The sequence below is a fragment of the Globicephala melas genome, chromosome 17 (genome assembly GCF_963455315.2).
Source record: "Globicephala melas chromosome 17, mGloMel1.2, whole genome shotgun sequence".
Classification (NCBI taxonomy): domain Eukaryota; kingdom Metazoa; phylum Chordata; class Mammalia; order Artiodactyla; family Delphinidae; genus Globicephala; species Globicephala melas.
In genome coordinates this window covers 58,309,962-58,454,140 of record NC_083330.1, presented here as the reverse complement: position 1 = coordinate 58,454,140, position 144,179 = coordinate 58,309,962, and the positions used below count along the sequence as shown (strand labels likewise).

The 144,179-nt window shown below is 38.8% G+C and overlaps 2 protein-coding genes across 3 annotated transcripts; one reads left to right on the top strand and one right to left on the bottom strand.

Annotated features, from left to right (window-relative positions):
- Nucleotides 1–7,337: 7,337 nt before the first annotated feature.
- UTP23 (UTP23 small subunit processome component) lies at nucleotides 7,338–13,237 on the bottom strand. The gene is made up of 3 exons (XM_030875647.2): nucleotides 12,949–13,237; nucleotides 9,349–9,523; nucleotides 7,338–8,155 (listed from the first exon to the last, which is right to left on the bottom strand). Exons 1-3 carry the CDS (start codon nucleotides 13,134–13,136, stop codon nucleotides 7,772–7,774), a joined length of 747 nt encoding a protein of 248 aa, XP_030731507.2. The 5' UTR covers nucleotides 13,137–13,237; the 3' UTR covers nucleotides 7,338–7,771.
- Nucleotides 13,238–27,035: 13,798 nt separating this feature from the next.
- EIF3H (eukaryotic translation initiation factor 3 subunit H) lies at nucleotides 27,036–113,851 on the top strand. Of its 2 annotated transcripts, none has more exons than XM_030875646.3 (8): nucleotides 27,036–27,198; nucleotides 47,012–47,168; nucleotides 98,968–99,135; nucleotides 100,656–100,755; nucleotides 101,974–102,123; nucleotides 109,630–109,747; nucleotides 111,756–111,888; nucleotides 113,624–113,851. In XM_030875646.3, exons 1-8 carry the CDS (start codon nucleotides 27,067–27,069, stop codon nucleotides 113,719–113,721), a joined length of 1,056 nt encoding a protein of 351 aa, XP_030731506.1. In that variant the 5' UTR covers nucleotides 27,036–27,066; the 3' UTR covers nucleotides 113,722–113,851. The 2 variants fall into 2 exon arrangements, with proteins under 2 accessions (XP_030731506.1, XP_030731505.1); XM_030875645.3 differs by having other exon boundaries at nucleotides 109,627–109,747; nucleotides 113,624–113,850.
- The last annotated feature ends 30,328 nt before the right edge of the window (nucleotides 113,852–144,179 follow it).

Here is a 144,179-nt window from a genome sequence, read left to right as displayed (position 1 = left end):
TACATGGGGATTGTCATTTTCACATCAAGTTGAACTATATATCTTTGTATAGTAGTGTGCAAAGTGATGAGCATTTGGAAGATGTCCCTTTTCAGTGTTTACTACCTGTGGAAAGGTTTAGATGATTTGTAACATCTCGGCCACTAAAGGGAATGATGGCATCTTTCTGAAAACATCAGGGAGTGAACAGGGAACAACAGCAAGCTGGCAGAGAGCCACTAGGGATTAATTCACGGGAGAAAAAGAAATGAAATCTTAGCACCCAGAGAGCTGGTCAGTAATTTGCTTTTCCTTTAAAGAAACTGGGAACAATTCATACATTTTCTTTTTCTCTTTAGCTGCCCCTTAGAAACATCTAGAGTGCAGAAGTATATTTTGTTCCATCCACTTGGCTGTATGACTAATTCATGAATAAGTATGTATTGTATACCTGCTGTGTATATATACTTTTTTAACAGCTTTATTGAGATATAATTTACATAACACAATTCACCCATTTAAAGTGTACAGATTCAATCGTTTAATATATTCACATTATTGTACACCTAATCACCAGAGTCAACTGCAGAATGTTTCATTACTCTGAAAAGAAACCTTGCACCCCTTATCCCCTGTCCGCCTGTCGTCTCTGCTAGCCCCTAGGTATCCACTTTCTGTCTCTATAGATTTGCCCATTTTAAACATTTCATATAAATGGAATCACACAATATATATTTTGTGACTGGTTTCTTTCACTTAGCATATTTCCAAGATTCACTCATGTTGTAGTATGTATTGGTATTTCATTTCTTTTTATTGACAAGTAAATTATATGGATATACCACATTTTATTTATCCATTAGTCAGTTAATGGATATTTGTATTGTCTCCACGTTTTGGTATTATAAATAATGCTGCTATGAATTTTGTGTTCAGATTTTGTGTGGACATATACTTTCATTTCTCTTGGTATATACCTAGGAAAGGAATTGCTGATAATACAGTAATTTTATGTTTAAGCATTTGAGGAACTGCCAGACTGGTTTCCAAAGCAGCTGCACTATTTTACACTCCCACCAGCAATGTATGTGGGATCCAATTTCTCCGCATCCTTGACAACACTTGTTATTTCTTGTCTATTTAATTATAACCCATCCTAGTGGGTATGAAATGGCATGTACTTTCCATTTATCTCTTCATCTTCACAATAATTTTATTTGGGTGGTTTTTGTAGGGGAGAAAAAGGTTGTGAAAACTTCTTCTGTTATAACCTTTAAAGATTATGTTAATGCTTAGATGTGATTTTTTTGCCTGATCCCTTCTCACCTCTCTTTATAATAGTACCCCATTTTTTTCTTTCATGAGGACTATCCCTCATCCACTCTCAGTCTATATAATTTGAGTAGAGCTGACCTCCTCCCCCCTAGCGCCGGAATGAACACCTGAATCAGGCCTGGGTAATTGGAAACGTTGTATTAGAACAGGGCCTAGTCGCAGAGGAAAACCACACCAGTCATGTGAAAGAGATAATGTAATATAAGCATGTATTAATTAAGTATCAAGTTGTTGACCAGGACCCTAAATAGGTAGAAAGAGAACCCTAAAGCTCCTGGAGGTACAGCAACTGCAGGAAGCAGCTTCTGCCCTTAAAGCAAGGGGATAAAACGGAAGAGGTGAGAATTACTAAAACGGAAGTGTGGAGAAGCAGCCCTGGGAGTTGAAACCTCGGAGAAGGCAAACTGCAACCCATCGGTGCAGACGTCTCTCAGCTCCGAGGAGGGGCCCCATGGGTCTGGTACCCACACACATCTCAGCAGAATGGGCTCCAGACCCTTAGTGCTGATGTCTGGCTCTCTGGTGGGGGGAGAGGGGTGGATGCAATAAAGCTGTTTCTGCAAGTGTTGCAAATTGGATTCAGGGACCGTGTTAGTAAGAAACTGCAGCTGCTAGAGTGAAGAAGTGACCCTCGCAAAGGCCCCAAGCAGTCAGGGAGTCTACAGGAAGCTCACAGGAAGAAGCATGTCCTTTCTTCTTCCATCCTCCTTCCAGGTCCTGCCTCAGCGCCCCTCAGTGGCAGAAGCTACAAAAAAGCTGCCACCAGAGAATTGTGGTTTGCAGAGCTCCAGCTCCAGTGCCACAATGTGGAGCATAGAAAGGTGGGCTTGGAGCTGGCACAGGCCACCCCTTCGGCTACTCAGCATCCGTATGCACCCTTCTTTACACATTTAAACTTTCAAACAATTAACTACCTGTTTCACCTAACATGATGCAACTGTCCTTCATACAAATGAAGGTATTCTCACACTCTTCACAAAATGAGAAGAGGCAAAATCCTAATGGTCATTGTACCTGTCTTTAGGTTATGTTAATTACCCCCTCAATGTCAACCTCAGTCCCAGATGAAATTCTGTTTCTGAAGACCAAATGGTAAAGTTAACCGCAAATAAAAAACACTTGTAGGGGGTGGGGGAGGGATGGACTGGGCATTTGGGATTAGTAGATGCAAAGTATTATGTATAGAATGGATAAACAAGGTCCTACTGCATAGCACAGGGAACTATATTCAATATACTGGGATAAACCATAATGGAAAAGAGTATAAAAAAGAATGCATATGTGTGTATAACAGAGTCACTTTGCTATACAGCAGGAATTAACACAACATTGTAAATGAACTATACTTCAAAAAAAAAAATTAAAAAAACACTTGGGGCTTCCCTGGTGGCACAGTTGTTGAGAGTACGCCTGCCGATGCAGGGGACGCGGGTTTGTGCCCCGGTCCTGGAAGATCCCACATGCCGTGGAGCGGCTGGGCCCGTGAGCCATGGCCGCTGAGCCTGTGGTTCCGGAGCCTGTGCTCCACAACGGGAGAGGCCACAACAGTGAGAGGCCCGCGTACCTCAAAAAAAAAAAAAAAAAAAGAGCAAGATGGAAGCTACTTTTTTGTAGCACCTAGCTTCAGAAGGTACATGCCATCATTTCCATAGTATTAGTATCTATTTGTTATATGGGTCAGCTCTATCCAGTGTGGAAGAGGACACACAAGCTTATGAATACCAGGAGGTGAGAATTTGGGGGCACCATCTTGGAGGCTGGCTGTTGCAACCATGTGTTCCATGTTTCTTTTGACATCAGCCAGAACCTCAATTTGTTCTTTAATTGGTGAAGCAACACAAACCTTCATTCCTGAAGTGTTTGAATACACCGTGGTTCTGCCTCTCTTTGTTTGTAGTGGTTTTTTATTAACTTTTACTATCAGATATAGAAGTAATAAGAGGCATCTTAGAGACTCTCCTCAGTTCCAGAAATAGTCCTCTCTACTCTCAGCCTGTAGCAGGAATCTAATTTGCTCTTTGAAATTGGGATCAACTATCCCAGCCAGTAGAGTAACTCTCTTCTCTGCCTGTTGGTTCAGAGGCATAAGAAAGAAACCCCCAAATGACTTGGTGGCAGTCTCATCTTCCAAATGAATGGAATTATTGTTGCACCCTTGGTAGGAGCATTTTACCCTTAGAAACAAGACGTCCAAGCCAGCAGAGCTCAAAGTTGTGAGGGGAGGAAGCAAAAATTCTCTGAGTGGGTTATAAAATGTAATAGTGAGAGGATCTCCTCCCATTTCTATGCTGGACCCATGTATTCTAGATATGGAAGAGACACACCATATATTGACCTCTGGTTCAAAGTTTATACTGCATCTTGTAAGAGAATATCCATCCTTTCAAGGTGTTGTCTCCAAACTGGCATTACTTACATAATGATGTATTATAGCAAGACCATTTAATACCACAAATTCCTTGATTAGAAGCAGTGTTGGCAGAATACCATGATGGCAAACAGGCATTTTGTTAAGTGATACTGACAGATGCATTATGGGAAAGAAAAGAAAACTCATATACAGAACAGACTCTGTTCCATTAAGGATAAATTTCTATTCCCTCCATGATGGAAAGAATCCAGTGTAATCAACCTGCCAGCAGGTGGCTGACGGGTTCCTTTCCCCTCCCCACCAGAATGGTGCCATACTGTGGGCTGTGTTGTTCTCAGCAGTAGTGATAACTAGGTCAGGGATGTTGTTGAAGCCCATGCATAGTCCCCCTTTTGTCACCATAGCCACTTTTTTCATGGGCCCAGTGAACAAGCACTCAGCGGCGGGAAAAGACATCTAACTGACATCTATAGAAAGTGCCATTCTGTCCACCTGATTTTTGAGAGCCTCCTCTGCAGTGAATGCCTATTGATGGATTTTCACATGCGACACAATTATCTTCATACTTTGTGCCCATTCTAAAAGATCCATCTATATACTTTTTCACCACACATCTTTCTCACAAACCTTCCAATCCTATTCTTTCCAAGTCCCTAACTTGACTAACATGTTTGTAGTACTTGCACCTTCCTGCTCATCAGAGTCAATCTGCGTAATCCCATCAATGTAGTGGGTCAGTGCGACATTGTGTGGAATATCAAGATGCTCATGATCTCCACAGACTATACTATGGCTGAAGGCAAATGAGCTGACTTAGCATGAAACAAGACTGTAAAGGTATACTATTGACCCTGTCAAGGAAAAACAAACGGATTTTTGGTGGTGGTCCTAGCAAATTGTTAAAAATAGAAGGAGAGAAAAAAAAAAAAAGGATTTTCCACATGAGGTGCCAGGAGCTGTGCTGATTTGTTCCAGCGAAGATATTACATCTGGAAGAGGTCCTGCAAATGAGTTACCCTCTGATTAACATTAAAATAATCTAGTCATGCTTCAAGACCCATCTGCCTTCTGCACAGACCAAATAGATGTGTTAAATGGAGATGAAATAAGAGTCAACATTTCTGCATCATTCAAGTATTTGGTGATGGTAGTAATCCCTGCAATCCCTCCAAAGATGTCTTATTCTTTTGGTTTACTATCCTGGTAGGGAAGAGAAATTCCAATAGCTTCCCTTTGACCCTTCATACTCTAATGACCCTTCATAAATGAGAGAGCTAATACAGGGACACAATCAGTTGCCTAGTATGTCTTTAAGTTGCACATTCTGGAACTGGAGAAAAAACACAGGGTGGGCTCACGGACCTACTGTGATTCAAACTTGGCATGTAACTCAATTTATCACCTGACCACCATAAAACTCCATTTTGAATGTTGGACCAGTTGCATTTTGAAACCCTAGCAATCAGCATCAATTCAGAGTCAGGGTGTAGTAATCTCCAAAAGTTCTAGATATTTCTATTCCCCAAAGCACATTCACTCTAGAAAATGGCCACAGGTCCCTTTGGGGAAGGCTTCACGCGGACTTCAGTAGTTGTGGCTCGCGGGCTCTAGAGCGCAGGCTTAGTAGTTGTGGTGCACAGGCCTAGTTGCTCCGCGGCACGTGGGATCTTCCTGGACTAGGGCTCAAACCCATGTCCCCTGCATTCTTAACCACTGCACCACCACGGAACTCCCTGTATTTTATTTTTTATATTTTAACTTAAAAATTACTATTTTATAAAAGTGAGTTGACTTTTCCAGCTCTCCAGTTTGGACTCTAATAATAGGCAATCAAATAGCACTGAATAAATATAAACCTTGTTAAAAATACCTAAAATTTGTGCATTTGAGGATATTGAAACAAGTATCATCAGTGTACATTTCACTTGCTTTATCACTTCATCTACACTTGATTTGCTAATCTTAACTCTTGTCATGATTGAAAAGTTATTTCTCCTCACAAGAACTACAGAACTATATTCACTTTTTTCCAGTACCTTTGCTTTCCTTTGAAAAAAATGTTCCTACCATTAAGAATTTAAACCAGAATCATGAAATGACAATAGAAAACACTCATCTGGCTTGACAGGTAATATAGCCTGTGTGGTCCTCCTGGTGTAAAGCTAAAATTCCACCTTCCACCAAAAAAGCACCTCTTGAATTCAACTGAGAATGACATTTCTACAGGAATAAATTTGAATTTTCTCATATTTAAGAAGTTATTTATTTTAGCCATAAATAAGAACTTATTCATGACGTACTTCATACATGATCATGATATTCTAAGGATACAGATTAGAAACACTATTTGAAGGTATCACAGGCAGCTGAAAGGAGCTACTGAACAATCTGACAACTTTACACTTCAAACTTACAGGGTTACTTTAATTTTGGCCTGAAGGATGATTAAAACAATTGGGGAGGGGGCCGAAAAAGAAAAGCTTGATTATTCAATTCCTAATTGAATTAACCCTTTAGACAGTTTTTTTAAAATTTATTTATTTTTGGCTGCGTTGGGTCTTCGCTGCTGCATGCAGGCTTTCTCTAGTTGCGGCAAGGGGGGCTACTCTTCATTGCGGTGCGTGGGCTTCTCATTGCAGTGGCTTCTCTCATTGTGGAGCATGGGCTCGAGGCGCGCAGGCTTAGTAGTTGTGGCACACGGGCTCAGTAGGTGTTGCTCGCGAGCGCTAGAGTGCAGGCTCAGTAGTTGTGGTGCATAGTTGCTCCACAGCATGTGGGATCTTCCCTCACCAGGGACCGAACCCATGTCCCCTACATTGGCAGGCGGATTCTTAACCACTGTGCCACCAGGGAAGCCCCACCTTTAGACATTTTTAAAGTAACATTTAAAGCCAACCTGAAAGAGTATTATTTTGGAATTTTTGCCATTTAAGATAACAGTTACATCTAAAAGAAAATCGTCCTCCAGAACTCAAAAAAAGGGATTTTTTTCTACCTAGGACCTTATAAACAATTAAGTTCTCAAGAAAAATTGAGAGAAATGATTTTTCAACAAAGAATTCTTTATCTTGCTAGATTATGAGTGCAAAAAATACAGGTTTAGACACACTGGTTGAGCCTCAAAAAATGTACCTCCTACACACTCTATGTTCCACCACAGCAGAAGAGGAAATCAAGAATGAGTAGAATGAAGAATCTAGGCTACAGAAGTGACAAAGTAGATTCTCTGGATAAGGACAGGAAATGTCTGGGTGATAGCTGAGCAACATGCTTGGCAGAAAACCTTTCCACATTGGAGGACAGAGGGCTGTCTCCATAAGTATTCCAGGGGTAAGAAATGACCTGATATTATATTGAAAATTATGAGATCCTTTCCAGAGTTACTGGAGAATATAGTAAGATCAAGTCAGAGGCTAGAAGAAAATGAGACCATTATTAACTTCTGGAATAACAAAAAAGTAACATAATCAACCATAGCAGGCTACTTGGTTTAGCGGTAAACAGAGTTTATAGTCATCAAAATGAAAATACTGAATTTGGGATGTATAAAGATTGAAATATTAATATATTAGAAAAATGGTGGAGTAAAATAAGTAAGCAAAATTTCTACTCTTTCTAGTAGGAAGTCAATAAATAATGGGCAGATCCAAAGGTAGCAGCAGATTCATTTTATTTGGAAATGTACATGTAAATTCTAAAACCACTACATGAGTTGAAAGAGAAAGTTTCCTTTGTGAATGTGAAAAAGGGATTACCTCTTTTTTGTCACAAGTGTTTTGGTACTATATGATTTTTTTAAACTATCTGCATATAATGTTGGAGGGTGGTGGGCAGCAGTAAGACAGAAAGAGACAACAGTTTTACATTAAAAAACAACCTCCAAATTCTCTAAGAAAAGTGAACATGATCACACCTAAATCCATCCATTCTGGGTTTTTTTTTTTAACAAATAATTTTATACAAAGGCTTGTGGGCCAATATTCATTTACAAAAATAAGTTTAGTCTTTTAACATAAGTACTTCTACAGTTTCAAAAAGAAATTCATTTTCATATTTGCATGTCTTTAAAAGTATCCAAAGGACTCATTACCCTTCTGCATTCTGCTTTTCGGAAAGTATTTTTGAGGTAGATCTGTTTCGGATTCTTTTTCTTTTTCTTTTCTTTTCAGAGGCAGATGAGTTTGTATCCTGTGTTTTTTTCTTTTTCTTCAAACAGCTAAGAGGATTAGGGCCACTTATTTTCTTGTGCTTTTTTTTTCTTCTCTGTTCAGGGTCTTTTACTAAACCCTGTTCCTCTTTGAGTTGCTTGATACCTTGTTTCTCTTGCCCTGAGACAAGCTGACCTGACTCTACTGCTTTAGCAAATGCAATTGTTTTTGGAGAAGGTTTGTCCAAGACTATAGTGTTCTGAATAATGAACATGAGAGGAATTCCAGGCTTTTTCTTTACTTTCATAGACAAATTCTGATCCTATTAAAAACAAAAATAGAACTATTTACTTCAAATATATCAATTGAATCAGATGCCTTAAAGAGATTTCTAAGAACTTAAAGTGGGCTATATTGAAAATAAAAGAGATCCCAGGTTTTACTTTTCAAATCAGTTAGGTCTTACTAATGGGAGTATATTTTATGATAAAGAAAGGAAGAAAAACATAAAAACTGACCACAGTTAAGTGGCAACAATGTGAATGGGATTTATCAATATTTTATATTGATCAATATTCTAAGACCATAAATTTTCTAGGACCTCGAATTACAAACTAATGCAAAGGTAAATATACTAGGTGATGTTCCTCATTTCTACTCTGAGATATGTTTCAGAAAGGGTCAAGAATGCTCACAGAGGGCTTCCCTGGTGGCGCAGTGGTTAAGAGTCCGCCTGCCGATGCAGGGGACACGGGTTCGTGCCCCGGTCTGGGAAGATCCCACATGCCGCGGAGCGGCTGGGCCCGTGAGCCGTGGCCGCGGAGCCTGCGCGTCCGGAGCCTGTGCTCCGCAACGGGAGAGGCCACAACAGTGAGAGGCCCGCGTACCACAAAAAAAAAAAAAAAGAATGCTCACAGAGATTGAAAGAATAGAAATAAAGTTGGAATTAGCTGATTCAGATTCTAGACTCAGCTCTGCTTCTAATTGTGTAATTTTATAATCCTACAAGCAAATTTAAGGAAATCTGTATGTGTGTAAGCTTATTCATTAATATCGACCCTGAGAGTCTCTCCTCCCCTGCTTCCCAGTCTTTAAAAGCCTGAAACAGTTCCATACTGGAGGTATAGTCTCAAACAATATGAAACACGACTTTCTAAGAAATAATATGAAACACGGGAACGTGAAAAAACATGCATAAACATAAAATGTAAAATCTTTGCTCTACTTCCCTTCCCTTCAAGAGCCCCAAAACATATCATCACATCTGTCAATAATTTTTATTTTACAAAAGGAAACTTCAGTAATTTAGAAGAAAATCATTATGCTTAATGTTCTCTCCTCAAATTCTGAAATGACAATTGCTTTTGTTGACTACAAATTAACTTGAAAGCGTGCATTTTAAAAAGTTGAAACACTTAAACCACTTCCACCTAATTTTTTCTAACGATAAATAGCTCCATATGGAGTATAAATAGAAATGATTAAGATTGACTCTGGTTTTAAAAGTGGTATCACCTGTGTTGCCACAAAGTAATGGTGAGGATTCCCATCTTCCACCATGGAAAGCAGACATTCTGATCCACTCACTGAATTCTTGAAATGGGGACAGTTTCGAACCTGGCATTTTTGTGCAATCAGCTTTGCCCCATATAAGTCCTTTCCCAATGTTTCCAACTCTTTTAACACACACCTGAAAAAAAAAAGTTATTAGCAGCTCACAATTATAACAGACGCATATCTGTTGTTCACATAAATTATAAAAAAAAATACCCAATTCTTCTTTTTAAACTACAAACCATACATTAAGCATTTCACTCTTAAAAGACCCGAAAAATGCATACACCAAGTAGAAGGAACATAATAAACAGTTAACATGTACTGAGCATTTATGTGCAGGCAGCATGCTAACTGCCTTTACATAAATTCTCGCTTATCTCAAAACAGCCCTACAAAGTTGGGCAGCTTACTTTATTTTTTTTCTACTTTTATTCTATTTATTTATTTTTATTAATTTTTCTTGGAGTATGGTTGCTTTACAATGTTGTGTTAGCTCCCACTGCAAAAAATGAATCAGCCACACACAGACAGATATCCCCTCCCTTCTGGACTTCCCTCCCATTCAGATTAGCACAGTGCATAAGGTAGAGATCCCTGTGCTATACAGTATGAGGGCAGCTTACTGTAAAATTATCCTTATTTTAGAACACCTCATTCTGAGAGATTTCAAGTAACATGCCCCAATTCAAACAACTAATAAGAGGTAGAGTTGAAATGTGAATCTAAGTAGTTTGACGATAGATGCTTTGGACCAACCACAGTGCTACAGGCTTCTTCAAGTGCAAATCGGTGCACCTTCAGAATATTTTCAGCTTAGAAAAGTAAACATTCTCAAGTCACTGGCGTGTTTAAAAACAATCACAACTTTCTTTCACTTTGCATTTTCATATTAATATCAGGCAATGTTTTTCAAAGTGTCATCTATAAACTACCCCTATCGGAATGACACAGTGATATTAATTTCTAGCTCCTTTCTCATCCCCAAATCTGAACTCCTTGTGGAGTCAAACATTAGCATCTTAATAAGCTCCCCAGGTACTTCCTCTTAAACATTACGACGAGAACTACTGAGTCAAAGATTTCTCAACCTTAGCCAGCCCTTGCCTGATTCTACCTTGCCTCACCTGCTTTATCACACCATTAGTTTTTGATTTTTTTAAGAGATTTTGCTTCTAAAGTCATCCATTTTGAGTTTCAGGCCTAAATTGCCAACTACTTATTGAATATTTCTTGTGGATGACCCGCCATCAGCTCTTTGTCAAATTCACGATGTCTAAAATCAAACTACTTTCCTGCCTCCAGACTTCTCCAGGGCTTGCTACCTCTTTGAATTTATTATCTTCTCAGATACTGTTTCGAAATCAGAAATCCTATTTAACCTTTGCTTCCTCACTCCTACCCCTGCCCCTACCCCATCAGTGGTAGTCCTATCTCAGCTGTTGGAATCTACCTCTGTAACATCTCCTTGTGAAATTCCCACCTCTCCTCTCTCAGGTTCAGGCTCCCATTATTTCTTGACTAGACAACCACAAACAAAACGTGCATGTCTTCATTCTCTTGCTTCTTCTTCTTCTTCTTGCTCTTCATTCTCTTGCTTCTCCAACTTACCCCTCACATAGCTGCAGTTATCTTTTCTAGAAGATACTTATCAGGTCTGATAGCATTTATCTCTTGATACACACCAAGAATTGACAATAATATGCTTTAAAATAAACTAGCAGTAACTTATTCTTAAATGAATAAGAATGACCATGTTGGGACTTCCCTGGCGGTCCAGTGGTTAAGAATCCGCCTTCCAATGCAGGGGACGCAGGTTCCATCCCTGGTCAGGGAACTAAGATCCCACATGCTGCGGGGCAACTAAGTCCACGAGCCACAACTAGAGAGAAGCCTGCACGCCTCAACGAAAGATCCCACATGCTGCAACTAAGACCCACCCGAGGTAGCCAAAAAAAAAGAATGGCCATGTAAATAATTGCAATAACTGGGTGACAGACGTTTCGTTATACTATTCTATTTTTGTGTATGTATAAAATATCCCATAAGTTAAAATAAATTCTTTAGGGGGAAAAATGCTGCAGAATATAATTTCATGCAGTACTTCTCAACCTTTTTTATATTACAGCCCTGTATTAAAAATGTTAATATTTCTATGGCAGACAGGGGTAAGTGGACAAGGCTTGTAGCCAGAAGCAATCAACTCTGGGGCACACACCATCTGAGAACTTGTCTGGGAGCTCTGAAGGAGATGGGGATCAAAACTTAGGGGGTAACTATGACCCATTTGAGGCTCTGCTTGAATGAAACCCACATGAAGTTCTGAATATAGAAAGCTGTTCATGGAGTAGTGTTATGTGAGAAAAGCAGGCCATTAATATCACATGCAGAGTAAGAGCCCATTCGTGTGTGTGTGTGTGTGTGTGTGTAAAGAACTGGATGATACACCACATGCTAACAGTGGTCAGTCACTGGTGTGGTATTATAGGTCATTTAAATTTTCTCTGTTCACTTTTTAAAGGAAATATTCTACAAAGGAAAAAAAAACAAAACTAAGTTTATGAATAGTAGTTCTTCATTATGCAGACTCAACTTATCTTCTTATCAGCTTCTTTCCCAAATATACGCTGTGCTCTAATCTCTTTCCCTGGCATTTCACAACTCCACTCCACTCCTTTGTTCAAGAGGTCCCTACAAGTCACTTCTCTTTTCTTTCACTCAAAAAATGTCCTTCCCCTCAGAACTGAACCGTGACTGGGCTCAAAAGTTATCTCCTCTGTGGAACCTTCCTTGATTCCATCTTTCCTCCAGTCAACCCCCCAAGATTCCATCTTAGGTGTTTGAAGAAGTGAGGAAACTAGGGGTCAAAACACACCAATTAGAGGTTGATTTATGCACTTCGCTGGCCATACGGGCTGGGAGATCGTCCTGTTCATCAAGTTATCCTCTGCTAGAGCAGTGCTTGGCGTATGGCTGGTGCTCAATAAACACAGCTGAATAAACAAATGACCTTGCACAAAGTTAGGAAACATCGAGTCCTGACTTATCTTTCTGGGAATCGAAGATATTACATCATGGGGCAGTTGTGAAGCTTCAAAAATTCTTAAACTGGGAAAAGCTATGCAAACAACAAGCAATCACTTAGAGGATACAGGTCTGAGATACCAATAAACGCTCTACACCTCGTCCGACTTATAGGAAGTGTGTTAAGTAGTTACGAGCTTTTTTCTACAAATGAGTAATCCAAGGCTCAGAGAGGTTAAGTAACTTGTCCGAAATCACAAAGCTGGTAGAACTGGGCCCAATACTGGAAACCAGGTCGAACGGCAAAGCACGTGTTCTTAGCCTCCAGGTTAAGATGAATACTCGCCGGACCTTATACTGTCTATCTACTTGGTAGATACTCGCCCACCCTCCTTAGCGGTCCCGCTGAACTGTCAGCTCCGCGTGGGCGGCGCGCTTTGCCCCTCGAGGGCTCCCAATGGATGCCTGCGAGCAGCGGCCTCGCCTCTACCGCACCCGCGGGGCCCCCGCGCCTCCACCCGGACCAGCCAGGCCCACCTGGTGGTGCACAGCTGAATCTCCCCCATGAGGTAGCGGGGCAGCTGCTCCCGCAGCTGGATGCGGCCCCGCAAAGCCGCCTGACAGAAGGTGCCGTCCAGCAGGATCTGGTACGGCTCGCGGACCCCAAAATTGTTGCGGAAGAAGCCAAGATGCTTCTTGGCGTGTTTCTGCCTCGTGATCTTCATGCCTGGCTTTCCCGGAGCGAGCCACCGGACCAGAAAGCAGCAGCGAACTCCCCCCACACAGCCCGCTATCGGCAAGACGGGCTTCTCCCGGAAATGAAAAACCCTTGGCCCCGGAAGCAAACACCCCATCTGTGGGCCTGGTTTACGTCACTCCCAAACGAGAGCGCGCTTTACCCGGTGCCCGCGCTTTAAGGGACACGCCCTCGGGGGCGGAGCTTGTCTGTAAGTGGGAAAACGACTAAGTGCTCGATTAGAGGCGCACATGCGCAGTCATGGTCCAGGTTAAAAAAAATACACACTGCCTCTTGCGCGTTACCTGGCGCGGCGTCTGAAAAATCCACGGTATAATAATAATCAGTGAAAATATTGAGCCTTAATATGTCCTAGGCACTGTTCTAGGTAATATACCTTATATTTTTCCCTTTAATGTTAATAATTCTCAAATGAGGGAAGAAAGCGACCAAAGTATATTGGGTGACTATGATTGGGCAGGTTTGTAGTGATTGCCTTCCTATAAAGAAGTTAAGCACGTTTACTAAGGGCACGTGGTTCTTTAGTGTCAGAACTATCACCGGAACTCAGGTCGCCTGCCTGAAGTTCAAATATTCTTGCACTCCCCCTCACCTCCCGCACACATTCCCGCCATAGGACCACTCCCACTGAAGAGCCAAATGTCAGGGCAAAAAGTCCTCATCGTTTTGCATTTCCTCTTCTCCTGGAGACCATCCTAAATCACTCGCATGGAGTGTTTCCGGAAGACTTATTCAAGAACTTCGTTTTCCAAGAGTCAGTGTCCCTAAACTAGAGTGCTAATTCTGCCCCTCACCCAAGCCATTTGACCTTGAGCAACTCCCCAAGAAACGGGTTCAGCTTCCTCACTGTCAAATAGGTTGGCAGGACTAGATGACTTTTAAGAACGCTTTTTATGTCTATAGTCTCTGAGGTAGGAGAACGACATACTGGGCTACTAACAGGGAGGTACAAAGCTGACCGAAAGTTTAGAAATTACTTGCTCAACTTGATTAATGAAGAGAGTAAATCTGAAAATTTTGAGTTCCCCCGTGGCTAACTGCCACATATCCACTTCAATTCTAGGCAAAATAACCAAAGAATGGGGAGTATGGAATTTTGCATTTTTTCTTCTGGCCTGGAATCTGTCCCAAATCTCGTTTTAGCTAAAGATTGAGAGAAAGAACCAATGCAGAAAAATAACTTACAAAGTGATCGAGATGTGTTATTTGCATTTGGGGTTTTATTTGAAGATATAGATTTATGAAATTGGAACCAAAATCTTCTATAATGTTAACCCTGTCTTGATTCACAGCACAACACCCCTTAGATGACTGCTTTCATTTAACTGAAAATAAATTTAGGAATTGGAAGACATGAAGAGTTATTGTAGGATTGGATTTATGGTTCTTGAGTATAATTGCTCATGACCTTCCAATCTGAATACTCTCTTTATCCCTGTGTGCCAACACCCCACTCTGACTATAATCCCGCCAAAGACAGAAAATATACTATCCCAGCCTTGCAAAACAGTTAAAACAGTTTTAAAAACAGGCTCACAGATTTATCTACCAGCTCCATCCTGTTAGCCACGTTTCACTACTAAGAAAAATGAGGTTCAGGACTAGGGATTTGAGTCATACTCTAGTTTTTTTGTGTTTTTTTTTTTAATTTACTAGACTGTAGCATTTTTTTCAAGCTCTATGTATATGACAGTGCTATTTACACAACTGACCCTTATTTCACAAATAAGAAGACAGTCTATACTGCTGATTATCAAATCTAAAACAGAATTTTCTGTTACAGCAGTGTTTCTCAAAACATGATCCTAGGACCTGCAGAAAAGTTCTTAGTGTGCTTGTTTAATATGCCCATTTCTGATTCAAAACAAGTACTGAGGGAGAGGGATACTAATCAGAGAGGAAGTGACATTTATTACAATATCCCCAAGTCATTTATTATGCATATTGGTGTTCCAGAAGGACTGTCTGCAGTAAAGCATCACTATTTACCCAATGGGACATTTTCATTAAATGGTCCACTGAATACATTTTGGCCTGATGCCAAATGACCTGGTATTGGAAAATCAATATTTGGCCACAACAAAAGGCAGAAGCCAAATATTGCCATTATTGGAGAAACTATTTGGTTATAAGTTTAAATCTGAAATTTTACTTTGAAAATTATTATAATATTATTAAAAATTTTTAATTAAAAATTTTTAATAGTCATTGAAAATTTTTTTGACATTAGAGTGCAGGAACAGTAATGTCTCAGCATTGCTAGCTGCTATTTTTTTCCTCAGGTCAGTACACTGGATATTTTCCAGGCCAAATAGACATTCAGTTGAGGTAGGAGATTCATTTATTTTTCTTTATTTTTTCATACTCTTCATATTCTTTATTACATCTGGATCAAATATAATTTATAATATGATGTTGTTGTACATGATTTTGAAGTTCTTCCTTCATGAAATTTTGATGAAGCCAAGTTGACCTGAAAATGATTTATTCCTGCAAGGTATGACTAATTCCCAAACAAGAATTTTCATGAAAGATTCATGTCCTAAATGGAATTAAATAGGTAAATATTAAATACAATTCATAAAGGTTATTTTGTTTAATTTCATAAATACTAGTATACCAAATAATTCAGCAAAGATATCTATTGTGATATTATTCTGCCTTATATTCATATTTAAATATTTGTTAACATCTGTTAGCTCCAAAGGAATACAACATTTTCCCTAACGTTATCCAGCTAACATATTCTTTAAATAAATATTTTCCTGAAATAAATAATGTAAAACAACTTAGGTAAACTGGTTTGTATTGAGGACTTATTAGTCCTTCACTAAGATCCCCTAGGATAAACTCCATCTGGGACTTGCTTACTGTGAGTTTTTATATATAGGAGAAGGTGTTATGAAGGTTGGTTCTGGAGGCTGCCACGTTTTTAAAAGTCATCCTTACAGTTTTCAAATTAGAAAAATAACACATGCCTGTTATAACGAGAGGAACAATGGAACAACACAGGATATTCATCTACTCTTCCTTGCCCAAATAACACATGTTAACCTACTGTGTAACTTCTGTAATTTTTTAATATTCATGTACTTATTTGCCTACATATATGCATACATATGTAGAGATTTTTGTCACTCTATGTTATTCAAAGATAGAATCGTATTTTATCACTTCTGTACATTTTGCTTTTCTTACCCAACAAGCCTTGTGGAAATCCTCTCCACACATACTCCAAGTCAGTTGGCATAGTTCTTATTCATTATTTTTAACGGCTGCTTGAAATTTCCCACAAAATCACCACATTTAACATAATGACTGTGACACAGACTGTAAATTGATGCTCAATATCTCTTCTCTTTAGTGATAGGATCCTAATTTTATTCTGGACAATAGTGTGCCCAGAAAAGAGAATCCATTTCCCAGCCTTCTGTGCAGTCAAGTACAGTCAAACGATTAAGTTTTAGCCAAGGGTATGTAAGTATAAGTGTGACAAGGGACTTCTGGGAAAGCTGCTTAAAGGAACTTAACTTGGTGATGAGCACTTTTTTTTTTTTCCATTGCCTTTCTAACCACTCCCTGGAATTTGGATGTGACGAAGGGAACCCTAGCAGTGTATTTTAGACCAAGAAGTAAACTTGAGGATGGAGGCCATGTGCTAAGACAGCAAAGTAGATAACAGAAGCAGCCTGGCCATCAATGACTACGAAACTACCTTTCCAAATCTAGACTTTCTACCTCTGGCCTTGTTTTACATGAGAAGAAAAATAAACTTCTATTTCAGTTTTAAAAAATTATTTTCTTTTTATTTTTTGAGACTATAGTTTTTAGAGCAGTATTAGGTTTACAACGAAATTGAAAAGAAGATATAGAGACTCCCCATGTAGCCCCTGCCTCCACACATGCATAGCCTCCCCCATTATCAGCATTACTCAGGACTTTGCTGGTAGTACAGTGGTTAAGAATCTGCCTGCCAATCCAGGGGACATGGGTTCGAGCCCTGGTCCGGGAAGATCCCATATGCTGTGGAGCTACTGAGCCCACATGCCACAACTATTGAAGCCCGTGCTCTGCAACAAGAGAACTCTGCGCATAGCCCCTGCTCTCTGCAACTAAAGAAAGCCTGTGTGCAGCAACGAAGACCCAATACAGCCATAAATAAATAATTCATTAAAAAAAAAATCACTCACCAGAATGGTACATTTTTTTCAACCAAGAAGGAACCTACATTGATAAATTGTTTCTTTTATATGCAGCCAAACCCAATCTTAATTGACAGAGTATGTTAAAACTACTTGCCAGAATTAGAGAATTTTATATTGGCAGATGTTTTCAATAAAAGTTTGATGTTGGTTAGTGTTTGCCAATACAATTACCCTTTCTTTGAACAGGTTCAAAATCCTAGTTTATAAGTTTTGTGAAAGGTAAAAAACTTTTTCAAAGTAAAATAAACTAAATCCATTTTACATACTATAGAAGTTATCTTGTCATTTGTTTCTTTTGAACGTATAAACAATTTGATTTGAACTGAGAATGTCAGTGGGATATATCTCCTGTTTGGAAAAGTTAGTTAAATATGAAGAACCCCAGCTGCTTGGGCAAGAAACATCAAGGAAATGTTAGTGTCACCCAGTTGTCAATCAAAGAAAGCGAGCAGAATTTCTGTCTGTTGGCCCAGCTAGTACCAGTGGGCTCTTCCTTAAATGACAAAGGAGAAACTGTATCTTGGAAAAAAAATTCAAGGGATTGCTTTGTCAAGGATATTTCTAAGCAAGACAGTGATCAGGAAGTAGTTCACCATTGGTTATCAGATGACTGTTGTCAGATGGCTGCAAAATTAGACTAGCAAACTTGCTTGGTAAATAGTTTATTTGAATGAAATTATACAGAGAACAAATACTGCCATGTGAGGTAAGTTGAAAGGAATTTACTATTACACAATAGATCTGCATAGTGCTCTCCATTGGGATTTTACTACAAAATGTTCAGTGGCATTAATTGAAGTAGTAAAAACATACAATGGTAGAGAAAAAAGAAAAGTTAAGAAGTGGTAGCAATGTGCAAAATGTTTTACTTTGATACATACATAACAAACTGCCCTTTGAAATTTAATTAAATCATAACTGAAACTGGTAGAGAAGTTCATACTGTATGGGGTCATTCATTTTTAACCTATCAAAGCATTTTTAGAAGATTAATGAATCCTTATAAAATTACTCTAAGTAAGCAAATATTATTACTGTTACTTAAAGGAGTTTAAAGATTGAGAATTATGTCAGATTATGACATTAAACGAGTTCCTAAAAACACTATTTATTTATATTGAACAAAATGTTGAAGACAACCTTTTCACTCATGGTTTCGTATATATTTTTAAGCAGCAGGAGGACTTCAGGGCAGAAACTGAACTTCTGGTGGCAAGGCTTTCAATAATTCAGTAGAATATTATTTCAAAGTCTTATATTTATAATTGAATTACACCAATACAAGGTATTAGTTACATGATATTATACCAAATAAAAGTCGCTCTTAGAATCTGTGCAAATGTTTTCAATGTGCGATCACTTTCTTTTAATATTAGTTGATAAGTCATACATCAAAATACTGGGATGAGAAGATCAAACATCATTTTAAAATTATTATTTTAGCAAACACATAGAAAATACCCACATGCTGAGTCATAAGAATAATGAATATTATTTTCTTTTTACTGGCTCTCTCTTTACCCTCTCTATTGTGACTTTTCATAATTTTGAACAAATCACTTAGTTCTTCAAAGTATAACCTCACATAGTGTGTATGTACACAGAAGAAGACGTATGACTTAAATTGATCCCAGACTAAAGAGAAAGACTTTTTCCCCATGGTTAGGAGAAGAGGTTTTCTTTTTCTTACAATAAACATTAAAAAAGAAGCACATTGTGTTCTTTGCTACTGGCAGGTATTTTGAGGTTATAGGGGTAGCCAGTCAGTTTGTGGACAGAACCAAAACACGGTAAAAGACAGAGCAACGGGCTTCCCTGGTGGCGCAGTGGTTGAAAGTCCGCCTGCCGATGCAGGGGACATGGGTTCGTGCCCCCGTACGAGAAGATCCCACATGCCGCGGAGCGGCTGGGCCCCTGAGCCATGGCCGCTGAGCTTGCGCGTCCGGAGCCCGTGCTCCGCAGCGGGAGAGGCCATAATGGTGAAAGGCCCGCGTATCGCCAAGAACTGGAGTCTTTATGCTGCTTCATTTGGAGTCTGCCCCCTTCTATACATTTAGTTATGTGATAGAATACATTTCCTTCTTGTTTAAAATAATTTAAATTGTTTTTTGTTTACTTTTTTTTTGGTTGCTTGTAGCCCAAAGCATCTTAACTGATGGAATATTTGTTAAATCTATGCAAGAAAATGTACTTTTAAAGGGAAAATGATAATATTACCTGTATAATATTTTACCTTAAAGAAGTTTAAGATGTTCTGCATATGTTCTTGTTTTGTCCTGGACACCATTGTGAAGAGGCTGGGATGCAAAGTTAAGTGTTGCTATTAGCTGCTTTCAACTATCTCTCAAAGGCATTTTTTCCATTCTAGTTAAATATTAAAGAAAGCAGTTAGTGTTTTAAGCCAAATGATTTCTTTTGGCCAAATGAATATTTGTGGACTTCTAAAGAGTTTATGAACTTAATTCAGAGCTTCAGTTTTGCCCTGTTTATATGTTGTTTCTTCTGGCTTTGCTTATGTCCAATTTTTGTGTCCCAGGCCTTGTTCATGAATTGTGATGGCACGGCATATTCTTTTGGAGAGGAGGAGATAGGACGGCTCTTGCCCTTTCCTCCCATTTCTATGGAGTAGGGAGTTTCTGATCCCCTTCTTATGAGTGAATGTTATTGGAAGGTAGGCTTCCTGTTTCTCTCTATACCTGGTTACTTATGACTCCCTAACAATGGAGTGACTAATCTGATGTTTGGGGAGATCCTGTCACCATGCCATAATGGTATCTCCTTCTCAAGGGGAAAAAAAGATCTTTGTGTTCCTTTCCTAGAAAATAATCTACAAAGAAGAGATAAGAACATACACCCCTTACAGGCTTTCATTGAAAATTTGATTGAAAATGGCGCTTCCTTGACTCCTTTCTTTCTAATGGGTACTAAAGCAGAACAATTCCTCGGTTGTATGTCACGAACATGTGGTTACTTTCCAGAGGGACAGTAAATAGAAAGGTCAGATGACTTTCTACCCTCTTCCTTCACACCAAGGCTAGAACCAATGCTATGTTGGTCCTATAGAGGTTGCCTGCCAACCCTGAGCTCAACTCAGACTGTCAAGATGTCCAAAGGAACCTTGCCTTCCATAGAGGTATGGAAGAAGGCAACAACTGAATAGGAATAAACTGACATTAAAAAAAAAAATCCTTTGGCTCATCTGAATACTGAATAGGAATAAAGTGACATTTTAAAAAATCCTTTGGCTCATCTTTGGTGTCTTGACTCTTCTATTTTATTGCCTTGAGAGGGATTTAGGTAAATCTTAGCCAAGTGAAAGAAAACAGCTCTAGTACTGGCTGGGTCTAAGGCATGGACTGGTCACAGTCTGACATTCACTGGGCTGTGTTTTCCGAATGGGTTGAGTTACTATGCCACAAAAGCAGAACTAGTCAGACTGTTTATTTTTTCATTTTTTCGCTCAGGCATGGCAGGCTATCCTTTGCTTCCTGTCCTCATGCGGTAATCACCGTGGACAGGGCCCACAGCTTGCTTTGGAAGGCCTTTACCATCCTCTCTCTTTTTGCCTCTGACTAAATTTGAAATATTTCCAGCACATATAGAAGTATGCTAAAAACTTTAGCTCCAGTGACAGAGAGAATGAAGAACATATTATTGGGAATACAGGATAAATTTATTTTATCTGGTATATGAATATCCACAGTGAAATTAATAACCACAACATCAAAACTGCCTTTTGGAGGGCGGCTAAAGTACAATTTAATGGTTGTGAGCAATCTTCTTTGGGTGATCAAGTATATTCAGTATTCTGTTATTTAATTTCTTCTGCATGTTTGCAGGCTTACTTTGCTCTAGGATCGTGAAGAGGAAGTTTAGTTTATTGATTTGAGATACATCCTCTTCTATAATGTATACATTTAGCTATAAACTTTCCTCTCAGTACTGACGCAGCTGTGTCCCACAAATTTTAACATTTTATATTTTCATATTCATTCAGTTTACTGTGTGTTTTAAAATTTCTCTTAAGACTTCCTGTTTGATCCACGGGCTAGTGGAAGCATGTTCTATAGTTTCCAAGTATTTGGAAAATTTTCTGTTACTTTTATATTTTGATTTCTAGTTTGAATCCATTGTGGTTGCTGAACATACTCTGAATGATTTCAGTTACTTTAAATTTGTCAAGGTTGGTTTATGACTCAGGATATGATCTCTATGTTCCATGGGGATTGGACAAGAATGTGTATTTTGTTGCTGTTGGGTGGAATGTTTTATAAATATTGATTAGATCCTGTTGATTGATGGCATTGCTAAATTCCTTTATATCCTTGCTGATTTTCTCTCTAGTTGTTCTATCAACTGTTAAGAGAGGAGAGTTGACATCTCTAACTATGACTGTGGGTGTGTCTATTTGTCCTTTGAGCTCTATGAGTTTTTTCTCAACATAAGTTCAGCTTTGTTGCTAGGACATACACATTTAGAATTGCTGTGTGCTTTTGGTGATTGACCATTTTATCATTATATATTTCCCACTGTCTCTGGTGATTATCTTAGCTCTGAATTCTCTTTTATCTGATATTAATACAGCCAGTCCTTCTTCTTTTGATTGACGTTTGCATGATAGATTTTTCCATCATTTTATGTCAACGTGCCTATATCGTTATATTTGAAATCAGTTTCTTTTAGACAGCCTATGGTTAGGTGGTTTTTATCTATTCTTCCAATAGTTGTATTTTAATAGGTGTATTTAGAACATTTATATTAATCTAGTTATTGATATGTTTAGGCTTAAGACTACCATTTCATTTTTTCCCCCTATAATTCTCTGTTTTTATTTCTGTTTTCTTTTTATTGCATTCTTGTGGGTTATTTGAACATTCTTTAGAGTTTCATATTGATTTATTTATGCTGTTTTTGAGTGTCTCCCTTTGTAAAGCATTTTTAGTGGTTCCTCTAGGTATTATATTAGATAAAAATAACATCACAGTTTACTGTTAAGTCATTTAACCAGTTCAAGTGACTTGTAGAAACCTGACCTTCCTATATGTCCCTTAACCAGCCCTTATTTGCTTTAAGTGTTTCTTCTACGTATATTTAGAGCCACACTAGGTAATGCTATAATTTTTGCTTTAACTCTCAAAAATAATGTAGAAAATTCAAGAGGAGAAGGAAAGTCTATTGTAATTACTCATATTTTTGTTTACTGTGTTCTTTCTTCCTTATGATGTTCCAAGGTTTATTCTTTTATTGTGTCTTTTCTTTTTAGAGAACTTCTTTCAGTCATCCTTTTACGGTAGGTCTACTGGTAACAAATTGTTTTAGTTTCCCTTCATCCAAGAATGTTTTGATTTCTTTTTTATTCCTGAAGGATATTTTGGCTGGATATAGGTTTCTGGGTTGGTAATTCTTTCTTTTACCAGTTTGAAAATATTATGCAACTTCCTCTGGTCTCTGTGGTTTCTGTTGAGAAATCCACTCTAATCTAATTGTTTTTCTCTTATATCAATATAAGGTGTTTTGAGGCTTCCCTGTTGGCGCAGTGGTTGAGAGTCCGCCTGCCAATGCAGGGGACACGGGTTTGTGCCCCGGTCCGGGAAAATCCCACATGCCGTGGAGCGGCTGGGCCCGTGAGCCATGGCCGCTGAGCATGCGCGTCTGGAGCCTGTGCTCCGGAAAAAAAAAAAAATTAAAAAAAAAATATATATAAGGTTTTTTTTTTTTTTTTTTTTTTTGCTTTCAAGATTTTTTTCTTTGGTTTTCAGAAGTTTGACTGTAATATGTCTTGGTGTGAAGTTCTTTGGATGTATCGTGTTTGGCATTCACTCAAGCTTCTTGAAACTGTAGGTTATGACTTTTCCCCTATTTGGGAAGTTTTTATTCATTATTTCTTTGAATACCTTTTAACCCCTGCTCTCTTTCTTTTGTCTTTGTGAGACGTCAATGACAGGATTGTTAGATATGTATTTTTTATAGTTCCAAAGACCTCTGAGTCTCTGTTCATTTTTTGTTCCAGTCTCCCTTTTTTAAGTTGTTTTTAAAATATACATAACATAAAAACTTATATTTAAAATCCTTTTTTGAGTGAACAATTCAGTGCCGTTAAGTATGTTCACATTGTTGTGCAACAATTACCACTGTTCATCTGCAGAACTGTTCCATTATCCCAAATTGAAACCTGCATCCATTAAACAATAACTCCCTACCCCTCCGTCTTTCCAAGTCCTGGTAATTGCTATTCTACTGTTTCTTCTCTACAGATTTCACTATTCTAGGTGCCTGATATAAATGGAATCATACAATATTTGTTTTTTTGTGTCTGGCTTATTTCATTTAGCATATTGTTTTCAGGGTTCATCCTCGTTGAAAAGGTTCAGCATGTCTCTGACTTTCATTTCTTTTTAAGGCTGAATTATATACCTTTGTATGTAAATACCACATTTTATTTATTAATTCATCTGTTGAAGAACATTTGAGTTGCTTCCACCTTTTGGCTATTATGAATAATGCTGCTATGATACTGGTGTACAAATATCTGTCTGAGTCCTTGCTTTCAATACTTTTGGCTATATTCCTAGAAGTGAGATTGGTAATTCTACGATAATTTTTTGAGGAACTGCCATACTCTTTCTCACAGTGGCTGTACCATTTTATATTCTGTTAATTTATGTACAGACTGGGTGATTTTTATCATTCTATCTCCAGTCCTCTGATTTTTTTCCATTGTCCTTTCTTTTCTGCTGTTAAGCCCATCCATTGAGTTTTTTTATTTTTGGTTATTGTATTTTTTAAGTTCTAAATTTATATTTCATTTTTATTTATATCTTGGCTGAGACTTTGAACTTCTTTTCTGACACTCTTTTCATTTGTTTCAAGTGTGTTTGTAATTGTTTGTTGAAACATTATATGGTGACTACTTTAAAATCCTTGCTGGATAATTCTAACGTCTCTGTAATTCCAGTGCTGGCATCTATTTGTCTTTTTCCATTCAGTTTGAGATCTTCCTGGTTCTTGATGCGATGATGAGTGATTTTTTAAAATTGAGACATAGACTTTTGGGTATTCTGTTACAGAACTCTGGATCTTCTTTTTTTATTTTTTAAACTTTAAAAAAGTTGAGGTATAGTTGCTGTAGAATATTATATAGGTTACAGGTATATAGTGATTCACAATTTTTAAAGGCTATACTCCATATATAGTATTATAGAATATTAGCTATATTCCCCATGTTGTACAATATATCTTTGTAGCTTATTTAATAACTAATAGTTTGTACCTCTAATTCCCACACCCCTATTGCTCCTTTCCCCTTCCCTCTCCACACTGGTAACCACTTGCCCTCCAAGTCCATCCATTTTGCTGCAAATGGCAAAACTTCACTCTTTTTTATGGCCAAGTAGTACTCCATTATACATACATACCACTCTTCCTTATCCATTCATCTGTTATTTGACACTTAGGCTGATTCCATATCTTGGCAGTTGTAAATAATGCTGCTATGAACATTGGGTTGCATGTATCTTTTTGAATTAGTGTTTTTGTTTTTCTCGGGTATATACCCAGGAGTGGAATTGCTGCGTCATATGGTAGCTCTATTTTTAGTTTTTTAAGAAGTCTTCATACTGTTTTCCACAGTGGCTGCACCAATTTACATTCCCACCAACAGTGTATGTGGGTTCCCTTTTCTCCACATTCTCGCTAACATTTGTTATTTGTGCAGAACACTGGATCTTGAGACATATGTTTTAGCTGGTTTCCTCTGACACAGCTCTGGCAATGGAAGGAGGAGGGAGTCCTTCTTATCACTGCCCTAGGAGGGTACAAATAGAAGTTTCACGTTCAGCCTTCATTGATTCCCTTGGGGGTAGGACTAGTTCCTTGTTATTGCTGGAGGATGGGAGTTCCAGCTCCCACTACCCGTAAACTTATATCTTCTGGATGGGAGGGGTAGTAATGCTTCATTACTGCTCTTCTTGTTTCCTTCACTGGCATTAGGAGTGGGTGGCCTCATTACCAGCTGTGGTGAAATCTTTAGTCTCCACTAGGCCTTCTTTGACATCACTCCATTGGGGGATGGAGTGGGTGCCTATTACTGTCTGGTGGGGGTGAAAGTTCAAGCTCCCCACATGGTCTCTACTGGCAGTGTGCAGAGAACAGACTTTTGTTGGAGTTTTTAAATCTGTGCCTGTTGATATTTTCAGGTGACTGGACTTCAGCTCCAAGTCTGGGATATATGCGGCAAATAGAAACTGGGAAATCACCACTGTGTTGCTCCTTGGGTCTCCATGTCCCTAACCAGTCTTTCTCCTTCTCTTCACCTTGCAGAGTCTTCTTATGTTTCTTTTATATATAATACCCTGGGATTTTGTTGTACTTATAGGGAGGAATAGGAAAAAATATTTCTGCTTCATCTTCCCAAAAGAAGTCTGGATTTTGAATACATTTTTAATGTGGAGCCTACAGAAGTTTCCAATGGAGCAGGGGTAGGGTGTGAAGGAAACAGAGGAGTCAAAGATGGCCCCAAGGGCTTTGTTCTTATCAACTAGAAGAATAACACTGTCATCAAATGACAGGGGGAAGACTGTGGGAAGAACATTTTTTTCGAGGGAGGTGGTATTTGGAGCTCAATTTTTGAAAGGTTAAGTTGGAGGTGCTTGTGGGACATTTAAGTGGAGATGTTGAATAGACAGATGGATATGCTGGTGTGGAGTTCAGTGGAGAGGTCTGGGGAAATATAAATTTGGGAATCATCAGCATTGCATGATGACCCTTGAGATAGGGAGTAAAGATAAGGGAATGAAGATGTACAAGGACTGAACACTACTGCTGTTCTTAAATTAATTTAATTAAAATAAATTAAATTTTAATTTTAAAATAGGGAAGGGTAAAGAAATCAGCAACGGTGACTGAGAAGAAAGGATCAGTCAGTGAGATAAGAAGGAAACTAGGAATCCAAGTGAAGGAATGTCATTGCTTCTAGACCCTTTCTAGTTAGGGTGATGATCATATTGATTTCCTGTTTAAAATTCTACTCCATTCTCACTCTCTCTCTTTCTCTCTCTCTATATTTGTATCTTTTGGCTCTGGGCTATTTCATGCAGAGGGCCCACATACACTGTCTTTGTTCAGATTACAAGAACCCATGTAGTGTGTTTAGCATACATGACTGGAAAATCTTAGTGGGATATTTAAAAGGACAAAAATTGCAAAGAAATTTTAAACAAACTGCAATATGGCTCACCACTAATGAACAGAATGACGTTAGACAAATCACGTCTCAATTTCCTAACATGGGAGTTTGTATAGCTCTTCATAGTTCCCAAGATTGGAAATGGGGATTAATTTAAAAAATTAGAAGTAAAAGCATTTTTTACGAATAGGACGCTACATAAATGTGAGCTATAATGCAGTTATGATCAACTGCCTAGTGGAGACCGACTAAACATAAAGTGCAAAACATTTTAAAAAGTCCATTTTTCCTTTCGTAAAGCTTTCTGAAAGCCGCTAACGCACAACGCGCATGTGCAGAGGATTCCGTTGCCGAAGAAGGTGACTGAAGTGAGAAAGGAGGTGGGGCCTCCCCGGGTCTTTCCTAAGAGCTCCGCCTTTCGAACGACAGACTGCGTCTGACGTCACGTGAAGCTTGTATTTCCGCTTCCGGTTACTCACGTTTTTCTCTTTTCCTGTCCGGCAGAAAAGATGGCGTCCCGCAAGGAAGGCACCGGCTCTGCTGCCACCTCTTCCAGCTCCACCACTGGCGCTGCAGGGAAAGGCAAAGGCAAAGCGGGGTCCGGAGATTCAGCCGTGAAGCAAGTGCAGATAGATGGCTTGGTGAGTGGGGTTCCGTCTCCCCAGGCCCACGTGGGGAGCTCAGTTCCCAGCCCGGTTCCGCCAGACGTGCTTCCCGGCAGCCTCCCCACTGGGCTTGCTGAGGCTGGGACAAGGGTTTTCCCTAAAACCTTTCTTTATCTTCACTTTCTGCTCGGGAGACGCGGCCGCCTTCTCTGCCATCTGGTGGGGGAGGTGAGGGCTGAGAAAGGGGACCTAGGCTAGGGTGTGTGTGTGACAGATTCTTGGGGGTCTTGTTTTGAGATGCCTGGGAGAGGCTATTTGGAGAATGACTCTTCTGGGAGAGAAGTAGGTGACGGAGGTGTCGAGAGGGACCTAGGACTCTAGGGCTTTTGGAAGGGGAGAGTAAACTTTATTGCTTCATTGCTGGCATCTGACATCTGTAACTTCACAAGTGGAGATTTACTTTGTAGCCACTTTTGAGCCTGTGGTTCAGCGCTTACCTGAAACCGCGTAATTGGAATAAATATCTTTTATGCCTTCCTTATCTGTGAACATTGGAGTGCCTCAGGATTTGCGATTAGCTTCCTTCCACCTGGTCTCTGCTTGACAAAGTAGATGAAAGCACAACTCTGGAGTCAGACTGCTTGGGTTGGAATCCAGCTCTAAAATTAGCTGAATGACATTGGGCATGTTACTTAATCTCTTTGTGCTTGGTAAATTAAATGGTAAAACGTGTTACCATTTAATTTTAGCTGCTGTTATTATTTGTAGAAGTTACAGTGGTAGACTTTAAGGCCCCTTTTCAAAGCTTTAAATATTTGTATTTTGATAACTCCTAGATTTATATTTCTTGCCAGACTTGGTTCTTGAATGCCACTCTTATATATCTAGCTGCCTGCTTGCTATCACTGTTTGGATATCTCATAGGTACTTCAAATTTAACATGTCCAAAATAAAATTATTGACTCTCCCTCTCCTTCTTCTCTCCCATGCATTAATCTTACCTCAGTCTCTCCCATCTTAATAAATGGAACTACTATCTCTCCATTTGAAAAAGTCAAATGGAACTACTATCTCTCCATTTGAAAAAGTCAAAACCTAGGGATTAATGTATGCATGTTCTTTTTTTTTTACCCTCAGCAAATTCTGTTTGTTTCACCTTCAAAATATATCAAATTCATCTGCTTCTCATCTCTATGCCACCAACCACTTCTTATACAGACTTGAGGGTCCTGCTACTCTCGTCTCTTTCTTCAAACTCACCTCATACTTTCTTCTAGGCTTCAGTCACAGTGAGCTTTCAGAGTTTTGTTTCCTTGGCCTGAAATACTCTCTCAAATATTTTTCCTTCTCCGTGGCTTCTTTTGAGCCTTTCGGTATTGGCTTAAATGTCAGCATCTCAAGAAAGGCCTTGCCTAACAACCCGGTAAAAAATAGCCCCATCCCCATCACTCTTCATACATCACCTTTATTTCCTTTGTAGTATTTTCTACTGCCTGTAATTGTCTTGTTTGCTTTCTTGTTTGTCTCCCCCACTAGAATGTAAGCTACTGAGGGCAGGCAGGGATTATGGTTTTTCACCTATTCTGTTCCCAAAACTGAACAGGTTAATTGACATAGATAGGATAAACTGATGAATTTTGTACTGCTCCTGTTTCATGTCCCGATATCTTCTTTTATAAAGATTATTTTAATGGCATCTTGACTTGTTTTCTTAGCCTGCATACTTTTATTAAAACATTCACTTAATGTGAACGTTCAGACCTTGTTAACTTTCCTCTTGAAATGTTTTTTTTTTTCTCTCCTGGCTGCCTTGCACAGCATGTGGCATCTTAGTTTCCCCCGACCAGAGATTGAACCTGTGCCCCCTGCAGTGGGAGCTCAGAGTCTTAACCACTGGACTGCCAGGGAAGTCCCTTGAAATGTTTTTAGTGACTTTGCAATGAATTCAAGGCCCACCAAGATGTTGTCCTTGCTTTTGTGTTCACATTTATTTGCTACTATTTCCAAGCTTCTACGTAGGAACGGTTCATTCCAGCCACACAGGACTAATTTGGTTAGCCTCATGTTTAATCACATTTGTTTCCAGTGTCTTGGTAATGGCCAGGGCCAATTTTTCTTCTTATTTTCTTGAGCCTTTCCTTTCTAAGCTTTAGTCCTGTTTCATCAGTTTTTTTCTGTATCTTTAATGTTACCTTTCTCTTAACATGTGACCATTGTCAGACTTTCCCATATTAAAATGTTCAGCCCTGTCTCTTTTTACTTAGTACTTTGTGTGCATTCTTAGTCCCCACTTTTTTCCTTGAAGTCAATGGTTAAAGAATTTGTCTATATTTGTGGTCTTCCATTCTTTTTTTAACTCACTGCTACTAGAATCTGCCATCACCAAGTCCCTGACTTAGTTTTTAAAAAGGTCATTGATAACATTATCAAAAAACTGTAAAAAAAAAAAAAAATCAAGATATATTATACATGCAAAATAGTGTCTGTAGTACATAATTTAAATAATCACAAAGTAAACATCCACTTACCTGGCATTTAACTTGAGAAATAGAACATTGAGTACCTTTGAAGCCCCTTCTCCTGTTTCATCCTTTTCTCCCATCCCTTCTTCGAAACCTATAATCACTCCTGTGAGCTTTGTTTCAGTGATTTCTTAGTTTTCTCTATAGCTTCACCACACAGAGTATTCCCAATTTGTTTAGTTTGTTCTATTTATATTAACAAAAAATGAAATATTAATTAAATCATAGCATATGTTCGCCTGTGTCTCTCTCTTTTTTTTTTTTTTGCGGTACACAGGCCTCTCACTGTTGTGGCCTCTCCTGTTGCGGAGCACAGGCTTTGGACGCGCAGGCTCAGCGGCCATGGCTCACGGGCCTAGCCGCTCCGCGGCATGTGGGATCTTCCCGGACCGGGGCACGAACCTGTGTCCCCTGCATCGGCAGGCGGACTCTCAACCACTGCGCCACCAGGGAAGCCCTCGCCTGTGTCTTGAATCATATATATGCGTATCTCATACCATGATTTTGAGATTATTCTGTTCTAGAGTGAGGAGCTATAATTCATTCATTTTCATTACTATATAGCATTTCATTGTATGACTAGAACATAATTTTCCTCATCTAAATGTTAATGGACAGTTAGATGGCTTGTTTTCCTTGTGTGAAATGATATCTCTCAATAATCTTAATTGTGCATTTCAGTAGGCTTGTCAGTGTGTCTTTTGTTGTACATTGTGCAGAGTCATTGCTCAGTATATCCTTGTAGAACGGATGAGTGAGTCTTCATTGTAGTCAAGTGGTCTCATTGTTCCTAGAGAAGATCAAGCTAATTCTTCCTATTGGACTTTTCATGTAAAACCCACCTTGTTCCCCCCAAACCAGGCTGAATCTTACCTTACTTATGTACATTATACTTTTGATACTCAAAGTATGGTCCAAAGACCAGCAAGACAAGCAGAATTGGCCTCGCCTGGTAGCTTGTTAGAAATGCAGAAATACAGTATTTCAGAATTTTTCCTGATCTACTGTTTCAGGTAATTTATAGCATATTAATGTTTGAGTAGTACTGCCCTGGGCCACGTCGATCTCTTCCTTTCTCTGAACTTTTTGTGGTGACAGCTTGTGTTGCTCATCTTGGCGTGTAATCATATGCTGTTAATGAAAGGTTTACTGTATATTAAGGAGAGTCAGGCAGAGTACTAGTAGGTACCTGTAAGTAAGGTAGTTTACCTGCCTTAGGTAGGCAAACCTAAGTCCATCTGACTTTTTCATCTCTGGTTGCTTCCAAGGTTTGGATAACCCTGCAGACATCCTGGGCATTGTTTCTTTCCCTTAAGGCGAGAAAGCTTGTTGAAATCCATTTCCTTTTTTAAAAAAACTTCATGACAGTGCTTGCTTCCTGTGTTTATGGCATGTACACCATTGGTGACGAGCTATATTAGTGTTGTTCCTTGTAGCTTTGTGGGGATGATTGAAGGAGCTTAGCATACGTGGTACTTCACATGGAGATGATTTAATAAATAGCATTTCTGGACCTTAGTTTGTTCTGCTTTAATGTGAGGATAAGGCATGGCCTTCCTACTGTAATAAATAAAAGCTTAACATATAAAATTTCCTACTGATGTTTAATCATTGTCAATAACAGTTTTAGTAGCTGGGATTGATTTTAATAGTTGGTATTAGTTACAATGGGAATCCAAACTGGATGCCTGACCAAGTAAATGGAATATAATGAGAAATTTAAACTATAGTTGTTGCAGTACAGATGAAATGGCATATATCACTTCCCAAATGCCTGCTTCGACATTAAAAGGTGTGGGCACAGTAAGTCTTTTACATCAGACTACTGGTTTTTTATCTTTTGCTTTCTTGTCACCTTTGGCTTCAGCTAGCTCCTGTATAACTAGAAGTTCTGATCTTATTATCCAGGATTCCATAAGTTTATCCAGATATTTTAAGCCTTGGCAACCTTTTTCTGGGCCTTTAGCACCGATATTGGGGAGAAAAGCCTCCATAAATCATTAGGCTTTGAAGAGGGTGTTTGCCAGTTCTTATTTTTGTGGTCAGATACTCTAACTTTTACTTTACCAAGTCTCCTTTAGATAGCTTTTTAGATAAAAGTTCCTGATTTCAGCACTACATGAAAACTTGGTTGCATTTGCTTTTCTCTGGGAAATTAGTTCATAATTTTGTTTTTGTAAAATATTTAAATTACAGTACTTGGATATTATTTCATTTGGCAGGATATGGGAAAATATACTTAAAGAGAAAGTAGCTTTATCTTTTCCCCCTGCAAACTACTGTTTGTAGAAGATTGTTCTATAAAATGGTTATCTCCTGTAAAGATTAGACTTGATAGCAAAGTATAGTGTAATTTACATATCCATCTATTTGATGACAAACTGTACTTGTTTCATCAAAACCGAAGGGCTGAAGTGCGTACTGGTATATACCAGAGCCGTATTCTGGAGTTTTATTGATGTTGGTACCAAGCCCAAGCATACAAGGAAAAAAAAATGGATTTAGCAAAATAGTGGTAACTCAGTATTAACTTACTCAAAATATAAAACTTTTTTGCTCTTTGAGTCTGAATATCAACTGTATTTTAGCATAAAATTTTAAGGGTTTATTTTCCTCCCAAATAGTACCAAAAGCCACAGGTATTCATTGTATCTTGATGATTAATACGAAACATTTTTTTTTCTCAATACCTTTACCTTCTATCCCTGTCCCCAACTAGTTTCATTTGATATAAGTAGCAACTGTTTGTTTATCTATGGGATAGCAGTAATGGGCTAAAATTGGATGTTTTAGAAAACAAAAAATGGTATACGTTCATAGTAAGAAAAATTTGGAGAAATAGAAAAAACACAAAGGAAATTAATGTATACGCTCATAACTTGAGGGTGGGTACACTATTAAGAGTTCAGAATTTTCTTTTCTAGCGTTTCTTCAATGCTTTAATAAATATCTATAGTTGAAGTTAATGGGTTAAAGGTGGTTGTGCACATTTTTAAGCATATTAAGCACGTTGCCAAACTGTTCTCCAGAATAGTTGTATAGTTCAGTGTGCTTTCCCACTTACACAGTATAGAGTGCTGTTTCTTGACACCATTGCCACCTGAAAGTTATGGTTTCTAAAAATCTTAGTCTTTATTTTTAAAATTAAGTATGCATGTTTAGTTGCAGTGATTCATCAATTCAGTAAATATTTCTTGTCTGATAGTGGTAACACTCACAGATCTGCCCAAGTCACCCAGTCTTCTGGTATTATCTTTGATTGTTCCTTAGGGTTTCCCTTGGATTCTCTTAAAGTCACTTACTTAGTAGCTGTGGTCCTAGAATGCAGAAACTCCTTGGAAAAATCCTCATTACACAAAATAAAATCAAACTTTACAGCCTGACTTTTAAGATCCTCTTTACCTTTTGTTTATAGCCTCCAAATGAGAGCTTGTAGATATACTGTTTTCAAGTTTGGTTTAAGGGTAGCCTTTAAAACAAAACCAACATCTTTTTCTTTTGGGTAGAAGAAAACCCATTTTAGATTTTGTTCAGAAATGCATAACCTTCAGTTTTGTTCTGAAGGACCTCTTGAGGATAAATAAGGTGAATAATCACCTTCCCCTGGGATTATTGTGGTATACTTTTTATGCTGGAAAGTTGAAGTGCTTTTAATTTATTAAACCTGTTTAATTAAACACAGCCATTTCTCTGGGTACACATGGTACACAAATCAAAATGCAAAAAAGAGTAGGTAGTGAAAAGAAACTGTCACTTTCATTCCTATCTTCACCCACCCTCTTCTCAGGGGCAGAGTCGCAGTTACTCTTTTTGAATGTTTCCTTCTGGACCTATTTTGGCAAGTATTGCCTCCTGTTAAGGAAGCAGAAACAAACTGTAATCGAAGCACCTAAAAATCACCTTAAGGCCTTCTAATTAAGCAGTGGTTCACGCTCCTGAATATAATAAGCTTAAACTGTGTTGGGAAGCAGACAGCTCATAACAGCTTTGAAATTTTGTTTGTTTTGTGTGAGAGGGGAAATGAATTTTGTTCCAGCTAAGCCTCTTACTTTAGGAAAATTATCTTCTAGCTATATGTGGGAAAATTTGCTTCTTGGTTATGTATATTGAGTTGGTAAAGTAAACATTTAATATTATAAGTTAAATATCCTTCTCAGTTAACATTTAATTGAAATTATACATTTGTGTGTTTGATTGCATCATTGTACTTTCTGATGACTAATTTTTATGATGAGAGCAGAGCTATTCTGTTGAATTTCTTGAGACTGCGTTGTCCTTCTTCCCCTTTCCCCAACAATTAATAGTTGATTTAACTTTAAAACTGTGGACCATCAATGAGCATTAGATCCAAGAGAATAATTATGAAATACAGTCTTTCAACTGCAATATTATAGAAGCGATATTGGTTAAGTGTATTGGAACATTGTAACTGATCCCATATGTGTCAGGAGCAAAATATCTTTTTTTTTTCTTCTTCTTCTTATTGAAGTTACTTGAATTTCTTTCACATCAAAACTTAACAGCAGTGATTTAAATCCTATTTATTATTTGACTCAGCCAGTTATGAAATGGAACCCCATCCCACTTGAGCCATAAAATGTGTTAAATTTAAGACTAATGCTGCTTTCTGTTTTTTGAATTTACATTTTGGCAGTAACTACCTTCTTTGTTCGGTGTTAGAAAAAATGATCCAGGCTTAACCAAATAAGAAAACTGCCAAGTTCACAGATCAGTCAGTGAGAGAAGCCAGAATTAAATGAAAGTCTAGATATTGACTTTACAGAATATGCTAAGGGGAGCATATTCTGTGGCATTACAGATTCTTTGAGACTAAAATTCTTCTACAGTAATAGCTGTTCTTTGACGGTGATTGATGTGAGAAATTCAGGCTGTGGACCTTACTTCCCAGAATCTACAAAACTGGAATAAAGCCAGCTAGGAATCATGCATCCTGTCTGACCTCTTCTGTCTGGCTAGCAACTGGTGCAGTTTGGGCTTTACCTTTTTATTTCAGACTTTTAAGAAACTCTTGTGGTGGATCTAGTCTTTATTTTTAGCAAGGATAATGATGTTTTTAAGGAAACTTACATCCATCTATCCATACACAATATTTTGAATAAATCAATTAATCAATTTACTCACACTCTTGACTTTTTAATGCAGATTAAAAAAATCTTGCCCTGAAACCCTGTGGTATTGGTTGTTATAAGAGATAGCTCTAGGTACAGATGCCTGGTAAGTCTAAACAAAAATGGAAATTTGGCGTTAAGTGGCTGATTTTTAATAAGTCATATTTATATCTTATAAGACTGAAAAAAATCTCTGAGGAATCGACTGTGAACATTCTGAGGAGACAAGGGTAAGTGCCATGAGGGTATCTGGCATATTCTAGTCACTCACTAAATATTTGTGGGATGGATAGATGGATGGATGAATGAAAGAGATTAGGTAAAATATTTATTGTAAACTAGTGGTTGTAATAGTTGCTAACATTTATTGAGGCTTTACTAGGCACAGTGTGATAGGTACTTTGGGTGGGTTATTTTTTAATCCTTGTAACTATGCTGTGAGAATAGGTACTGACTGATTTATCTCCATAGGAGATAGGTGGTAAGGTAACCTGCTTAAGGCCACGGATCAAGCTTAATTTTGAATTCTAGTGCCCAGACTAAACTATGCTATATGGTTTTCCTGTTTGTACAGACCAGAGGTTCACATTTGTGTGTACTTGTAAGAATTAATTTTAAGCTTTTACTAAAGTTTTCTCTCTCACTTGAACATTATTTTTTTCCACAAAAATAAAGATTAATTCTAGAGTTACTGTGTACTAGACAACAAATGGAAGACAGCAAATCAAGGTTTGCATGTTGGGGCTTTAGCTGGGCTTGCTCACTTGATAAATGATTTACTGTCTTACTTCTGTCTTACAGAGCATGTGATTCAAAGTGAAGTTCTGCTGCTGAAATGAGTTTGTTTTTACCCTTCTTAAAAATACAGAGTTCAGAATAGAATCAAAACTAAGAGAATCGTGGTCTGAGCCCAGCAAGTGCCTGTCCTCTCCTGTAGCAAGCGGGGGTTGGGGGGAAGCTATGGGTTTGATAGCTACACAGTTTAGAGTTCACATCTATTGAGATAATGTTATATTTTGAGAGACTTCGTTATCAGTGACATAAATTAGGAAGTGTTTGATTATAAACTCTCAATGTTCCACTCCTGGAGTTGGGAGAGAACTGTACCTGCCTAACGTTACAGGTTCTAAAAACCAGTGCTGATTAAGTGTGAACTGTTACTGGTCTGCCTGAGACAAGCACGGGATTCAGACTAAGTCTTTAGAAACTTTGACAGCAGTTTAATACTGCTTTGTAGCCAAGCTTGTGACCCCTGGGCTTGTATTCTCTATGTCTTTAAAAATATGTTTTCACTGTCTAGTAAGTAATTTTTATTCTTTGACTAAAATACTGGTCTGTGGTAGACGGGAGGAAAATGAGTTCTTTGCTGCTTGTAGTTTGAGAAGCACTGTTATAAATGATTTTTATGCCTATTTTAGATAATAGCATCTTCCTATAACCAGAGGAAGGCCACTTCCTATAACTAATAATATTTAGTAGAACCTACCTAAAATAATATTGTGATCACTAAATACCACTACTTTTACTTTTTTTATTATCAGGTTTAATGGTAAAACATTTTAATAATGTCAACATTTCTTATCTGTGAACTCTAACAAGATGAACAAATAGATTCAGTGTTTGTTTACCCTAGGTGCGCAGTACAGGTTGCAACCTCAGAGCAGTCCTTATGAGCTCAGGTTTATAAAAGAAGGTTAAAAATGATAGATGGTATAGTTCTAACAATTTGGAACTACTTAGGTCCCAAATCATTTAAACTGGGCTTTCAACAGATCCTTTTTATGTGTAGTACAGAGACAGTGGGAAACCTGCTGCTTTTCCTGGTGAAGATTTATTGCCATAAGTTTGAATTGATATTTTGCTGATTTATAATTGGCTTAGGTTAGGCTTCTCTTAAACAGATCTGTCTGCTTGTTGAAAACCAGTCTATGTATCTGGAAGTTACCTCTTTCACCTTGATGGTGTGTACATATGCATATTTTCTGGTAATTTTTGTATGTGTGCAGCGACATCTGTGAATTGAGTTGAAGAGTAACCGTATCAACAAGAGATTAGAATTTAAAGTCAGCAGGTGCTCAGGCTTATAGTGTGTGGATTTTTTCTTTTTCTTTTCCTTTTCCTTTCAGAGCCACTTAACCATGCTTCATTCAGTCCATATTTTTTTTTTAATGTACCCCAAAGAACATGCTAAAATCAAGATACATTATGTCCACACCATTCTGTCAACTCAGGAGCACTGTCAAAAAAGGAAATTAAATTAGTTTGCTCTTCTTTGTGCAACTCCATACAGTAAATTGCAGTGATTGCTGTATTTTAAAATCATTTCCCTTAATTTTTTTTATTTGATGTTTTTTGAATTAAAAACAAATACATGCTTATTAGGACTAAGTAAATAATACAAAAATTCATAGAAGAAAAGTATGTCCTTCCACACCATTCTTGTTCATACAAACATAAATGCATAACTGCACATATATAATACATTTTTTTTACTACTTTTTAAAACTCTTTCTAACCCTTTGTATGTCATGGGCCTCTGGGAATCTGGCAAATGCCATGGACGTTTTTTCCAAGAAAATGCCCTTAAGTATGTAGACACAAAATATTGCATTTGATTTTAAGAGGTTCTTAGATCTCCTTCAGTTCCTTTGTGACCTTCAGGTTTGAATGTTTGCTTTTAGGGTTTATAGACGTGGAGAAGTATACTTGTTAATGTAGAAGTTTGGGTAGTGAGGATATTTTTTAGCCATGTCTTTTTTTTGGGGGTGTGTGTGTTTGTTTGTAAACATGTAGACATCCAATTTCTGGTGAATTATTTTTATATAAACAGATTTTTCTAGGTAACTGAAATTGTCTATTAATTACTTAATTAATCTCATTAAATTCTAAAATACTTCAAAAGAAAAATTCTGAATGTTACACTTTGACTTCTAAAATAATACAGATTTATTTTTGATTACTTAGGCTTATTATAAACTTGAGTTATTTTAAACTTGAGTTTATATATACACATATAAAATATAAATAATGTCAGAATATAGCAGTGGTTCTTAATCTAGTTCCTTATAGCATTTCAGGGGATCTTTGAAATGGGGGATAAAATTTGGAGTGGGCACATATAAATTGTTTCTTCATCATATAGACATTTTAAAAGTACATACAGTTTTTTAAAGTTAAGGTATTATTTATACACAATAAAACCCACTCATTTTAAATGTTCAATTTGATGAACTTTAGTAGTTGTAAGTAATTATATAATGGGAACCACAATTATACAATTATTTGTGACCTTCGGCCCTCAGTATCCTCCCCCTCACCTTGGCCCCAAGGCAACCACTTATCAGCTGTGGTTTTGCCTTTTCTAGAATTCCATATAAAGGAAGTCATATAGTACATAGCATTTTGTTGACTTCTTTCACTCAGTATAATGTTTTTGAGATTTTCTGTTGTTGTATTGATACTTTGTTCCTTTTTTTTTTTTTTTTTTTTTTTTTTGCGGTACGCTGGCCTCTCACTGTTGTGGCCTCTCCCATTGCGGAGCACAGGCTCCGGCCGCGCAGGCTCAGCGGCCATGGCTCACGGGCCCAGCCGCTCCACGGCATGTGGGATCCTCCAGGACCAGGGCACAAACCCGTGTCCCCTGCATCGGCAGGCGGACTCTCAACCACTGCACCACCAGGGAAGCCAACTCTGTTCCTTTTTAGTGCTGAGTAGTATTCCATAGAATGGATAGCCTATTGCAGTTGTTTATCCACCTGTGTTTGGTAGACTTTTGGGTTGCTTCCAGGTTTTGGCTATTATGAATAGTGCTACTGTGAACATTTGTGAACATATCTTTGTGTGAATATGTTTTTATTCTTCTTGGGTAAATTCTGAGGAGTAGGAATTTGGATCATGTAGTAAGTTTATATTTAACTATACGATACTGCAATTACTGTTTTCTATCTTTCCACCAACAATTTTCATGGAGCTCTAGCTTTTTGGAAAGGTCTTAGTTTCCACTTCCTTGAGTCAAACAAGTCAAGACCCCATCTGCTGACCCAGGACAGAGATTGGGCTGCAGCCCAGTTCCTTGCCCTTGGGGATTGTATCTAGGTCTGATGTACCTTTGGATACTGCTGTGTTAACTCACAGGGCTAATGCTCTGGTCTGTGAGTTTTCTCTTCTAGCTTGGTTGACTGTCTCGTAAGCTTTTCAGAAATGCAGCTTATTCATCATTTCTGCATGCACACAGGAGTAGAGGGGGTTGAGGTACTTCGTATTCATATATTGCAAGGCCAGAAAGTTCCAGATTCAGTTCTTAAATTACTTTTTAACTTTGAACTTCATTAGAGTTGCTACCTTGATTAGAAGAATTTTGGGTGGTAACTTCGTAGACCTATGTTTACCAGGTAAAGATTAACCTTGACAGTGGTATTAGAAATATTGCTGATTATAAAAGCCATGGCAAACCTTTCCTGAAAGGATTTTATTAATATATTGTTTCATAATTCATCAACAAAAATGATATGAAATTGTTAGTTTTGAATTATGTAGTAGTATCTTAGGATGTAACTGAGTCTGCTAGGACATTGGGTTTATTATTTATATACCAGAGCTTTTGGTAAAAACATGAAAGTGTACTACTCCCACCCTACTGTTCATCCCTCTTTAGGCCTTTTTGTTCCCTTAAAATACAACTTGTATATTTTATGAAAAACAAATATTAGTATTTTTTTGAACTAGTGTTTAAAACCCATAGTTGGCAAATATTCACTTCACCCAGCTCTTCGTAGGGCTGGCTGCTTGTTCTTCAGCTCTCTGCTCAGGGGTCATCTCAGAGAGAGGCCTTTTCCAGATCAACCTAGCTAACAGCACATTTCTCTGTTTTCTTCATAGTGCTTTTAACAATGTATACGCACGTTAATTTTCTTAATTGTCATTCTAGAATAGTGTTCTTAAACTGTGAGAAACCCCAACACTCTTTTTAGAGGGTGTCTGAGATCTAAACTATTTTCATAATAATAACTATAAACATTATTTGTCACTTTTACTCTCATTCATTCATCAGTGTTTAATGGAGGTTTTCAGATGTTACATGATGTGTTATGTAAAAGACTGAATGCAGAAGCAGATAGGAGAATCCAGTTGTCTTTTATTAAGCTAGACATTAATAGGATTTACGAAACTAAAGCAGTGTCATTCTCCTATCCTGGTTAAAATTTATTTTTGAAAAGGTAAATGTTTTACAGAAATGTGAAACAATGTCATTTTTGTATCCTGATTTTAAGTTTTTTGTTTTGGAAAGTAGTTATTTTTCATAAAAATGTAATTTAAGTTAGTTTGTGAGGCATTTATTGTTTTAAGTGAATAAGGTATTTTGAACATTTTTGGTTTGAATTTTCATATGTAAATATCAATATAAAAGTTCTTTGAGGTCCACAGTAGTTTTTAAGAGTGTTAAAAGGGTCCTTTGATCAAAATATGTGAGAATTGATGTTCTAAAATATAAGTCCCATGAAAATAAAGGCCTTATGTATTTGATTTAGTTTCATATTCACAGGGCCTGGCATTGCTATAACTGGCCTGTAGAAGTCACTCAGCAAATATCTGGGTGAATGGATTAATGAGTGAATGAAAGAAACTGAAAATAACAGAATTCTGGTGATTCTATGCAGGGCTTCCAAGTTTTTCTGTAGTAATGGGTCTTTGTAGACATCATATTTGATAGAAAATTACTCCAATTCATCAGAAAACATAATCTTTAATTTGGTAAGATTTAAATTGTTCCCTGGTATGGAACTGAAAGTTTCTGATGTGCTTTTGATTAGAGATTCTGCTAAGTGTTCCTTTCCAGGAAGGATGGAAGATTTAACCCATCATGCTTATTAATTAACTCTAAGTTTAGGTTGATTGACTTCTGGTATAATTAATTTATTTGGATATTTTAGATTATTATTTATATTTTGTCCTATAGTATTGAGAATACTTTTTGTCTTGGAAGTTAAATTCTTTGTTGCTTTTAGCCTTTTGGGCAAAGTTAGGTTTTCATTTTTTTTTTAAAATGCCAAACACTTAAAGAAATAGTATTTTGTTCATTGGAGATTAGAAATAGTCTGCTTTGCTTTTTCAAATTGTCTGCACTGAATAGTAAACAATAGTAGGAAAAAATGGTTCCGCTAGGGTACTTTCAGCAGACAGGAAGTCTGTTTACTGTCTTGCAAGTTGGGATTCTTTGGCAAGATTTGCCCATCTTGAGAACATGCGAACTTCAGAAAGCTAGGAGATGGTTCCAGAGACTGCTGACCTATTCCAAGAACAGTACTTACTATGCAGGGCATATCAAGGAGGTTAATAAGCATTTAGACTCCGAATATGACAGTGTTGGGGAGGTGTAGAAGAATTTGGTAATTTCACATTCTGCTGGCCAGTTTGTTTCTGTCCCGTAAGGCATAATTTGTAGAAGAATCTTCATTTACCTGCTAATTTATAGGATAAAGGAACCTGGTCGGTTCATAAGTAGTAGTAGTTCATAAGTAGTCATAAATATGGGGTCAAGCTATAAAGAGTAAGTTTTACTCTGCTCTAGACACGTGAATACTTTTCAGATGAACTGCTCACATTACCTTTCCTCTCATTTTTTTATTGTAGGGATCCTTCCAAGTAGGGCTTGAGTTTCTCGTTATGCTTTTATAAATAAAAGGTTCATTCTTGGGTCTGTGTTTCTCAGTGTACTCACTTTTTAGCAACACAGGGAGTCTTAAAACAGGAAAGAAAACTTGTGGTTTAACCAGTTGAGTGCATTGCAATCACCTGAGAAGTTATAACAGAACAAAAGGACTTCCCTGGTGGTGCAGTGGTTGAGAAACCGCCTGCCAGTGCAGGGGACATGGGTTCAAGCCCTGGTCTGGGAAGGTCCCACATGCCGCGGAGCAACTAAGCCCATGTGTCACAACCACTGAGCTCGTGTGCCACAACTACTGAGCCCGTGCGCCTAGAGCCCGTGCTTTGCGACAAGAGAAGCCACCACAGTGAGAAGTCCACTCACCACAACTAGAGAAAGCCTGCGCACAGCAACGAAGACCCAACACAGCCAAAAAAACAAAACCAAAAAAACTCACCTCATTAAAAAAAAATAACAAAAAACAGAACAAAAAAGGAAGGCTGGTCCATACTACCTGATTAAAAGTTAGAATGAAGTAGGATGTTAGAATCACCTGGAGAATCTAAAAACAAAAATAGAAACCAAAACTAAAAAAAAAAAAAAAAAAAAGCCCACAAAACCCCAAACCCAAAAAACTGTATAGGAACCCCAACCCAGGTTAACTAACTCTGATTTTTAGGGATTGGGTTTCAGGCATCAGTATTTTAAAAATACTGATGGCTGTCATATGTAGCCAGGGTGAAGACCTCTCTTCATTTATTTAAAAAAACTCCTCCCCAGGTCATTTTGATAAGCTAAGAACATTTGTGATGCTTATAAACAAAGTATAATAGAGGAGTATGTTTTTGTTTTGGGGAGCTATTAAGTTTTTCATGTATCTTGCTTTTAAGAGTAAGAACAGGTAGCATGACATCAATAAACAGGATTAATTAAAAGTATATCAGCACTGTTTTATGGACAGAAGCATATGATTGGTTGGAGGGAGAGAAAAATGAAAGGCTAGTAAGCATGACTGAAACAGGACATGTGTGGTGGAACGTTCCCATCTTGTGGATTGTGAGGATAGTGCTGCTAAAGATAAAGAGCTGAATCGCATTCTTACAATCAGTGGCAGTTTCCTGTTCATGATACTTCTTATCAGGGCACAAAAAATGTGACCACCAGTACCATTCCCTCAGGCTTTTTTTTTTTTTTTGGGGGGGTACGCGGGCCTCTCACCGCTGTGGCCTCTCCCGCCGCGGAGCACAGGCTCCGGACGCGCAGGCCCAGTGGCCATGGCTCACGGGCCCAGCGACTCCGTGGCACGTGGGATCCTCCCGGACCGGGGCACGAACCCGCGCCCCCCGCATCGGCAGGCAGACCCCCAACCACTGCGCCACCAGGGAAGCCCTCCCTCAGTCTTTTTGCTGCAGGTCCCTGTAAATCTTTCACTGAACTTTTCTTACTCCATGCAGAAACCCTGCGTCTACAACTTAGTTACAGAGACTTCTTCCAGAGCTGTCGCCACTGCATTCTGTTTCAGTCTTGTTATGAAAAACATATTTGGAGCCTAAAGTTACTCAGTTAACTGTGAAGTAAGTAATTAAATGTACCTTGGTGTCAGAAGTCAGATCTCACTTTCCTGATTTAATAAATCTATGTCAGATTATCTGTTTCATCTTCTGTAAAATGGGAAAATAATATTACTGACTTTGTATAGTGATTTTGAGGATTAAATGAGTAATTGCATGTGAGGCACTTGGTGGAGTGTTTGGCATAAGTGACTGATAAATGTTTACCATTCATTCCTTTAGCAAGTATATTTTGAGTATTTTTTATGTGCTAGTACCTGTGTTGGGTGTTGAAGATGCAGTGAGTAAAAACATCCCTTCATTTTTACGAGAACATTTAAGAGGGGAGACCATGAGCAGTACATGGGTTCTTATAAATACCAATAATATATGGAATATTTTTCTATATACAGTAAGTTCTTGGTTATTTGTGTAGAATTTCAGAAGCCTGTATGTCAGTAGTTTCCTCCTGCTCAGGAATTTCCTTTTGACATCTAAATGAGCCTACTCTGAAGTTTGTAATGCAATTCCAGTACATTATTTTTTGAACTAAAGAATTGAGATTTTAATGTGTATATAGGAAATAGGAAGGCTCTAAAATGTCAAAATGAAGAATGAGTTTGCTTAGTTTTGATAAAGTTGTTTTCTTTCTGAATGTTTTATTTCATCAGATTTTATTAAATTGGCAAGATCATTTTAGTGATCACCAGGCCTTTCCTAAAGGCTTCTGTTTTGGGCAGCCATAAATGCTAGAGAGAATTCATCTTTAAAATTGAAATACTCTTTTCTGAAACTGTCACCTGTGGTCCTTAGTTTGTCTTTCAAAGTAAGACACATCCTCTAGTGCTTCACTATTTGGAAAGTGCTTTTTTTTTTTGCTGTACGCGGGCCTCTCACCACTGTGGCCTCTCCCGTTGCGGAGGACACGCTCCGGACACGCAGGTTCAGCGGCCATGGCTCACGGGCCCAGCCACTCTGCGGCATGTGGGATCTTCGTGGACCGGGGCACGAACCCGTGTCCCCTGTATCGGCAGGTGGACTCTCAACCACTGCGCCACCAGGGAAGCCTGTGGAAAGTGCTCTTTATGAGTGTCCGTAGCCTGGAGAGAGATTTGAATTCATTGAACTGGTTCTCATCACAGAGTTTTAAACTTTCTCTCTTAAAATTAGCCCTTTGGGGGTATACTTATTCATGTTGATTGTGTTTAGCTGATGGTTAAACCACTGTGCTTTTCCCGTTGCTCAGTTGAATACTGTTACTGGTAAATTTTCTCTTGATTGTTGTAGAGAACTGGCTGTAACAGGTCAGTGATGCTAGAAAGAGTGAGATAATAATTTCTTCTACTTGGAGCACTGTACTTCTGTGGATGCTGTATAAATTGCATTGATTCTTGGGGCAAGCATATCAGGCTGCTATGCTGTTTGGTTACATTGCTCCCAACCCCTTTACAGTTCACTTTGGTAAGAGTGAAGACAGTGTTTCAGTATAAGATATATATATATATATTTTTTTGCGGTACGCGGGCCTCTCACTGTCATGGCCCCTCCTGCTGCGGAGCACAGGGCTCCAGACGCGCAGACTCAGCGACCATGGCTCACGGGCCCAGCTGCTCCACGGCATGCGGAACCCTCCCAGACCGCGACACGAACCCGTGTCCCCTGCATCGGCAGGCGGACTCTCAACCACTGCGCCACCAGGGAAGCCCATAAGATATTTTTAAACTATGCTAATTTGTTTTTAAACATAATAATTATTTTTTCTTATCTCTATTTTCTTTGTAAAAGGAAATAAGGTTATTTTGGCCGGACTTTTTGTGAAAGTATGCTGGGCCCTAGTCATCAATACTGTTTTTTGCACACACAGGAACCAGCTGTTAGGAATCAGTTCTAGGATTTGTGCAAAGATCTACATTAAGCTCAGGTATCTTCTAGCATCTCTCATTTACTTTGATTTCAACTGTGGTTCAATGATCTCATTAATAGGGTTAAGTATCCAGGAAACTAGGTGAACTACACAAGTTGGTAGGTGTGTCTGTGATAACTCTATCAGTTTTGTTTATCCCTTCTTAGCCATTCATGTTTCTTCTGTTCTTTAAGTGTGTGAAATGATTGTTCTTGGCAGAGAGTCAAGTTGAATAGGAATTAAACAGTTCTGTTTTCTTTTTATTGATAAAGTCAGTAATATTGATGATTTATTGAGCATTTATTACATGGCAGACCCTGTGTGAAGTATTTACTGTACATTTTCTCATTTTTAACAGTGTCAATAATGATATGAAGTAGCTCCATTTTGCAAGTCAGAAGTCTAAGACTTAGGAAGATTAAATAGCTTTCCCAAGGTCACAGCTAATAAATGCTAGAGCTGTAAATCATTCCTATTCCTGCATGACCCCTTAAGCCCATTTTGTGCCTTTCAAGAAGTGGAGAGGTCTTTTATACAGGAATATGTAAGGTTTGTACACTTTCTCCACTTCACAGTATTGAAGTAGTACACCAACTAGTACTGCCAGTCCTTCTGCATGAAGCTCTTTCCTGCTGACAGCTTGCTGTTCTTAGGAGGTCTGGATCTTACACTGGTGTAAAGTCTTTTTGGGTCTGTTCATCACAGAGTCTTTGCTTCATATCTGTTCCTAACTCATGGTTTTAATTATTAAGTTACTGATATGAAAGTCATGTCCTTGTTAAAGTATGTACACGAGCTTTGGAGTTTGACTTGGTTTAAATCTTGGTTCTACCATTTCCTGGATGTGTGATCTTTAGTCATTTACTTCTCTCTGCTTCAGTTTTCTTATTTGTAAAATGAGTATAATAATGCCTTTTCCCTAAGGTAGTTGTGAGAATTACATGATTGATAATACATGTAAAATAATTAGAATACTGCCTGGCACATGGTGTTCAATAATTGTAACCTGTGTTACTGACTGGTTACCAATGATTTATTTCTGTCAATAATATACTTGTTTTAAATTAAATGCTAATCAGTAAGATACTAATTATCATTTTGTTGTTAGACTTATTTTTTCCCTCTGAGGACTTTCCATTATATTGTAGACTGTATTGCCCTTTAGTCTTCAGGCCATGGGCTTGTACTGAATAATAGACTACTATTAATAAATACTACGTGCCAAGCACTATTCAAAGCCCATTAATATATTACCAATCTCATATTGTAGGAATTATTATTAATCATTACTGTTACTGTGAACTTTTAAATTAATTACCTGTTCAATCATGTTACCTCTTTATCTTCATGGAAATATTAAAGGAGAGAGTAATAGTAAGAGCTGACTAATCCATTAGAGATTATTTGGTGTATCCTTCTGGTTGAGAAAAATTAGGTAGTGCTGGAGACTGGGTTCTCTTTTTGTTCTCTGTTACCAAGCAGATTCTTCTTAGATACATGTTCCCATTGTTGCTTCCTCTGATTAATTAGATGCTCTGTTCAGGAACCATCTTGAGGTGTTGAGAATTTGTCAGAGGGTTCTGCTTTTAGGTATTCAGATAATTGAGGTCTTTATCTCTGTGTTTTATTGATACTTTTATCATCTGTGGCAGGAAATTATCTTACTATTAACAAAGGTTAACAGGATCACTTTATAATGATCTCAGGTTGAGGTGATGTTGTTTGTTTTGAGTGAAGGAACTCTTGGATGCCAGACCTTTAGGGACCCTTGACTTGAAGGTTGTGAGTGCTATACATAGACACTTTTTTTTTTTCTTTTTTTTTGCGGTACGCGGGCCTCTCACTGTTGTGGCCTCTCCCGTTGCGGAGCACAGGCTCCGGACGCACAGGCTCAGCGGCCATGGCTCACGGGCCCAGCTGCTCCGCGGCATGTGGGATCTTCCTGGACCGGGGCATGAACCCGTGTCCCCTGCATCGGCAGGCGGACTCTCAACCACTGCGCCACCAGGGAAGCCCTGGTTAGGCAAGTTTTATTTCTTCTTTGAAATAAAAGAAGTGTAAACTGTAAGATGGTATTTAAGCTTCTGTTTGTTTTCTTTTAGGTGGTATTAAAGATTATCAAACATTACCAAGAAGAAGGACAGGGAACTGAGGTGGTTCAAGGAGTGCTTTTGGGCCTTGTTGTCGAAGATCGGCTTGAAATTACCAACTGCTTTCCTTTCCCCCAGCACACTGAAGATGATGCTGACTTTGATGAAGGTAAGGGTACTCGTCTTACTGTGTCTTTGCAGTGCACACAAATGGTTATTAATCCAATGTTCACCATAACCTTTGATGTTCTGTTATTGGGAGTCTATCAGGGTAGCCTAGTTCTGAGTTTCTTGAAAAAAAAATTATACAAATTCTCTGAAATGAAGATTTATTATAAAACACTTCATTAGTCTGGACTTTACTTATTTGGAATTTGTGATTCTCATAATTTGGATAGGAGCTGTGCTGAAGTTAACTTTCCCATTATGAAATCAGCTTGCCAAATACATTGTGAAGGACAGGGATTGTCATTGTGTCCAACACCCATTTCCTACTATAGCATTTGGCTTACTGTTTAAGAAAAGATGAGTTGAGCTATCTACTTCAGAAAGACGACACTCCTTAAGTATTTCAGGAGCATTTTATTTTTGTGCTATAGGTATAGTTGCTTTGTTAGCACAGGCTAATAGTAGTTAAAAGCTCATACCAAAGGCTAAGGTCAGTATCCTAAAGGATTAAAAAAAAAAAACTAGTTGAAAATAATTTCTCACTTGTCTGAACTCTCAGAACGCATTTTGTACATACCTTTTTTTTTTTTTTTTTTGGCGGTACCCGGGCCTCTCACTGTTGTGGCCTCTCCCGTTGCGGAGCACGGGCTCTGGACGCGCAGGCCCAGCGGCCATGGCCCACGGGCCCAGCCGCTCCGCAGCATGTGGGATCCTCCCGGACCAGGGCACGAACCCGCGTCCCCTGCATCGGCAGGCGGACTCCCAACCAGTGCGCCAGCAGGGAAGCCCGATACCTTTTTTTTTTAATGGCAGTTAAGACAAATAACATCTATCAGCTTAATTATCTTTAAGTGTACAATAGTGTTAACTTTATGCCACTTGTTGTGGAGCAGATATCTAGAACTTCCATTTTGCAAAAACTGAAACTCCATATCCATTGACCAACTCCTCCCCTTTTTGCCCTCCCCAAACCTGTGGCAGCCACCGTTCTACTTTCTGTTTCTAAGAGGTTGACTGCTTTAGATACCACTTATAAGTGGAATTGTGCAGTATTTCTCTTTTTGTGACTGGCTTATTTTACTTAGCTTAAGGTCCTTAAAGCTCATTCATGTTGTAGCATACAGCAGGATTTCCTTCATTTTTAAGGCTGAATAATACTCCCTTGTATGTATATACTATACTTTCTTTTTCCATTCATTCATTGATGGATATTTAGATGGTTTTTTACCTCTTGGCTACTGTGAATAATGCTGCAAATGTCTCTTCAAGATCTTATTTTCAGTTCTCTTGGATATATAATCTTGTCAGAAGTGGGATTTGCTGGATCCTGTGATAATTCTATATGTAATTTTTTTTGTAGAACTTTCATAGTGTTTTCCACAGTGACTACACCAGTTGACATTCCCACCAACAGTGTGTGAGGGGTCCCTTTTCTCGATCTTCTTGCCAACACTTGTTATTTGTTGTCTTATTGATGATAGCCGTTCTGACAGGTGTGAGGCGATCTTTCATTGTGGTTTTGATTTACATTTCCTTGATATTAGTGATGTTGAGCATCTCTTCATATGCTTGTTGGCCATTTTTATGTTTTCTTTAGAAGGAGAAATATCTATTCAAGTCCTTTGTTAATTTTTTAGGATTTTTTTTGGTTGTTGTTGCTCAGTTGAAGGAGTTCTTTATATATTCTGGATATTAACTCCTCGTATATATGGTTTATAGATGTTTTGTTCCTTTCACTCTTTTGTTTCCTTTGTTGCACAGAAGCTTTAATATAATTTGACTTATCTATTTTTGGTTTTGTTGCCTTTGCTTTTGGTGTAACATCTAAGAAACCATTGCCAAGACCAGTGTTATGAAGGTTCTTCCCTGTATTTTCTTCTAGGAATTTTATGCCAGTGCCATACTCCTTTGATTATTGTTGCTTTGTAATATGTTTTGGAATCAAGAAGTGTGAGGTCTCCAGCTTTGTTTTTCTTTCTCAAGATTATTTTGGCTATTTAGAGTCCTTTGGGATGCCATGTGAATTTTAGATGTTTTTTTCCTATTTCTGCAAAAAAAAAAAATGCCATTGGGATTTTGATAGGGATTTCATTGAATCTGTAGATCACACTGGGTAGTATGGACATTTTAACAACATTAAATCTTCTAGTCCATGAATACAGGCTGGATGTCTTTCCATTTATTTGTGTCGTCTTTACTTTCTTTCAGCAGTGTTTTGTAGTTTTCAGTATACAAGTGTTGTGCCGCATTGGTTGAGTTTGTTCCTAAGTATTTCATTCTTTTTGGTGCTATTGTAAATGAGATTGTCTTTTAAATTTCTTTTTATCATTCATTTTCTATATAACGTTTAATTGATCAACTTTAACTTTGATAAAATGTTATCTCATTTGACTTCACATCCTCATAGTACCTTGAACATTTAATAACACAAAGTATATTCTTACTGAGGTTAATATAACCTTGATATTGCAGTTTGGTCTACACATCTTTTTTTCATTAAGATAATACTTCTAGAAACTAACCAAGGCTGTTTTATTCTAGGCACTTAAGTATTAGCATTATTAAAAAAACTTCCGTGCAATATGCATTTTATTTTGTTTTATTTTAAACCAGTCAGGATCTCCTTGTTTCATTTGAACTACTGTAATGTTAAATGTGTGTAATACTCACCTAGGATTATGGTTGGGATTTCTCTTTAGACCATTTTGGCAGTATTAAGTTATCTCTATTCCCATATTCACCAACCTATCTGGAGATACTTAATTATAATTCAGTAATAACTATTTTAGATATGGAAGACAAGGGAGAAGACCAGGGATTGTTAGCACAATTTCTTTGATTTACAAGTTAGGAGCCTGAGAGGTTCATTTGAAGTGACTTACTCAGTTTCCTTGTTAGTGGCACAGTTGGGAGCAGAATCCATTCCTGAACAGTTTACATTGTCACGTGGCTTTCTCGGGTAATTAATTTTGTTTTATAAAATTCTCAATTTAGAATATTAGCAAGAAATAGCTGTTCAGTGCAAATATGGTAGATAAACAAAGCAAAATGTCTGACTAATTTTAAATCTTGATCATTGGAAGCTAATTTTTTTTTCCTGCTTTTTTAAAAAAAATTTTTTTTATTAATCATCCATTTTATACACATCAGTGTATACATGTCAATCCCAATCTCCCAGTTCATCCCACCCCCATCCCCACCCCCTGCCGCTTTCCCCCCTTGTTGTCCATTTGTTTGTTCTCCACATCTGTGTCTCAATTTCTGCCCTGCAAACCAGTTCATCTGTACCATTTTTCTAGGTTCCACATATATGCGTTAATATACGATACTTGTTTTTCTCTTTCTGACTTAGTTCACTCTGTTTGATAGTCTCTAGATCCATCCACGTCTCTACAAATGACCCAGCTTCGTTCCTTTTTATGGCTGAGTAATATTCCATTGTGTATATGTACCACATCTTCTTTATCCATTCGTCTGTCGATGGGCATTTAGGTTGCTTCCATGACCTGGCTATTGTAAATAGTGCTGCAGTGAACATTGGGGTGCATGTATCTTTTTGAATTACGGTTTTCTCTGGGTATATGCCCAGTAGTGGGATTGCTGGGTCATATGGTGATTCTATTTTTAGTTTTTTAAGGAACCTTCATACTGTTCTCCATGGAACCTGGCTTCTTTTATGGACTTGAGATAATTGGCCTTTGTACCTTTTCATTAACATGTGCTTTAAGAAGCTCATTAAAAAATGCTTTAATAACACTGAGATTAGAACAGACTTCAATTTAATGTTAAATAATAATAAAAAATTACAGGGCATTGTTCGCTGTGTATTATATGTGCATTTCCTATAATCATTTACTCTACATAGTTGAAGGTTTTATCAATCCCATTTTCCAGATTAGGAAACTGAGGCCAACTTGTCCAAAATCATGTAACTGGCAGTTGGTAGAATAGGGGTTGAGATCTTTGGGTCCCTGGTCCCAAATCCCATGATTTTTCCCACCTAAATGGTGTTGATTTTAGAAATTTAATGAAGTAGAAGCCAGTGATTAAAGGGTGTTGAGTGCAGAGCATCATTATTCTATATCTTAAATTTGTTTTTGGGAAAAAACAACTGAATTTGAATTCGATTTTCTTAGTTTGCCTTTGGAAGCTAGTAGGTTTTGCCATTTTTCTTATGTATGTGAATAATCTAAGACAACGCTCTGTATTTCTTCATAGCCTCCTGTAGTAGTCTTAAATTTTAGGTTCTCTCACTTAATCCATTTATTTAAGTTTTTTCGATGTGAACCATTTTTTAAAGTCTTTATTGAATTTGTTACAATATTGCTTCTGTTTTACGTTTCGGTTTTTTGGTGGAGAGGCATGTGGGATCTTAGCTCTGCGACCAGGGATTGAACTTGCACCCACTGTATTGGAAGCCGAAGTCTTAACCTCTGGACCACCAGGGAAGTCCCCATTTATTTATCTTAATGGGCATTGGTATGCAGTCACCATTAGATGTTTATCAAACCTTGATAAAAGCTAAATTTTCCCATTGTAGTCCTGCATGTTGATTATTTTAAATCATGCTAAAGTAAAGGCCTTTTGTTTTGCTTACTGCTATTCTGGTATTATATGCTTGCTAAAACTAATATTTATTCAGGGAAAGATCTTTTCCTCTGCTTTTCACCCTATGGAAGTAAAAATCATCAAACATTAATAAGTTTAGTGATTATGTATTTCGAGTTGTGTTAGGTTGGGTTTTTTTGGTTTGTGTGTTTTTGTGCCTCGTGTAAAGTTGAGATTTCTAATCTGTGGTCCAAAAGAGAGATGTTTTAAATTAGGGCCTGGCAAATTATGATTTGTGGGCCTGCTTTTGCATATAAAGTTTTATTGAAACACTGTCATGCCCATTCACTTATGTATTTTCTGTGGCTGTGTTCCTGCTACAGTGGCTTAGTTGAGTAGTTGTGACAGAGACCGTATGGGCACCGAGCCTGAATTTTTTTTTTTTTTACTGTCTGGTTCTTTAAGAAAGTTTGACCACTTCTTTTTTATATATAATTTTTTCTTGTTATTTTCCTGCTCTCAAAAGTTAAAGGTAGTTCCTTCTTTCATCGTAAATTGATGGCTTTTTGTTTGTTACTTATTTCTTCTAGATGTTGCCCTTGACATTGACTCTCATCCAGAATGTATTATGGGCACTGTAATGAAAATGCTGGTATTATCAGGTGTTTGTTTCTCTGGTGCACCTGGAAAGTATCAGAATGGTATTTACTTTAATTTTAATGCATTTTTCTTTTCAAAAAAATCCCACATATTATTGATGTATGTGGGAACTGTCTGTGGATAACAGGGAAGAAAGGCTTTCAATTAATGGTTGTAGACTTGTGACCAGGTGTTGTGGAAAGGTAGTGGTATGAGGCCTGAAAACCCGGGTGGAAATTTCAGCTCTATACTTAGGATCTGTGTGACGCCGAATAATTCACTTCTGAACCTATTTTTATCTGACTGACTAATGTTTTTCATCAAGCATGTATTAATTGCTTATATACTGAACATTGGGAACATAACTGAAGGATAATTTCCTTATGACATTAACTTTCTGGGTAGTGCTACCATGGATGATGTTACAATAAGCTGATACAGAAAATGAGAAACAGTTGTGGCATGAAGTTTCTCTTGTTCTCTCCATGAATTCACATTTTTTTTTTACATATGTGATAACTTCTGCTTTGAGTGGTTTAAATCTCGATAAACTTTTGTTACAGAATTTACTTTCTAGAGAGATAATATGCTCATATTAGAGAATATATGGTTTTTTAAAAATTAAGTAGAAAAACTCATATTAAAATTCCCATTAGGGGGCACTATTATCAAGCTTAGGAGAACTGGAGACTCATTTGTTTTCTTAGACATGCAACCCGAGGCTTGCTAAAAAGGAAAAATATTTTCATCTGATAAGATTCAGATACTGTTTTATACAACTGAATTCCTTAAATATGTTATAAAGTGCAGTGAATTAAACACAGATCCAATAACTCACTGTCTTGTTTTTCAGCAGACTAAATCAATATAATATTGCAGGTGATACAAGAAGCTTACTTTATTCTGCATCAGAGCCAAATCCATAATTTTCATACTTGGAATAGACAATTTTTTAAATTTTGCTCTTTTTAAGTCCGTCACAAAGGATGATCCTTGGCCTTCAAATAAGTTTCTTTCAGAAATGAAGCATGAAGACTGTATTGTGCTATTAAAATGCAGTTAGGGGAATGAAGTGATGCCTAACTGAGACAGTATTGACGTGTGCAGCATGTGTAATTACTGAAGTAATTCCACACAGTGAAGTGATATGTACATGCACATAGCTCTTAACCTTTCTGTTTATTTTCAGGTACTTGAAAATTATTTTCTTAAACTCAAGTTTAGTGTTAGACCAGGAAACACTACTAAAGACTGTGTTATATGCTATCATTTATCATTAAGCTACCAACAGAAGAGCAGTAAGTAGTATCGTCTTAAACAGACTCTTCAAAGGCTAAAATAAGAATTGGCAAAAATGTAATTAAAATAAAATCACAGTAATTTTTCATGGCATAGGTGTTATTTTTCTATCACTGGGTTCGGAGAGAGTGGGTTTGTATAGTTATATTACTTGCAATACTTTCTACATAGGTAAGCTATATTTTACACTGGAGAAAGTCTCTGCTTAATTACTTGCTTCCTGAAGTCTCGCCTTCCTTCTCCTTAGTTTGCTTGCAGCCCACACTGAGTGCAAAACTGCTTTAACCCTAGCTGATGATCGCTATTTCGGCTTTGTATTGCTTTGGAGTTCAGGGAAGGGTTGAGTCAGAATGGAGAAAGCTTTACATGTTTTTTCAGACAGATGGGGACATTTTGTAAAAAGACATGATGTTTACTTACTATTTTGTATTATCTTCCATCTGTATGAACAGTCATTGATCACTGTGGTCTGTTCGACAGATATCGTTTTTTAAAAAATACTGTTTTATTGCTTTTTCCCCCCCAAAGAGCTTTTCTTGGTGGAAATATTGGAAATATTATATATAGATAGGTTTGAAGTGTGTTTTGAAACTTACTGGAGAAGTAGGAGCATGTTTACTTTGTGATCTCAGATCATCAAGTGGAGGTATGATAATGTTTCAGATATCAGAAAAAAATTTCCTTTTCAGCTTTTATCCAGCAAATTGCATTGAGTAGGTGATGAAAAAAATTGCATTGAGTGGGTGGTGAAAAAGATAGATATAAAATCCTAGTTACTGCTTTGAAAGATTTTAAGTGGGAGCGACAAGTGTGTAAATAAAGAATTGTGAAACAGAATTAATCTAAGTCTAGTGTGAGGAAGGGGAAAAATGATGGCAACACTCAGATATGAGCTACTAATTCCTTTTGGAGGATGACTTCACAGGGGAGGTACAGTTTGATTTTGTAGGTGGTTATTAGTTGCATTTTAAGTAATTTTTAAGGAAGTTATGTCTTGTGAGTTTGTTCCAATTATTCACATTTCTGGGCCCTCATGAATAACACAAGCATCTCTAGAATTTAATATATATTCATTTTGGCATCTTTATTGTTCAGAGCTAATTATGTTCCTTGATAATATCAGATTTTGTTGCTGATTTTGTATTAGGTGGAGAAGTTGTTTTTGACATCTAGGCTCTTTTGATACATAAAAAGATGCTTGACAATAATAATTGAGTGCCTTGTTTATGGAAACTCAGGACCCATGCTGCAGTTAGCTCTATTTAAAATATTTAATAAATATTTAAATAGGATACTTAATAAATTTTAAATATTTAATAACCTGTTTCATATATATTTCATTTTAAAAGAAACATTGTATATAGTCAGGTAACTAGAGAGAATCTGTACACTGAATTATGGCACAGTTCTCCAGGGTACTGATGTCTTTGTTGTTATTCATGGTAGTATTTTGAAAATGTTAAACCATTCACATTGAGTGATTTATCACTGAATATTCAGGGTAATGAACTTTAGATTATTGCTTACTTAAATTATTTTGCTCACTCAGAAAGCTATAGTTTGTGATTTGAAACTGACTTAAAAACCTTAACCTTACTTTATATGTTTAGTTTTTGGCTTATTAGGGTGATTAGAATATGAGAAGTAGAATCCAAATATAAAGCATCAGTCCTGATTATTTTTATGCCTTTTTTGTTCTCTCGGTTTGGGCGTCTCAAGGTTTTAAATACAAGAGTAGGAACAAAGTCTGACTTCATTTTAAAAGCTTGAAAAATATTTTTGCTTTTATTGCATGTTTTAAAATTTAGGGGTTTTTCCCCTTTTTAAATGAGAAACTCCTGTGCATGGAAGGATATACTATTGAAAATGTGGTCAAGGTAAAAGGTTTTTCTGCTTTAAGAAATTAAAGTGCTTTACAGTGTACCCTCCCTCAGTCCCTAAAGCGTAAGTGCTATGGTTTGGAAAGAAGCCAAGTAAAACCTGTTCAAATTTTGTCCAGACTTAAAGTAATACTTTAAGATTTGAAAATTACAGGTGGATACAATACTTAAATAGTATTTAAAATTCCTAAGTTTCCCAAGTCTAAAAATGTAATCCTTAAATTACTATTCCCAGTGGTTTAAATTTTAATTAAATAAAAATTGCCTTACTTTTGAATCACAATGACATTAGGTATAGATATTTGAATTTATTACTAAACTTTAAGGTAATAACCATTAGAAATGAACTGTTTTGGCACTAATTAAAATTAAATTAAATACATTACCTGATCTGCAAGTTTTATAGATTGATAGATTACTTATAGTTAGATTTGACGTTTGGGTGCTAATACTGAGTTTTGCAAATGCCTTTTAATATAGAGTGATATCTTAGTCATGCCAGTGAAGTGTTCTGTTTGTTTTGTTTTCATCTCTCTAGGTGAAATTTTCATAGCTCTTGAAACTTTTATCTGTTTGAGGTTACTCTTCAAGGCTTACCTATTATCAGTTTCAGACTGGTGTTTTCATACCTTTATCCCTTTTCAACATGAGGATTATTTGCTGCCCTTTTTTAAAACTGGTAATTTTTCCTCAGTACATTTTTGGTGCTTTCTGATACATTTGAGAACAAAGACAATATTTATTTTGACTTAAGTAACAATATGATGGCATAGGTTTATAATGCAGCCCTACATCTCCCCCCTTCTTCACCCCATACATCTTCACCCTTTGTTTTCTCTAATATGTAACTACAGACATTTTAATATACAGACAGCCTTTCTTCCCTCCTTGATCAGTGAGAGGATCACAAAATTACTCCAGTGGTCTTTGCAGAAATTTATCTGTCTTGTTGCTGTTTTGTAGAATTGGAAAGGTGAGGACCTTGTGGACATGGGTTTTGGTGGCAGGCTATTAGTCCCACAAGCAGCAGCAGTGGTCAGAAGAGTCAGGCAGCAGAGTCCTAGTTAGGGACCTTTGGATTTGGGGCATGTGTCAGCGACCCCAGCAGGCAGCAAAGGCAGCAGTCACTCCACAAATAACAGTTGTCCTCACGCTCCTGTAGCTTCCAGGCTCCTCTGCTCTCACTTCACCTTCTCCTTTTCTTTTCTTTCTTTATTCCGTTGTTACTCGTTCATCAAGTCAGTATTTCAGCGGGAACTATGTGCCGGGCATTTCCACGGGCCATTTCGTGCCTGTATCTGCTAAGGGTATTTCCTGAAGTGTTCGTGAAGAACGTAGCTGTTCTAAGCAATGTGTTTGACTTGAAGCATGGGGAGATTTGTTAGCACATTACGTTAGTGAAACCAGATTATGGCATAAAGTGAAGATTATGTTGCTGTTCAGGTGCAAGTGTCTAGAAAAACTTTTGTGTAGTTGGAGAATGACTTGGGTTTATAAAGATGTGTCTGCAAGCCTACACATCTCCAGGTTTGGGATTCAGAGTGATTCCGTTATTTTGTAACTTAATTTGGTTCCTAAGATTTGTAAACTCATCATGTTTTTCATTTTCATATTAGAAATATTTTATTTTTATTTTTGATCTCACTTGGTAGGGACTCCCAAAATTTTAGATGAAAATTTCTTTGTCAGTAATTTAATCTATAATCAAATGTACTCAGTTTTAAGAGTCTATTAGCAAGACTTTTTTGGTGAGGTGAATTATTTCTTCATTTCTTCTTTTCCTCCTCATAACACTCTTATCACCACTCCTACCTTGAAAACACAGATAAAGCAAAACATTAAAAAGATTCATTACTGGAAGAGAGTGAAGGGTTGTATGAAGAGTGGTGATATAACACCTTTATGGGTATTAGCCATTTTCTCTGGTGAATGAATTGAGGAATGGGATGGTATAGACATACTGTGAAACGTTACATATTGTGAAATGTTAAAATCACGGTAAGCATGTCTGGGTTACTTCCCTGCTCCTTTAGGAGATGTTTGACATGATTAACCGTGAGAATGATGTTTTGCTATAAGCCAGATTTGTATTTCGTTTTTGTCTCCTCATCCTATGGGCAGCCTGATAAACAATAAGTAGTAGCCAATTCCATATATATGGAAATGGTGTGTGTACACATTTACCATTATAGCTGTTAGTTGAGAAAAAATTTTAAATCATTTTTACACAGCTCTTGCAAACTTTCTGAAAGGCATAAAAGGAAGGGAATTTAGACTGAGTTCTGGTAAAGTTCTGGTTTATTACTGATTGTAAGCATTTGTCTCTAGCCTCAATTTTCACATTTGCAGAGTGGATCACAGTAGGAACTTTTGTGATTCTTTTTGCACGTGAGAAACTGAAGCCCAGAGAGGCCCAAGTTTAAAATGAGTGGCTAATCCAGAACTAGAAATTCCAACATGCCCATCTAATATGTAATTCACACAATTTAAGAGGGTTGTCAGTAATGCCAGTATTTTGTTGAAAGCACTGTGAGTGCTATAGATGCATGCAATTGTGACTTGTAGGCATGATGTATTTACTTAAAAGTGACTTCTTGGTGTTATCATTTACTCTCAGCACAGCTGGAATCAAATGTTTGTTGAATTTAACACTAGATTCAGAAAGTTTCTTAAGTTTCTGCCTGTATACTAGGTATTAAATTAAAATGAAGGGCAATTCTGACCTTTAGGTCAACAGAAAATTAGTGGTAGTTGAATATATACAGTCACCTCCAGCACTCTAAGATCATTTCAGTGCTGAAAGAATGGAGAAGCTAATTGAAAGTATAAATTGGTCTGGGTGGGTTAAGGGAGGAAAAACACATTCTCATTAAATGCTGTTGAATGCAGTTACAAACAATAGGTTGAATAGATGGTTTAATTTGACTTATGAGATCAGCCTCTGACTGATGACACAGGAAGACTTTCTAGAATACATTGCTTTGCAGATGACTTAAACAGACAATACTGATAAAGCTTGTCATGTGAATTTCCTTCTTTACTGAGTACACAGTATGCTTAAGTGATATGTTGTGCAATGCTTCCAATCTGCTGTGACTGCCATCTGCGCAAGCAGAGTGAGAGAGAAGAGAACATGGAAAGGAAATGGATCAGTTAGTAAGTTGTAAGGAATCTGTGTGAACACTGGGTGCCACTCATGAAGCACGAAGCAGTGAGTGATTTTCCTTTGTCACCAGTACACCCAGCTGTCTGTAAACTGGAGGCTTGCGATACATTCAGCTCTCAACTTCCCCTTTTGGATGTTGTGGTACCTGTGCTTGAGACCAACTAGAAAATCCAGGGATGGTAACCATGATCATGCCAGCCTTATTTTTCTCTATTATTTTTTTAATATAAAATCTTTTTGCTGCTTCAGTGTTTGACACCATTGTTGAGGTAGATTTAATAATGCTAGCTAGCATTTTTATGTTGCATAAATGGAATCTTTTTGGAAACAAATTATGCCATACAACAAGTTTCCTGAGAAACAATTAAGTACTTTAAAAAGGGTCAGTAAGACCTATAGATGGGAAAATTGCTTCAAAATCTTACAAGTTGTAACCAACAGGGGACCAACCATATGAATGATGGAGAAGTTGTGTATGGGTAAGAGGAGTTGACTGGCAGAATCTATCCTGTATACCTTTGTCAGTGAGTAAATCTCTTATTTGGCTTTGAGGCTTATAACTTGTAAAACAGTTCTTTGTGTGTGCATATGGTTACCTTTTTGATGTAAACATATGAGCTCTTATGAAACTGTTAATCATGAGTCATCTGGTACCTCCTTAGGAATTAACATAACCTTATATAGATGACTAATAATACAAAGCCACTGTGGTTTCTGTGGTTTTACCAACCATGGCTCTAGTTCTAAAACATTTAAAATGAGACTTGCTCCCTCTTTAAAAATTTTTTTGGACAAAGAGATGTCTTATCAGAAAACTGCAGTAACTTAAGCAGATCCATAACTGGAGGGAATTAATAACAGAAAGTTTTTGTTGACACCAGGAAGTAGATTAAATAGTGCAATTGTGGTAATGAGTACCGTATATGATAAGCTTGAGCCACCTGGGTTTTATTAGGCTGCTTGATACTTTGATCACAATATTATTTCAAGGCTTGTCTATTTAAATTGCTAAGGTTTCTTGTCATCTTTGTGATTTAGACCATAATTTCTTTCACTGCAAAGAGATTTTTTTAAAAGAAAGGCTCTGGCCAAGCTGAAATTCTGGGGAGGTGCAAGTTCAACAGCTAAGCGAACCTTAGAACGAGAAAACCTTTTAAACAAAATTAAAAGCTTGAAAGTGCAGCAGTTGAGTATCAAGTTCATCCGACCTTGCTTCTCTTTAGTTTTTTGCTTGGATCATAATTACACTTTTGTTTATCCTGTGGTAGTGGAGCACTATAATGCTGTTTGGTGTAATTCAATTAATTATTGTTTGATATAAATACATCCATTTAAATATATATTTCATGTCTTGAGAATGTAGTAACTAACTGCTATCGGTTTCCCTTCAGCTGGTATTAAATGGTTTTGATGAGCATCTTTGAGAATTTATGGAAAGATTTTTAACTATTTCGCCCATAATGAATGAATTATACTAATCACAGAATTTAATTTGTTTGATAAATTGTCTTGCTTTGTCTTTGAACTTGAAATTTTAAACTTTAGCTAGCCTATTAATATAGATCAATGAAATTTTTAGTCATCAAAATCAACAGACTTTCCTTCCACTAATTTTAGAAATAGTCTTTCACAGGTATTTAATAGTATCTTTGTTGTGTAGTTAAGCAAATGTTTCGGCTTAGGAAAATAAATATTCATTTGGACTAGTAAATGGAGGACAGGGAAGATTTAATAACTTAAGATATCGTTGTCCTTAGCATGATAGTAATAATAATCATTATTAAAAACGCTCTCTTGAAAATTTACATGTAAAATGCTTTGTACATTTATTGATGTGCTAATTAATTTTCACTGTCTTGATTCCCGCCCCCCCACCCCATCTTGATTTTTGAGTACTCTTACAATTATTGTAGTTTGGCTTGAAGTTTCCATGTCCCAGTGTAACTTTTAAGCCTGGTGAAGGGCACTTAAAAATGTAATGGACTTCTTTTAATATACCTGATTTGCCCTTGGTACTGAAAGACGTATGGAAGTGATAATCAGCAGCCTTTTTGTTTTCCCTGATAAGACAAAGGAGAAGAGTGTTAAAAATAGGAAGAGATTTGAGCATTGGAAAGATTGCTTACCAAGAGTTTGTAACTTTCTGTTTTTAGAAAGTAGGGTAGTACTTTTAAGTTTTAGAGGTTTGTGACTCATTGAGGAAAGGTGAACTCATACAAAATGAAGAGGCATAGATTTAGGAACAAGCATGTGATACAAACATAGGAAAGTGAGGTCTGTCACTTAGAGCAAAGACTTAGTTTGGGGACATGGTCTGAAATTATGATAGATAGGGTCAGATTATGGAAGGCAGAATGCTTGAAAAAGAGGCTTAGACTTGAAACAGTTGTGTGTCATTCTGGGTTCCCCAGCAGAGGTGTAAGGGTATAAAATCAATCTTTTTTTTGTCTAGAGGCAGGAAAAACAGATGGATAATGAAGGTTTGAATGAAATGTGAGCAGTAGCATTAAGAATGAAAAGGTGAATACTAGAGAGACGGAAGAAATTGTAAAAGGTTGAGCTTAAGGTTATACACATATTTTGAGGGCTTGACTTCATGTATCAAATAGCTTTAATATCTGACATATTCTAGGAGAATTAAATCCTGTTTGTCATCCCTTTTCCTCTTGAATAATTTGTAAACAGCACCCATTCTGTGATAATGGTATGTATGACAGAGCAGGTGGGTACAGTAAATGTAAGCTGTTGATAACCGGCAGGGCAATACGAGCTTTACTAAAATATTAAATATTTAAGATTTTTCAATTAAGGGAGCTTTCGGGGCCATTTTGAAAAGTACATGCATTGTTTGGAATAGTCAATATGGTATAGATGTGGATTGATATTTTTAGGGCTGTCTTAAGGAGAGAGGATTGATCTTTATTATAAAGCTCCAAAGGGCAGAACTAAGATCTTCTAAAAATAGAAATAAAGAGTAAAGTAGATTTACTTCACTCTTCCAACAGCACTGTCCATTCATGGGATGGAATTCTTTAGACAGTTGTGTCCTGTCTTGAGAATAGTTTTTACAAGTTGGTGGATTCATTCATTCATTTAAAAGATATTTACTGAGTGCCAGCTACCACAGGAACTTTGGCAGATGTTGAGGGATAACATAATGAACACGTTGAGGAGAGAGACATAAGACAGTTAACCAGATAAAATAATTACAAATTGTGTTAAGTAGTGTGGAAGAAATAAACAGATGATTTAGTGGGTGGTGCCCCACCTTAAATGGGTCCCTTCAGAGTCCCTGATACTGAAGTGTGAAGGCCCTCCTTGAGGTGGGAATGAGCTTGCCATTGTTTAGCAACTTTTAGAAAGCTAGGCCGTCTGAATAAATCCTTCTGAGTTAGAAATAAGGGGCTGTGTCATTCAGAGCCTTATAGGAATTTAGGTTTTGTTTAGTAAGCAGCAAGAGGCCACTGAACTGAAGGGTTTTAAGTTAAATGGTTGAGTTAATGACTATCATGTTCTTTATAATTCTGTGACTTAATCTAAGACTTATTTTTCTTCTTGTTCGTGTATTTGAAATATTCATGAAAACTCAGCTTGGTGATTGAATGCATTGGTGATAGTGTTTATTCCAAGAAAGTTTATCTGTGGCTACTAGATAACTTCTGTAAACAAATTTGTCTGAAGTTTTTATTTTTTATTAACTTTTTTATTTTGGAAAAATTTGGGGTGTACTGAAAAGTTGCAAAGATAGTTCAGAGTTTTCCTATAGCCCTCAGCCCGGTTTCCTCTAATGTTATCATCTTACATTCCTGTGGTACATAAGTGTAACTAAGAAACCAACTTTGGCACATTACTGTTAACTAAACTCCAGACTTTATCCAGATTTCACCAGTTTTTCCATTAATGTCCTTTGCTTTTCTGGGATCCAGTCCAGGATACCACATCACATTGCTTTTAGTTGTTGTGTCCCCCTAGTCCCCTCTGGTCTGTGGCCATTTCTCAGTCTTTCCTTGTTTTTCATGATATGGGTAATTTTGAGGAGTACTGATTAAGTGTTTTGTAGAATGTCCCTCAGTTTGAGTTTGTCAGATATTTTTTCATGATTAGACTGGAGTTTTGAAGTGTAAACCCACAACGGTGAGTGCTCTTCTTATTACGTCCTGTTGGAGGGTAGAATGTTACCCACATGACATCACTAGTGATGCTAAGTTTGGTCACATGTGTAAGGTGGTGTCTGATATCCTTTTTGAATCATCACTCTGTCTTGGAAGTCTTTATAATTTACGGAAACCTTAGGACATTGATGTTTTGGCTGAAAAATCAGAGTTTCTCTCTTGGAAGAAACAACTTTTCTCCTTATACTGTCTATTCCTAATAGTTTAATAGCTAAACAACATGGGTAGAGTTATGTATTATGTGCCTTAATATGTAACTTTTCACAGTTTAGATGAACTTTTTTTTTTTACTTTTATGCTATACCATCTTAGACATACTATTGGGTATCTAAATTCATTCAGACCAGTTGGGATCTGTCTCTGACAGAATATGAATTCGATGTTGGAGAACATTCATTGTAGCTCATCAGCACTTCAATATCAAGAATATTTGATGCAGAAATGATCATTTCCCATGTGTGATCCTACGCAGTGTTATTGGCAAAATGCCTTTTGTACAGAGGAACTCGCCAGACTTTTACATTTGGTGTGAATACAACTTTGTCCACTGACATAGCATATACTACCACTGTGAGAGCTACACAGTGTTATACAGTCTATGAAATTGTTTGAGAGGTGAAGAAAAAAGGCTTGAAATAATTAAAAACCAGCCTTAAATAGCTTGTGTTTTCTTTGGGATGTTTGAAACATTTCAGCTTTTAAACTACAAATTTTGAGTTTTCCAGTTAAGAAAATAAGAAAGGATGTACAGCCATCCCTTGGTATCCACGGGGGATTGGTGCTAGGGCCTCCACAGTGAATACCAAAATCCACGCATGCTCAAGTTTTTTATCTTACATATTCTTATTTTGGAACCTTCTGGAATTTTTTCCCCCTTCCCTGAATACTGTCAATTTGTAGTTGATCGAATCCACAGGTGTGGAACACGGGGGATATGGAAGCTGCCTGTATTCAAATTTTAGGGACATTCCTTTGATTTCCGTTTTATGCAGTTCTTCAACTTTTGATTATTGACTCCAAGTATCTCTTCATATTTGTTGACTAACCTTATTACTCTTCTTTGTATGGGGAAAAAAGCAATTGTACATCAAGATTTTACTATTATTAGTAAAATAGGTATTTTCCCTAGCTATTAGTAGGAAGAAATTGTCTTTTTTCTCTTTTTAACTGGGAAAGATCACTAAAAAGTAAAAATCTTGAAAGTTAGCCATGGGGAGGCAGTAATCTTTGAATGTTGTCATCATCATCACCATCATCATTATTATTGTATTGGTAATGATAACATTACAACCTCAGTTGTAATGGCTAACATTTATTGATCCCTTATCAAGTGCCAAAAATTGTGTTGAGCATTTGGTATGCATTAAATATAATCCCTATGGCTACTTTATGAAGTAAGTACTGTACTATTCCCAGGCAAATACTTGGTTATATACAAATGGCTTGTATAGGAAATGATTTCAGAAGAGGAAGTCACTTCAGCACTAGGTTGGAACTAGTGGAATTTGCACTAGATCTTGAAGATGTGTGGTTCCTGCTTCTCTCTCTGACATGTCCTTCGACATTACCCTCAATTTTCCCCCTAATATGCCAGCTGTGCTAAACCACTTGTTTTCTACCCAAACCAAGATCTGTCTTGTTCCTGGTTAGTGGATTATTCTGTTCTCTTAATTTGAAATAATTTTAGATTTACAGAAATTGCAGAGAGTTCTTGTATACACTTCACCAGGTTTCCCTTACTGTTAACATCTTATATAACCATAACATCTTACATAACCGTGGTGTTGTCAAAACTAAGAATTGGGACCATTAACTAAAGTGCAGATTTTATCTAGATTTCTCCAGTTTTCCTACTTATGTTCTTTTTCTGTTCCAAGGTTCAATCCAGGATACCATGTTGTATTTAGTTGTCATGTTTCTTTAGTCTCCTGCAATCTGTGCCTTTTCCTTGTTTTTCCTGACCTTGACATTTTGAAAAGTACTAGTATCCGGTCTTTTGTCCACTGTCTGTCAGTTTGGGTTCGTCTGATGCTTTCTCGTGGTTAGATTGAGGTTGTAGAATTTGGGGAAGAATACAAAAGAAGTGCGTTTCTCATCACATCATATCAGGGGGTACATCATCTCAACATGTTTTAGTACTGGTGATACTAACCTTGGCCGCTCAGTTTAGGGGGTGACTGCCAGGTTTCTCCACTGAATATTTACTGTTTTTCCCTAGAAGTGAGTTACTACTCAAGAGGAGGGGAGTTAAGTTCCATCTCCTGGTGGGACAAGTAGCAAAGAATTTTTGGAGGTAAGTGAAAAACACCCCAGTAATTAATAAATATTATGAGGACTATCAGGATTAATCTTAATTATCTTTTTCAGTTATTCACTTTTATTAGACTGGATGTTTATTGAGCTCAGGAACTAAGACTGATGTATTGTTTCCCTTGTATGTAGAACAGTGGCACATGGTAAATGCTCAATAAAATATTTGTTGAATGGCTAGAACCAAAAAAAGGAGATTGTAAATTGCACACAAAGCTAAATTAGTTAAACTTGATCCTTTAGGTAGCAGAATAGTATTAACAGTGTTTGAATAATGTGACAAAAAATTTTACTGTTTTAGTTTCCTTTGTTTTAATTTTGTTTGTGATTGAAGAATACATTCTTCCCTAATTTTAACATATATAGAAAAAGTATTTTTTTTTTTTAGCTTTGAAGGAGAACTGATTAGAATAAAGAAATTTAACAAAATAAATTTAGGCCAGAAGTCTTATTATATGATAGCTGGTTGAATGTTTTGAGCATGCTCTATATTTAGAAGGGTGGATTTAACTTGGGAAAGCATATAATTTCTAAGTAAATTAGCAGTGATAGAAAAATCCCATCCCATTTCTCAAAAAAGGTGTTTAAAAGTTACAAATGTTATGTTTAGCCTAGCTTTTGCAATATAAATGGACTCTGAACACCAAGCATGCTAAATTTAACTTCCATATTGGATGCCGGTTTTACTTATGGATGCTTCTGGCTTCCCTTCAAACTGTATAAATCTTTTTTTTTTTTTAAAGAGTGTCGGTTGATCCACTAAAAACAGGAACAATAAACCATACTTGCATTTGACCATTGGTGTTTTTGCTAAGTAGTAACTAAGAAGTGAAGAGGAGTTTTGTTTAAGATGTTGAAGACTTCAGGAGATTGAAATTGGTTGATCAATTGGATAATCTTTTGTTTCAGCTGCAGTTGCCACCATCCCACTAAGGTTTTGTTACCTGCTTTTTTCCCTAGATGGTTAAGCAGTCTTGCTCCAATGCCAGATTATCGTTGGCTACTTGAGACTGTTAAAATACTGTCTTCTATTTCATTCTTTCCATTAAAAAAAACTACACTCTCATTTGCCATTGATCTTAAGGGCCCTTGCCATTTGAAGAGAATAATCAGAGCACCTATGTGTTCATTTAAATAAACTGTTAAGGAAAAAGTTTGTTGAGCTTAGAGGAGTCAAATGTCAAGTGTTTTATTGATGACGAAAATTGTTGGGAAATTGAATTATGAAATGGATGGAAATGTAAGCAAATGTTATCAAATCAATTTTAATTAATAAAATGGGACCTATAACTCAGTGAGTTTTGGCATACACACGCAAATAAATGTATATATGTCTGTGTGTAAAATTTATACGTATAAATTCCTAACAGCCCCACTGCTGTCCCTTGTTAAGATGAGCCATTGATATTAACAGTGTCTTGCATCTCAGTAGAAAAAAATCATAAACAATGAAATTTAGGGGTTGGCAGCATTAAAGAATTGGCGTTCACATTGACAGATTAGGATTTCTAAGAATGGGGAAAGAGGTTGATTGCGGGGAGAGGTTTTAAAATAGAGGCTGTTACGTGACCAAGGTACTGATAGACAGATGCGGAGTATGGTAAAAGTCCTTTAGCTTCACTTTCCTCATCTGTAAAATGGAGACAGTCGATACCTACAACATAGATTTATATTAGTTTTGATCATGTTGTTCAAGAGTTTGACCTTTGTACCATTGACAGTGGGCAACTATGAAGGCTTTTTGTATTATGACAGTTCAGATCTGTTTTAAGACCATTCTGAGCACTGGTGGTGGGAATGAGAGAAGGGGTAGATACGAGAAATTTGATGACTTCTGAGTAAAGGAGTGATTTGCATTAATGAGCGACAGCTAACTTGACTTGTAGACTAGACTTAATATGATGATCTAGAAAATTGCAGCTTAAATTCTGTTTTGAATTAAATGTATGAGAAATGTATAGGTTTACTTTTTTGAATAATCAGCCATGTCAAATTTATTTTATATCACATTGATCAACTTGTTAAAAGCTAAAGGTAAAAATTACTGCAGTTATAATTATTTTGCATGTGAAACAATAGCTACCTAATAGCCAAGCCATGATAATAGCTCTCTAGTGTAATGGTCCAGGGGTAGGCTCTTGCTGTGTTTGAATGTGATCTGATCTGTACCATGATGATACCATCTACCTGTAGGGTTGTTCTGGGGATTAAGTAAGAATGCATGTAAAACATTAAAACAGTACGTGACGCACGGTAAACACTTAATGAGTGTTAGGTATTGTTATTTTTCACAAAAGCATAACTTTGGGTATATTTGGGGTAAAATTTTGAGTTCATTATAACTTGGAGGCATATGAAATATGTAGGGTCTGCCTTCTACTGGAGCATAATTTAACTTAATCAGTTGAGATTATGTTTATCACATTTCAAGATCAAGCCTTATTGAGTAGTCTAATTTGCATTGTATAATTCAAACTAATCAGGGCAAGTTGAAATTTAGAAGATTTTTAAACAGTGTGACATGTAATAGGAACAAATAAAGGTTTAGGCCCTGAGGGAAGAAACATAAACCTTTAGTACTAATTCAGTGTGAGGAGGACAGGCTCAGCTAGAGGCTCCTGGTAAAGTGGGTAAAAAAATGTTGTAACATAATGCAGAGGGAGCCTCACCTCTTGGTAGTGGCTTTAAGCAATAGGGAAAGTGGCTGGAGTACAGACTCAGAGGGTTGTGGTCATCCTAATTCCATTTTAATTCACAAGCTCACTGGTGGAGTGAACTCCGCTTTGTTCCCAGTCTGTAGCAGAACAGAGGAGGAAAGTGAGCAAATTTGCCAGCCTTTGGGTTGGTGAAGGCAACAATAGGTCTTCAGTGTCCATATGTATGCAAATAGTCATGCATTAAAAAAAAAAAAAAAGGCTTTTCTAAAATCCTAAAACTCTATCCTTTTTAAATTTTTTCTTTTAAAAAAATTTCATCCGGGCCCAGTATTTCCTTAGGGGTGATCTGGAACCCCTTGGAAAAGCCACAGTGAGACTATTATGTCTGTGCCCTTATTGTAATGATCGTATTGTAATACAGGCAGGCTTGGTGTCCTAGCCTTTTTTGTTTGACTGCATGTACTGCCTTAACTGTTTTCATTTTATTTTGTTTTCTTAAAAAACTTTTTTTTTTGGTTTTTTTGTGCTTTTCATTCTGTTTTTGGAGCAAGGGTGTTCTGCCTTACATATTTTGTAGTCAGATTTACACTTCAGCAATTTTACCCTCAAATTATTTTGATTTTTTTTTCTCAAGGAGACTAAGCATGATACAAGGATTAAATATATGAGTATGTAGTGGAAATTCAATATCATGCTAACAGCACCTCCCCCCTCACCTGCATTGTAAGTATTCTGAAGCCCTAGTCATTGAACCCTGTATTTTAGGCAGAAATAACAAATTATTTCAGAAACAATTTGTGTAGTGCTTTGGGATCTGATTCTTGATGTAGTCATGAAATATGCTTATCTTTTATCAAGCCTTAATTATTATTCATGATTATTAATTATAGGGCTAGAAAAATTTGAGTAGTATGAGGAAAAATCTTATTTGCAAGTATTTTGGGGGATTTTCCAAGTATTTAGGGATACTTTGAAAGTATGCTATTTGAAAAAATTTTCAGTTTATTCATATATCCTTATATGTATATATACTCCATGGTTTCCTATTTTATTCAGTGGGTTACTATATGTTGCTGTCACTTTATTTTGTTGTTCATTTTATCCTGTTTGATCAGTGGGTTATCATTCAAGGTGGCTGTGTCCTTCAGCAATGTCTCCATCAATTAGTTGAGCATTTTATTGCTTTGTGGCATAATATGATGTTCCAGGCTCATTTTGTACTTTCCCTGTCACAGCTCTGGAATCAGTCATTTCTCAAAGGATCCCCATATCCTCGTAGAGAAGAATGGTATCTAGGAGAGAGAACTGGGCATTGCGTGTACTCATTGCTATTGGAGTATAGCAGTGGGCCTTTTGAGGCTGACAGATTAGAGAATGTATGTATTTAAGTACACAAATAACACACAGAAAACACATTCACATCTGTACTTCTTTATTTATCTGTATTGAAAACCATGAGTTCACACTGAAATGGCCAACTCCAGTGTACTGCAACAGTTTATTTTAGGTTTCTCCCTTTCCATATTTATAACTCCCTTCTCTGACAGTGAACACACTGGCCTTTGCTATTCTTAATATGTTTACTTATTTGGTTAATTTCTTCCTCATGTAACTCAGCTGTCTCTGCTGTCACACCTTTTCCCATGCCTATGTCCTCCTTACCTTGCTCAGGCTCTGACTCCACCTTCCATCCCCTTCTCCCATGTGACCTTCTTCACCCCACTTGGGCTCTGATACCCTATGCCAGACCACCTGTCCCTCGGTTGCCCTGCATTCCTCACCCTGTTTAGATGCTGACCCTCTTTGCTTTGCTCCCTGCGCCCCCAACTTTACTGAGTCTCTGACTCCCCATGCCACCTACTGCCTTGTGAGGCCGCCTTTCTTACTCTGTTTAGTATTGGACAACCCGCTCACCTGCTTGGGCTCTGACACTCTGCTCTGGACTGTTGCATCTCCGCCCCGCCCCCGGCCCCCCCCCCCCACGCCCAGGCTATGAACTTTTTAAATTAATTACCTGTGCACAGTAAGGCACAAGAATTTAGGAGGTTGCCCCTAGTTTTTTTTTCTTTTTTTTTGACCCTAGTTTTTAAGACCTTTGCATTAGATGGGATTTTCTTATTGCTGTTTTGTTTTTAAAGACAGTATGGGCATGGATATGGGATAAATAGAGGATGCATGAAGAGAAACTTTTGTTTTCTTATTCCCTGTTACTGTGTTGCAATACCCCTTCATGAGTCAGTTTTAGCTCATGCTTCCTTCTTTGAAGGGTTAAACTATTAGCATCACATAGTATTTCTATCTGATCTGAACATGATTTAGTTTTAGGGGAACTTTTAAGAAGAGGTTGTAGAACTACTTCTCAAGAATAATTTATATATAGGTCAAAGATTTCAACAAAACAAAAAAATGAAATCATGAAAGAACTAAAAGAAAATGTAAGTGAATTATTTAATATTCATTCTTAGATTAGGTAAGACCTTTCTGTGTATGTTACAGAACCCAGAAGGCATAAAATGAATGGTTGATAATTCAGAGAATAAAAATACAAACATATATGGCAAAGCGAAAGAAAGTATTTGCAATTCAGCACTGACAAAAGGCTAATTTCTTAATTATATAAAAATTGTTTTTACAAATCGAAGGGGGGAGAAAAGAAAACAAACAGACCACTAGAAAAAGTGGACCAAAGGTGCCAGGCAGTTCATAGGAAAAGATAAACAAATCAACCTTTCATAATGAAAGAAATGCAATTTAAAGTGTTTAAGAAAATACTAGTTTTCACCCTTCAGATTTGGAAAGATTAAAAAATTTTATAGCACACTGCACTGAATTTGATAGACACCGTGTAGGGAAGCAGATACACTCATATATTACCGACGAGAGTTTAGCCTGGCACAAACTGTATGAAGAGAAGTTTGGCGGTATCAAAAATGGAAATGTTTGCTCACAGTTCTTTACCTTGCAGTTTCACTTACAGGAATTTGATTTGCACATCTCCTTACCACGTATGTGAAGTGATGTATGTACAAAGATATTTATTACAGGATGTTTAATATCAAAAGATTGAAATAACTTAATGCCTGCCAGTAAGGGAATGATTAAAATACGGTGCATCCATTCAGTGGGATGCCACACGTTTGTACAAAAATATGAAAAGCTTTATGAGCAAGTGTGGAGAACCCCTCAGATATATTTTTAAGGGAGTACGTTTTTCGGTTGTTTGTTTTTTGAGCGTGCTACTATTTTGTTGAAAATATGTGAATTTATGTATCTTTATGTGTAACAGACGTGTATATGCTAAGACTCCCTCTTTAAGGATACATCTATAAACCAGAAAGCGTGGTGATGTCAGAGGGCATAGGAGTGAGAGGGAGACCTACGTTTCAACTCATTAAGCACATTACTATGAAGAGTGTTTGTAAATAAACATCTCAGTGCCACTATATAAGATGAATATACAGTGAGGGTAGCAGGAAAAGGATTTCTTTTTTGAAAGACAGATAATATTTTCCTGAGTCTTCCTTAATTGTGGTGTGGAATCCTGTCTTGATTCTTAGTCATTTATTACACCAATACATTCTCTAAATGTTTTGCCTAAGTTCCACTTAGGTTTGATTTTAAGGCAGTACTTACTTTTAGTAGAAGATAATAAGCAAGGTGGTCTTTTCTGTAAACCAAAATTTAATTGGCCTGTACTGCATTGATGATTTTTTTTTGTATAATCGAGGTCCTGAAAAAATGCATAGTTTATATGTTTGTAAATCTAACAGTCTTTTCAAGTGCACTGAGAATTTGCCATTAAGAGGATTCTTGGGTGAGTTTTATAAAGGGAGTGGTTCTTTCCTCTAGTTTCTTTCAGTTTGTTTCATATTATTCATGTCATGGTAAACTTTTATTGGATTTTGAGAGCCTTTCAGAGTGCTTGCAGAATTATGTGTATATCCTTCTGTGCTTATCCCTGTAGTCTATTAGATTTAGTTCAGTCCAGTAAGTAAAGAGGGTTGTGCCACAGTGGGATGCTAGGGAGTATTTCTTAGGAGGTTGTTAATGTAGAACACAAGACCTTATCTGCCAGTGTAAAAAAGTGAGCATTGGGAAGAGGCAATTTCATATTTGTGATTTCACTAGCTATGAGAAGAACCTCTGTTCCAAGAGGAATAATATAAAAAGTAATTTTGTCTAATCTACCAAACCTTAAAATTGAAAATAGGGACTTTGTACATCCCCCTCCTCATTTTTTTTTAAATAGAAGGGCATTTCTTTTGTAGGCTTTAAAAAATTTATTTCTTTTTAATAGAGGTTCCTATGGTGGTGTTTTGAAACAAAATTAAAATGACTGAAGAGTACATGTAGAGTGACAGGCAAGAATTGCAAGATTATTTAATACATGTTAAACAACCAAAACAAAGAACACTTGAGTACATTATTTGGAGTGTCCTTGGGGCTTTATAAGCGCACCCCCCCCCCCAATGCTAGGTTTGTAGGGGGTGGGGGAGTGATGGTCAAACCCAAAAGGTGGGATTTGGTCTTGAACTGGAGTCTGCTCTTAGCACTGTTAGCAGCATTTTTTTCAAAGTGTAGTATGTATGTGTATCATGGATGCAGTGTACAAATGGGTTGTTATTTATAAATGGAAAATGAAGATTTTTCTTGCATTTCTTAATAGTTTAAGCAGTGTTTGCTGTCATTAGGAGCTGCCATCAGGCTTAGTAATGGAATAAACTATGTTTGCACTAAGGCTGTTTATTAAATGCACCTTTGATCTAAGAACACTAGGAAACAATGTTTACCTGAACAGTGAGCATTGGGGTTGAGTGCATTCTGAGAGATACAACACTGTCACTAATTTTGGTGAAAATTCTATGGATTAGCCATGATACCTGTTCATATTGCTCTCACATTTTTTTTGATTGTCAGAGCCTTTCATATGTTGAGTATAATGGCCTTCTTCTTAGTCACTTGCTTAATTTAGCACATATACCTAAAGCATTTTCTACCTGTGTTTTAAATTTTCTCTTTATTTAAAATGAATACACAGAGCAGAACTAATCTTTGAATATTTGCTGTATCAGTTGTATTAGACATTTTTCTTTTACACGCTGAGAATGATAAGCAAAGTAGGTTATAATTAGATCCCAGTGTAAGTCAACCTAGAAGTGGTAGTTGGGATCAAAAAGTAATGTTAACAGCAGTCTGAAGGATTAATAAATCCAGTATACCCTTTCCTGGGCTTCAGTGTCTGCACCCTTTCAGTAAGTTGCCTTAGCTCAGCTAGAACTTACTTTCAAATTTCTTAGCCCCCACCACCACTCCCCCCGCCCCGCATTTCCAACAAGTGCTATTGTGCTGGGGTTGAGAGATAAAGGAGGAGAGGAGCTATTTTTCTTTTTAATTTTATTGCCCTCCATCTGATTGTTTCAGGTTGCTGTATTTTCAGAAATAGACTAGTGACTTCGGTAGTTAGTGTTAGTGGTCCATCAGAGAACTGTCAGCTCCAAGTCGTAGGCCAGCTCTTTGCTTTTTGCTTAAGGCCAAATAGTAGGAAAAAAAACCATAAAGAAGCAGGGCCAGTGAGATGAGGATCCTGGGCTTGGTATCTTCTAAGAACAAGTATGACTGACTTTTAGTAATAATTGTGAAAGTAGAAGTGATTTTCAGCAGTTATTAAAGTGATAGTGATTATTTTGGGTAGAAATATATTCTCATTTGTGGGAGGAGTAGATATGGCATTAAGATATCAGACCCCTTCGATTTTCTGGGATATGTTCATGTTTTTTTTTAAAAATAAATTTTATTTATTTATTTATTTATTTATTTATTTATTTATTTTTGGCTGTTTTGGGTCCTTTTTGCTGTGCGCAGGCTTTCTCTAGTTGCGGCGAGCAGGAGCCACTCTTTGCTGCAGTGTGCGGGCTTCTCATTGTGGTGGCTTCTCTTGTTGTGGAGCACAGGCTCTAGGCACACGGGCTTCAGTAGTTGTGGCATGCAGGCTTCAGTAGTCCTGGCTCGCAGGCTCTAGAGCGCAGGCTCAGTAGTTGTGGTGCACGGGCTTAGTTGCTCCGTGGCATGTGGGATCTTCCCTGACCAGGGCTCGAACCCGTGTCCCCTGCATTGGCAGGCAGATTCTTAACCACTGCATCACCAGGGAATATATACACTTTCCTATTGGTGAGATTCATTTCACCTGTAATGGTTTAATTAAAATGCAGAAGATCTGACTTTTCAATGTGATAGGGCCTCTGACTACATTTGAGTTTTTAAGAACATATACAGTTTTAAAACCCTGTAAAAATGCCCCAGATTAAATAAATGTCTCCTGGCCCTTCTAACTTGAAAAAAAAAATTAAGGGCCAAGTAGAAAATACTTCATAAAGCTTATCAAATGGCTGAGTCAGTTTCTCTTAAATTCCTACGTCTATTTACAGGAGAAGTACATAAAACAAACACAATTTGTTGAATAATTATAAAGCAAGCATCCACATAACCGCTACTTTAGTCAAGAAATAGAACATGGATAGCACCACAGAATCTCCCTGATCATAACTCCCTTGCATTCCCCCTAGAAGTAACTAGTATTCTGACTTTTCTGAAGCTTTACTTTTTATAGTTTTACCAGGTATGTTTTTATGCATTATGAATTTAATTTTATCTGTTTTTGAACTTTATAAGTGTAATGACAGTATATGTTTTCCTTATGTCTTGCTTGTTTTACTCAGCATTATATTTCTGAGGTTCATCCTCTGTAGTGCATTCATTATTTTCTTGCTGTATTCTATTTGAATATATCACATTTTATTCATTCATTCTGTCCTCAGTGGGCATTTGAATTGTTTCCAATTTTTATGTGAAATTTCTAGGTTTTTAAAAGCACTGTATATGTCAAAACATTTTGTATGCTAAAGTTGACCATTTATGACTCCTCCTTAAGGTATGAATACCAGAGAGATTAGACAGCATTCTGTGTTTAGCACTCGTACTTGAGTATATTTCAGAAGAAGGCATTTCACTACTGTCTAATATATTTGTGGTGAGTTTGACAGTAGGGGCTTGTTGCAAAGTTTTCGGAACTTTTCCCTTGGTATTCAAATGTTTCTTTAGTTTTTCTGCGTTATATGAATATATAGATAAAAGTGAGGGAAATTATGAGTTAAATTGGGCTGACTAAATATGGTATTTATCTTTATTTTTTATTGCTTTGCGTTGACAGTAGCATTTTGTCGTGTTGCATTTAAGCTGTGGTCGGAATGTGTCTCTTGACCTTCTGAAGTACTATATTTTTAACTAACCTTAGCTTGTATTTTATAAGTATACGTAGGCAGTAGTCAGACCTGATTCATTCTAGCTTAGTGTCTTGGGCATTTTAGGTTTCTTACTTGAATGAATGATTGCTTTTGTGACCAAGTTTTTATTACAAGTATCTTTAAAAGGAATCATGAAGTATATAAATAACTTAGCAACCCTCATTGTTAGAGGTTTTTGTAAATTTAGGTGGTTTTCAGTATATTTGAAAATTATTCCAGAAATGAAAGCAGTCATGGGAAAAGCAGTTTGGAAATGATGCTGTTTTTTAAAAGCCCGTAAAAATGCCCCCAGATTAAACAAATGTCTCTTGGCCCTTCTCTTAAAAGGAAAAAAAAGAAAAACTTAAGAGCCAAGTAGAAAATACTTCATAAGCCTATCAAATGGCTGCATCAGTTTCTCTTGAAGTCCTACATGTATTTTTCTTTAGATAATATAGTAACAAATTATGTAATCATAAATTATCGCAGTTATTTATTTGGAAACTTTCAGGTTGCACTTTTGATTTGTGAATTTTGTGACACCACTTTGTGATTTGTGTTTCTTTTGCTGGAGCACCAAGGTTGGAGCAGGCACGATGTGGATTTCTAGTCCTTTTCTTGAATGTGTGAACTTTTTTGATTCCTACTAATTGAAATTGTTTTGCAGTATTCCTTTAATGTGGCCCACAACCTAAAATGCCTTTTGGAATTTTGATGTTTTCTTGGTGGCTCATTTAAACTTTTTGCACGAGCTAGTTTTAAAGTTACCGTGTAAAGTTGCTGAGCATATTCCATTTTTCATGTTAACTGCTTAGTCTGTCTACATTACCTGACTTCAGGCTTTCATCATCATCTCTTGCCTGAATTATTGTGGTAGCCTTTTAACAGGTTTCCTTGCCCAAGTCTTTTCCTTTTTAGTCCATTCTCCCCTCTAAAGTGATGCCTTAAAAAAAACCAGAAGTCTCAGAGTGTCACTTTCCTACTTAAAACCCTTCTCTGGCACCCCTGTATCTGCACAGTAAAGTCCGTGTCTCCCTGGCCTATGACGCTTTGAGATTTGGCTCAGGCACATGGTTTCCACCTTCTTTCTTACTCTTTTTCCTCTTTTTATATGGTATGAGATTGTTTTACAGAGTTCCCTAAAAATTTGGAGTCTCTTACACTTCTGTGCCTTGCATGGTGGTTTCCTCAGGCTTGACTCCAGCTCTTACTTTTTCTGTCTGGCAAGCTCTTACCCATCCTTCAAAACTTAGCACAGGTTTTGAACCTCTGCAAAGCCTTTCCTAATGCCCCTATCCCCATAGTTCCCTTTGTGTCAACTCTGCAACCCGTATACCTTGAATTTATCACATGGTATTGCTAATGTGGCTTTCTTACCTACTCTGAACTGCTTGAAGGCAAAGATTATGTCTTGATTCAAGGCTGGCTGTCGCTTTTACCTTAGTGCCTAGAAAAAGAGATAGGTGCTCAGGAAATGCTGGCAGAAGTCATCTGGAACTGGAGTTGAGACTCACTCTGTAATGACATTTGAAAATCTTTTCACATCCTCCTATTTTTAGCATAATATGGATGATTTGAGCCCATTTGGTCACTCATTTATTTTCCAGGATATGTAGACTGTATTATCCTTTCTGATTAGTAGGTAGTCAAGGTATTTACAGAACCATCACAAATTATATAAAATTCCCTCCATAGGGCTTATCATTGACTTTGAACTTGGTGTAAAATCAATTCCTGATGTGATGCTAAATGTTTTATATTTTAAGTAATATGGTTTTAATTCAGAATATGGAACCCCAGATAAGCTTCATAAATAACACTTGTAAACTCTTCCCTAAGGCATTTGTGATTAGTTGTTTAGTCCAGTAGAGAAGCGGCAGAAATGGGAAGTTGAGTATTCATTTTCTTCATTGATGACTTCCTGTGTTTAATAGTAGGATTAGTCTGTAATTGTGTTCTCTTTTCTACTGTCAGTAAAGTTTATTGTATTGAAATGCTGTATAAAATCCATGTCTCTTTCATGGATACTAATGGAAGTAGCTGATAGTGTGAGGTGATGGAAACATTTGATTTCTAAACACTTTTCAGTTTGCATTTGATTTCTGTTACTCGAGGGGACTGATCCTTCACAGCTGTTAGAAAATGTAAGTGGGTTCCTCTCCTGCTGTACAGATCTTTCCTTGTTTGGGAACCTTTGATGGCACGGTAGGGGCTTTTAAAAGTGTCGCAAATGTAAGGCAATTTATACTGTAGTAAGCATAGAATTTTATTGTTGCTGTTTATGGCATAAAATTGAAAGTTAAAAGTAAATGGAGGAGAAAGATTGCTGAGCATGGTGTGCTTGTGAAAGCAGACTTTTTTGAATTAATAATGCCATCTCTCCTGGTCACCTGGGCTTTCTCTCAGTTTTTCTCTCCTATTTCTTCTACTCCAGATTCTCTTATTGGTGAAATGAAAAATGAAAGCAGAATAGATTGATGAATCACAGACAAGAAATAGCGCACATTTTGTCTTGATTAATGTCCTAGATTAATATACTTGGGGGAAGGGACGCAATCAGCCATCCCATGGTAGAAGCAGTCTACTGAATAGGTCCGTGTTTTGAACTGAAGGATTTACTTATTACAGAAATAGTTCTCCAAGTACTCTGTGAGGCCCAGTTGTTAGAACATTGCTGAGAAAAAGAAAGCACTCTGGGGTTGGAGAAGATGCCTCTTTAGTACCTTTTTATTCTCCGTTAGGCTTTTACCACTTAGCATGGAGATTACAGCCATCACATTGGAATACTAACCTTAGCAACAGATGTGATCCTGAAGCATGTTACTCATTTCACCAGATGTTCCATTTCTCTTTAGGGCAAACTTCTGGTTAGTTTCTTGTATCAAACGCTATAAGAAATCAGAATTTGAAGTTTATTTTAGGCAGACTGTGGTTGTTTATAAATAAGAGAAAAGGCACGGTCTTTTATAACCTGAAAGACTGAGTGATTTGCATAATATCAAATAAATTGTGCTGCAGCTACATTTTACATTTTGTAATTGATATTGCCTGTATATTCTGTTTGAAAAGGTTTGCGAAATATGTATTTCAACAGTATACTTATTTCTTATGAAATAAACAGTCAAGTAGTATTCTTTGTTGATTGTGCAACAACTATTTATGATTTACATATTCCTTCCAAAAAAGCGTTTGAAGCAGATATGAGTTTCTTGCTAATTTGACAATTTAAAACATTTTATAATTGAACAAATTGTGGATATTCTTAATCATAACATCTGCAGGATGTTGATTTATAAAAACAATAAAATGTTTTCATGCTATGCATACTTCCTGTAGTGTATGCTTACAGTTCAAAAGAATTATTTTCTTATCTGTTTCCTTCAGTCTTTGAATTTTAGCACTAGTCATAATTCTGAGTCTGGAAAAGATTTCACGATATTCCAAATTTCTGTGTTTTTCCTTCCCATCAATAATGGTTTAGCAGTTTTATGTAACATTAGAAGCATTACTTTGTAAAAGTAGCAGTATCGAGGAATGCATCATCTTGTTTCTTTTGAATAATATGAATATAATAGCTGCAATGTAATTGAAAAATGTGTATTAATTGGAGAAAGGGAGGGATCCTGGCATCTTTTCTTTTGGAAACTTTGCTTTTTTCGTGTTCATTCTACATCTTCACTGTAGGGGGGTGGATCCAGCAAGAACAGTTTTATAGTGCATTTCAGAAGATACACTCTCCCTTCTTCCTACTTTCAATCAAATATTTTGGTAAAAGCTCTCATGTCTGCAAGACTTCCATCTGGTGAGAACTTGATCCTTTCTGCCCAGTTTCATCTTGGCTCTCTCCAGTGGTTATAGCATAATAGCTTCTCTTTGAGATTAAAACACAGAACAAAGACAGGCTCTTTTTATTAATAGTCAAATGAAAGGCTGCAGATTTGTGAATAGTCCTTTTTCCAGATAGAGAATTATTAGAGACAGGTCTTATTTTCTTCTTTTAAACTCTGTATTCTAAAATTGTACTACTATAATGGACAGTTCTTACACTTTCCTTGTCTGTAAAATGGGGATAATAGTACCTACACAATAGAACCGTTGGGAGGATTATCATAGATACATGTGAGGTGTGTAGGCTAATAAACAATGTAGACTATTATTATTCATCTTGTGGCTTAAAAAAATAAAGCTGGCTAAAATTAAAAAGAATTCAGCGTATATAGCCTGCCAGGGTTATATAAATCACTGAATATGCTGTGACCAGAGCATTTACAAAACAGCATCTTCATGATAACCAGATTTTTTATTTTTTGCTTCTGCCCAATTTTGATATTGTTTTCTTGTAGTCCTTTTTATGAATATTAATATCAACCTTTTGTATTCAAAAATCGTTATGATTTAAATAAACAGTTTTAACTTATGTCATCATCCCTATGCATACACCCCATTGCCAAATTGAGAAATTTAAATAGAAGTTGTTATAGACTGAATGTTTGTGTCCCTCCAAAGTCCATATGTTGAAACCCTAACCCCCAATGTGATGGTACTTAGAGATGGGGCCTTTGGGAGGTAACTAGAGTTAGATGAAACCGTGAGGATGGGGCTTTGGTCTGGTAGGATTAGAGTTCTTCTAGGAAGAGATACCAAGAGCTTGCTCGCCTTCTTTCTTCACTATGTGAAGGCATCAGGGAGAAGGCTGGCAAGCCAAGAAGAGAGCTCTCACCAGGAACCGAATGAGCCAGCACTTTGATCTTGGACTTCCCAGCCTTCAGAACTATGAGGAAGTAAACTTCTCTGGTATTTTGTTATGGCAGCCCAAGGGAAGCTCAAAATTGGAGTAGGTAGGTAGGAAGGAAGCTGATCTCTCTCATACTAAAGGGATACATTCATCATATAGGGCATTGTGACAATGAAAAGGCATTCTGTTTAATGTCTGGGGTATGGCTCTGTCTGTTCTTATTCCTGATACAGCAGATGTCTATTGAAATTTTTGTTTTATGACACCATGTGTAAAACGTTACTGTTTGTGGATGGTAGGTATTCTGAGATGTTTTGACCTTAAACAATCATGTGAGTTTAGTTGATTTTCTCTGGACAGGCACTTAATATAGTAGTCATAATTCAGCATCAGATGATTATCATCTAAGCAGAGGTCTCAGGAAAAGTTCATGTACCACAACCATAGCAAACAACATATCACAACATTTCATTTTTATATATTCTCTTGATTAGGTTGTTGAATAGAAGTAACAGGCAGTTGGAAGCTAAGACTTTTACCCCCAAGAAATCAAGTATTTCCTGCTCAATTGGCTTCATACCATCCTGCATGTCCTCAATAAAATTCCATTTTAATTTTGTAGGAAAGGTAAATTTATTAGGTACAGACCAAACACTTAGAATAATTTTTACTTTTTACCTATTGTGAGTAATTTCACCAGAGTATGCATCTTCTACCCTCTTGAAATGTGACCTGTAAAATGTTTTGTGAGGGCATTTGAACCATGCTGCCTCTGAAGACAGCAATATCTTTTTAAAGAGTTTTTCATTTGGTTTTGAGAAGTCCTGGAGAAAGGACAGTAACATTGCCTAATCTAAAGAAAAGTAAAACAGAAGAGAGATGCTTAGAGAGAGAGGCATTGTGGCACTGAAAGCAAATATCATGGGTATTTGCTAATTACTGTTGATAACTTTTTATGGCCTCACATGAGACACTGTTCACTTAACTTATGCTTTTGACCGCTTTGTTTTGACCCGATTCCCAAGCGTCCTTTTCCCAGTGAAATGCTTGAGGAAGCAGTCTTCTCATCTTGCCATTGCTTTCTTACTCAACAGCTTTCAACTGATTTTAATTGTGAGTTTTGCTGAGAGCTTAGTGTGGCTTGATCTCTTCAGTGTAACGGACAGTTCTGTAGCAAATGGACCCTACTTTTATGCTCTTTGATCTGATATAACCTTTGACGTTATGAATTTGTCTCCTGGACCTTCTGCTGCAGTTCCATAGGAGCATCTGGTTTACCTCTTGAAATGCTTCTGTTACTGAACTTCTCAAATTCTTGCATCTCTTTTTTGCTTTTTCTCTTCCTATCTTATCTATATCTTTAAACTTAACTATCATTTTTGTGAGCATGTGAATTTTGTTATGAATTAGAGAACAGAATGTACTCTGTTTGAACTTTTAGCCCCTGCTAAGTTTTTCTTTTTTAAATAAGCTTTTTGAATTATAAAAAATTAATAGAACAATATTTCAGAGAATTTGGAAAAGAGGAAAAATTATCCATCTTTTATCTTTAACGTCATGATGGTTAATAATTTGGTATATTTACTTCTAAGTATGCTTTAACATTTTAAATTTTAGAGTGCTTTTACCTTTTGTATCTGTTTCATATTATGTTGCATATTATTGTGTTTTTGAATGCTTTTCACCATTGTTAAAGCTGTATTGTGAACTTTTTTTTTTTTTTTTTTTTTTGCGGTACGCGGGCCTCTCACTGTTGTGGCCCCTCCCGTTGCGGAGCACAGGCTCCGGACGCGCAGGCACAGCGGCCATGGCTCACGGGCCTAGCCACTCCGTGGCATGTGGGATCTTCCCGGACCGGGGCACGAACCCGTGTCCCCTGCATCGGCAGGCGGACTCTCAACCACTGCGCCACTGGGGAAACCCCTGGATTGTGAAGTTTTGAAGGCATAAATGTATCACAACTTCTTCCTATTGTCAGACATATTAGTCAATTTCTAATTTTTTGTTATAAACAGTTTTTGATGATCACTTAAAAACATACCCCTCCTTCCAGTTATGAATTATAACCTTTTTGCTGATTTCCAGCAGAGGAATCAAGAGTTAAAGGACATAAATATTTTTATGGTATATTGAAAAGAATGTGGGCTTGGTAGCTGGGAACATCTAGCTTTGAGCCATGGTGGTCACTTACCTATTATATGGGCAATTTACTCATGTAACAAATGGAAAAAGTAATATCTTCCTTACATATAAAGTATAGGGAGTATCTGATTTATTGATTGAAATACAGGTGCTCAGTAAGTAGAAGATTTTCTTAGACCCAGCATTTTTCCTTAAAGGTTGTTGCTCTCAGTAGTATATGAGAGTATCATTTAAGTGTGACCATATACTTTAACACACAAATTGGGAAACTTTAGTTCCAAACCTATGCCAAGTAATGTGGGCTTTGGACAAATATAAACTGGAGCCCAGCCACACTTGGAACATATGTCACCCTGCAATTAAACCACATCTTCACCATCATTGTGCATATTTTTTTAAAGTTACATGTTTTTCAGGTGAAAAGTGACATATTTTGGTTCAAATTTATTTGATTACAAATAATGTTGAATTATAGTCTGCCCAATGGAGTAAAATTCTCCATTTAAACATAATCTTAGGGCTTCCCTAGTGGCGCAGTGGTTGAGAGTCTGCCTGCTGATGCAGGGGACAGGGGCTCGTGCCCCAGTCCGGGAAGATCCCACATGCCGCGGAGCGGCTGGGCCTGTGAGCCATGGCCGCTGAGCCTGCACGTCCGCAACGGGAGAGGCCACAGCAGTGAGAGGCCCGCGTACTGCAAAAACAAACAAACAAAAAACAACATAATCTTAAATATTATCTTCATTTTCCCACAATATGTTCTTCTGAAAAAGACATAAGTAAATTAGCTACGTAACGTCGGTTCATTCTTTCTAAATATAGACAGTCTTCTGCAGTGCTCATTGAGGTTTCTAATCCAGTGTTTGCAGTGTTCCAGATTGCTTTCAGGATTTTTTTTTCTCTTTCCTTGATATTAATTACTCTGGATAAACTTGCATTTATTATTATTCCTTTTGTATATCATAAGGAAAGCTATCATAGGATTCATCTGAGTTTTTTCTTTTAAGAAGGACTTACTAAAGCACCACTTGTACCAGGCAGTGTAGTTGGTGCTGAGGACACAGTGGTTTTATTGTGAAAATGTAAACACAACAAGGTGATTATAGCGTAGTGGAATAATGTTATAAAAGCAGGAGCACGGTACACAAAGTAAGGGCACTTAGCCTGGACTAGGGAACCTGGAAAGTTTCCAGAAAGAAGGGGTTTCTGAGCTAAGACCTGAAAGGTGAGTAATATATGTCTAGCCTTTCCCTTGTCTGCCATGTATATTAGTACTGTTGTATTAATTCAGGCTTGTGGTCTACCCACCCTCCGGTCTTTCTATAATTAGTGTTAGTAAATAGTATTGTATCAAGAGACAAGTTATAAGAAAGCATGATCGCCATAATTGGCCCCCATCTTGCAGATCTCAACTGCACATGTATTTGTTAATAGTTTTTCTAAACCAGTTGAAAGTCCTTCATGTCCCTGGCCTATATCACAGTTCGATAGTAGTGAATTTTATATTAAAACACTTAAAATATGAACATTAAAAAAATTTATCCTTCACTTTCTGCCTTCAAATTTTGGTGTTTTCAGAGGAAAAGGCATTGAAACAATTGTGGTCATATACATTTTACATATTGAAGTGTAAGGTTGATTATGACTTTCCTAGAAGACTTCTCTACATTCCTAATAATTGTTCTTAAAGCTTGTGTGCTCTAAAGGATAGTGAGTTGGTCAGTGTGTCTCAGATGATAGTTAATATGGTAGTTTGTTTTGGTTACCACTTTTACATCATTTACATATTTTTGTTTGTCGAATTTGAATTTTTCATTCTTATTATTGTATTGAAATTCCATCTCAAAAATGGGGGGCGGAATGGTTCGTTCAGTCGTAAAAATAGTAACAAAATCACTGTGTCTCAGAATAATATGTGATAATCGAACAGGGTTCCAGTGCCTGCATCAGTGTTCTGAGGAGAGTTGGGGTTTGCTCCTCAGGGAACATTGGCAGTGTTTGGAGACATTCTTTCTGTTATCACTTTGGGGAGCGCTGCTGGTATCCAGTGTGTGGGAAGCAGAGGTGCTGTGCAGTATGCTACAACGCACAGGATAGCCACCATGACAAAGAACTATCTGGCCCAGAATGTCCGCAGAAAACTCTGGCCTCAGTGGAATGTGGATCTGTATATGCTAGGAATGAGAATCTAAGAATGTGGTGATTTATACAAGCAATAAAAGGAAAGTGAATAAGAATCACTTAAGAATCACTTATGTGGCACATACCTCAAAAGTAGGTTTTATGGACTTCTTGAATAATTTGCCCCTAGTCCCCAAAGTTTTTGGTTATTTAAGAAACTTTGTCAAGTGGTGGCACACTGCCACCAAAACGTGTGATTTAAAACTCCAATGACAATTTTTATAAATCAATAAAGTTTTTCCAGGACAAATGTAATACTTTCCAAAGAACTATTTCCAAAAATAATGAATCTTGTCGCTAAAGATGGACCAGAGTCCCAACTACCAGAGCATCATTCAAAGTAGCACTTTTTTTTTTTTTTAAATAGCACAAGTAGAGGGGCTTCCCTGGTGGCGCAGTGGTTGAGAGTCCGCCTGCCGATGCAGGGGACGGGGGTACATTCATGCCTCGGTCCGGGAGGATCCCACATGCCGCAGAGCGGCTGGGCCTGTGAGCCATGGCCGCTGAGCCTGCGCGTCCGGAGCCTATGCTCCGCAACGGGAGGGGCCACAACAGTGAGAGGCCCGCGTACCGCAAAAATAAATAAATAAACAAACAAATAAATATAAGTAAATTAAAAAATAATAATAACACAAGTAGAAGTTGCACTATTGCAGATAACCTTGTAAAAGCAGCTGTAAAGTTAATGTCAAAATGCTGTGTTTGGAGAGAAAGCAGAGTACCTATATCCTTTCCTTTACAAAACTACTGTTAGTTAATATTTCGTAGTTTCAACCACATAGAACATGCAAAAGCACTTCCTATTAAATGTGCATGTTACTAGATACTCAGCTTCACTGTTGATGTGCACAAAAGCATTCATCCTTAGCATATATGTGATTCTTGTATGAAGGAGAAGTGCCAGGTGATTTTTTGTTCATTATGGAAAATCCATGATTCAAGAGAAGAGTTTTTATTTAACAACTATTTCGTGAGTTATATGGACTAGAAAAAGTGTGTTAGAGTACTGATAAGAGTACAATTGTATTTCTGGCAAGAAAAAAGCATTGTTGCCACAGTGCCTGCCCACACACGACTTTATTTACAGGGAACAGCTTCAGTGGCTCTAGAATTCTCCTCCCCTCCTCTCCTTGTTTTTGCACCTGAACATCTATGAAATTGAGATGTACTTTTTAATCCATGGTGTTTTATAATTAAAGTTGCTAGCTCTCTTTCCTTTCTTATGCTTTAGTGGAGTTTTAGACTTGATGAAATAATGCTATTATGCTTTTCAATCTTAATTTAGTATGGAAGAAAATAGTGAAGATAATAAAATTGAAATTTCAATCTTTCAATACTTATCTTTAGAATATGTTCAATGAAAAATGTGTGGGAAGAGATTAAATCTGACCCTGCTTTTCTAACCTGCCTATGAGGTGTAAAGATACCTGTATGAATCTTTGACATGAGAGTAGAGGTTACATTTTTATACCTTCTTTATAACAGTGACAGTAAAAGCTATTTTCATTCCTTCCTTCAAATAATTTGCTAAAGTGGCATGTTTTAGCTAAACATGTAGTATCTTGAGTAGTTTTATAGTATTAATTTTGAGTAAAAATACCACCGTTTTTAACATTGAGATTATGATACTGGGATGAGGAAAGTGTTCCCACTTTACTAAGCCTTGATAATTTTAATTTATTAGAGGAAGAAATTGATGAGATTGCTAGACATATTAAACTACATCTAAATAGTGCAACAGGATATGAATAGCTCCAGAGTTTAATGAAGTCAAGGATTAGAATCTAGTCTATTTCATTCATATATGTAGCATCATCTGACAGTAACGAAATGCTGGCTGCTTTTCCTGATGAGAGCTACAAGTCTGAGCAAGGAGCTGCTAATTTAGTAGAAATAGAATGAGAAAAGAACCTTCTTAGATGTATAACCTGTAATTCAAGTCATCCATCAGGCTGTATATTTAAACCCTGGAGGTAAATGCAAATCATCTCTGTCACTGATATACAGCAGTTTTGTTTCGTTTTTAATTTCATTAAAACTTTTATTTATATAATTAAAATTAGGATAACATTTAAAAAACTTGAAGTCAGTGGTTTTCATGAGTGCAGAGGTCCATTAAATGTTCTGCAGATGATTCACGTGTGAGAGAGGTTGTTCCAGTGCTTGTTTGTCTGAACTAAAATTGTGTTGGGAGGAAAATCTAATGATGTTTTTTGAACCTCTGCCTCTTCCTTCAGGGATTAGCCTCAGGCCTGTTTTCTGTGTGAGGAACCCACTTATGCTCTGTAGTCTAGAACTCTAGTCACTTCTTAAACTGTGATCCTTGTTATACTTCTCTCCTTCTTTTGACCATTCTTATTGTTAGGGTTTCTAGATCATAGTTTTTAGTGAAACTGACTTTGTCCCCTATTTACCTCTGGAATATTAGCACCTGAAGGCACAATAGAGACAGTTGATTCCAATTTCAAAACCTAGCAAAGAAACACATGAAGTTTTATTCATGGGGGATTTTTATCTGGTCCCTGCCTTAACTCTTTTAAAAAATGTCAGTTTTCTCACAGGGGTAATCATTGCCACTTTACTACTTGTTTATTTGATCACCGTTACCATGTGATAAGCATTAATCTAAATCATTTTTTCATTTGAGATACATTAAAAATTAGATGATTTTAAAACTGTATTTTTAAGGGCAGTTTGGTTATTTGGAGCTTTTCCTCTGCTTTATTTTATTGTATTTAATGGCAAAGCCAAACATGCCATTCAGGTCTGCTGTTTTCTCAGCCTGCAACTAGTCTTCTGTGCTGTATTATTTTGCAAAGTAAGAAGCCAGGCCTTTGATTCCCAAGCTTGATTTCCTGGTTGTTATTAACAGAGAGAGTTTGTTCATTTTAAAGGCCCAGAGAACTATATGTGATTATCCAGATATTTTCTTTAGGGAACATTAAGCATTTGAGTAGACCCAGGAATGCTGGCTCCTCTCTACTAGAATGTCAGCTGCAGGAACCTTTTCTGTCTTTGCCCTCTTGCTGGACAGCACCTAAGAGTCCAGCACATTATAGCTTGAAATAAATACTTGCTGTGTGAATGTATGAAGGGATGAATGTATGAATTTGCTGTTCAAGATTTTTCTTCCCCAGAATATAAGGAGGAAGCCTCTGTAAGCTGTTTGTATTGCCTTTATCTGACCATCAAAATGTATTCTGCAAGGAAGAGATATATATCTTTGGGGATAAAAAAGGGTTTTTTTTGTTGTTAAGGTGATATTACCTGGTTTGAAAATGCTTTGAAAGATTGCAAATGGCACCTTTTTTCAAGTCTCGGCATACCCAGCTCGCTCTGTATCTGGACACTGCAGTGAGGGACAGTTTTTTTTGGCGGTTTGAGTGGGGGGTGAACAATCTGAAACAAGTTCAGGGAAAGTAAAACAAAGATAGCCTTTTCGTAGATAGTTATTTATGCTTCCCTAGATATTTATTTATTTATTTATAGTTGTGCAGTGTATTTCTGTCAGTGCAGCCCATAGAGGTTAATTCTATTTCAAACATCTGGCAGGATCCTGCCTGCCAATTGCGGAAGAGAATTATTTGGTCTGTTTTGTAGCCTTCCAGCATCTTTCTGTAATACTCTTCTTGCCTTTCAATGATTTTTATTTCTCGCCTGTATGCTGTATTTCATCTTCCTCTCTAATCCAAGAGGTCCGCTGTAGAAAAGCATCTTTAGGAACCTCAGATTACATAATGACAACTGATTAGACAAGTCTCAGTAATGGCTTCTAGAGATCCCTGTGTAAAAACTCCAAAAGATAACAGGATTACTGAGTTGCTTGAAGATGGTTTTTAGTGTGTGACTGTAGAACTGTATTTCAAGGTACGTTTGTAACATAGCAGGATACAGTTTGTGCTAAGTGTATTTTTATAACATAACATTTTTGCTAGAGACCAGCTTTCCCCCAAAATGTGTATTCTGCTCAAATGGAGAAAGGTTACCTCTCTGTTGGGATCACCACTCCTTGCCTTTAGAACAGTCTTAGCTTACTAGCTCCGGTTATATCACCCGGTCGGTCAAGGAGTGTATTTTCTCTTGGGAATTACTAATCTAAATCACAGAGTTGTTTAGATGAAGCCTCCATCCAGCTTCCCACATGATGGACTTCCTGGTCTTGGTAGGACAAGGGTAAAAGTGACAATCTGTTGGGTGTCCTGCTGGGGTTTCCTTGGGACCTTTGGGCTGTCATTTTTACTCTCCCTGAATGGTGTGTCTTTGGTGATCTCAGTGCTGTCTGTGCTACTGTTTGGCTGCCCCTGAACTGAATTGATTACTGCTTCACATCTTGCCTCCTTCCCACCTTCCCCCTACATGTGCACAGAGGAGTGGAAGTTCCCTGAGAGCCAAGACCACATTTGGCTTGTTCTCTATTGCATCGCAGTGCTTGTTACTCTTTTTTGGATCTTAGCCCTTTTGAGAATTGAGTGAAAGCTTCACACCGTCTCTCCACAAAGTGCATATTTGTATGGTTTTGGGAAAAGGAGATTGTAACAGGAAAAGTAACATGGCCTCATTAAAAACAAGCCACAAGGATCAAGCCTCAGATTTATTGTGGTGGCTGTGTGGGTTTCTGCTTGTTCTTTTTCTCAGCATAGACCTCTTTATTCCTTACCCCATAAAAATAAGTTTGCATGAAGCTGAGTGTGTAGGGGAAGAGATGGGGGTAAGAAAGGGTTGGATGGAGAGAGTGGTTACAAGTCCTTTTGTTTCTATGATATAAATAATCCATAGGAAATTATTTGCTTTTCCTAGCCTTTTCTTTTCTTTAACTCCTGTCACTTTCCATTCTTGCCAGCTTTCCCTTTGCGTTGCAGTTAAGGGTACTCTTAAAAGACTCGTGTCCTTCAAGCTTTCTTCTTATAGCATCTTTAATACTGATTTTCTAATCCAAATTGTCCTGATGTTTGAAGGTAAAGGGCACTATCTTTGGACAGTTGAGGCTGCAGGAGTGGATCACCCTACTAAGTGATAGGTGGCACATTAGAAAGCTGTTTGCTATATTGAACTGAGTTTAGCTCCGTCACTTGGGTGGGCAGTATTTCCAGTAACCTTTACTCAGTCAGTGCCTTGTGTAAGGTGGCACTGCTGCTCACTCTTCCTTCCCATTTCCACCCGTATTCTCAGTACGGTTTCTAAAGTCACCTGTTGGGGAGGGGGCAGGGAGCTTATTTCCTTTATTTGGAGAGTTACAAATGCAATCAGGAGATAGAAACTTATATAGCACAATGCAACTATATTGTTATATACCCAGTAATAATAGAACACCCAAGATTACCTTTTCTCGAAATCTAATTTCTGTAGCTTGTCTCTTTCTTTATTGACTCTGTTCTTTATTGTACTGAAAATAATTAGCTTATAGTTTTAGTGTCTAAGAAGTATATTTTCCTTTTGTAATCCTTTTTCACGGTAGACTGTTTTTTGATCATATTTGTACATAAACTTTCCTTTGACTCAGATAAACACCATAACCTCTAGATTATAAATAGCATTTCTGAATGATAGGTGATGGTGAAAGCCCACTGAGCTCTTCTTGAGGTTATTTAGTGCACCAAGCTCTTGTTGCTAAGGCTTTCCTTTATCCTCTTTACTACTTCATGAAGTCGATACTGTTTTTATTCCCATCTTACAATGGCAGACACCTAGGCTGAGACAGTTTGTCATAGGTCACACAACTAATACGTGTTAAAGATGGTGTCTTAGTCAGCTTGGGCTGCTGTAACAAAATACCATAGACTGGATGGTTTAAACAATTGGATGGTTTAAACAACAGGAATTTATTTTTCAGTTTTGGAGACTGGAAGTTCAACATCAAGGTGCCAGCAGGGTTGATGTCTAGTGAAGGCTGTCTCCTTGGGTTGTGGCTACCTTCTCACTGTGTCTTCACACAGCCTGATTACTCAGTACTGCCTATGGATGGAGAGAGGAAGCAAGCTCTGAGGTGTCTCTACTTATAAAGGCACATACTCCATTGTGAGGGCCCTACTCTCATGACCTCGACTAAAACTAATTACTTCCCAAAGACCCTATCCCCAGATATCATCACATTGGGGGTCAAGCTTTTAACCTAAGAATTTGGGGTGGGTCACAGTTCAGTCCATAGCAGATGGTATTCAGACCAGGTTGGCTACTTCAGATTCTTCTGTATAGTCTGGTACCATATTCTGTTCTCTGCTCCCACAGTTTAGGAGCTCTGGTATCCAGATTATTTGGTGACCATGTTAAATGTAATAAGTTGGCCAGCAAAAGAAAATGCTGTTGATACTCGTGTACGTACTCCTATAATATTGTATGTATTGCACACTTCTTTTGCCGAAAACCATGGAAAATAAGGGTAAGAATAAATAAGAAAACAAAAATCATCTATGATCCCACTCCCTGGAGAACTGTTGCCATTACCATTTTAGCATATTCCTTTCTAGTTTTTCTCTTTCGGAGGAGGGAGCAACCTAGGTTACTCACATATTCTGCTTTTTTTCCTCCTCTTGGCATCTCACGAGCATTTTCCCAGTTCAAATTTTTAGAAACATTCTAAATGATTTTTGCCTTGGAGAAAACAGATTTGAGAGCTACTAAGAAAGTAGAGGACTATATGAGCTGAGTGTGGGAAAAGGTGGACAAGATTGATGACTCAGGGCCTCTCACTGAGGGAGAAAACAGAGTTAGTAGGCATGGAGGGTGGGATTGATAAAGTCAGTGTATACTTTTACCGAGTGCATTACCTATGGAACTCCCGCCGAAAAATGCTCGTTAAGCAAACAGCCATCTGGACTGCAGGTAAGTTTTAAAAATTACCATCATTATATGGTTGGAAGTTGAAACCACCATATTCTAGGTGGGGAAGTTAAGGTTCAGAGAGACAGATGTGTTAATTGACCACCAGCTCCTATTGAAGAGGGGGTACCTTTAAAGCTCATGTCACTATAACTTTTATCAGGCTCCCAGCACAGGTGATACTCAGTAAACGGTTTCAGAATGGACAGTATTGCTTGTATGCTGCAAACAGTTCTTCCAAAAAGTGATCATTTGTTCTCTATTTTGAGTATTTAGTGCTCACTACTGATGCATCCCATTCTATGTTTTGAACAGCCTGAATCTGATAGGTAGTTTCTTACGGGATGAAACTATTAATTCATTTTGGTAGCCCTTTCTTCTTTTATTCCCCTGCTGCTGCTTCTTCTGCTGCTTGTAACTTGTACAAACTGTTTTCTGTTTTAAGACTCATGAGCCATTCTCTCCTTGTTTTCCTTTAAAAACCTAGATTTATAAAAAAGGTAAATAAGTTGTGATTGTTCTATTAGAGAAATGCTTTTGTTCTCAAAAAACTGTACAATAGTTTTCCTTTGAGACCCCACATGAAAATTTCATTTTAGGCTTAAGAACTAGATAAAAGCCTTACCTACTTTGGGATCTTATGTTTTTCTCCCTTTTGGATAATATAAATTACCATGTTTCCCTTTTTGATTTGATTGCCAGAGCCCAGAACTAAATTTGTGTGTTTTAACCAAAATATCTATGGCTTGCTTCACTTTGTTCAGGTCTCTGCCTCACCTTCAGTTTCCACCTTCTTTAATCTAATTTATACTTTCCCTAGATGTGATTTTACTGGTTATGCTTTTTAATGCAAGCTACTTCATGTCCTTTGTGAACATGGTAAGATGGAGATGGATTGATTTATCGATCTATAATTTCCTAATAATTGTGACCATCCTCTAGTACATTAACAACAATTAGGTTTCTGAAATATTTCGTATAGTACCTAACTTTGTGCCAGCATTAAACAAGTACTTGATATATAGCTGTAAATATGACAGGGGCGTTACCTGTCCTCATGAAAGAGCATGAAATGTATATTTTTCTAAACCCAAAGATTCTCATTTGGTCTTCTAACATACTGTGCTCCTAATTGTAGCAAGTGGTAGCAGTAGTCAGTAGGTTATTCTTTAAGTGAGAATTCTTCATGGTGATAGGTAAGGAAAGGGGGTCTATAACCCCTTGCTGCCATCAAAGTGAATTTACTTTGTTTGTGTAAATGGATCTCAAATGACATACAATTAACTTAGTTGCTGTTCTCTGTCATTCACTTACGTGCATCTGTTTTCATGACCAAGGACATAAATGTATATGTATATTTTAAAAATTCTCGTAACCTCAAAGAAATAGGATTTCTTGGCTGTGTTTCATGATCTGATTAAGAAGATACAATATGAATTTGTTGCAGGATATACACAGTATTTTCTGTGAAGAATCCAGTTTATTTCATAGGAGACTTCTTGGGATACATTAAAACCTCTAAAAAACCCTGATTTCCAATAATTTTCAAAGCTCTTACTAGTTTTAAAAGATACAGTAGCACACACATCCTCTTCCCTTATTCCCAGCTTAGCATACAGAAGAAATTACTTGTCAGAATTCATAAACACTTTAAAGAAGAAATTAAACCACCCAGGACAAATGAACACTTTAAAAAATATTTCCGGTAAGATTAAGAAAGGCAGTATTTTTTGTTATTTCTTTTTAAATAGAACAGGTTAATATCTAGGTAGAGTAGAATTTATATTGGACTGTATATTTCTCTATATTGTGAGAAATTGAACTCTTACCATAGTTCTTAAACAGTCCCAGCGTGGCCTTAATAACAGGTGTATTAATTGGGGGATCAAAAAAAGGATGAATACGTAATGCAGACTGAGTGAAGAGAATATGAAAGTTTTAAGAAATATGTACTCTATAGTTCTCTCTACCCGAAGTAGACTCTTATTTAATTCTTTTTTCAAATGCACATTCTGTTTGCTTAAATCTACATCTGCTCCTAGCTTTGAGCATTGCCTGAAACGTATGTGTGGCTTGGCAGAAAATATGATATGAAGAGGAAAGCACAGAATAGTTTGTCTTATTAAATAATGTGGCAGAGCCTTCACAGTTGATAGCCTGTCCGCGCTCACCGTGTCTCATGGTGCTGCTGGGAAGGAGGGTTGTGATAAGTTTCTTAAAAGCCCTCCTTAGGTTAGCCCTAATGCTAGAACAGATATATTTTGATGTATTCCAGTTTCCTGTCATGTTTGTTGTTATCATTAATTTGTTTCAGAATTGTGGGGTTTTGTTTGTTTGTTTGCTTTTAAAGCCCTTTGCATCTCTTGGTTGAGCTTAGTTTGTTTCTTTGTTTCAAAGAGCATGTACAAGTACATCTGGTCTCCCTTTGTTCCTTTTCTTGATCTGTTTGTGCAGGTCATCTTTGATCTGGTCCAGTGCTTAGTTTCAAATAGTAACATAGAATGCAGTGTTTTAGGAGTTTGATTACATGTTTGTGATAGTTTCAACTTTGACATTTAAAAATCTTTGAAGGTGGTTTTATCACTTAAAATCTTACTGGTAGTGCTAAATTACTAGTTAATTTAGTGATCAAACATGCACAAGCTGTGGTTTCTGAAAACCTAGAAATTGTGTATTTCTGCTCTATCTCTGTTATGCTTTATTGATTCAGAAATAATTCACTCTACACTTTACTAATAAAGAAGAGATGAGATTCTGTAAACGGATGGTTGCCTGGGCTTCGGAGTCAGAAAGTCTAAAGTCCAATTGAGTCCTGCCACTTTACAAGCTGTGGTAAACAGCTTTTCTAAAAGGATTTCGGTGATTAGCTCATTAGAGTTATTGTGAGGAATAAAGTCAGATAACATATGCAGACCACATAGCAGGCAGTGTGACATATAAGTGCTCACTAAGTGCTGGTTTCTTTCCTGGTGCTTAGTCTTGTCCTTTTCCTCCAGACTATATCTATGTATATTTTTAATAAGATTTTATTATAATATATTTTTAAATGATTTGGATTTGTTTGATACAATATCAAAGTAGTCAAATAAGACAATAGATCCATTGAATTGTTTTTAATTTTTAAAATTTAAATTAGTTTATTACTTGGTCCTTTAATTGTTCCCCAATAAGACATCTCTAACAGCCCCCCCCCCCCACCGCGTGCGTGCGTGCGCGTGCAATCTGCCAGACAGATAGTTTTAAAGTATGCTTCAGCTTCAGTTTTCTACTTTCAGCTCATCCCAGCCTGGCCAACTGTGGTAATTCTTTGTTCCTGTTTTTTGGCAATAAATTGCATTTCATGAGGACTCACTTAAAATAATAAAATAAAGATGGTTTTTAAAATGAAGGTGAGGAATTGGAGGTGAAAAGAATGCTGATTAATTATTGTGCTGAACTGAAAAGCTTCGAATTCAGTGTCCTTCCCGGTGATCTTAAGGAGAACTCATATCTCAAACTCTTGTTCGATTGTTTGCCAGCGTGTGAGTCCAGATACAGCATTTAAATATAAGGCAGCATAGTATTTTCAGTGTTTTCATATTTGGAGATAAAACGGGAGAAAGCCCAACAAATGTGGTAGATTTTTGAAAGCAATAGTTATTGGGCAGCCTGCCTCAGTTAAGACTGTTTAGCTCTAGGCAGTTTAAAATTGACTGTTTCGCAAAGGAGGGTATCTGGAAAAAGTGAATGTGCATACACTGGTGCCAGATTGCGGGCAGTTCCTCAGTGTTGTAAACCAGGCTCTCCTTTGCTTGGGAGCGGCTTAAGCAATGAAGGTAATTGTAGAGGTTGAAGAGATTTATAAAACTTCACCTCATTTTTATAATCCTTCTAAATTTTGTAGCACCACCTCAATTGCATCTAAGTGTAGCTTTTGTATTAGTAATTTGAGTTGGCTTGGTAGTAACTACCAATTTGTCTTTGAAATTCATTTGCTGTTCACTGTTTCTCCTCAGTCAGTCGGCAGGGGGTTTGCTTTTTAAACTAACAACGTTTAAAATGTTCTTTCCTAAACTTCTCACTACACAATTCTGAGCCTTTCTATTGAATATTATCGTATTTTAAAGTAATCCCCCTCTCCCCGAAAGTTTTCCCTTGCTATTCATCTTTGGAAAGTTCTCCAGAAATATTTAGCCATTAACTCAGAAGTTAATATCGTTGGTTGAAATTGCCACTTGGGCTTCTGTTAAATACGAGAACTTTAGAACAAAAATGAAAGTGTCTCTAACCCTGAGCCAACTCGTCAGAGTTGCCAGTAAATGCTTGTCTCTTATTTCATTGATCTGCATTAACTCAACTATAGGGAGGTGTGGCACTTTAATATCAAGGCACTTTGGTTTTCTTTTCCTTCTCCTTTCTCTTTTGTTTCTGTTGCTGTAATTCTCTTCCTTCTGAGAGATAGGAGTGAACCTTATCTGTCTAGCCACATCTTTTCTACCCTTCTTTTAAAACTCCAGCGGCGGGTGGTGGCAGGGAGAGGGTACGTGAGGATGGCTGGGAATGAGAAGGAAATAGCACCAGCCCCTACTCCCCAGAGCCTGCGGGCTGGGACACACGTCCGTCCTCACAGTCCTTTCCAGATAGCATGAGCCCTTCCCCTTTCTGTTTACCCGGTGTCCTAGCTAAACTGGGTCTCTTGTTTGTGTCTCACCTGCCCACCCCCAGTATCCCTCCCCTCCACCTCCAGCATAACTCCTGAGAGGGACTAGACTAGCAGAGCCACTAAAGCAGTGGTATTTGCCTGGGAGATTAGAATCTGGAATGATCGTTCCTTATTTCCTGTGTAAAGTTTACTGGCATGTCACTGTATCACGACTTTTTTTTCCGTGTCAGAGGGTAAATGGGTGTCAGCCGGTGTGGCAGCTCAGTTCAGTTGATTGATGGGCGTGTTGGGAGCACAGTTTGGAGACAGTTTAGTGGGACAGTCTGCTGTGCATTTCTTATCCCCACGTAGGTTTACCGGGAAGCTTTTTAGGGTTTTATTTTGTACTTTTTGAGAACTTGGGTTGGAGGAGGAGGAAAAACTGTGAAAGGAGACAAGGGTCACATGTCTGTGTTAACATTAGAACAAGGACATAGACCTAAAACACTGCAGAGGTAAAAATTCACATGGCTGTTTCTGAGTTGTCTCTTGACTGCATATAATAGAACAAATATGACTTCCTTAAAAAATTTTTTTTTAATTAAATTGAAGTAACCTCTTTAAACTGTGCATTTAATGGAGCCTCATATGTATAGTTCCAGCGAGGACTGGGCCTCAGTGCACCCCAGCTTCACTTTGGAGCTCTAGCACCCTTACCCTCACCTTTTCAAGGATCACTTGTAGTCTTTTTAGTTAGATCCTTTCTTTCTCTGATACCTCCAAGAGGACATGCATTTAAAAAAAAAAAAGTTGTGTTTTTTAATTTAAAAAATCGGGGTGGTGGGTCTAAACCTAGATGAAGAATGACCTGAAATTTCACATATTTTTTTGTGTGTGTAATAGTGAAATTCCAGTTCGTTGTAGATTTTCAAAAGCAATTTTATTAACTCACCTGTCACTGGTCTTAACCCTTAGATTTGTATTTTCATCCTATGAAAACTCTTATGACCTTAAAAATAAATTTTTATTAAAGCCTCGTAAAATCTTGTATGTCATGATTTTCTAAGCTGTAGAAGAGGAAAATAGAAGTGCTCCCCCCACCTCCAGCCTCACCCGTAATATAGAGGTTTATTTCTTCATCCCTCAATCCCCAGAAATAAATACATTGGCATTTATTACAATGGTATCTCCGAGGGCGACAGGCTTCATTCATAGGCTTATAGTCTTTAGTCTCTTCTCTAGCTGAGAGAAACACTTCATTTTCCTCCTTATCGTTACCAAGGGGCTGTAAGATAGGTAAGACTCTGGATGAAGAAGGAATCTGGAGGTTTGCTACTGATTGTAAAGTTTTCTACTTCATGCATCCTGAAAATGCTATTATAAAATCTGTTGTATTTAGGCTGTTTGACAGTAAGATTACAGAATATTTTTCATAGGAAAGCACTTTTATTTTAATTATTAATGCATGCTACCTGCTTTAGTTTATAGAAGAATCATTACTTGTAATTAGCATATCCAGTGAACAGTGTGGAATCGCAGCATTTTGACTGGGATGAGCTCTCAGATCTTTTTGGAGATGGGAAAACTGAGCATCAGAGAAGGACAGCGAGATGCCCCACGGCAGAAATCTCAGAGCCGACATGAGAACCTAGATCACTAGACTCCGGGTCTTTTCTTCTTTTCTACTACTGCCAGTTGGTAGAATCTGCCTTCTGCTTATATTATAGCTAAATTGTACATTGACAGATGTTTTAGAAGTACCAGTTTTAAAAAACTCATCCTATAAAATCGTGTTTGTACTGTCAGTTGCTTGGTAATTGCTCCCCATCTCCTCTTTCCTATCCCTTTAAAATAAATAATTAAATTTAGTTCTGGCTCCTGTTTTACTGGTGATATTTGAATTTTTCATTCATAAGTTACATTTGATTAAATTTTACTAGCCAAATCAGTGATTTTACTTTAAAAGAGTTATGAAATTTTAAAGCAGAAAGAAACAATAGCAATGGTTCTATCCCAGTTTTATGTGGTTGATAGGAATCTGTTAAACTGGCTAGGAAGGGGGATATCTTATATGCTAGAAGCGAAAAAATTAAGATAAAAGGTAATTGATTCAAGATTACCATGTTAATTTTATACTGCTTCTTCTTGAAGCCTTCATATTGTATATGAAAAGAAAACTTCAAAAAACACATAATTCTTGAGTAGTTGATGAGTTGGCTGCCATCTTTTATCATAAGAAATATAACCTTCCTTGGAATAAGCAGATTTATACTTTCTTTACCTAGTAACAAATGTTGGAAAGACCGTGTCCATCTGGGGAAGGTTCTTCTATACTTTATGATTCTGAATTTTGTTTGCTTTGTAAAACTGTAGTGCTATAACCAAGGAAATGACAGACATTTAACTTTACTTTTGCTAAAACCTGATTAAGAGTTTTGAAAATGAAATGGTTAGATTTTGAGTTAAGCAAATATGTTTACTCAACACAGTCATGCATTTTTATTGTAATAGAAATAGCTTGAATATTATGTTAACTATAAAATTTTCTCCTGTTTTACATATTTGCTACTCATTATTGGACTATATTGCTTTTCAGAATACATTATTATAGTGTCTGCACCCATTTTTCTAGTAATACAGCTTTGAGTTAATAATATACGTTATAGTCATTAATTTGACATGTAAAAGTCATCCAACTGTTTCATTCTGTACATGGTGATTAAAATATAACTATTCTAATGAAAAAAAATACTGTTGATTACTTAACACAAAGGAACACACAGACAAGAAAAAAGAATTCTTTTCTAAATTTAGCACATGCAGCAGGGGGCACCAGTTGAAGGCAAAAATGAATTCTTCTATTTTTAATCAGCTACAGCTTGTGTCCTGTTCATACTTAAATAATGTGGTAGTTAATTGTTTTCCTGTTGGTTTTCTTGATGGTTTTAACTTCTCAGTTCTAAAAGCTGTGTTGAAGACGTTGATAACTACTCTCAACTTATTAATTCAAACATAACTTCTTACAACCATCCAATTTAGTAATTACACAAATTTTTTCCTTAAAAGTGGAGACACATTTAATAAATAATTACTTGTTTGGAATAAGGCATTATTATTAGATTTTTAATACTGTTTCTACAAAATGTGTTTTTGTTAATGAGAAAAGGAATGCCCTAATGATTTGAAAGCTTAATTTGTTTTCTTTATATGTGAAGCAAATGAATTTAAAATCTGGAAACCTGTTCCCTTTAGCTAATAAACAGTTGTGTAGAAGTTTGTTTCCAAAAAGGCTTGTTTTTAATATGGGTAATGTCATTAAATAGTTTTTCTTTTGTCCCCCTCGTCCCCATCATCTAGTCCAATATCAGATGGAAATGATGCGGAGCCTTCGCCATGTAAACATCGACCATCTCCACGTGGGCTGGTACCAGTCCACATACTACGGCTCGTTCGTCACCCGGGCGCTTCTGGATTCTCAGTTCAGTTACCAGCATGCCATTGAAGAATCTGTCGTTCTCATTTACGGTTAGTAGGAGTGTCCTTTATTATTCTTTTCTTCCCTTAATATTATTACTACTACTATTTTTGCTTTCTGTCTTTTCGCCTCTAAGAGCAGCCTGGCAGGCCTTCTCAAGTAAATACCAACCCTGTTTCTGCAGCAGCCTCAGCAGCAGCTAAGTCTAGACAGGGTTTCCTTCTTTCTGTTTATTTTTCTTGCTATCAGAGCCCTGATGTGTACATTTTGGAATGCTGGAGTAGCTGCTTCATTTTTATTCCTCCATCTCCCCTCCCTCATTTGAAGGGGCTGGTGGAACTAGACCAGATGTCTAACAAACCCCGATTGCTAGAGTGTCTGGCTCTGTACGTGACTGACCAATCATAACACAGTGTGCCAAGTTTTTTTATACCTCTGACAGCAGCGTACAAAACCTGGACTGTTTCTTAGCACAAAGATTTTTTTCTTTTCGGCCTATTTAATGGTGTTTCCTCAAGCTCTCCAGACCAGATGTTCTGTGCTGTATCAGAACTGTAGGCAATTTAACAGCTTTATAGCCTTCCCCCTCCCCAAACACTCACAGTTTGCCATATCTGGCAGACTTGCATATAGTTTCCAGCTGAGAAGTAAATGTAACGTCCTGAGTATCTGTCAGAAAAAATACTAATGAATACGATCAATCTTATGAGCTGCCCCCAAATTGTTTCAGTATGTTAACAATTGGATTACAGTAAAGAACAAGTTGTTAAAGTGTACTTATACTGGCTGGAAACATTGCATCATCAGACCTTGATGAATTTTCCACTTGTTTCAATCTATTTTGGTTTTCATTTTATCACCTATTGCTAAAAGTTTCACTGTGTTAAGTTTCAGGCAACATGAATGTTAACACAGGTTTTAGGCGAATATTGGCATGCCGGAGCCGTTATGCAGCAAGTGCTAAGCTCCCTTACTCACGGAGTGTTTAAGCGTTAGCTTTGATAAAATTAGTTTCTCTAAAACTAAAGGGACACTTGTGATTGCACTTTGACTTTAGTGGTTTTGTTTTTAGAATCTGCTTTAACTAAAAAATTTGAACAGTGATTGTTAGGACGGATAAATTTTGGAAGGGCTGTTTATTTAAATTAGTGGACTAAGAACTACACAATGTGTCCAGTGAATTTTCATGTTTAATATTCATTAGTACTTTCCTTCTAATTATACAAGATGTATGTAAGATGTATAGAACATATGCTATATTTAATTTTTGTCAAGATTGCTGGTTCTAGCTGAGGAATAGATTTGAAAATAACTGTATTTTGTATCTTCTGTTTATACTTTCGGGAGGAAGTTATTCTGCCTATTATAAGTAGGATGATAGGTTCCTGCATTTTCACTTACTGTTTGCTATGCTGGTTTGAATCTGCTTCAAATTGTGTTCTGATTATTTATTTTGATCTTCATTTTGCAAAGACTATGATAATTAACAGAATGTGCCCAGAACCAGTGTCATTTGGGCACTGGTAGTGACAGAATTCTTAGTAATTTCTTTTTCTTTTCCTTATTTGAGATCCCATAAAAACTGCCCAAGGGTCTCTCTCACTAAAGGCATACAGACTGACTCCTAAACTGATGGAAGTTTGTAAAGAGAAGGATTTTTCTCCCGAAGCGTAAGTGTTTGGGGGCCTATAAGGCATATGTTAAGGATCGGGTGTTTTTCTTTTAAGATATTAGTTTGCCACATGTATTGAATCCTCGGTGGTGGTGTGGTAATGCTTTTGCCATGTGGACGGTAGAAGTTTCTGCATGGCTGAGTGCCACTTGATTTCTCCCTTTCCATGTTTAAACTGTTCTTTATGGAATGTCTCATCCGTTGTTCTCAGCATGAGTGAATTCAGTTAGAGTGGGGATTAATTAGCTACTGGATTTGAAGAAATGTATGATTAAATAAAGGGAGGTGGGATGAGTGAGTGTTCAGTGGCTGTCAGATTGTAAGTTCTGTATCAGAACAGTCGTGAGCTGTTTGTCTTATTGTCTGACCTGTTTCATTGGGGGTGTGTGGAAAGATACAAATATTTTTGGGGGTTCAGTAAGGAATGTGGATTTTTTTGGATATTTTATGGGTGACAGGTATGCAAAGAATTAATTGAAAAAGCTGTTTTGTGATCCTACATAATAGCATTGGAATATTTACATTAAAATTTTAAAAATTCAGAATTCTTTCATTTTCTGTTAATTATAGGAATTTTTATTTCTTATTAAAGTTAGTGCTTTTGACTTCATGTAGGACAGACGATTCATTACTAGTTTACCATTTGGCTCCTAAAGAAATTAAGATGCGAAGCATTTAAAAAGAAAAGCTAACTCTTGAACAGTTCCTGGGCATGGTAGTTATAACTAAACTCTGAGGAGTTGCGTTCTCGCCGTGTTCTCAGCCACCGCGTGTGGAGTAACATGTGAGTGCCCTGCTACTTGTTAATCTCTTGAGTTCAGTTGGCTTTTAAAGTGAACTTCCCAAAAACTAGAGTATTTCTCTTTTCTAGCTATTTTAAATATTTTAGATATAGATTATATAGCATGATTTCCTATGGCATTTACATTTTAGTATCTGAAATTTTGAAGATAACCTGATTGTGAAGAAACAATAGTTTCTTTTGCTAAGAGTCTTATTTTCTAGTCTTATAGCTCCAACTCGGATCATTTTCAGAGTTGTTCAAATCACTCGACTTAGGCTTGACTCTGTAAAACTCTAGTTTCTCTCCCTTTTTAAAAGTGCTAATGAGACAAAAATCCTGAAGAGGGCCTGTAATTAGGGAAAATGTATGAAATAATCAGTTTAACACTTACTTCTGACCATCAGACTAATGTATTTTTAACATGCTTCACAGATTGAAAAAGGGAAATATCACCTTTGAGCACATGTTTGAAGAAGTGCCGATTGTAATTAAAAATTCACATCTGATCAACGTCCTAATGTGGGAGCTTGAGAAGAAGTCAGCTGTAGCAGATAAACATGAATTGCTCAGTCTTGCTAGCAGGTAAGCAGCCCTGTCTAATGAAAAGTCCCTTTTTTATCACTTTCTGCAAAAGAGTCTTTTACTTAGACTTTAACCTGTGAAACAAGAAGAAAATTACTTAAGCACATTTTGAGGTTCTTAAGACATAGTAGCAACATGTAGTACTTGTCCAGCTCTACTAAAATCCAAGGAAAAACACCGTGGTTATTGATAAAGTGAGGTGGTGTTTGAATACTAATAGCTCCTGTTATCATAGGAACGCTCTGCTGCCTTCTCTGTGTCATTTTTGCTTTGAGATGGTCCATGCCCACAGGGGAGGGGTTTTGTGATTTGGCTCAGCTTTATTTATTGTACAGTATCCTTAGAGGCCGTGGTATTAGGTCTGGATATTTAATAATGCTTGGGAGAAAACCAAAATGCTTCTTTGTTTTACTGTGGCATTTGCCCTTGTTCAGATGTAGACTCTATAAGCAGTAAGCTTTCCATTTGAATTTTCAACCAAAATTAGAATTTTCTGAACCTCACACTGGCTTTTGCTTCTTAGACAGTGGTGACATCATTTGCTTCATTGTGACTGCTTTGGCTATCTAGTTGCTAAGATATTATTTATTATATTGATAAAATGCTGACTGAGGTGTTCTAAAACAGATTATTTCCTTTATGAAATTAATGTTTCATTTCCCCTCATTGATTGCTTTTAACAGAAATATGAACAGAGTCATGTATATAGCTCCTCTTAAATTCCCTTTAAGCCTGATGTTAGTGATTGTTTTGTGGCAGGAGAAGGCTAATAGCAAGTAGGTAATCTATCAGTATGCATTTGCTGAATGGCTTAGAAAAACAAGGTGTGTTTTCATAAAGCAACCAGTTTGGAACAGAAGCTCAGTTATTTATCAGGTTTCTAGTTATCCCAGATAGAAGCTAGTACAAAAGAATATGCAGGCTTTGTACTTCTACAGTATAAGACAAGTAGGGGTAAACCCAGAAGGACCAGTATACCCAATGTTCTTCTCCATGCACTGGGATGGGTGGCACTGTGGTTGAAGTGCCACCTTCATTGCATGAATTCATCACAGAGGCCACTAGAAAGTCTTAACAGGGGAAGGAGATGGAAGCTGGATGGTAAACGGAGGGCTCAGTAATACAGCCAGGTTGCAAGGGTCATTTGGCACTAAAGAGTGTACTGTTTGACTGCAAATGTATGTTCATAATAGTCCTTTAATTTGTCTCTTTTAGAAGGTCATATTTTTCTTCATTGCTTTCACAAACACACTCGGCACACCTGTATTTAAAGCATTGAGCTAAGAACCTTTTTCAGCATGCAATTTGATGTATTAAGTATATAGTTATATAATAATTTTAAATTTACTATGTGAAAGCTTTTGCTTACATATTATTTACGTCTTCACCTTTCTCCGAGCTTCCTTTATTGAGGATACAAAACAAATACAGCCCTTCTCTGCTTTCCCATTACCAATGAGCTGGTCTGTAATGTCTGTTTGTCCAAAGCGGCATTTAGAATAGCCAAGAAAATGTTCTCAGTTCGCCATAGCAACTAAGATCTGGACAAATATTTTATTATAGTTTTTTTTTTTTTATTTATTTTTTTATTATAGTTTTTAATCTTCTGTATTTTATATGAAATAGGAAGAGAATATGTTTGCTTTCCATGTGAAGTTATTTAAAAGGGTAAATTGGTGTTCCTATTGGGAGAAGAGAAAAAAAAAGAAGCAACCTTGAAGCAGTGCTTATACGAATGGACTGTTACTTTGGCCCAAATTGATAGTACTAATTTAAACGACTGTAATGTAACCTTTGTACCTCTCAAATTTTAATTTCTAACATTAGTAGCATGATGATTGCTAATCATCATTTGCCATAAAACTTTTTCTAAGAAACCGCATCAGAATCATTCTGAAGTAGCTCCTTAAACATTTTGCTTGGTCTTGCTTATCACAACCCATATGCGTGTTCCAGTTCTTTCATTTACCTGATAACTTTGCTTTATGCTATGAATAAAACATATTGCATTCCCTTCATTTAAAAAATTCTAATTCTTAATTTTAATATTATTAGACGGAAGTTCTGGTAATGGTTATTTCATAACAGCCTTTATTAATTTTTAAAAATCAAGCCTTTGGCTTTTCACACATGAAAAAACAATTCTGTTCTTATTTCCTCTTTAAAAAAGTAAACTAAGGGTGGGCATCATACATGAAGGATAATAAGGACAAATTGATACTGTAGCCAGAGCAGACTTATCACTGCACCTCTCCATTCACATCTGTTTAAGTTATCTGTTTTCAGTTCTTTCTTTCCTTGGAAATAAAAGAAAAGACTATATTATTGAAACTGCCAACAATAACTCCGTTTCACGATTCTAGTTGAACTGGTACTGAAAAGATCCCCATAAAATTGCTCTTGGTAGTGGACCTGATTTCCTATGAGTGTTACCTGTGAAATAGTTCTGTATTATTGTTAATTCCTTTTGCCCTTCAAGACCTGTACTGTGCAGATTTTCACGTATTTCTTATTGGTTAGATTTCTGAAGAGCACTATAGTAACAGAAGTGTTATGAAATGTTTAAAGTCCACATACCTGTGCTTGTGCTCTTTCACTATAATTACATATACCTACAACACGTAATGTTAGTACTTCGCGTTAAAGACGCTTTTTAGTAGAGAGGGAAGTTCTCTTCTAGTAGCACCTTTTTCATTGCTAAAATCAGTGTAGTCAGTCTCCAAGATGTAAGGTCTGGAAAAAATAATAGATCTTTCTCTGCAATGGCAGTTAACTCTTCTTAATGACTTTCTCCAGTGTCATTGCTCTCTCCTCGATCACCCTGTCAAGGATTGGTGGTGATCTTTCCCTTCTGTGAATTTCTTTTGCGCTTAAGAACATAAGTGACTTATTTAACAAGTAATCATGTAGTTAATTACAGTATTTCTTGTATTTAATATAGTTCTTTGGGCCTCAGTTCTTTAACTGGTGAAAATGAGGGATCAGTGTCTCCCCTGAGGCCTCATCCAGCTCTGTCTTTTTCTGCACCCTCTCTCCTTGGGTATCTCCAGTTCCTCTCTGTACTGGTTCTTTTCTGTTACATTTATTGACTGGATTTTCCCATTAATTTTTTTTTTTTTAATGCTCGACAGTTGAGAAAAATTGAAAGGATAATAAGTAATACAGTGAACACCCATAAACATTGACCTGTATTCACCAGGTGTATGTGTTGCTACATTTGCACCTGTTCTCTTTCTCTCTCTAGACATAAATGGGTACTTTCTTTCCTGAACCATTTGAAAGTAAATTGCAGATGTGGCACTTAACCCCTAAATACTTGAACATGCATCTCCTAAGAGTAAGTAAGGACATTTAAACTTGTTTAAAGTCACCATCATCTTAAACAACAAAGTTACAGAAAAAACACCTTTTGACCTCGTGCCATTAATATCCATCTCCTTTAACCTTTTACTTCATTTTCTCCCCCCCTTTTTTTTTACAGTCAAACTCTTAATAGGATTTTCTATATGTCGCTGTCTGTATTTACTCATTTTCCACTTATCCTAAACACTTAGTATTCCATCTATTCTGTGTTGTTAGAGTTCTCGCTGAAGTTGCAAAAGGTAACTTTATCACGATATTGTTGGATGTTATAGAGTGTTGAAAATTTAATATGTTGATAAACCTTCTTCCTGAAATACTTTCTTTGTAGTTTAGGATACTACCACTGGGTTACTTCTGGGTTTCTTCTCATTCTCCACAGTCAACCTTCTTCTGCTCATCCCTAAATATCGGTGTTCCTTGGGGTCTGTCTTCCTGTGTGTGATTCCTGGGGTGATTTCATCTTATTCCTTGTCTTTTGCTACCTTAGGTCAGGGCCTCATTATTTCTTTTCCTGATTACTTTCACAGTCTCCTAACTTCCTGCTTCTAACCTTTTCCTCTTTCATTGCAGTGATCTTGCTAAATGCAAATTGTATGATCATATTACTCCTTTGCTTAAAATATTTGGCTGAGTCCCCATTGTCCTTGGAGTAGCATCCAAACTTATAGCCCAACTTCCAAGAGTCCTTGCACCGTGAGGTCGTTTGCCTCTTCAGTTTCATTGCTCTCTTTTTTCCAGTCTTGCCCTTCTCCCGTGCTTCTTCTGATGGACTGTTACTTGCAGTTCTTCAGATGTATCGTGCTTTTCATGCCAGTGTCTCTGACCATGCTAACTACACACAGTATCTGCAGTGTCCCTCTGCATCTTCCTTGTCTCCAACTCCCATCTTCAGCTCCTTCAAAAACTCAAAATTCAGCTGTCACATAATCTGGAAAGTCTCATCTGATCCCACCAAACTGTCTTTTATGCTTCTGTTCTATTATAGAATCTACTACCACTGTGTTGCATTTCTTTTTGTGTTCCTTGCTTCTCACTAGAGTGCTTTGAGTGCAACATTGTCTTATATAGTATCTTATAACAGTGACTGAATATAGTATCTTACAACAGAGTGACTCGAAAAGTAAGTATGTACTCAGTAATGTGTGTGAAAGAATGCATGTGAGAGGGCACAGTATAGTTAAATTTCAGCCCTTCAGTTACTTGGAAAGCATTGTAACTAAATAATCAGTGGATCGGGACATTTGATTAGCTATTGGGGAAAAAAAATCATTTTAATTCCTGATCTTGCACCATCAGCTCAAATTATGGGTGAATTAAAATCAGATTATTAAGAAATTGGAAAAGAACAGAAAAGTGAATACTTAATCTGATGTCCAAAGAAGAAATATTTAAAAGTGAAAAATGATTCACAAAATTACAATGGAATAAGATAAATATGAAATAAAATTTAATTTGAAAAAAGCACTTGATTCTTCAGTTAAGTCATTAGACCAAGTTGCTGGATCGAGGTAATATAGATAGTGCCAGACTGGGATTAAAAGATAAATTTACACACACACACGCACGCACGCACGCGCACACACACACACACACACACACACACACCAGATCTATGCTCTTTCTATTATTTAAGATAAAGAGCCAAAGCTTTCTAATTATTTTCTTTAGGTTACAGATGGAATCCATGTTTTAACTGGATTTACTTTTAGTCATTCCCAGTATTCCCAGTCTATTTCTTCCTCAGCCTTTTCTTTCTCTGTAAGTGCTGTAACCAACCGTTTAGCTGCTCAAGCCAGGAAACTGGGAGTCTCCCTTGATTCCTCTCTCAGTTCTGCCCACTTTTCTCCATGTTCACTGCCACTGGGCTGTTCCAGGCCGCCACTACTTCTCTCTGCAATGCCACAGTAGATTCTGTGTGTGTGTGTGTGTGTGTGTGTGCGCGCGCGCGCGCGCGCGTGTGCAGTTTTAAAATAAAATTCATGTAAAATAAAATCTAACATTTTAACCATTTTTAAAGAATACAGTTCAGTGGTTTTTAATATATTTGCAGTATTGTGCAATCATTACCACTAATTTTGAAACATTTTCATCACCCCAAGCAGAAACCCCATGCCTCTAAGTAGTCACTTTGCCTCCCCTCATCCCCTTGCAGCCAGTAGTTACTTTCTGTCTCTGTGGATTTGCCTCTTCTGGACGTTTCCTATCAATGGAACCATGCTGTAAGTGGCCTTTTGTGTCTGGCTTCTTCCACTTAGTATAATGCCTTTAAGTTTCATTCATATATCAGTACTTTGCTCTTTTTATAACTCAGTAGTATTTCATTGTATGTACAAATCACAGTTTGTTTATCCATTCATCCTTTTCGTTTTTTTCCCCCAGTTTCTGTCTGTTTTGAATAACGCAGCTATTAACATACATGTACAAGTTTTTGTGTAAGCAAAAAGTTTTCAGTTCTCTTGAGTATATACCTAGGAGTAGAATTGCTGGGTTATATGGTAACCCTATGTTTAACTTTTTGAGGAACCACCAAACTGTTCTCCACTGTGGCCGCATCATTTTACATTCTCCCCACAACGTATGAGTATTCTAATTTCTCCACATTCTTGCCAGCACTCCACAGTGGACTCTTAACTGTCTCCTAGTTGCTACCCTCCAGTGTATTCTCTGCATAGCAGCCAGGCTAAATCATTTTAAAATTTCAGGCAAAACATGTCACCAGGGATTCATGTCAGAGTCGCGGGTTCTCATTCACACTAAGTGACCGTGTGGTTGGGGTGTTGTGCGAGGCAGCTAATGGCTCCTGGTGTGTGCTTGTCTGGCCTCCGTAGCCTGTCTCTGTGCTCCTCCCATGCCAGGCCTCCTCTTTTTACCTGTCTAGTTCTTACCCACCTCAGGCCTTCAGCACTTGGGCTTTCTTTCACCTAGAATACTTTTTGCATGGCTGATTCCTTCTAATCTTGTGCTTCCAGCCTGTCACCTTTTTTTTTGCGGTACGCGGCCCTCTCACTGTTGTGGCGTCTCCCGTTGCGGAGCACAGGCTCCGGACGCGCAGGCTCAGCGGCCATGGCTCACGGGCCCAGCCGCTCCGCGACATGCAGGATCTTCCCGGACCGGAACACGAACCCGCGTCCCCTGCATCGGCAGGCGGACTCAACCACTGCGCCACCAGGGAAGCGCCAGCCTGTCACCTTTTAAAAGAGATATTCTGACCACACTATCTAAGTGTCTTATCTCCCCTCTTCCCTCCTCCCCCTCCCCATCAATTGTAAGCTCAGTGAAGACCGAGACCAGGAATGTCTCATTCACTAGTGTCTCCTTATTTGCTATCACTGAGGCTGGAACATAATAGGTGTTTAGTAGATACCTGTGTGGAATGAATGAATGAGTACTATTTGTCAGCTAGTGATTTTTAGAGTACATATACGTGTACTGGGCCTTAACATGGTAGGAGATAGTTGTGGGCAGAAATCAGTGAATATGGTGGGTGTTGTACTAACCATTAGCATCTCTTTGTAAGAAGATTTTGGTAAGTAAGCTGCAGTAGAAATTTATGGAGAGGAAAAGAAAGATGAATAACTGTACTTCAGATTTTAGGAAGGGCAGAGGGGAAGGAGCCCTCTTGCTTCATTTGACCTTGCAGAATAAATGCTATTGTTACTCTTTCAGAACCTGCTAGGTAGAGAAATCATGTGCCAGACGTCTCAGTCCGGTTGCCGGTTCTTCCTTTCTGTGGCTACTGATTTGAATGCTCTGGAGCACAATTGGGGAGAGCAGAGGCGGGGCTCAGGAAACAGGTTCAGGAGTACTGAGCCTAGGTTAAACTTGATTGTTCAGAAAGTACCCATTTTAGATACCCTGCTAGATATGTTTAACTCTTTCTACTCTGACATGTGTATGCTCTGACACTAAGAAATTGAGCTATTTCAGATACCCTTGTAGTTAATAGTTGTGGGTTCGGTATGGAAAGTTTAATAACAAGCCGACTCTCATTCTCTCCTCTGCCTTTGCTTTCCTGTATGTGTGTGCTTTCATTTTTTTTAGCAAATGGCAGATCAGTTTAATATCTCAAAACTACTTAGAGCAGTGACAGAGCTATAACTTTAAAGTATGACACGTCAGTATACTTACTTTATATTTCAGCAGTCATTTGGGGAAGACCCTCCAGTTGCTGATGGACAGAGTGGATGAAATGAGCCAAGATATAGTTAAATATAACACATACATGAGGAACACGAGTAAACAGCAGCAGCAGAAACATCAGGTTGGTATTATGGGAAAATTCAGCAAACATAGAATTTCTTTCGAAGTATGGTGCTTCAAGAGTCATCTTCAAAACGATCTTAATTATCTTTGATAAAGCATTGACTCTTAGCTAGTAACTCTATCATGTTTTAAAAGATTATTCTTTATATATATATTCTTAATATATTATTTACAAGTTGTACTTAAAAATACCTATCTTGAAGAGAGCTGGTAGATTAAGCTCAGATTGTAATGCCAAGGTTATGCAAAAAAGAGATACATTTATTGAGAAAATCAGAGGCAGAGAGATTCTAGAGGGTCACAGCTCATTTCTTTACTAACTATAATTGGTTTGCTAGTGGCTCATTGCAGTACAGTTAGCGGTCTTCAGTTCATTTAAAAAACTGAGCAATTGTGATTAAGAGCAAGCAATTTTGATAGGAAATAATAGATCAACTGTTGTGAAATAGATAGTATAATACAGATTTATCTGGAATTACCTGGATATTCTCATATGCACATCCACACTGCTCTGGCCATTTAATCTTAATCTTTATTAGTGTTGCCTGAAGACCACATGATTTTCACAGTTCCTGGAATACTGTTTTGGACTATATTGCTCTGAAATGTTCTTAGCATTTGATTCATAGATAAGTTGATTCCAGAATGTACATATATGTGAGTGTTTGATTACTCTGTTCATTAAAATGTACTTTAAATTAGATGTTGGTAACTGTAGGATTTTAAGCACAACTAAGTGGTTCTGCGAATATCATATTTAAAAAATTAATTTAATACCAATGTTCATATATTTAGTGAAATTTAAAATACTGTGTTTCTACACACATAGAATTTTTAAAACACATATAAATCTATAAAGTATCATTTTTTTAACTGAAAAGATGGTGGTGAAGATGGTGATGGTGAAAGTCTCTTATAAACTGGGGAGAATAAAACCAGCTTGATCCCATTCCCTTGCTGGTTCTTCCTGTAGGTAAAAGACCCAACTGGAGGATCAAATTGAAAATCTGTCACCAATGAAACAGTTGATTCTGGAAACCAATCTTAGGAGATATTTTTTAGAATTCTAGTATGATATAAATTTTTGCATTTGACATTTATTCCTACTTAGCACCATTCATAACCCTTTTTAGATTTGTCTCACTTCTACTCTCATACCCCATAATGAGTAGAAATTTTTGCAAAGCAAGTTACTTCCCTTATCTAAGGACTTAAAATTTTTACTAGCCTACCCTGGTTTCCCATTATCTGACCTTTTAAGGCTGTGTGTGGGATATTATTTCCTCTGCTGTTGTAAGCAATCCACAGCTATTAGCGTCTTGATTGTAGTTTGAACTATAAGTTTATAGTTGATATATACCTTTATATATAACCCCACTTTCTCTGCATTGAGTCTTAAGAATCCAGAGTTTGAAAGTTTTTGAAGCATTATCTGTGCTAATATTCTTTCTTCGGTGTAGAGCTAAAGCACAGATGATTATCTGTTGTTAGGAAATGATAGTATTTACTGTTATAATAATAACAGGTATGGTGACGTTATAATAGTAACATCATCAGTATTATTGTTACTTTGGTCAATAAGGATAAAGCTGAAAAAATTCCCCAATATGATATTTCATTACTTAGTTCTTCAAGTTAAGATGAATCATACTTGCAGTGCTGTTTACCCCGTTGTCATAATTGGTCAAGTTACTCCCTTTCGCTCATGAATCTTGAGCTTCTTTGCCTGTAAGCCCCATGTTTCTCACATAACCAGTTTTGTTTTTCTAAATCATTAGTTATATAATCTTAGAGCTCAGAGTGACACTAGAGTTTACAACAAGGAAGTTTTCTTTGACTGTTAACCATATTTAGCCTCTTAGAAGCAAGAGTTATGAAGGGTTACATTTATAAAACCGAGATTGGAGTTCAAAGCAGTGGAGTTTTGCTGATCACATAAGTGAGGGAGGTCTTTTTTCTCCCCAGGTAGAGAAAAATAACCCAATCATTTCCTCTCTGAATTTTAGTATCAGCAGCGTCGCCAGCAGGAGAATATGCAGCGCCAGAGTCGAGGAGAACCCCCGCTCCCTGAGGAGGATCTGTCCAAACTCTTCAAACCACATCAGCCCCCTGCCAGGATGGATTCTCTGCTCATTGCAGGTATTGTTAGCCAGTGCAGAGCATGGCTGGTTTTCTTTATTCTTTAGGAAGCAGGAGACAGGGAGAGATTCACAGGGTAAGACATCTAAAAGTTAGTGTATTTAAAATGGTTAAATGATGGACTTGAATCTAGCACCTGTAATTTCTGAAATTTAAGAATTTGTCAGTCTTTGTTATTTCTGAGGTCCTTTCAGTGCTTCACTCTGTGTTTATCTAAACAAACACTTTTGAGATGGGATTATATAAACTTTCTAAAATGGGAAGGTTTTGTGTGAGTCATCTTTCATGGAAACCAAGAAAAAGTGTTTATCATCTCATAATGCAAAAGACCATTGAGTTCAAACCCCTTACTTTTGATGTTCTAGCCTAGCCTTGAGCCCAGTCTGTAAGTGGGTGTTTGAATTGAACTGAAGTTTTTGACTCAAAGAAGTATTTCCCTTTCTTTGACTTGTATTGTAGCAACATGAATGTAACTCTCCATGGACTTTCTCTGGGGATAAACATTTAACACTGCCTTAAGGTAGTAGAGCCATTGTGTCCTGTGCCAGGACTTGATTTTGAATATATAACATTCATGCCCTTATTTAGCTATAATCACCTTATTTCTGTATGAATGTTGTTGAATACTGTTTGATTCAGTCAGCCAGTTGTCTGAGAGATTTGTTAGAGTGAAAATCCAACTCAGAGAAAAGAGGGTCTTCTGCAATTTCTCAATTCTGTTGATATATTTTTAGTGTGGGGGAAATTCCAAATTCCTTAAAGCTTTCTGGTACCTGTATAAATGAGATTCGGGAAACTGAGACACCTTACTTACTTAAGGGCCACTTCAAGCAGAATTGTATTTCTTATACTTTCAAGAAATGTGTAACTGTTGCATCAGATTAGATCATTAGTTTTAAGACTAATGCAGTGGTGGAGCCCTTTCCTCACATGGGCTCCTTGCTCATGCTCTGTCTGGGCTCTGGGGGTGCAGGAGCAGGCTGTTAATATTTCCGGAGCACGGACTGAAAACTACTGTAGTTAACATCTGGGTCAGGTGGGTCTGGTTAGTTTACAGTTCTGTGATTTGGTGTCTCCTTTCTAGCTGGCTAAGAAGAGCTACTGCTGTTTTCTCACTTGTCTTAGTTACAGTGTTGGTCTGGTCTGCACAGTCAGTACATTTTGATTGACAACTAATATGTGCTTGACTGCTGATAATCTTTTTAAAAGTTGTCGTTTTTCTTCATTATCCATGTAACCAAGAGTGGAAGATAGCTTATTTAAAAAAAAATTATATTCTTTATTAATCCCTTATGAACGAATAGAATTCTTAACTCTTTTTAAAAAAAATTTTATTGAAGTATAGTTGCCCTACAATATTATATGTTCCAGGTTTACAATTTAGTGAATCACAGTTTTTTAAGGTTATACTCCATTTAAATTTATTACAAAATATTGGCTATATTCCCTGTGTTGTACAATATAGCCTTGTAGCTTATTTTATACCTAATAGTTCGTACGTCTTATTATTCCCTACCCCTATATTGCCCCTCCCCCCTTCCCTCTCCCCACTGGTAACCACTAGTTTGTTCGCTAAATCTGTGTCTGCTTCGTTTTTGTTTTTGATTCAAAACATAACAAAATAAAATTCTGATGATTCTGTGTTATGCTGATTTTCTTGTTTGACTAGTATTCTGGGTCATTTTACAGTTTGTGGAACATTATGACTCTCTTTCTCACTTTCCCAAATGCACAGGCCAGATTAACACTTACTGCCAGAACATCAAGGAGTTCACTGCTCAAAACTTAGGCAAACTCTTCATGGCCCAGGCTCTTCAAGAATACAACAGCTAAGAAAAGGAAGTTTCCAGAAAAGGAGTTAACGTGGACTCTTGAGATCACATTGGGGCAATTCTTGGAAGAAACACGCTTGCATATTGAAAAGTCTTTCTAGCAAATAATAAAATAATAATAAAATAATCTCGACTGCTTGCTCATTTGGTTTTAGACATATTATATTTATCTTCTTATTTTTATTTAGCTTATACCTGTGTATTTCCAAAGATAAAGCAGGCTTGACCAGAAGCATCACCAGGCTCAGACCTACAGGCTCCATCACCTTTGTTATACCTCTGTGGTGCCACATTTCAGCCACCGAGTCCAGTGCTGCTTGTCCCGATGCCCGACCCAGAGGCCCTGGTACCTACTGTGCATCTAGTACTTCTTCGCTCCCAGGTGAGCGCCCCTGAAGCCCCAGGCTTTGTGTGCTTGCCCCGGCACCCCTGGTCCCCAGGCCTAGAATCGCTTGGCGTGCTTCCCGTGGGTCCGCCTTTTCATTTCTTCAGGTGATGGTTGCCCAGGCCCCATGCTCATAGGCCATTCATCGGGCACAAGAATTAAAAAAAAAAAAAAATCATTTCACCAAAGGACCATGTTTTTGTATGAAAATGAAATTGATTCTGTGTGTGTGTGTTTTCTTTTTAATTGAGGGCTTCATGTTTATTTTTTTTATACTGTGAAATATAATTATGCTAATAACAAGTTTTATGAGTGGGGAAAGAAGAATTGGGAGACAAGTGCTACACTGGAGGGAAAAGACTATTTTAATAATTTTGTATTTGAAAGAAAAAAAAAAATCCTGCCATTTGTATAATCCCCAAGTCAGTGAGATTGACCAGCCGGCGGAGGTGTGCCTGTGAGACTCTTACGGATGGTTTTCCCTTTGAAGACATGGCTCCTGGGAAGATGATCGAAGGAATGGGTGGTGGGTAAGAAGAGTTGAGAAATCCTTTTTTTTTGCAGTAACATTGTTTTCGAGGCAAGACTGGGGCTCTGGGATCAGTCAGCTGGATCGCACCCTGGCTCTTTTCCCTTTAGTGGGTCCTGAGACACGTCGTATCTCACTGTCCTCGTGCAGAGGAGGTGAGAGAAGGAGACCAGTGTAGGGTGCTGTGGGCGCTGACAGAGTCCACGGGGAGCCGTGGTCGGTGTGGAGCAGCCTCAGAGCGAGCTGTGACGCAGGGCGCGCCCTGGGCCCTCGTTCAGGATGTTGGGGGTTGTTAGCAGGTTTTTGCTTTTAAAAAGATCTGGCCCTCGAACATCCTAGAATTCAAGTCCTTGCTCACATGTAATTAATTTTCCTAGGATAAATTCCTAGAAGCGGACTTACTGGTCAAAGGGTATATATAATTCTAAGGCTTTTAGTTGCTATATTTCCGTCAAGAAAGGTTATACTGATTTGCACTCCCGCCCATGGTGATTCCTTATTAGAGTGAACACATTTGAGTGTGACTGTGTTAGACAGAGGGGGTATATTGATAAACAAAGCTGGTCATGGTCCCTGCCTTTGTGGATGGTATATTCTTGGTTCATTTCCCTGCATTCTAGTTGCCTAGATTTGGAGTTTTGTTGTGGATAAACAAAGCGCCCTTGAAGTATCAAAGAGCAAACTAAAAAGAAGGAAGGGGACTTCCCTGGTGGCGCTGTGGTTGAGAATCTGCCTGCTAATGCAGAGGACACGGGTTCGAGCCCTGGTCTGGGAGGATCCCACATGCCGCGGAGCAGCTCGGCCCATGAGCCACAACTGCTGAGCCTGCACGTCTGGAGCCTGTGCTCCGTAACAAGAGAGGCCCGTGCACCGCGATGAGGAGTGGCCCCCGCTTGCCACAACTGGAGAGAGCCCTCGCACAGAAACGAAGACCCAACACAGCAAAAATAAATAAAATAAATTAAAAAAAAAAAAGGAAGGAAAGTCAGTTCAAACATAATCTTATATACTCTTTTACTCATGGTATATGTTTAATTTAACAGGATTCAATTGTATTTTTTAAAGATATGGCTATTTCTGCATTCTGTATGACTGTTTAGGTCCTCATAACTCAGTAATGTGTGAGTACACACTTAAAAGAAGATTTCAGTAGTTTTTGAGTTAGGAATTACTGTAGTGGGAAAAACTGTTTAGGAAAACATGTCAATGGAAATTAAATCTCCACAGTATGTAGTGTTAGGGAATAGCTTCTGTTCGGCATTTGATTTGAGTGCTATATTCTGACAACCTTCAGGAACAAATACATGTGGTTCATCTTCTATAAATATTTGCAGTTTCTTCAAGTTGAAATGAGAAAAGCTCGTAAACTGAGTACCAAGTCTGATAAATCATTCACTTACCCAAGAACAAGAGGAACAGAAAAAACTAGCTTATTAACCTAATGGAAAATTAAATGTTACAAAGTAAGAAAAGTAAAACCTATTTGATATTTAACCTCATAATCATGGATAATACTTTGTAGGTTTCTAGATAATGTAACATTATATTTAATTGAAAATACCTGAGAATGAATCTTTAGCCTCCCCCAAATACCTTATTTTTTTTAATATGGAGGTAAACTAAAGGAACTTTTTTCTCCATTTTTTGAAGCTTGGAAATGGAGATGTGGTTATCTAATGTTAATGTCATTAATGGAGTTCGGTGTAACTTCTCATTTGCAGCATCTAAATATTTAAGTTTTAGTGTCTTCTAAAATGTTACTACACTGTTCACAGTATGTTTTTACAACATTCTTTGGAAAACCTATGTCAGCTTTACTTTGAAACCATGCTGGCATTGAACTCTGATGTGGATATTAGAATGTTATGAAAGAATTTTTTATTTAAGTTGTAAATTCCATCTTATAGTAAATATTTCTCATTCAAATTAAATATGTAATATACCATTTATCAGTTTTCTCTTTTCATTAGGCATCTTTTTCTTTGATAGTTCTGTCATAGAGATGGGGCTGATAATACTCAAATTGGGTCAAACCAAATACCTATAAAGGCTTATTTTAGCAAATGACTCATGTGCCCATCTATAGAAAGCACAATCAAGTTGTCATTGCCAACAGAGGATTCTTTCTTTATTTGGCATGTATGGAAGTGGGGGGGACAGTGGTTAGTAGATAAGTAATGAAGGGAAGGATGAAGATCTGAGTCTGTTAATATTGACAAAGATGAGAGAAAAGCAGTAGATGGTTTCTGCATCCCACAGCCTAAGAATGTGCAGTGGAGGAGTTCAAACCTGCTTGTTGGGCAATGACTCCCAAATTGGAGTCTGAACCTCTTTGGATGGATTGGAACAGGGGTTGATCTGACTCCAGGTTACTTGAGATAGGAAAGGAGGAATGGGGAGCCAGAGCTATTGGGAAATGAACATTTGCTGGAGCAAACAGCTGTGGCCTAATACCCGTTGCCTTCATCTTCCTTTTTACATAGATGCACACTCCCTATAATGTACCTTAAGCCTGCTTGGCTCTGCAGCATAACCCAGAATGGCTATACTGAAGCCTCAGTAGTGATTTTTAGGAATACAGTTCCCGGATGTGGAATGGTTTCCAAGAGCCACCACCCCCAGCTTGGGGAGTTTGGGTCATTCTGTAGGGGCTTGGTCCGTCCTAGATATTTCTTTAAATACCTGTATCCTCCTTGTTCTCAGAGACTAAGTTCTCATATGAATTGTCACATGATCAGTTTATTAGAATCACAATTTGATTTGGTGGGATTGATTTTGAGGTCAATTGCATTTTCTTAAAACTGTGAGTTAGGCAGCCCATTTTCAATCCTTTCATTGAATCAATGGCTAGCAGACTACCAAAGATTGAATGCAGTCTCAGAGTCTCACTAAAAGTATTCCGTGGAACTTTCAGGAGTTGAGTGGATAGTAGATGGGGTGCTGAATCCATGCTCACTCCTAGGACTTGTTGGAAGTCCTTTTCAGTAGGTTGCAGATACACATTTACTTTCCATGTGCATTCTCCCCTACTCCAAAAAGAAGTATAGGAGAATTGTAATTGACAGATGCTGTACTGTAAAGAAATGTAAAAATGATTTTTCTCTTCTTTTATTCCAAAAATCACTGTTTTTACATTTGGACAAAAGTGAAGGACTCTAGCACTTCATAAGACCTTTAATGCAGGGTGGCCAATTTCCAAGTGTCCTTATTTACAGTCAAGTTGATTGCAGTAGGAAAATATTGCTTCTAGCATTTGTGTCAACCTCAAGACATAAACCCAGGTGTCATTTCTATTTCCTTCAGTAATGTTTTTTTTCATTGACCCTTCTCCAGGGCACAGACATTTCTGGCATCTTCCATCTTCCTTTGTGGACCTGGAGGCAAAGGATTTGTTGAACTTTTCAGCAGTGTTTACTGCTTCTGACGGTAAATGGTCCTTGCCTTTTCTTCTTGGACTGGAGTCTCTTCTTGCCAGTGTTTTACTTTGTATGTATTGGAAACAGTTCTTGTTTTGTCAGATCCCCTGGGTAATCTTTCCCCGCCTTTGTTTATCTTGTCATTTGGCTTTCACTTGCTTAACTCATTCTTAGATTCAGTCTGCCTATGATTCTTTAGTTTTGATTCTTGCCCTTCTCCATTTTGAGGCTTTTAAATTGCATTTCATTCTTCTTAAACAGTTACAAAGATTTTAATTTTTTCCCTGATGGAATCACGCATCTCTGAGTGTCATAATTGTCCAGTTAAGCAGGCAAGTGTCCCAGTAACCTCATCTCCTGATCAAAATGATGAGGGTCTGTTTTTCTCCTTGATGCATGCAGCCACCATTACTGCTAATGAAAGGTGGGAAACTAGACCTCTGATGAGATACAGAGAGGAATTACAGTCGATGACTTCTAACCCACCGTACCATAACAGAAATGCACTCTCAGGAGGCAGTGGGCCAAAGAAATACAAAATGCATGTGCTGCCTACATTCAATGTCTAGTCTGGTCTTGATGGGTAGTATTATTTTGGCTTGTAGTCCCTCTGATATTCCATACCTGTGGAAGGGGACCCCTGTTATGGAGGTGAAAGACCCAGATACTTGGAAAGGAAAGTGAATAGACTAATTACATTGCATTTGAAACAGCTCTTTGAAGAACAATTTCCTACATTAATACATTGTTTTACAGTTCACCAAGTACTTTCTCGTGTATTTTCTCATTAGAGATTGGAAAGGAGTATGGATGTGTTATGAAGCCAATGTGTTTGGTACTTGGTAATTCCTGCTCAGGGATGATGAAACCAAACTTCAAAAAGGTGCGATTAACTAAAGCTCCCACACTGCTAGGTGGCAGGACCAGGACTGGAGCTCAGGCCTTGATTTCTCTTATGAGTACTCGGCACAGTCTCCCTCCTTAACACAACTCTAGGAAAATAGTTCTCAGTTCAGCACGGCTTCCCATTTGTATGAAAGCTTCACTTCTGTGGTGAGCCACTCTCTCCCCTCCTCCCACCAATTTTGGCAAACTGTTTTGCCCCCTAATTCAGCCCACCCCCTAAATTCATAGAATCCCAGTGGTGAGCCCCCAACCTCCATGTTTGTAATTAGGCAGGGTGTACACCTCACCCAATTAGTGACGCTTTTCTGATAAATAAGAATTGAGATTAAGGGATTCCAGTGTCCATTTGGGCTCATTTCTTGCCAAGAGAATATCTAACCTTGTTAACCATTTTGTAATATAGGGCTGAGTAGCAGAGAAGAACCTAGGGGAAGAAGCAAGAGAGGTACAAAGGTGGAAGAATGCTTCCAAGTTCCTTTAACACTTGGATTTTCTGTTTCCAGTCCCTTTCTGAGGCCTGTTTGTGTTCCTGCCCTTGGGTCTTAGAAAAACACTTTTGAATCTTCTTAATAACACTGCCTTTTTTCCCCTTAAAATTTGAGTTGGTTTCTGTTGCTTTTTACCTCAAAAATGCCTAATCCAACTCATGTATATACTAAGGCTTATTTGCTATTAGGCCTGAATGGGTTGGAGAAGGTACAGCCTTACAAGGCAATAGAAGAATCAAAGTTGTTTTGCAAATACATTAATGACATTTTAGAGCAGGAGGGAACCCAGCCTGAGCTGTTGGCCACCACATACACTTTTTTTTTAAATTTTTTTTTTTACTTTTTATTTTATATTGGAGTACAGTTGATTAACAATGTTGTGTTAGTTTCAGGTGTACAACAAAGTGATTCAGCTATACATATACATGTATCTATTCTTTTTCAAATTCTTTACCCAATTAGGTTGTTACAGAATATTGAGCAGAGTTCCCTGTGCTATACAGTAGGTCCTTGTTGGTTTTCCATGTTAAATATAGCAGTGGCACCACACACACTCTTATTTACCGATGAGGAAACAGCCTTCAAGAGCTATAAATATTGTTTCCAAAATAGCCTAGATCATTCACTCTTCTTTTGTATTATTCTGTGTCTCAGCATTTCTTCAAAGTGTTATCCCTTCATGCTGAACCTTTCTGGTTTTTTTGTGTGTGTGTGTGGTATGCGGGCCTCTCACTGTTGTGGCCTCTCCCGTTGTGGAGCACAGGCTCCAGACGCGCAGGCTCAGCGGCCATGGCTCATGGGCCCAGCCGCTCCGCGACATGTGGGATCTTTCCGGACTGGGGCACAAACCCTTGTCCCGTGCATCGGCAGGTGGACTCTCAACCACTGTGCCACCTGGGAAGCCCAGCCTTTCTGTTTTTGAGATGCTCTCTGATGCCCCCTGGAGTTGAGGTGTGTTCTCAGAAGCATTTGGAGCACAAAGGTCACACTCTTGAGAAAGAACAAGATGTTAGGGGCTAATTAAAAACCTTTTGTAATTTATCTCCTTGTCACCCTGACTGTTCCAGCTAGAAAGAGGATGGAAGAGGAGAGCTTTTGCTGCTTTGCTGGAGATTGGTGGTGTAAACAGGTGGCGGGGTATTCTAAATTTGGTCTGAGATGAAAACATTTCAAGCAAACAAAGTTAAGTTAGATTCTTTTGACAGTGAAATATTTCTTTAGAGATGCAGATGTCAGTTTTATCAAAGTACAAATCAGCATTGGAAAAAAAAGGCTACTTGATGGGGGTGTGTGTATGTGTCTGTTTAAAAGATCCTCCTGACAAAACATGTTGGAATGCTGTGACTCACCTTTGCCTCTCTGCCTTTGAAACTTAGGATGAAATGACCTGTGGAGTGCATTCCCTCCCCTTCCCAAACTTAGGGGAGGGGGGAACTGGAGCAGTTTGTTAGGAACAAAGACATTTGCATTTGTGATGTTCATGTCATTCTGCTCATGCTTCTGTGAATTCACAAATGTACAGAAATTCAGAAATCATCTGGGGTAGGAGAAGGAGAAAGGGGAGGTGTTGATTTTGCATTTTGACAAAGCCCTGATGTGGCAAATCTCAGATGACAATCTCCCGTCTGGTATGGATGGACGGTGGCGACTGGGGGGTGCTCTGCTGAAAGTGATTAGAGGCTGGCCATGTAAATCCTCCCTGGATTCTGAATATATTTAGTGTGAGCAGTAAATCATTGCTCCCACTTTAAGCACGCTTGGACCACAGGATGATTTTTCTCCTGATGCTCTTATGTAGTAGATGCTTGTCTCTCATTACTTCTAGGAAGAAAAGTCAACCAACCAACCAATTAAGAGCAGCATTTTTCCTTAAAAAGAATTGAGTGTTGCTTACTCTGTCAGTTCAGTGCTTCTGAGTCTCACTTTATGTCTAACTTGGCAAGTGGATTTTAGCTTTGCAAATGGAACATCACTGTGGGATAGAATCACAAACTTACACTTTCTAAATGGTAACTGTTGTGTGTTTTCCTCCGTACTATACGTATTAATGTTGGAGCACCTTCTGGCGGTCATTCAGCAGACAAATGTGTCACACATGGTGCTGAACCCTGGGACTGGAATTGCAGGCAGTCCTGACCCTAAGGGACTTCCCCATGGGCTGCGGTTCTCTTAAGTGTGGTCCCTGGAGAAGCATCACCTGTGAGCTTGTCAGAAATGCAAATTCTTGGGCCTCCGCCCAGATTTACAGAATCGGGAGCTTTGAGGGTGGAGCCTAACCAGTGCTTTAACAAGTGCCCAGGTGTTTCAGAGGCTTGTGAAAGATTGCTCTGGAACAGTGGCCCCTGAATCTGGCTGTGTGTCATTATTGCCTGGGGAGTTGAAAGTCAGGTCTGAAATAGGCCTGGGAATCTTCTTATTTTAAGCTGATTTTGGGAGGACAGAATGCAATAAATTATTTTAGAGTAGTCACCTCTATTAGAGGTTAAGAGTAATAGTCATGTCAAGTCCTGGAGAAGGATTCCAGACAGAGTGTAAAGCCAGGCCTGCAGGCATACTTGGCCAACACCAGCACAGAGGAAGAGGTGGGAGAGAAGGGGAAGGAGACAGTGGGAGGAAGAAGAGGAAGAGGGACGGAGAAGGCGAAGGGTGGAGGGATCCACGCCTCCAGAGAGCCCTGTACGCAGGCACCAGGGAGCCTTCTCGTGAGAGTCACCAACATTTCAAAGCAGGTGCGCAGGGAGCCCGAGACAATAGCTCTAGCAGGGCTTTGTTTACCTGACTGCTGATGGCAGCGGCCACCTAGAGGCAGCGGTGTTAACACTGCAGAGAAAGGAAACCAGCGTGTGCCACTTAACATCCTTGAACTGAGCGAAGGCTGAGTGACATGAGTTCTGTTTTGAAATCTGAATCCCGACAGCAGAAAGGAGAGGGAGTTGTGACATTTTGCCTTCTACCTTCACCCCTATCTCCCTCTAATTAGGGTTAAGGAGTCAGAGTTTTAAAAAACAGAGATGATTCAAATATATATTATTTTTCTAGCAAAAATGTAATTGCTGAAACACCGTCCCCGTAAGTTTATGGTGAAAAGCACGTTGATGTTAGAAAAAAAATAATCATACTGTATGCTGTCTCCATGGTCAGTCCAAATCATGCGCAATTCTGTTTGAGCTGATGGCTCCCAAATATGACCCATTACATCTTTTGAGAGGTTTCTTGTATATGTGGGCACGATTGGTAGAGTGTTACACCAGAGTATGAGAGAGGTTCAGCATTCGGTGATGGGATTTCTTCTTCAGCGCCTTTATAAAATTGGCAGGGAGAGTGTATTTTTAGCAACCGCATATTCTCGGGTGCAAAGAATCTTTTTGGGATGGAGACTGGGTGGCCTGCGTGGGGAAGGCAGGTCTGCATCTCTTGAGGACATCGAAACAAATCATTGGAGGCATTGAGAATAGAGTTCTCATCTTGCTTGCTGTCATTATCCCTTTCTTCCCCTCTGTTTCAATTCTTTTTTTGCAGTGTTTTCTGAAATTGCCCTTTTTTTTCCCAAAGAAAAGCATATAGAAATTTAGATTTAATTTGTCACAGCTTGCATTTAAAACTCTGGAAAAATGAGAAGTAATTGGAAGATAACGGTAGCATCTGCCTAACCAGTTGTTCCAAAATATGGCAATAAAATATTAAACTCGAGGCTTGCTATTTTTGTGCCCTGATGTCTGTCATTGGTTATGATAGATTTCTAACCTCCCCACCAAATTAATATTTTAGGAGGGGGCAGGGGAGGATGCATATGACAGTTATGGACTTACATTATTCCTAAAGAAAATTTGTAATAAATGAGGCCCTGACTGTAAACTTTATATATACCATCCATTATTTTCTTTTAAAAAGGAGGGAAAAAAGTAAACCCGCTAAGCGTGTATATACCATGTTGTTTAATTGACCTGGACTAAAAGGCAATCTCAGATTTTGGGTACTGCCATTGGAAAAAAGCTTGAAACTGATTCGGCACATAAATTCTATAAAGAATTTGGATTTAGAGGGAGAGCAAGCAGTTTTGATGGAAGATGCAGTTTATTTGCATTACAAATGGGAGGTACGGGATGGTTAAAGTGTATTAAATGAACATCCAACGCTACACAAGGATGGCGCTTCATTATTCCTGTAGATGGAATTAGCCAGCAGCAACAGCAAGAACTACTCAGGTTATTTTAGTGAAATTGGACTTCCATCTGCCAGTGGAGCAAGGTGCAGTGTGTCTCAAATTGCGCATGCCCAGAACAGTTGTGTGGGCCTTCTGGGGAGGCAGGCAGTGGCCGCAGCCAGAGGACTGAGGATGACAGTGCCTGTGAAGTGTTGCAGGCTCTTTGATGGGGATGGAGGGAGTGGAGGTGTTTCCCAAAATGTGTTTTGCCAAGGAAGACTGGTTTTGTGGGATATTCGTAGGTGCTACTTGGGGGAGGGGGGGAACCCCAGAACTTTTCTGGTCAAATAAATTTGAAAAAAGCTTGCTTAAACAGCCTTAGACTAGTTTTTTACTTCAGTATTAGCACAACCCTTAATACACAAAGTGAAGTGTAAAGTTTTAAGAAGAGGCAGTGTAGCTAGTGGCTGCTCTAGGCAGAGAGCTGGTTAGTATCTGAGCACTTTCACTTAACTGAGTGCGGATGGGCCAGTTGCCCCTGTGTTCTCATTTTCAAAATGGAGATAATAGTATTAGCTTGACCGACCTGAAATTGCCAGTATTTGACCTACAAAAAAATAGCAATTTCTTATTGCTTAGTCCAGTGCTATTAGCACAATATGTCTTTGTACAATAATGCGTACCTCATAGGATTGTTGGGAGAATTAAATAGGATAATGTGGGTATAAAAATTAGTGAGTAGAAACCTCACTTAAAATAGAGTCAGGAGGCCAGAAGAGGGCGCTCTCACATCCTATGCTCTTAGCCGAGCCCTACGATAGCAGAGCCCAACAGAAGGAAGAAAGACGACTTCTTGCCTGGCAAGAGCTCAGCCAATAAGAGACTGTCACAGCTCAGCCAGTGAAAAGCCGCTATACTCTGAACTCCCAGTTGCCCCAGTGGACTCTGTTCACTATTGCCCTCCCAACTTCCTTTTCCCTTTTTAAAAAGAGTTCTTCTCTCTCTGCTATGTGGGGACTTGCACACAGCTTACTGTGGTTGCAGAATGGCAATTCTCTGTTGATCCCAAATAAGCCCTTTTTTGCTGGACAAATAACTGGCGGTCTCTTTGTTTTAGGTCAGCATGGGTGAAGCTCTTTGCACTCCTAGGAGCAAGCATTCCTGAAGGGCCAGTTGGTTGTGTGAGCTATGTGACTGAATCAGTGTGACCACAGAGCTCCAGGACTGACAGGATTCCAGGCGAAGTTTGCTAGAGAGCAGAGGTCAGCAAGCTTTTGTCTGTAAAGGGCTAGATAGTAGATACTTTAGGCTTTGTGAGCCATGTGGTCTCTACGGCAACTACTGAACTCAGGGGCTGTTGTAGTGGGAAAACAGCCTCAGACAATATGGAAAGGAATAGGTGTGGCTGTGTTCCAATAAAACTTTATTTACAAAAATCAGGCAATGGCCAGGATTTCGCTCCAGGGCTGTAGTTTTCTGACCCTTACTTTAGACAAAGAAAAGCAGTGGGTTGTAAAGGCAAGAAGACAGAATTGGGTATTTGGAGACTTGATCTGCTACTGGATGTGTCAAGTTGACTTCTCTGAGCCTTTGTTGAGCCTTGATCAAGTATTTTCTGCCCTAGTAAAGTTCATAAACTGAGGACGGCATGGAAGGAGGTGCCATAAAGGCAGTCTAAAACCTATGCAAACATATAGTATTCGTTTTCTAGGGGGATTATCTGTGCCTTTATTCATTTGTTCAAAAAATCCTTTTTTAGTATCCTCTGTGAATCAGCACTTTGGAGATATCGTGGTAAGTAAGACAGGTGTTGTCTATGTCCACATGGAACACACATTCTCTTGGGGGTATTTATTCCTGGAGTGTTGTTACATGATTTCAATGGAAAGTGGTGATATAAAAATTATTGGGGCTTCCCTGGTGGCGCAGTGGTTGAGAGTCCGCCTGCCGATGCAGGGGACACGGGATCGTGCCCCGGTCTGGGAGGATCCTACATGCCACGGAGAGGCTGGGCCCGTGAGCCATGGCCGCTGAACCTGCGCATCTGGAGCCTGTGCTCCGCAACGGGAGAGGCCACAACAGTGAGAGGCCCGCGTACCGCAAAAAAAAAAAAAAAAATTGATTCCTCTACTTTTTACAGAAGACCCTTTGTCCTGAGTTGAAGAGAGTGAGCTAGATGAGAAGGTGAGTTCTTCAAATATAACCTAGTCCAGAGGAGGAGAGATTGCCTTTTCCCAAGAGACATACTAAATAGGACTTAGGATGAAGTCAGGCTTAGCTGGTATTTGAGCTTTCGCTACAGTCCTGTGTATAAGAATACTATATTCTGTTTATACAGCAGACTCCTCTTCCAGCCACAGATGTTTCCGGCACCTGGTTAATTTCTCCAGGAAAGGCCAATGCTCATTAAGATTCCCAAGTCCCAGAGCTAAGTTTTATGAGTGGGGAAACTGAGGTACTGAAACTGGTTATGGGATTGGCTCATATCACGGACGTAGGACTCTGGCCAACACAACTGGCGGGTCCTAGGAATGGGGCAAGGTCTCTCTCCCGGGGACTACCTGACTCTCCAAAGTGGCTGAGACTTCTCAGACCCCCTACTCCAATTAGGCTTAAGAAGCATTAGAGGGACCTGAGACTCTGCTGGGAGAGAACCCGTTTTCACAAAGGAGAGACTTGAATCAGGAAACCAGATGCTGCTTCAGGGCGAAAGAAGTTTGGCAGCATGAGAGCTGTGAGTCGGAAGGCTGCAGTCTGTCAAAGACAAGCGGCGCGATGTGGAAACAGGGTCTCTTTTCTTTCTTTCATGAGCTGGTTTCTTCCGTCCCTTGAGTGGCCTGTATTGAGGTTGTCTCTCCGGAGAAGTATCCTGGAACCAAATAGATTCCCATCTAGATGGGAATCTAGATCATTTGTCTCTTGCAGTCTTACTGAACAGTAGTAACCAACTGGGAGGGCACAGCAGAACCTCCAGAAGTGTCCCCAGCAGGGCTGGAGGAGTGGGAGTGTTAGGTTTAGTTTGAATACACTTTTTAATATTATGGTTTAATTTTGTATTGGGGAAAATTAAAATAAAAAGGGAATCTGTTGATTTTGTAACTTGCCCATCTTGGCACTTGCCAAAAGGGAAGCTCAATCAAATTTTCTTGGTCACTTGGGATAACTAGTCAGTCTAAAAGTTGTTGGGAGATAGGGAGATTTTAATGTTTATCAAAGGAAGGCTGAAATAAAAGTAGGCTCTTTCCTAGTTGCCTGGCTAAAACAACAAGCTCAGAGTGAGGGGATTCTGGACACAGTCACAGCGATAATGTGGAGACTAAAAATAATAAAATGCCTTGTCTTTGGAAGGGCTGATGCCAGCTTTTATCACGGACAAGAAAGGTTAGCAAGTGGGCTTTGCACTGTGGATGGAAAGCCAACTGATTTGGTGTCAGTGCAAGTGTCAGTGCAAGAGCATGTCTATCACTATGACCTCAGGCCCCAGAAGCCCGACTCCAGCAAGTAAGTCACAGATATTCCCTGGTGATGCGAGGTCCAAGCTAAGCAGGACCTCAACAACTCAGGATGCAGAGGTCAGACAGCCCCTGGCACGGTTCAAAAGGTTTATCAGCTCCTTCTTTGAAAGGCTAGAAGGAGGAACAAGATGTCAGGAACACAACTTGTATTTCTGTATTGAATACAATACTTTGAAGCCATCAAGATTTGAGGGTTTTTATCACCACAGCAAAACTCTATCCTGATTAGCCTCAGTGTTCTCATCTGTAAAATGGGAGTAAGAGCAACCCTGTACTGCTATTGTGAGAAGGCAATAAATGAATGCTTAGAAATTGTGTGGTCAGTGCCTAACACATACAAGGTGCTCAGTAGAATGTAGTGTTGGTGCTGATGTTGATAACAGCTTTTTTCTCCAGCCGTGGGTATGGTCACTCTCACACTACAAAGGCTCTGAGGAATGGGGTACTGGTATCGATTCTATAGGGCATATTCCTGTTGTTGTTTTCCCAGAGGATGAATTAGATATGCTCTGATTCATCTACACTCTCTCAACTGATCTTCACCATGTCTGCGAGCATGTATTCATTTTACACATATATTTGAGCACCTGTTATATATACACCAGGCCTTGTTCCAGGCCCTGGGGAAACAGTGGGGAATAAGCAGGAATTACTGCCTGTGTCAGTATGAGCCCTCCAGGTCCTTAGGAAGCAGATGCCCTTCGAGAGAGAAAGAGGAGGGAGCTGGAGGGGTGGGGAGAAACTTCTGATGGGCTTGTGAAGGGGAGAGGGCAGGGGGGAGCACAGGGTAGCAAGAGTCTCAGACTGCAGCCCGGTTCTGAGAAAGTTTTGGCCAGGTGAACAGGGAGCCCTTGAAGTGAAGTCGTCTACTGGAGGAGTCCCACATCTGGCAGGAACGAACTGCATTTTGTGCTGACCTTGATCAGTGGCTGGGAACAGCCCATGGGAAGCGAGGCCTTGGTGCAACACCATGGTGGATGCAGATGAGCACAGCGGCTGGGGCCAGCAGTCACTCACCCTCCCTGCAGCAGGAGACCTGAGGGGCTACCACACCGCTTTCCTGGCATGGACAGTCTGGAGGGGGAGACGGGCATTAAACAAATAGTCACGTGAGCAATCAGTGATTTGCAATTGTGATTAGAGCCACGGAGGAGAAGTATCGGAGACCACAAGGTGGTATCACAGAGAGCCTGGTGTTATGAAAGTCGGGAAGGCTTCCTGGAGGAAGGGATTTCCTGGGGCTGAGGGTGGAAAGATGAGCAGTAGTTGGCCAGGTAAAGAGGGGCTAGAAGAGTATTCCAGAGAGAGTGAGAGGCTGGGGCTATGGACCTTCGGCAGGGGGACGGGAGAGAGAGAGGGAGAGAATAGAAAAGAGAGAAGGGTAGAGATAGCAGAGATGATGTCTGACAAATTGTCATAGAAATTCTGGGGGTTTAAAAAATTCCCTCATGTTCTCTCCTTTGGGATTCAGTGGTTCCATTTTTTTCCCAGGAAAAAGACCCCCACTCCCACCCCAAGCATACATTCTAAGGAGACCCAACCCAGACCTCGTACATAAAGTATCAGAGAAGTCTGGGTTTATCTGCTTCTCAGGGGGGCATTGGGACATGCAGGTCTTATTGATGAGACTTTATCAAATCCTTGATACCAAAGGCCTCTCGGTGTTAGGAGAAGTCCCAATGATCTCTATTAAAAAATGATGAAATGCCAAAACAGGTTATAAAATTAGTCTTGCGAGTGTATCTCAGGGACACACTATGACACGCTAATGTTTGGAGACTGACAGCAAGAGTCCAAGCATGAGGCCGATGGCATCTCACCCACCCAACCCTGCTACCTCCTAGCCACAGGCCCTGTTGAGTCTTCGGCGTGTGGGTGGCTCGTGGACACTGACAAACAGGTTCGTGCAGGACGGTGTTGAGTGAGAAGGGACCAGGAGATCGTCCAGATTTCTTTTGAGCCTTTTTCTGAAATCCATGGCTTTTCTTAAACTCTTTAAACCTTAGCTGATTTCTAAAATAGGCTAATGTCCTGAAAACCTGTTTCCCTTCATCTATTCACCCCAGCTGGACCCTCTGACCTTGATAATCAAGGGCACCTGGCATTAGAGCGTCTCAGATGATTCCTGGCCTCTCGGGACAGGAGGACCCACCTTGAGCTCTGATGTTGTTTGTTTCCATTTAGTTCCCGTGATCCTGCTGAAGGCTGTTGTCCTCTTCTGCCTTAAATATATTAGCAATACGTGTAAATCTCAGCAGCTTTCCTTTGTAGGAAAATAACATTTCTAATATTAAAAGAAATCAGTTCTGCATGATGAAGCGTTCAATTCCGTTTTCTGCCCGTCTGTGCACCTGAAGAATGTTTCTTACTAGATTAGAATTTGTCTTAGGCTGTATTAGCCTCTAGTGTTTTATCTGCTTTTTTTTGTGGGGAAGACTCCCTCCCACACACCCTCCGTAGCTCATTTCCAAGTCTGTATATCTCGTGCATCTGCTGTTGCTTTACCAAGGCCTGAGTAGCTGCTGACAGTGATTGGCAGAAAAGCGTTTCCAAGAATATTAAAAAAACAAACAAACGAAAAGAATGAGAAAGAAGGAGCTGAGGAAAGAGGGAGAAAAGTGTATCAAGTGGAGAACTTTTGCTGAAGGATGACAAAGAACCAGTAGGCCTCTGCTTGCTTCATATGATTGATTGTACAGATCAAAATGTTGGCCCTTTGAGTTACAGCTACCAGCTGGTATTTGCTGCATCACCCATATGACACCCTTACTTGGAACCGATAAATCCTGTATTCAAAGTGCTGATCAGGGATTTTCTTGCTCGCATTTTTCAGCCGCTACTGTTCTTGGCTTTTAAGCACAAGAATTCGGGGTTTGTAAAGGAAGGAAGCGTGGATATGGGGACACTGTTGTTTCCATTGCATGCCCAACCATGTCAGCTGTGGTTTAGTCAAGATTTAGGAGTTAGACACCATTTATGAGTCAGAATGCCTAGGTCCAGAGACAGTGGGAGGGCCAGCTCTCGCCTTCTAATCGTTGTGTTGTCTCTCCTCTCCTTCCCACTATCATTCCTTTTGGGAGAGAAATCTTAGGTAGTGTCTATATAGCATTCGAGAAACCATGTGGAAAATGTAAGCCCCAGAGAATAATAATCCTCCAGGTGCTGCAGGTAGATGACTTTCGTGACCTGATCTTTCTAAAAGGGAGCCCTGAAAATGGTCCTCCCCCTGCTACAAATGCTTCTGTGTTGGCCTTTATTGCTTCCTGGATACACCCCACCTTGAGCTCTGATGTTGCCGCCGGCAATTTGATGGGCCAGGAGTTCGGTGAACCAGCCCCTGCAATACCCTCTAGCATCCTCTGGTGCAGCTTCCTTTGCACACACCTTATGTGCCATAAGAGATGTCAAGCAAGGTCCCACCAGGAAGAGAGGAACCCTTGTGAATTCTTGAAACAGAGGGGACTGAATGCAGGGAATTGATCAGACAGGCACAAAAGGGCTGAGAAGCCATCAAGGGATGATGTGGCCACCCAGAGATTAGGCAGCAGAGAGTCATAGGTGTAGGGACAAAGGCCACAGATGGGGCTTCGGGCACCTGGCAGAAGCAGGGACCACGTGGGCCTGTCCAGCAGGAGCCACGGATGGGACAGAGCTGTCTGAGTCAGGGAAGAAGGGAGAGAAATATCCTGGCTTTTTCTTTCTCTTTCCTTCCTATCTTAGTCTGCTCAGGCTGCCGTAATGGAAATACCACAGCCTGGGTGGCTGAAACAACAGACATTTATTTTCACAGTCCTGGAGGCTGAAAGTCCAAGAGCAAGGTGCTGCTGTCAGGGTTGGTTCCTGATGAGGCCTCTCTTTTTTTTTTTTTTTTAAGATGTCGGGGGTAGGAGTTTTATTAATTAATTAATTAATTTTTGCTGTGTTGGGTCTTCATTTCTGTGCAAGGGCTTTCTCTAGTTGTGGCAAGCAGGGGCCACTCTTCATCGCGGTGCGCGGGCCTGTCACTATCGCGGCCTCTCTTGTTGTGGAGCACAGGCTCCAGACGCGCAGGTTCAGTAGTTGTGGCTCACGGGCCTAGTTGCTCTGCGGCATGTGGGATCTTCCCGGACCGGGGCTCGAACCCGTGTCCCCTGCATTGGCAGGCAGATTCTCAACCACTGCGCCACCAGGGAAGCCCAAGGCCTCTCTTTCTGGCCTGCAAACTGCTGCCTTCCTGCAGTGTGTTCACATGGTCTTTCCTCTGTGTGTGCAGAGAGAGAGAGCACGCTCTGGTGTCCCTTCCCCTTCTTATGAGGACTCCAGTCCTATCAGATTAGGGTCCTACCCTTTCGATCTCATTTCACCATAATTACCTCCTTAAAGGCCCCACCTCCAAGTACAGTCACATTGGGAGTAAGGGTTTAACATATGAATTTTGAGGGGACATAATATAGTTGTTTACATTTCCTATCTCCTACCAGCACCTCCATGGGCCAAGTCAGTGGCTGATGTGGGAACCTGGGAAGTGCAGCCCATTGGGGCCAGGGGCTGTGTGATATAGGACAAAGCATCAGGTCATTGTATGTGCGGTGTTGTACATGAGTAGTGGGTTTACGCTCAGAACTGGGGTTCCATTTGAAGAGAAATGGGAGAATGGATTACTGTTGGGCAACCAACAGTGTCCACCTTAGAGTGATATTTAATCTCTTTATGCTTCTGGAACTAATGATGTTTCTTGCCTTGTTCATGATTTCGCTTTGCCTGGAACTTTCCCTACCCCCATTTTCTCTTTGCTAGCCCTTTGCCTGGCCAAGTTCTCACCATCAGTGCCATCTCCTCTATAGCTTATAGGTTTTCATTAATTTGACACATATTTATTAAGTACTAGGCACTGTTCTAGGCTCTGGTGACATCAGAATCAACAAGGTTCCTGCCTTCATGCAGCTTACATTCTATTGGCAGGGGGGAGCAATACATAATAAGTGAGTAAAGACATAGTATTTCAGATGGGAATAAATAAAGGGGAAAAATCAATCAGGGTAAGGAAGACAGGGAGTGCTGTAGGTACAGGTAGTATGTTGATTTGATGCTAGATTGGCCAAGAAAACCTCAGAAATAAGTAGTGTCTAAGCAGAGAAGTTAAGAACAGGAGTCTTGGGGCTTCCCTGGTGGCGCAGTGGTTGAGAGTCCGCCTGCCGATGCAGGGGACACGGGTTCGTGCCCCGGTCCGGGAAGATCCCACATGCTGCAGAGCGGCTGGGTCCGTGAGCCATGGCCGCTGAGCCTGCGCGTCCGGAGCCTGTGCTCCACAACGGGAGAGGCCACAACAGTGAGAGGCCCGCGTACCCCAGAAAAAGAAGAACAGGAGTCATGAGGGTTTCAGAAAGCTGAATAATGGCCCCCCAATTATATTCACACCCTAATCCCCAGAACCTGGGACTATGCTGCCTTACCTGGTGGAAGGGACTTTGCAGATGTCATTAATGATTTGAGATGGGGGAGATTATCTTGAGTTTTTTTGGTGGACCCAAGGTCATCACAAGGATTTTTATAAAAGGGAAGCAAAAAGGTCACAGTCAGTCATAGGAGATATGACAACCAAACTAAGAAGTTGGAGTGATGTGAGGAAGTACCAGGAGTGAAGGAATGCAGGTGACCTTTAGGAGCTGGTAAAGATAAGGAGACAGATTCGCTTCTGAATCTTCCAGAAGGAATGAAGCTGTGCTGATTCCTTTATTTTAGATTTCCAGCCACCAGAATGGTAAGAGAATGCATTTATGTTGTGTTAAGCTGCTAAGTCTATAGAAGTTTGTTACAGCAGCAACAGGAAACTCATACAGTAGTCACTGGGGGAAGAGTATTGCCAACAGAGGAACAGAAGGTGCAAATGCCCTGTCGTAGGAAGGTACCTAGTGTGTTGTTCCAGTTATTGATTATTTCCACAGTTAAAAAATTCATTCACATTAAATCTTTTCTCAGACACTTGTCACAAGTTAAGCACTTTTCTTCATTCCCCACTCCCCACACTTCCTGGGCCTACCTCTCTGTTAAAATTGCTTGTTTGTTTCTGTTTCTCCTCCTTGGATGATAAACTCCTTGAGTGCAGGGGCCTTATGTTTTTCATTGCTTTGTTCCCAGAGCTGACGTAGAGTAAATACTTAAAAAACTGCTGCATTTTAAAAGTGGAAGACTCTTCAGGAAACTTCCCTCCATTCGGATAAACCCATACGACCATACTATGGCCCATTGAGTAATATGGTAATACTCCTTGGGTATTATCTACCCATTGTGGTCTGAATATTTGTGGACTAGGCAAAGAAGTTTCTGATAGGGGCACAGACTGACTGTTCTCAAGGTTTTCAGAACTCTCAGCTGGGATATGACATATTTGATCAGGTTCCCTCTTCATCCATGGGGGAGGGTAGGCCTGTTCTTTGTGTGAGGGGTGTTAATGGGGTCACTCATTAATGGTGATGGGGTGGAGGGGACCACTATGTCTGGTGAGGGGAGACTTAGGCCCTCAAGGTCATCACCCCATTAAAGACTTTGCTGCTTAGTTCCTGTGTAATCCTTTCTGAGCCCAGCTGCTGTGGTAACTGGGGAAGTTATCAAAATCCTCCTGTAGGTCTGAGGATGCACCCTCCCCGCCGTGCATCTCCCTGGGGTGGTCTTTGGCTCTTGTCTGCGTCCCAGCTCAAGCACAAGCCTCACCAGCCGGGGAGAGGCACTTTCATCAGAACCTTGGAAACTATTCAGGGGGATTGTATGCTGATTTTCGGGCTGTCTGCTTACCAGCATCTTCATTACTTCACACTCTAAATACTTGAAACTGCCATTGGGTCACCCTTAGCTCCCTGCAGTTAACCATTGGCTTTGAAAATCAAGCTGTGCTCAGCATTTCAGTGATGACTACAGATGCAGGGAAGGAGGTTGAGGCTCTCAAGTTAAGACAATTGTTATTGGAGGAGGGAGAGAGGGAGGGAAGGCGTCAGAAGGAAGATGAGTGTCTGGGTGTGGGTGCAGGGGAGAGGGAAGGGGAACAGGAGAGAAAGTCCAGAAGTGTAGGGGACGGCAGGGGATGGTCTGAACACTGGTCATGGGGACAGGACAGGAAGAAAGAGCTCACAGGCAGTGGGGAAATGCAATGAGGACTTGGCAAAGGTGTGCTGGGCATATGTGTACACATCGGTTTTTGTGTTGCGGCAGCACTTAGAGGTGGAGGAAGGCTGGAGGGATGTTTATAGAGCACCAGAAGCAGAGTGAGGATCTCTACATTTGTTATCTCTTAGATCTCACTCCAAACGTGTATGTGGCAGGCATTATTCTCATTGTGTTTTTATATTTTGGCTGCGCCGTGTGGCATGTGGGATCTTAGTTCCCCAACCAGGGATCGAACCTGTGCCCTCTGCAGTGGAAGCATGGAGTCTTAACTGCTGGACCGCCAGGGAAGTCCCCATTATTCTCAGTTTTACAGGTGAGGAAATGAAGGCTCAGAAAGGTTAAGCAACTGACCAAGAGGGCACGTGGCTAGGTTGTAAATGGCAAGTCAGGATTCAAACCCAACTCGTTCTGAGTGTAGACCCGTGGCCCACTCGACTACTTATCATGCATTTAAAAAGCTAACACACGTTGGGCAGTGGATCTGCCCCTTGGAGTTTCAGAGCCCTGAATAGGCTAATTCAGGCTGCAGTGACAAATGATACCATCTCAGTGACCTACAGACCAATGGTTTATCTTGCACTCGTGCTTCGTGTCCATTGTGGGTGGCTGCAGTCCATGATGCAGACTGATGGAACAACCTCTACCTTGAAAGTCGTGTTGCTTGTAGTGAAAGAAAAACAGAACATGGCAAACTCTCAGCTGGCTCTTAAAGTCTCTGCTTGGGAGTGGAACACATCTCCTTTGCTCATGTTTCTCTGGCAAAATCAAGTGGCACTGTCAAGGCTGCTGCCAATGGGGCAGGGTCGTAAGTCTTCCCCCAGGGACGGCATTAAATGCTTTTGAATATCAATATATCTGAACACAGGCAACGAAGAAGTTTCTATGGGACTTCACCATTCCCTGAGACCATCTGGCCCTGGGTGCGGCTGGTGCATGGCTGGTTCCAGGTGGTCTACACCAGAACAGGAACAGTAGATGGGAAGAGGGGCAGAAAGACTGTCTTAAGACCAGGAGCTGTGTTACCATGGAGTTACCTAACCCCTTGATCCTGTTTCTTCATTGGTAAAGTTGGGGTAATAATATCGTGCTCTCAGGGCTGTTGAGGATCAAGGGAGATTGTAGATACACGGTTGCACGTATCAAGCGGTCAATAAATGTTATGTTTCTCAACCAGCCATTCATCCCGGCTCAGCAAGGACTAAACAAGGGAAGAGGTCACATTTTGAAGGTGAGGGAGTTTGGCAGATATACAGGTGATTGAAAGTCCTTACAAGCAAGGAGATGAAACTGAAAGGAATGAAAAATTAGAGGATCCAACAGTGGAATTGGTAGCTGGTGGATAAAGTGTTGATTGTAAGCGGTCATTGGTGATGCAGCAGAGCTGGTTGTGCATGGCTTCCTCCGGAAAGCTTGTGAGAACTGAATAGTGGCTCATCTGCCTGCATTTCTAGAGGCAGACTTCCATGAAAGGCTGGTGAATGGACAGCACATGACTGGAAGACCAGTGCAAGGTGGAGCCTTCTTTCAGTCACCTCTCTGAGGACAATCTTGAAGCAGAAATAAAACGCTAAGAGACAATGGGAACTTGTCAGTCAGTCCCTCACTCAGAGCAGAGCCCTGGGATTCGTTATTTTCTGCAGCACCGTGGATGATCCCAGCATCACTTGTGCATATGTTTGGCAGTTTCATGGAGCTTCTTTCACAAAATTCTGAGAACCCAAATGAATCAAGCTACTCAGAGACTCATTTTATAAAGGCAAGAACTGGCTTACATATCTGTTGCTATTTTGCAAAGTTGTTGATGTATTTTCCCTTGGCTGGCAAGGTTTTATGGTATCCATTGGTCAAGAGTTTTGGATAACCAGCCTCACTCCACCATCCTTCAAGATGCTGTCATCAGGAGGCCTTCCTACCACCCATTACTAGATGTGTTCTCCTGTATTTTTGAGGCTGTGGAGCAATTTGTCTGGACTTTCCTGGGGGTGACCTTGAAAAAGCTGCTTACTCTCTTTTTCTTTTTCTCCTTACTATTGTTTATTTTTAGAGTTTGGTAAACATTACTCCATATCAAGCTTCTTTGTGGTTTCTTCTAATATTCTCTGCTCTAAACATGACAGGTACCAGTCAGGGTCTCAGTAGGAATCGTAATCATATCGTGTAGATTGAGGAGTCTTTAATAAAGAAACTGTTTATAAAGGCTTGGGAAGGATGTAGGGCAGCCACAAGGAGTGTTGCAAATCTCTGAACCGAGTAGCAGTAGGTACTGGTCAAACCCCTAGGTCTGGAGGGGCGAAGAGGGTGTATCAGTTGATTTTTGCTGTGGCAATAGACAACCTCAGTATCTCAGTAGCTTATGACAACAAACATTCATTCCTTGTGCGTGTTACCTGAAGGGTGTAGGCTGGTGGTGGTTCTGCTTGACTTTGCTGGCCTCGGCTGGGTTCACTTGGGCTCAGCTGGGCTTAGCTAGGCTTGGGTGACCTCCATATATCTTCTCATTTGAGAACCCAGGCTGACAGTAGTCTTTCACTGAGACTATTCTCATGATGGAAGGCAAAATAAGAGGGGCGGAGCCAGACCATGCAAGAACACATATAATGCTTCTGCTCTGATGAGATGAATGTCATACCTGCTTATGTTCCATTGACCAAAGCAAGGCAAATGGCCAAGTCCAAAATAATTAGCAGGGTGAGGGTTATACTCTTGCGAGTGAAAATGGAAATTTGTGAACAAATGATACAGTCGATCACGGGGAGGGAGTGATTACTGGAACCCGGAGAGAGAGAGAGAGCTGTGAGGAGATGGCTGCCTGACAGGAGCGGTGACTGCATCGAGGGAGCCGTCAGCCATGGAGCACAGGAGAGGGAAATGGGGGAATAAATGCCTCCCTCCCTCCAGTCTCTGGCCAGTTCTTCCTGTGTCTGTACCCAACTAGAAACCAAAGGCAAGAACGCTTTCTCTGTATCTCTGCTGGTCAGTTTCCTGGGACAGACAGCAGGGTGGAAAACATTAGAGAGTAAATCTGGGGAAGCAAATGGAAGACGATTTGGTTCTTACTCAAGGGCATCATAATCTGATTCATGGTAAGAATATTAACATTGCAGAAAATGTACCACAAGCATTTCTTAAAAACCAGCAACTCCTCATTCCTAAATGACTTAGGAGGAATTCCAGGCTGATGGTTCATAAAGTTAAAATGGGGGAAAAAATTAAGAAGGCAATAAATCTTCCTGGAGATTATGCTATAAATCTAGGGGAAAACCCTTCTGGGTGATGTAAGGCATAACCTTTAACAGCTAATAGTCTAAAAACTGTTTGCATCTGACCATTCTGAGTGCCTAAGTGGTTTCCATTCCAACAATGTCATTTATCTTGTGATATTTACTTTATTGTGGTAAGTTGCAAAGTTTTTTTTTCCCTCAGTGCGTCTGTGATAAAATAAACTCGCCTGAGTGAGATGAATGCCAGCCTATTAACAAATGTCACTTAGACGGGGATGGAGCTAAGCTGGCCCAGCAAGAGATGTAAGAGGTTTGCATTCCTCAACACCAATCTGGAGGAGATGATCATCTCCACATTTATGTGTTCTTACAGCCATGTGATGTAAGAGTTCTAAATTCTGAAAGATTCTTGAGCATGATGGTGAAACAGGGCAAGAGATCTTTGCAACGCCCTGTATCTTTCCATTAACCTTTCTCTCCTCAAATTTTCCTCCAATTCTTCCAGAATATGGGACTCTCATGCTTCCCCTGGTTGTCTAGATGCCCTAGACTCCAGGACCTGGAGTTTCCCATCAGGTCTGCTTTCTGTAGAGGGAGAAGGATGCTCAGGATCTTCTGCCCATATTCTCACCTCCTCCCAATAATGGTGCAGAATTCTGCCTGTCCTCCCATTGTTCTTTCCACCCATTTTCTAGCTTCCTCTTTCTCACTGCAATACAAGAGAAAGAGCTATGACTCTGGGTGGTCAGGTCCTGAGACATCGATGGAACTCATTGTTCATTCTCTCTCTGCCTGCTTCCTATGTGTATGATAAGTTCTCCTACGGATCCTGCCCCCAGGTGGTAACCACACCCAAGGACCCCTGTTACAGGTTGGCCATCCTCATTCATTTGGCCGCCCAGGTCAGAAGCTTGGGGTCTGCTCAGAGATCCCACCGTCTCTGTTGGGAGGGGAAGAAGACTAAACTTCATGCACCTCCTCCATTGACCTTAGAAGCCACGTTATTGGAGTGTCAGAGGCTTGTTCTGTTTTTAAAAGAATAATGTTTTGTTTTTATTTGATAGTTGTTGCTGTGTGAATGCTTTCTTAGCCAACAACTCCAGAGGAGAGGGGGAGTTGGGAGTAAGATTTGGGTACCAAACCCGATCCCAAACCTAAGCCCTTTCCTTAGGCTTAATTTCATTCCCCCTTTCCATCCCTACAAAATGTAGTTGAGTGGATACCAAGCACAGAGGATTTAGTGCTGAAAGAACTGGGTTCTAGTACCAGCCTTGCCATGAATTCAACTCGGAGATGAAACTTCGGGTGAATTATTTAATGCCTCTGAACGTTTTCCGTTATCAGACAGGATTTAGTTGTAGCTAACGTAAACCAACTTAGCTATTTTTAATCAGAAAGGGAATTAGGTGCTCATAAAATCCTTGAATGGTTGGGAGAGTGGGCTGAGACTTCAGGAGTGACGTCCAGAATCATCCTGCTTGGGTAGCTACCACCTCAGCCTCAATCATGAAGCTAGAAAATCAGGAAGCTGACACAGCAAATGATGGGTCCAGGAATACACTCTCTGGGTTGTAATCCAAGCATAGATTTCAACGGCAACAACTGCCTTCGGAACTATGCCACAGCTTCCAGATCCACCTCTGCAAAACATGAACCCTAAAACTCCTTCTCTTACCTCCGTGAAGTCAGCAACTGGATATTGGGACTTCAGGCATTGCTACTGCAGGAAACCCAGTGCCGCCATGAAGCTGATCAGCAGCAACATCAGAAGGATCTGAAATGAGACCTTTACCTTCATTACATGTAACAAATGTCATGCAGTTATATACGGTCGGCCAACCTAATTCACGTTCAAATTTTAGCTATAATAGATGATGGGAAATACCGTTTTTAATTTTTTCAGTCTTTGCAGTTTTAGAAGACATGCCAGGATAGTGGGTCTAGAACTTTTTTGCCTGGAGACCAAAGTTAAAAATACATTTTAATCAGCCCTCAGATTTGTGTATGTGTGTGTGTGTGCACGTGCACGCATGGGTTCACATTTTATGAAACAGTATTAACTTTATATGTAATGCGCTTTTATACTTTCTATTCTATTCTGCTCAACTCTGCTCCACCCCACCCAACCCGATGCAACTCTACTCTAGCTAATTCTGTGCTATTCTATCTCATGCCATTCATCATGTTTCATTCCGCCCCATTCCATTCTATTTCATGATTTTAAGAAAGCTTGTTGTGATAAATGACTTTTAGATTTCCTAAGGGACTGTAGTCTCGCGTTGATAAACCCTGTGCTAGAGTGAGAGGGGTTGCTGGCCCTAGTGTACCATATCCATTGCATAGGGGCTTTCCTGGAAAGGCGTTTCTGCATTACGGAGTTCTAGATTCCGTAAGGTGGCACCGTCTTGACTCCTAGATCCGAGAACCTCCTCTACTTTCACAAGTTGCTGCAATGGTTTGATATGACAAATCACTGAATGTGTGTTAACTGGTTGGACTGCCTTTCTTCTCAAAGAGGATGTACGAGTTTTCACACTGGTCTCCTCCGATTGTTTCCTTACTCCTTATTCCAATGCAGTGTTCTGAACGGTGGGGATTATGGAAGTGGGAACGCATTTCTGAACCCAGTGATCACACCATGGAGGAGGCCATCTATCACTGCCATGCTCTTCTTTCTCGCTACGAGGTGGTTGGTGGGATGGAGATTTTATATGGGTCTCTGAAACCTGCAGTGGGAAGATGTTTTAACTGTGAGTCTTTTCCTGGCATGGTCTTGAAAGTTCTTTTCAAGAGTCTTTTCTTCTCAGTCTGCCAGCAAGCACTCAGACCATGCATGGAATAACTCAGCCCCTGTGCTGTTTCCTAGTGAGGGGCTCACTGCCTTGGGTACCACCAGCTTGGCTTCCAAAACATGAGGTGAGAGAGAGAGATGATGGTGATGATGACGATGATGATGACGACGATAAGCACAATCTTCATTTCCATACTGTTCTAACTAGAAGAGAGTTCTTTCTCCTTATCTGCTGATTCAGTGCATTAACCACATTTTCCCTCTTGATTATTCATGATTTCTAGATCTAATACTTAAGGTTAGTTCCTAATCCCTCCTCTTCCATCTAGTAAACTCCTATTTATCCTTCAAAACACCAGTACAAATTTCACCTTTTTGGGGGAAGCTCTGAGTCTCCTGGGCATCGCCCCTCCTCTGTGCTCCCACAGCACCATTTACATTTCTTTGTAGTTATTATTGCATCTCATGATTTGTTCTGCCTGTGCCTTCTCTTAGGTTAATCATTGTGAATACAGAGCTGTGCCATTTTCATTTTTGTGTCCGCAATGCTTGGTTCTCAAATAAATGTTGAATAAATGAAGAAATGAGTAACTATCCCAACAGTTCCCTTCCAAGCCTGTTTGTGTTTTGTTGAAAATAGTTTCTTCGTGCATGTAGCTTTAAAAATGTTAAATGGGACACAACAACTTCTTTTTAATAGAATTTTTTTGGTAATATTATGATTCAAAAAACAAAAAAGGAGGAGATACAAAGAAGACAGATTCTTCCTTTCTGGGAACCTCCACCTAGAAGTGGAGACCAGAAATAACAATATAGAACTAACAAAAGCCTTTACTGAGCGCTTAGCCATGAGCCAGACCTGCAGTGGCTGCTCTTCAGTCATGACTTTTTTTTTTTTTTCGCGGTACACGGGCCTCTCACTGTTGTGGCCTCTCCCGTTGCGGAGCACAGGCTCTGGACGCACAGGCTCAGTGGCCATGGCTCACGGGCCCAGCCACTGCGTGGCATGTGGGATCTTCCCGGACCGGGGCACGAACCCGTGTCCCCTGCATCGGCAGGCGGACTCTCAACCACTGTGCCACCAGGGAAGCCCCCAGTCATGACTTTTAATCCTCATGCTAGCCCATCCTGGCATTACTATCTTCATTTTGCAGGTGAAGAACCTGAAGACTGGGGAATCTAAGTCATAAGAGCATCTCACTTACTGGTGGGAGAGGTGGGGGTGGTAGGGTATGTGCCGAGAAGCTCTTGTCCACTTCTAATACCACAGACCTTCCCCACCTGTGTTGTGACTTTACATCTTGACTCTGAGAGAAAGCAGTATAAAAATATGTCTCAATCATAACAACATAAAATAATATGGCACTCGAATTAGCTCCATGTACTGTACAATATAAGGCATATTCATATTTGTTTTTAGAGTAAATATTGCCAATTCTTTTTTGGTTATGATAAAAACTCAAGACAGGCACAAACCATGGTCCCCACAAATGGTGAGTGATAACCTCTTTTCCATGTTAGAGTCATTCCCCTTCTCTGTGAACGCTTTTTTCTTCCCACTCCAGGTATGTTTTTCCCATCAGTCTTTGTGATACAAACTCTTAGGTACCTCCTAATATCCAGTTCTTCTTTGTCCTTGGTAACAAGAACCCTGATTTTCAGCTGAACACATTGCTACCAGCTAAAGGACTATATTCTCCAGCTTCCCTTGCAGCTATGTGACTAAGTTTTGGCCAATAAGATAGATGCAAGTGGATGGAAGTGATGGTGAAAATTGTAGAAAATGTGCTTAAAGAGAGAAAGTGGTCCCTTCTTCCGTTTTCTACCCTGTAGTCTGAAACTCAGATGTGATGGCTGGACCTCTAGCAGCCACCTTGGATGAACAGATAGTAGAGTAGAAGGCCAGTGGAATCTAGGTCCTGAAGTTGGAGAATCACTCTATCAGCCCTGGACTGTCTACCTCTGGACTTCTTTTTCTGTGAGAGAGTAAAATCTAGAGTGTTTAAGCTACTGTGAATGTGGATTTTTCTCTCACAGGTGACCACACCTAATTCTAACTGATATAACCTCTCACTGGCTCACCAATGATTTTAACTTGTACAGGCATAACCTTGTTTTATTGTGCCTCACTATTGTGCTTCACAGGCAGTGCATTTTTTACAAATCTAAGGTTTGTGGCAACCCGGCATCAAGCAAGTCTATAGATGCCATTTTTTTCCAACAGCATTTGCTCACTTTGTGTCTCTGTGTCACATTTTGGTAATTCTTGGGATATTTCAAACTTTTCATTGTAATATATTTGCTATGGTGATCTGTGATCAGGGATCTTTGACGTTACTCCTATGACATTGTGTTTTAGACATAATGCTGTTGCAAACTTAATAAACTACAGTGTAGTGTAAACATACTTTTCTATGCCCCTGGAAACCAAAAAGTTCTTGTGACTTGTTTTCATTGTGATGTTGGCTTTATCGTGGTCTGGACCTGAACCTGCAATATCTCCGAGGGGTGCCTGGATCTGTCAGACTCCAAGGTCTTTGTGAGGTCCAAGTGCTAAGTGCCTAGAGATGGGTCTGACACAATGTTGTAGGGGGTCAAAAGGGGACACATCTCATTTCTTCTGGAGGTGGGTAGAATCTCTTTGAGCTGAGTAGCATACCAGTGTTCTAGTCTCAAGGTGAGCTCATTGCTTTGAGGCTCTCACACAGCAACTTGGGCTACAAAATGTAGGTTCCATTCACTCAGTTCTCAAGTGGGGCCCAGCCCAAGGACACCCTTACATTAGCTGCTGAGGGCTTGGCTAACTCTTAGCTTTCTCTTGACAAGGGCAGTGTGTGGAAATGTACCTCCTCACCTGAGACATCCTCATGCTGAGAGATACTGTCTCCTATGGTGCTGGTAGTCCTGTGGTCATAAATGGCAGGATGGGAGCTATAGAATCCAAGATGTGGAAGCCAAAAGAGAACTTAGAGACATCTACTCTAGCTGATTTATTTGAAAGATGAGGTAATGAGGTTTTTAGAAGTGGACTGACACACTAGAAAGGGACAGAGCTGGGATAATGACATGTTTCCAACTTTCTAGTTTGGTGTTTTTCTCGAGCATGGTATTTGATGTTGCCTGGTATTTTAGTCCAGATTCCCCAAGACGTAGATGCCATGACAGTATTAAATGTGCAAGAATTTTCTTAGGAGAAACGCCTGTATTAGAGAAAATGGGGAGGGAGCTGGAAAAGCTTGGGAGAGTTGACAGACTGTGATACAAGTCTGACTCAAGTGAAGAAAAGAGGGAGGGAAGTTTGGGCGGAAATGTCCTAATGTCCTAGCCTACTGTCTAGCCTAAGGAAGCCCCAGTAAGGCTGCTGGTAAGTCTCTGAACCACAGTTAGCCATCACAGGAGACCCGTGTTTCCCAGAAATAGGTTGGCCTTGGTATCCCTAATGCACCAGCAGCTCCCAGGAATTGTGGCCTCAGCACAAATGCAGCAGTGGATTTCAGAGCTGCATCCCTTGGTGAACTATGCTCCTTGTAATAGTTAGAGGTCTACAAGATATGTTCCCATGGCCGCCACACCTGGCATCGATCCTTTGCCAACTTTTTTTATCCTAAATATCATTTATGCTGGTGTGCATCCAGTCTGTGTTGTTATAGAAAGTAGGGAGATAGGTACACTCTTTGTGTGGGGACTGACATGGCTGAATCTTCCATTTCTCATAACTTTGCAGTGGATTTTGAGCCATGCAGCTAAAGCAATCGAGGTGCCCCCTTTGATGGGGAGAGGTCTAGTCCTTGAACCTCACAGTCATGGCCTTAAAGGTAAACCATGGAATCAAAGCAATGGCATTACCTGCTTTTTCCACATTTGTTTGGAGGCAAGTCAACAGGATAGCTGGCTAAGCTCACTGACATTTTCTAGAAAGTTGTA

Coding starts and splice junctions, on each gene's coding strand:
- UTP23 (XM_030875647.2), bottom strand. CDS start 13,136: ATGAAGATCACGAGGCAGAAACACGCCAAGAAGCATCTTGGCTTCTTC. Junction 9,524..12,948: donor ATTCAGCTGTGCACCACCAG/GTGGGCCTGGCT, acceptor TTTTTTTTTCAG/GTGTGTGTTAAAAGAGTTGG. Junction 8,156..9,348: donor ATTACTTTGTGGCAACACAG/GTGATACCACTT, acceptor TGTTTTTAATAG/GATCAGAATTTGTCTATGAA.
- EIF3H (XM_030875645.3), top strand. CDS start 27,067: ATGGCGTCCCGCAAGGAAGGCACCGGCTCTGCTGCCACCTCTTCCAGC. Junction 102,124..109,626: donor TTGCTCAGTCTTGCTAGCAG/GTAAGCAGCCCT, acceptor TTTATATTTCAG/CAGTCATTTGGGGAAGACCC. Junction 109,748..111,755: donor AGCAGCAGCAGAAACATCAG/GTTGGTATTATG, acceptor TCTGAATTTTAG/TATCAGCAGCGTCGCCAGCA.